The sequence below is a fragment of the Salvelinus namaycush genome, chromosome 6 (genome assembly GCF_016432855.1).
Source record: "Salvelinus namaycush isolate Seneca chromosome 6, SaNama_1.0, whole genome shotgun sequence".
NCBI lineage: Eukaryota > Metazoa > Chordata > Actinopteri > Salmoniformes > Salmonidae > Salvelinus > Salvelinus namaycush.
Genome location: NC_052312.1, coordinates 15,578,659 through 15,722,837, shown reverse-complemented (window position 1 = coordinate 15,722,837; position 144,179 = coordinate 15,578,659). Strand labels below are relative to the sequence as shown.

General features: G+C 43.7%; 3 protein-coding genes and 1 long non-coding RNA gene across 4 annotated transcripts; 3 read left to right on the top strand and 1 right to left on the bottom strand.

Moving 5' to 3' along the window:
- Nucleotides 1–2,222: 2,222 nt before the first annotated feature.
- Nucleotides 2,223–23,125, bottom strand: LOC120049690 (arf-GAP with coiled-coil, ANK repeat and PH domain-containing protein 1-like). Its single transcript, XM_038996041.1, has 23 exons — nt 23,075–23,125; nt 22,535–22,635; nt 20,011–20,068; nt 18,200–18,319; nt 17,955–18,008; nt 17,715–17,773; nt 17,352–17,535; nt 16,806–16,850; nt 16,533–16,628; nt 13,461–13,535; nt 12,829–12,941; nt 12,444–12,495; nt 12,208–12,308; nt 11,945–12,056; nt 11,616–11,824; nt 11,384–11,453; nt 9,562–9,656; nt 6,556–6,752; nt 5,640–5,818; nt 5,434–5,543; nt 5,252–5,362; nt 5,112–5,173; nt 2,223–3,210 (listed from the first exon to the last, which is right to left on the bottom strand). The coding sequence occupies exons 2-23, from the start codon at nt 22,585–22,587 to the stop codon at nt 3,113–3,115; spliced, it is 2,253 nt and encodes a 750-aa protein (XP_038851969.1). The 5' UTR covers nt 22,588–22,635; nt 23,075–23,125; the 3' UTR covers nt 2,223–3,112.
- Nucleotides 23,126–26,292: 3,167 nt separating this feature from the next.
- LOC120049689 (arf-GAP domain and FG repeat-containing protein 2-like) lies at nt 26,293–43,963 on the top strand. The gene is made up of 13 exons (XM_038996040.1): nt 26,293–26,994; nt 31,142–31,235; nt 32,882–32,997; nt 34,831–34,978; nt 36,992–37,118; nt 37,393–37,497; nt 38,258–38,482; nt 39,725–39,797; nt 40,069–40,112; nt 40,503–40,598; nt 41,816–41,935; nt 42,486–42,556; nt 42,907–43,963. The coding sequence occupies exons 1-13, from the start codon at nt 26,828–26,830 to the stop codon at nt 42,952–42,954; spliced, it is 1,434 nt and encodes a 477-aa protein (XP_038851968.1). The 5' UTR covers nt 26,293–26,827; the 3' UTR covers nt 42,955–43,963.
- Nucleotides 43,964–44,904: 941 nt separating this feature from the next.
- Nucleotides 44,905–124,867, top strand: LOC120049688 (insulin receptor substrate 1-B-like). The gene is made up of 4 exons (XM_038996039.1): nt 44,905–45,568; nt 81,049–81,353; nt 83,302–86,458; nt 124,276–124,867. The coding sequence occupies exons 1-4, from the start codon at nt 45,220–45,222 to the stop codon at nt 124,281–124,283; spliced, it is 3,819 nt and encodes a 1,272-aa protein (XP_038851967.1). The 5' UTR covers nt 44,905–45,219; the 3' UTR covers nt 124,284–124,867.
- Nucleotides 124,868–125,816: 949 nt separating this feature from the next.
- Nucleotides 125,817–128,221, top strand: LOC120049248. The gene is made up of 2 exons (XR_005477098.1): nt 125,817–126,055; nt 126,087–128,221. It is a non-coding gene; the product is annotated as an uncharacterized LOC120049248 (long non-coding RNA).
- The last annotated feature ends 15,958 nt before the right edge of the window (nt 128,222–144,179 follow it).

Sequence of the window (144,179 nt, the reverse complement as noted above, 5' to 3'; positions counted from 1 at the left end):
CCGTCTGCCCAGTGCCGTCTGAGCCATCCGTCTGCCCAGTGCCGTCTGAGCCATCCGTCTGCCCAGTGCCGTCTGAGCCATCCGTCTGCCCAGTGCCGTCTGAGCCATCCGTCTGCCCAGTGCCGTCTGAGCCATCCGTATGCCCAGTGCCGTCTGAGCCATCCGTCTGTCCCGAGCCATTAGAGCCGCCCGTCTGTCCCGAGCCGTCAGAGCCGTTAGTCAGTCAGGAGCCGCTAGAGCCATTCGTCAGTCAGGATCTGCCAGAGCCGCCAACCAGACAGGATCTGCCAGAGCCGCCAACCAGACAGGATCTGCCAGAGCCGCCAACCAGACAGGATCTGCCAGAGCCGCCAACCAGACAGGATCTGCCAGAGCCGCCAGCGAGCCATGAGCGTCCAGAGCCGTCAGCCAGCCATGAGCGTCCAGAGCCGTCAGCCAGCCATGAGCGTCCAGAGCCGTCAGCCAGCCATGAGCGTCCAGAGCCGTCAGCCAGCCATGAGCGTCCAGAGCCGTCAGCCAGCCATGAGCGTCCAGAGCCGTCAGCCAGCCATGAGCGTCCAGAGCCGTCAGCCAGTCATGAGCTGCCCCTCAGCCCAGAGCGGCCATTAATCCAGAACTGCCCCTCAGTCCAGAGCTGCCTTTCAGTCCGGAGTTGCCCCTCTATCCTGAGCTACCTCTCTATCCTGACCTACCTCTCTGTCTTGAGCTATCTCTCTATCACGGTGCTGCCTCTTATCGTAAGGTTACCATTAAAAGTAAGTGGGTGGAATAGGAGGGTGGTCAGTCGTAGGGGGAAACGTAAGCTGGGATTGACTATGGTGGGGTGGGGACCTCGCCCAGAGCCTGAGCCACCACCGTGGTCAGATGCCCACCCAGACCCTCCCCTAAACTTTGTGCTGGTGCGCCCGGAGTTCGCACCTTAAGGGGGGGGTTATGTCACGTTCCTGACCTGTTTTCTGTTAGTTTTTGTATGTGTTAGTTGGTCAGGACGTGAGTTTGGGTGGGCAGTCTATGTTTTCTGTTTCTATGTTGGTTTAAAGGGTGACCTGATATGGCTCTCAATTAGAGGCAGGTGGTTTTCATTTCCTCTGATTGAGAGTCATATTAAGGTAGGTGTTTTCACACTGTTTGTTGTGGGTGGTTGTTTCCTGTGTCAGTGTTTGTTGCACCATACGGGACTGTTTCGTTCGTTCATCGTTTTATGTAGTCATTTTTCCTGTTGTGCGTTCTTCGTGTTTTATGTAAGTTCGTATGTTCAGGTTTGTCTACATTCGTTTTGTTATTTTGTAAGTATTCAAGTGAAGTTCGTGTTTTTCGTCTACACTTAAATAAATTCATTATGTCTAAATACAACGCTGCAGTTTGGTTCAATCCCTGCTCCTCCTCTTCGGATGAAGAGGAGGAGGAACGCCGTTACAGGCCCTGTCCGGGGGTATCATCGGATGGGGCCACAGTGTCTCCTGACCCCTCCTGTCTCAGCCTCCAGTATTTATGCTGCAGTAGTTTATGTGTCGGGGGGCTAGGGTCAGTTTGTTATATCTGGAGTACTTCTCCTGTCTTATCCGGTGTCCTGTGTGAATTTAAGTAGGCTCTCTCTAATTCTCTCTTTCTTTCTCTCTCTCGGAGGACCTGAGCCCTAGGACCATGCCTCAGGACTACCTGGCATGATGACTCCTTGCTGTCCCGTGCTGCTGCTCCAGTTTCAACTGTTCTGCCTGCGGCTATGGAACCCTGACCTGTTCACCGGACGTGCTACCTGTCCCAGACCTGCTGTTTTCAACTCTCTAGAGACAGCAGGAGCGGTAGAGATACTCTTAATGATCAGCTATGAAAAGCCAACTGACATTTACTCCTGAGGTGCTGACTTGCTGCACCCTCGACAACTACTGTGATTATTATTATTTGACCTTGCTGGTCATTTATGAACATTTGAAGATCTTGGCCATGTTCTGTTATAATCTCCACCCGGCACAGCCAGAAGAGGACGGGCCACCCCTCATAGCCTGGTTCCTCTCTAGGTTTCTTCCTAGGTTTTGGCCTTTCTAGGGAGTTTTTCCTAGCCACCGTGCTTCTACATCTGCATTGCTTGCTGTTTGGGGTTTTAGGCTGGGTTTCTGTACAGCACGTTGAGATATCAGCTGATGTAAGAAGGGCTATATAAATACATTTGATTTGATTTAACCAATGAATTGTACATATGTTACGTTTTCAGTTTGTGAGTGTGTGATATGGGGTTATAGAAAAGTTTATTTAGACATTTATAAAGAAAAACTTTTATATAGCAGCTATGTTGACATTGCCATGTTGATCTGAGCCTTGCTTTTGGCTGTCGCAGATACACCTCCCCCCGACTTCACTCGCTATTTTCGTCTAGTCGACTTCTTTCGGCTTACCGCTTGAACACACCCAGTATATTTAGGTCCACTGAATGACTTTACACAGAAACTGAAATGAACTCTGGTATTTAAATTTTCGCAAGAAATACATCTCTTGTACCTCATGCAGTCAATAGACCCCCCCCCCAAAATAAACATGATATACAAAGAAACAACATCACATCCAAAATTATGAAGAAAAGTATAAGAGCACATACAACTGTTTAACCCTTTGCTTCAAACATATCCCTCCTTTTCTTTCTGTCACAACAATACATTGAGGAGGATCATCAGAAAGCAACACAGCTATTAAAATATATTTTTTTTGTTCAACAGTAGTTGTGGGAAACCTAGCCTTATAGTCAAGTCAACGAGATTAGGGTCGGATGGCTCCGCTAGACTATGGTTAACCAAATTAAATTAGGAAATAAATCAATCAATGGAAAGTTATTACTGTATTAGCTGTCATTATTAGGCTGTACATCTTCTATCTCCTCCAACAAGTGTCTCATGTAGCCACTAAGCCCGAGTGTTCTCCTCTGGCAGCCAAACACAAAGACATTACTGTTGGACCGGAGCCGCTACTAAAGTAATCACCAGCTGAGCAATGACCTAACGCAGAGCAGGTGGCCAGCAAATGTGTGTGTGTGTTTGTCTGTGTCGGCGTGTGTGTGACAAAAAAAGAAGAAGGAAAACAGCATAACAACAGCATACAAAAGAACCAGCTGTTGGGTAGGTCAAGTTTTAAAGTCTGTGCTGCGGCGCTTGAGTTTCTCCGGGTTGTTAGATGCCATGTGAGAGAAGTCCCTGAAGATGTCCTGGTACGTTTCATCACCTTAGAAAAACAAGACATGAGATAAATTCAGGAAAAGAGGATTTAGACATTTATAATTGGCCGACATTAGGCTACTACTAGAAACACGCATGCGCACACGCGGAGGCACGCGCACACACTGTTTACCTGTAGCGCTGTAAGGCGGTGGCATCAAGGGACACACTGTGCAAGCAGCGCAGAGCAGGCAGTCGCCTCATTGGACAAACACAAAGGCTCACAAAACAACAATGAGAAAGCACTGCACATCAGAGACTGACAGACAAATTAAGCATTTCCGAGTATAGACATTACATGAGCCTCACAACCTCAGTCCTCCAGAGCCAGACAAATGATTTGAGTTAGGATATTTCAAACCAGGATTTGAAATAGGGAGTTATTGTGACAGTACTGGAGTAAATAACTTGGACTTGGAACAGACAGTTTGGCTATGGAGGAATGGATGGGTCACCCTATTTCGCATACAACACCGCAAAAAAGATTACAGCTCTACCCATTGAGAGTCCACTGTTCCAGCCCAAATTGGTTGCATCAGCTAGGCCTACTGGCTAGCTGATGGGTTTAGACCAGTGGTTCCCAAATGTTTAATCATGGTGCATTGTTCATTGTCCAGATAGACACAAACATGTTTATAACAGACACGACCTAGGTTTGACCAGCAGCCTAAGACTGGCAATAACATAACCCACCAGTGGGCCCTGAGCCACTGTTTGGAAAACACTGAACTACAAATGACAGAGTGGCTCATTACTTTCTATACATCTTCATGTTCTCAGCACCAAGTTCTAATTCTCAAGCAAAAGCAATGCTTAAACGGTGGCAGTGTGCATTTGAAACCGGTCAAACACAATAATAACCACTTCGGTGTGACAAAAGAGTCCGTTTGAAAAGGTTAAAGTAAGCCTGGGGGAACATACAGATGTATAATGAAAAAACCCTCAAGTGACAATACCATTGGTTGCTGGACTTATGCAAGGTGCATAAAATGTACATGACGAGACAACCCTAACAATCAGACTCATTCTTTTTCAAGCAGCATCCTGTGCTATCATACAATACATTCATACATACGTCCATATAGAACTCTACACTTATATATAGGTGTATAAATACATGTTAAACATGGCCAATGACCAGTGTTATCATACACTGATCTACATTGAGCTTATATGGGCTGTAAAGTGCAGGATCACTAACTGCATTCATTCATTCTACATCAAAGTGCAACGTGGACTCTCTCGTGGTGTGCATACATAAACACTCCCTTTAAACGTCCCTCCTTCCTCTTCTATGTTCTCTCCTTTTCCCTGTTTTTCCCTTTAGTATTATATTCCCAAAATGGTTGCCTCTTCCAACATACATAAATACTACAGTATAGAAGCCTCTTATCCATACATTTACCCTGTATTCTAGTTATCCCTCTACTGCATTCACTCTACTCCCTCTTTGAAGATACAGCAAATGGTCCCTACCCAGTAATCCAGTTAACAACTCTGTTCCAGGTACGTTCCCCATATAAGTTCCAAGAACGTTCCCCCTAACCTCTTATTTGTCCAGATTTCTTCTGACAGCACTCTAGGAAGGGTCCAGCAATGATTCCAGAAATCAATCAAAACATAACTTGAACATCATGCTTGACTGTAATGTTTAAAAAAAAAAATGGAATCTATTTTAATGTTACCTCACAACTTACTGGGAACTGTTAGACGAGTAGCCTACGCACCTCAGAAGTACCCCTCCTCCCTATCTGTTCTCTCCTCAATTACGATGCCTGTCCACCTCTCTCTACTCATTCTGCCCCCCTAGTGCCCATCCACTCAGTTGGTTCTTCAAGGCCTGAAGTCCCTTCCTGGTTTGGCCCATCCCACTCCCTGTCCCGCCCACTCCCTGTCCCCCTGAGTGACCTGGTTGGCCAAAGGCTCCATCCATCTCCCGCATCTCCTTGTTCATCTTGGCAATTCGCAGCCTGTCAGGAGAAAGCAAAGTCGTGAGAAAATCAATCAATCCTTCTAGTGTCAACAAATCAACTGAAGTTTATACTCACAGGGTGACGATGTCAGCGTTGGCTGTCTCCACGGCGATAGTAATGGGGTCTTTCTGGGTGTTGTCTCTGGCGTTGTAGTCCGCCCCTCGCTTCAGGAACAGACACACAAGCCTGGGAGACAGGGACCAGGTTAGTGCGTGTGTGTGCGTGCGTATGTGTGCGCATGTGTGTGTCCATCCTACCCAGTGTGTCCCAGTATAGTGGCATGGTGTAGAGGTCCTCTCCTGTTGCTGTCTGCTGTGTTGACATTGGCACCGTTCTGTAGCAGGAACTCACACGCTGCCAAGGAGTTCTGGAGAGATGGGTCAGAGGGCAGGTGAGCATATACGCACAACAGATACATTCACACAAACCAGCTTGCTCTCTTATAAACACTCTCTCTCCTCACCGCGGTGACGGCCTGTAGGAGTGGGGTGCTGGACTCCTCGGCTGTGTTGACCCAGTTGACGTCAGCTCCGTGGGCCAGGGCGTCGGCCATGACAGGGAAATGCTGCAGCGCTGCAGACCGATATAACAACGCCCCGGGATGAAGACCAGACAGGTCCTCCTCTTCGTCATCTTCATCATCTGTGGAGGGATGACAGGGGGTTTAGTGCGTGTATGTGTGTGTGGTGGGGGGGGGGGGCGTCTCTGTGTGTGTTTGTGTCACCTTTGTGAATGCCCGTATTGTTCTTTTGGACAAGGTCACTCTGATCAAGCCCTGAAGGGAAAGAGAGAGCGTCACATGACTTTCCTTCAGTATAGCAACAGGCCACAAGATGACAGTTTTATCCTGCTGACTATAACAACACACACACTACGACAATGTAACAAGCTTACCACTTTTTGCTGTGTCACCAGGTTTATGGATGATGTGTGTGTGTGTGTGTGTGTGTGTGTGTGTGTGTGTGTGTGTGTGTGTATGTGTGTCAGTTTGGGTGCAGCGAGGTTCAACATTGTGTGAATATTTGATATAAATTCCTTCCTAGCTTGATAAGTTGTGGAATTTCTGTCGTTGGCATCTATCCTCTTATCTATCGCTTGGACAGACACAAATAACCCACAGCACCTGCGTCGCTTACATTCCTGACCTGGACACACATCTGTACTGGATCAGGACTTATGTCACTTCAACACCTACCAGTCCATCAGCAGACAGCGAAAAGAACATCAACATCTCTTTTATAGGAAGCAGAAACGTATACTGTTGATTTGAATACCTGATCAGTTGTAATGTAATGCTTAACAAGGCCAGCCTGGTACAGGTCTGCTCGGGTTTGGCCCTATGGGGTGAATCAGATGAGCGTGTATGTCCTGTCCAGTACCTGCGAGTCGTGGCAGGGTGGCCCGGGTGGGTTTGGGTTTGAGTGGGGGTCGTGACCCGGCTGGCCTCTCCTGGGTGTTAGCCCTGTTCCTCCGGGCGCTGGAGCGCCGCAGGGGAGCTTTACGTCCCGTCTCCGGGAGCTTCTGGATGAACTTCTTCTCCACGTACTTAGAACGAATCCACGACTCCTTATCACCCCTGATAGAGCAATAGAGAGAGAGAGAGAAAGATGGAGAAAGAGAGAGAATGGGGACAGAGAGAGATGGAGAACGAGAGAGATGGATAGATAGAAATAAAGGAAGGCAAGAGAGTGTCAGATCATTAAAGCAATTTGAGTAAAACAATATATCAAATCAACTGAATTTCATACACAGTAATGCACATTATCAAACCATCATATTATAACACAGCAATTCAGTTCAATTCAATTTGACAAGCCAGCCCTCCCTGTAATGTATTACAACATGGTTGACTGCATTCTACTTTACATCCAGAACACATACACAAAGCCATGCAGTTGCACAGCACATTTCTGGGGGACAGTTTAGTTACGACACAAACCACAGTCATTGTCATGTTACGGCACAAACCACAGCCGTTGTCATGTACCTGTGTCACTTCCTGTCTGGGGTGCAGCAGAAGAGAGGAAAAGAGGAAGTCAGATACAGTGCCTTCGGAAAGTGTTCAGACCCCTTAACTTTTCTAGATTTTGTTACTGCCTTATTCTAAAATAGTTCCCCCCCCCCTCATCTGTTAAATCTATCTACACTCAATACCCCATAATGACAAAGCAAAAACAGGCTTTTAGAAATTTTGCCAAATTTAACAAATAAAAACTGAAATATCACATTTACATAAGTATTCAGACCCTTTACTCAGTACTTTGTTGAAACACCTTAGGCACCGATTACAGCCTCGAGTATTCTTGGGTATGAGGCTACAAGCTTGGCACACCTGTATTTGGTGAGTTTTTCCCATTCTTCTCTGCAGATCCTCTCAAGCTCTGTCAGGTTGGATGGGGAGCGTCGCTGCACAGCTAATTTCAAGTCTCTCCAGAGATGTTCGAAACGTATCCTGAAGCCACTCATGCATTGTCTTGGCTGTGTGCATTTGGTCCTTGTCCTGTTGGAAGGTGAACCTTCGCCCCAGTCTGAGGTCCTGAGCGCTTTGGAGCAGGTTTTCATCAAGGATCTCTCTGTACTTTGCTCCGTTCAACTTTGCATCAATCCTGACTAGTCTCAAAGTCCTTGCCTCTGAAAAACATCCCCACAGCATGATGCTGCCACCACCATGCTTCACCGTAGGGATGGTGCCAGGTTTCCCCCAGACGGGACACTTGGCATTCAGGCCAAAGAGTTCAATCTTGGTTTCATCAGACCAGAGAATCGTGTTTCTCATGCTCTGAGAGTCCTTTAGGTGCCTTTTGGCAAACTCCAAGTGGGCTGCATGTGCCTTTTACTGAAGAGTGGCTTCCGTCTGGCCACTCAACCATAAAGGCCTGATATGTGGACTGCTGCAGAGATTGCTGTCCTTCTGGAAGGTTCTCCCAGCTCCACAGAGGAATACTGTCAGAGTGACCATTGGGTTCCTGGTCACCTCCCTGACAAAGACCCTTCTCCCCCGATTGCTCAGTTTGGCCAGGCAGCCAGCTCTAGGAAGAGTTGGTGGTTCCAAACTTCTTCCATTTAAGAATGATGGAGACCACTGTGTTCTTGGGGACCTTCAATGCTGTAGAATTTATTTGGTGCCCTTCCCCAGATCTGTGTTTCGAGACAATACTGTCTCTGAGCATTCCGGACAATTCCTTCAACCTCATGGCTTGGTTTTTGCAAGCTTATATAGACAGGGCTCCCGAGTGGGGCAACGGTCTAAGGCACTGCATCTCAGTGGTAGAGGGGTCACTACAGAACCTGGTTCGATTCCAGGCTGTATCAACCGGCCGTGATTGGGAGTCCTATAGGGCGGCACACAATTGATCCAGTGTTGTCCGGGTTAGGGTTTGGCCGGGATAGGTCATTGTAAATAAGAATTTGTTCTTAACTGACTTGCTTAGTTAAATAAAGGTTAAAAAATATATATAATAATAATAAAATAATAATAAAAAGACTGTGTGCCTTTCCAAATCATATCCAATCAATTTAATTTATCACAACACTAATCAAGTTGTAGAATCATCTCAAGGATGATCAATGGAAATAGGATGCACCTGAGCTCAATTTCGAGTTTCATAGCAAAGGGTCTGAATATTTACGTAAATAAGGTATCTGTTTTTTTATTTTTAATACATCTGCAAAAAAATATCTAAAAACCTGTTTTTGCTTTGTCATTATGGGGTATTGCGTGTAGATTGATGAGGGGAAAAATTTATGTTATCCATTTTAAAATAAGGCTATAACGTAACAAAATGTGGAAAAAGTCAAGGTGTCTGAATACTTTCCTGCACTGTATAATACATAAGTCAGTGCCCGTCCTCACGAACAGCTGAATGGAAGCAAGCAGCAAAGGGGAAACCAACTCATATTAATACCCATGATTTTGGAATGAGACGTTCGAGTAGCAGGTGTCTACATACTTTGGGTCATGTAGTGTACTTAAAGATAGAATGTTGGCATATTGAGCAAAGAAAAAGGATAGCTGACATTTTATGCATGTAAAGTGTAATAAGGAAAAATTGTAAAACATCTCCCTGCAGTTTCATGTTAATGACACCAGAAGGAGATGAAGGGGGTATTCTTATACCTGGGGATTCAACAGAACTTTTTATAATGTTTTGAATGTTGCAGATAGAAATGTAATGAATAGAACTACTCCACAGTATATAGACAATACAGAATCTTGCCTGGTCTACACAATATATTTCTATCTGAACGTTCTGTTCCATTAACCTTAAAGAACCTGCAATGAAATCACACGGCAACGCTATTACATCTTGACTGTCTGTGTGAGATTAATAAAAAGTGATGACTCATGACCCGAGGAATGAAAATGAGAGTGGGGAGTGAGATACCTTGGACTGGACGGGTGAGGTTTCTTGATGGTGATCTCATCAATTCGCCCCTCGTAGATCCTGTTGATGGCTGTGTTTCCCAACTCACACATCAACTACAGGACAGGGAGGCAGGGAGGATAAACACAAACGTCAGTTGTGTTTTTATTGAATAAAGAAAGTATATATATTTCAGTCGTGGCCAAAAGTTTTGAGAATGACACAAATATAAATTTTCACAAAGTCTGCTGCCTCAGTTTGTATAATGGCAATTTGCATATACTCCAGAATGTTATGAAGATTGATCAGATGAATTGCAATTAATTGCAAAGTCCCTCTTTGCCATGCAAATGAACTGAATCCCCCAAAAACATTTCCACTGCATTTCAGCCCTGCCACAAAAGGACCAGCTGACATCATGTCAGTGATTCTCTCGTTAACACAGGTGTAAGTGTTGACGAGGACAAGGCTGGAGATCACTCTGTCATGCTTATTGAGTTCGAATAACAGACTGGAAGCTTCAAAAGGAGGGTGGTGCTTGGAATCATTGTTCTTCCTCTGTCAACCATGGTTACTTGCAAGGAAACACGTGCCGTCATCATTGCTTTGCACAAAAAGGGCTTCACAGGCAAGGATACTGCTGCCAGTAAGATTGCACCTAAATCAACCATTTATCCGATCATCAATAACTTCAAGGAGAGCGATTCAATTGTTTTGAAGAAGGCTTCAGGGCGCCCTAGAAAGTCCAGCAAGCGCCAGGACCTTCTCCTAAATTTGATTCAGCTGTGGGATCGGGGCACCACCAGTACAGAGCTTGCTCAGGAATGGCAGCAGGCAGGTGTGAGTGCATCTGCACACACAGTGAGGCAAAGACTTTTGGAGGATGGCCTGGTGTCAAGAAGGGCAGCAAAGAAGCCACTTCTCTCCAGGAAAAACATCAGGGACAGACTGATATTCTACAAAAGGTACAGGGATTGGACTGCTGAGGACTGGGGTAAAGTCATTTTCTCTGATGAATCCCCTTTCCGATTGTTTGGGGCATCCGGAAAAAAGCTTGTCCGGAGAAGACAAGGTGAGCGCTACCATCAGTCCTGTGTCATGCCAACAGTAAAGCATCCTGAGACCATTCATGTGTGGGGTTGCTTCTCAGCCAAGGGAGTGGGCTCACTCACAATTTTGCCTAAGAACACAGCCATGAATAAAGAATGGTACCAACACATCCTCCGAGAGCAACTTCTCCCAACCATCCAGGAACAGTTTGGTGACAAACAATGCCTTTTCCAGCATGATGGAGCACCTTGCCATAAGACAAAAGTGATAACTAGGTGGCTCGGGGAACAAAACATAGATATTTTGGGTCCATGGCCAGGAAACTCCCCAGACCTTAATCCCATTGAGAACTTGTGGTCAATCCTCAAGAGGCGGGTGGACAAACAAAAACCCACAAATTCTGACAAACTCCAAGCATTGATTATGCAAGAATGGGCTGCCATCAGTCAGGATGTGGCCCAGAAGTTAATTGACAGCATGCCAGGGCGGATTGCAGAGGTCTTGAAAAAGAAGGGTCAACACTGCAAATATTGACTCTTTGCATCAACTTCATGTAATTGTCAATAAAAGCCTTTGACACTTGTGAAATTCTTGTAATTATACTTCAGTATTCCATAGTAACATCTGACAAAAATATATAAAGACACTGAAGCAGCAAACTTCGTGGAAATTAATATTTGTGTCATTCTCAAAACTTTTGGCCACGACTGTACAGTAACCCCCCTTGACATTAGTCTAGTAATGCTACACTATTGAGATGCATCCAAAGGTAGCGTAGTGGATGTATTCTTACCCGGACCAGCTCTGGTTCCCAGGAGTCCAGGGTGAGGGAGCGTACTTTGGAGAAATGGACGCCCAGACTCCTGTCAGAAGGACAGAAGGTAGTTACATATTAGTTTGTGTGTGTGTTTGCTTGAGTGTATGTGTTTGCTTGAATGTGTGTGTGTGTGTGTGTGTGTGTGTGTGTGTGTGTGTGTGTGTGTGTGTGTGTGTGTGTGTGTGTGTGTGTGTGTGTGTGTGTGTACCTGTGTATCCCCGAGCAGACGATGCAGAGCGTGATCCCCAGGTTGATAGAGGCCCAGTCCGGACCGGGCTCTCCACAGTCGCAGCACTGCATGTTCCCCGGGATGGCCTGGACCTCCTCCAGAGCCTCGCGGCCCCCCGTCTTCTCCTGCTCCCCACACAGCCCTACTCCTCCTGGGCTGCCTCCCGACACAGAGCTGCAATACTCCCTCTATGTGAGAGAGAGAGCGAGAGATGTACACACACAAACAAACTTTGTGTAGACAATGACCTACAAATCTTCTGAAACACATGTGTAGTGAGAATGAATAATGTTTGTATGTTTTCTCACGGAACAGTGTGGGTCTTCTCTGCGTTCCTGGAAGGCTGAAGCAATGCTGTTCTGGACAGCACTGATCCAGCCCTGCTGCTGACGCTCGGAGTCTGCCTGTAACAGACAGCTCCTACACACACACAAAATCACTATGTTAACACTAAACAAATACACTAAATAAATATCTAAAGCAACATCAACACACACACACACCCCTACCTTCCCTGTATATACCAATACACACACACACACACACACACACACCACAGTTGTAGACTCACTTGGATGGAGAGACCACCTCGAAGCAGAATCGTCTCTCGTTGTCAACGCAGACCTTCACTGTACAAAGACGCAGATCCTCAATCACTACTGTGGGCTGATCCTGAGAGAAAGAAGGACACGGTCAGGCTGTGTGTGTGTGTGGGTGGGTGTGTGTGAACGTCATTAACTTTGTCTCTGCATGGATTGCTATAAAAAAATGCATTGAAAAGTAAAGCAGTGGCTTTCAAAAATTCACCTTGAATTTCTTCTGATAGACCAGTTGATTTTTCTGAATAGAGAACCAGCGCCTACCGTCGTGAGACAGGAGATCAAAAGGAGATGAGACTGAATAATGCAATAAATAGATATATCATGAATCTACCCATCACCTTCCTAGCAGTGGAGGCTGCTGAGGGGAGGCCGGCTCATATTAATGCCTTGAAGAGTCAATAGAATGGTATCAAACGTGGTTCCATGTGGTTGACACCATTCCAGCCCTTTCTATAAGCAGTCCTCCCCTCAGCAGCCTCCTCTGCTTCCTAGGCTATAGCCTTAAAATATCAGAGAGAGAGAGAGAGAGAAACACAGAGAAAGAGAGAGAACAACATGCAGTAGAGAGAATGTGTGGTGGGGTAACATACCTGCTCCAGGTCTTGAAGGCATTGCTAGCTCTCTTATACAGGTAGCCCTCCATGGCAATACCGTTGGCGGCATCAGCACAGAAATCCATTAAGGAGTTATCGTAGGAGACATCCTGCCAACACAACATAAACACAACCATAAACATTACTGTAGGGAAGGGATGTTAGTAAATATCATTGTAATGCAGTGATGCCAGTAGACCACCAAGCTATGTCTAAAAGGAAGTGATGACTTCATCAGGTTTGACTGGCTGTATCTTCACAGGTTGGAGACTTCTAGCACAGATAGAATATTTTCTGAACAAAGGGAACAACATTTTTGTAGACTTACCCTTTGCACAAAAAAAAATCACGTTAGATGGATTGCAAAGGAGAATTGCCCACACTCATTTCACAGAGGTGGCATTCCCTAAGGGAAATATGCAGATGCATGCTAGAACGCACCAATTGGATCGCGCTAGCTCGTGTTTGGCTCTGCCCACCTCCTCGCTTGTTCTGCCCTCATTTGTTCCCATTGGAAACGACAGGTTGTGGTCTATCTTGGTTTAGTTACAAAAGATATTTGCTTCTAGTGTAATAACATGGCAGCCAACTTGGTGGCCTGTGTTTAGTTTGGATCCAGCAGTGTTCACCTTTTTCTTAATGGCCTCGTGTCTCTGTTCCATGTCTCTCTTCTCCCTGGCGGAATTCAACACTAGTTGAGTGTGCTGTGTATGAGAAAAGAGAGAGAGTCAGGCACAAACAATTTGATTTAAAAAAACACAGAATACAATATGTTTCAAATGATGCACATTATCCTATATCACACAAGGCAGTGCAGCATGATAGGCCAGTTTGGCCAGGGAACAAAATATAGAGAATAATGTACACAGTATACTGGAACAGTATGTTTTTTATGTAGTTGTAGAGATAAATGTAGAAACTGTTGAGGAAAATCAGGCTAGGAGATTAAGGACTTCTGTCTTGGACAGCTTTTAGCTAGATGTCAGGGAGTCCATCACTCCAGACTTCGTCCTCTTGGGGAAACAGGAAGTGCTGAACCTGTCCCAAATCCCTGTTTCTGCATGGAGGATCGAGGGAAAACCTCAAGCAGCTTCCTGCAGCAGCTTTACTTTCTCCCTCTCTCTCTCATTAAGGTTTCAGGACTCCCTAAATCTTTCTCAGATGATTACCAATCCCACAAGGTATGACTCCAAACACCCAGAAAAGGTTACTCTCCTTGATGTTATCCTCACAAATAATCCTGACAGGTATCAGTCTGGTGTTTTCTATAATGACCTTAGTGATCACTGTTTTACAGCCTGTGTTCGTAATGGCTGCTCAGTGAAACGATCTGTCCTGATTTGTCATAGACGCTTGCTAAAAAACATTAATGAGCAAGCCTTCCTTAATTACCTGGTCTCTGTAAATTTGTATAGAATCAGCTTGATCCCCCTGTCGAAGACACTTGGACATTCTTTTTTTATATTTTCAGTGGTATTATTAACAAACATGCCACCATAAAGATAATGAGAATTAAAAACAGGTTCAGCCCCTGGTTCGACCATGATCTGGCAGAGTTACTCCACCTCAAGGATTCCATTTGGCGAAAGGCTCGACATAACGCATACTCTTGTTCTGGCAAATGAGAAATAAGTGAACTCAGGCTATCCGGAAGGCCAAAGTTAGGTCCTTTAAGGAGCAGTTCTCTCTCTGTGGGTCTAACCCCAAGAAGTTCTAGAAAATTGTTAAAGACCTGGTGAATAAACCCTCCTCCTCACAGCTTTCCCTTCATGTTGATGATGTGGTTGTTACTGACAAGAAGCACATGACTGAGCTCTTTAATCACCACTTCATTAAGTCAGGATTCCTATATGACTCCGCCATGCCTCGTTGCCCGTCCAACATTTCCTCATCTCCCAGCCCTTTTAATGTGACTAGTCCCGATGCTTTTCCCCTACCCCGCTACAAAGTTTCTCCTTGCAGGCAGTCTCTGAGTCTGAGGTGCTAAAGGAGCTCCTTAAACTTGACCCCCAAAAAACATCTGGGTCATATGATTTAGATCCTTTCTTCTTTAAGGTTGTAGCCCATATCATCGCCAAGCCTATCTCTGACCTTTTTAACATGTCTCTCCTCTCTGGGGAGGTTCTCATTGCTTGGAAGGCAGCCATGGTGTGTCCTTTATTTAAAGGGGGAGATCAAGCTGATCCTAACTGTTATAGGCCAATTTCTATTTTGCCCTGTTTATCAAAAGTGTTGGAAAAACTTGTCAATAATCAACTGACTGGCTTTCTTAATGTCTATAGTATTCTCTCTGGTATGCAATCTGGTTTCTGCTCAGGTTATGGATGATGTCACCATTGCCCTTGATTCAAAGTAATGTTGTGCTGCTATTTTTATTGACTTGGCCAAAGCTTTTGATTACGGTAGACCATTCCATTCTTGTGGGCCGGCTAAGGAGCATTGGTGTCTCTGAGGGGTCTTTGGCCTTGTTTGCTAACTACCTCTCTCAAAGAGTGCAGTGCATTAAGTCAGAACATCTGCTGTCTCAGCCACTGCCTGTCACCAAGGGAGTACCCCAAGGCTCGATCCTAGGCCCCACGCTGTTAATTTACGTCAACAACATAGCTCAGGCAGTAGGAAGCTATCTCATCCATGTATATGCAGATGATACAGTCTTATACTCAGCTGGCCCCTCCCTGAATTTTGTGTTACACCCCAGCTGCCAAACTAACCCTGATTCAGATGACCATCCTACCCATGCTAGATTACGGAGACGTAATTTATAGATCGGCAGGTAAGGGTGCTCTTGACCGAATAGATGTTCTTTACCATTCAGCCATCAGATTTGCCATCAATGCTCCTTATAGGACACATCACTGCATTTTATACTCCTCTGTAAACGGGTCATCTTTGTAAAAATAATAATAATAAAATAAAAAGATATTTATATCAGTCAATCCAGCAGTCTTTAAGCACCGTCTGCAGGTATTTTTTTACATTTTCTTGCCCTCTTGTTCTTTCTCTCTCTCATTCTGCCTCTCACTCTTTCGCCATTTCCTGTAACAGCAGGAAGAGTTAAAAGAGTCATTGTAGCTTTAATGCTCCAGTGAAAGGTGACTTGCTTTCCGGTTTCAAGCTTCTCTCTGACTAACCTTCCTGTTAGTTTTAGTCTACTGTTGACTTCAGGCCTAGAGCTCCATGTGTGGCAGCTCTTCCAGTTATGCTACAGTGCTATTCCAGCGTAGCACTAACGTTACTGTTTGACTAGATGAAAACACACATGCACGTGCTCTCACACACACACACACACACACACACACGAACGCACGCACGCAAGCACAAACTTTCTCAGTCATGTGAAATGTTTCCTGTTGACGGTGCCCACACGGTTTCCTGTCACGATGAGAGGGACGTCACCTTGTGACTTCCTCATCCCTCTGGAGCACATTGCTAGGACTCGTGTGCTAATTAATCAATGGAATCGACTATTAGAATAAACCTTTTCACCATCCATCTAAGAGGAGATGAATTCATCCCCCTCTTCTCTTCCACTCAATCTCATAAACTCTTTTTACCCCACTCTCTCTCTCCCTCGCTGTGTTCCCTCATTTCAAAATCTGAACAACGTACTTGAACAGATCTCTTCCTCCGTCTATGAACTTGGTTCATCCAACACACTTATCTCCCGCCCTCCCTCTCATTCCTTCACATGTTCTTGCTACCTCTTCACTCAGGGTGCGGCGGTAGTCGTCCAGCTCCGAGAGGGACTGGTGACCTTGCTGGAAGAACTGGGACTGGGCCTCCATCATAGACACCATCTGACAGAGAAACACGAAGCAAAGCGTTGTCATACAACCAACTACATGCTAAACAACACATGCAAGCATGAACAGCACTCAACAGTTGCTCAAGAAAACAAATGATTAGACACCCACATGTGGGCTTAACCATGCAACATTTTACAATACTCCCAACGATAACATGACGAAACTCACCGCCATCAGGATGTCGGTCTTCTTCTTGGCCTCGATGACATTGATCTGGGAGAGTTTGTGAACAGGAGGGAACGGAACATGGGTGTGGTTATGATTGCAGCTTGTACGGACCTCTGGGTATTAATAGTGACCCACCTGCTAAAGGGAAACCCTCAGGCAATGCTGTTATCATTCACCACAGCAAAACACATGTCCCTAAACATAGGTGCCGTTGCATATTTTATTAATTATTTTGTTAGAAATATGGCCTGGTCCTGACATCTGTTATGTGTAAAATGATCTAGCATTCTGTTTGAGGCCTTTGAGTAGTGTCCATGTTCTCAAAAAGCCAGCCAGCTGTGGAATGAGAAAGACTCCAGTCTAGAACTGATCGTTTCAATACTGGCCTGTAATTAAATTTAAAGCAAACCACTCAAAACCAATTCAAAGTCAAACTAACATGCTGAAAATGCATTTGGGAGAGTTTCTACAGCCATGCCAGTGTGTATGCACAGGCAAACACTCACCCCTCCATCTCCCTCAACCATCCACCTTGGATGCCCTCACCTGCAGTACGTAGTCGAGGGCTCCGGAGCGGAAGGTCTTGCGGGCGTTGAGGAGGGCATGGCTGACCTCTTCTACCTCGTGCTGTTTTCCCCGGGGGGCCTGAGCGTTCCTCCCCAATGCTGCCTCCAGACTCTCACTGCCCCGCTCAAACTCCTTACGCACATCCTTGAACCGACGCACGTCCCTGGGAGAAGGGAAGGGGGAGCGGGAGGGAGGGAGGGATAAGGCGGTAGCATAACTGAATGCTAGGGAGTGGCCCTTTCAGACCAGAGGTGGGTGGGACTGGATTTGTTGTGAAAGCAGTGTATGGTAGTAGTTTGGGCAAAGAGGACTGAATGAGAAAGGAGTGCCAGACTCACTCACTCTTTCACAAAACTCAGCAACTTCAACTTCACCGACTTCTGTGTGCTTTCAATCACTTCCTATGAGAAAAAGAAAGAGAAAGAGACAGAGAAAGAAACAGAGAGACAGAGAAAGAAAGAGACAGAGAAAGAGAGAGGCAGAGAAAGAGAGAAAGCTACTCAGACACCTGACATGTAATAGTGGTTGCTACAGTAACTAACGTTGAAAGCTAGCGATGCACAATAGAGGAGTCCAACTCACCCCCTGAGCTTCCAGAATCACTGCCAGCTTCTTGGAGAATTTCTCCAAACACTCCTGGATGAGAAAAGAACATTGAATTAGTCAGTTTAACTTTTTTTTTCTATGACTGAAAACAATAGTATGGAACTTTCACTTCCCTTCATAATAATTTACTATGAGTAATATGACCTGTACAGTTAGGTTCCTTCTACAATGATCCCAAATCAGTGCTTAGAGTGTATTACCCAGAATCTCTAAAGACTCACCCCCATCATGTTGTCCCCAGAACAGTGGTGGCCCAGCTCTTTGAGCCCTGTGACAAAGCTCTTGCTCGTCTGACAGTAGGCCCTGCCAGCCTCTAGCATGGAGTGGCACTGCTTCACCAGCTACACAACACAACAACAGGTGTCAAGATACAACACAACATGGATACTACACAATGCTAAATGAGATGACATAGCACTACAAACCAATATGATCACTGTTCAGACACAGAATAGGTTGAGACTGAAAAGATTTGGCATGGGTCCCCAGATCCTCAAAAGGTTCTACAGCTGCACCATCAAGAGAATCCTGACCGGTTGCATCACCGCCTGGTATGGCAACTGCTCGGCATCTGAGCGTAAGGCGCTACAGAGGGTAGTGCGAACGGCCCAGTACATCACTGGGGCCAAGCTTCCTGCCATCCAGGACCTATATAATAGGCTGTGTCAGAGGTAAGCCCATAAAATTGTCAGAGACTCCAGTCACCCAAGTTATAGACTGTTTCTCCTGCTACCGCATGGCAAGTGGTACCGGAGCACCAAGTCTAGGACCAAAAGGCTCCTCAACAGCTTCTACCTCCAAGCCATAAGACTGCTGAACAATTCATAAAATCGCCACCGGACAATATACATTGAACCCCCCCTCCCTTTTGTACACTGCTGCTACTCGCTGGTTGTTTGTTACCTATGCATGGTCACTTCGCCCCCACCTACATGTACAGATGACCTCAACTGGCCTGTACCCCCGCACACTGACTTGGTACAGGTGCCCCCTGTATATAGCCTCGTTATTGTTATTCTTATTGTGTTACATTTTCTTATTACTTTTTAGTTTAGGCTACTTGGTAAATATTTTCTTCTTCTTGAACTGCACTGTTGGTTAAGGGCTTGTAAGTAACCATTTCATGGTAAAGTCTACACTTGCTGTATTCAGCGCATGTGAAGAATAAAGTTTGATTTGATTCTCAAGACTCTGAACTTTAATGACCAAAGTATGCATCTGAAAATGTTATGCACACCAAACCCTTTAGGGAATTAGGAATATCAATTGATTGAAAGGAGAATGTGATCAAGTTACATTTTCTCTGGCGACAATAGAGTGGGGAAGCAGCACTAAAGTTAATTCCCTACAACGCAGGTAAAACACCGCCTATGTCTCTCTCAGTTCATAGTCAATATTCAGAGAAAAGGGATGTGTACAAAACTGACCCAGTCCAACTACTATTTACACTCTACTTTGTGGATGGCTGGGCATGTTTATACTGTAGAAGTGGTGTTATGCTCATATCAAGAGCTTTCATACTCGGACCATAGTAGCAAAAAGTGGGGAGGTGTGTGTATGTGTGTCTTGTTCTTCTATCCTTGTGGGGGACCTGAAATCCCCAAAAGTCCCCACAAGGATAGTAAAACAAGCTAATTTCTCCCTTGTGGGGACATTTCCACCATCCCCATGAGGACAAAGGCTATTTTAAGCTCAGGGGTTAGGTATAGGGGCAGCAAGTAGACTAGTGGTTAGTGTGTTGGAAGGTGAAAGGTTGCAAGATCGAATCACTGAGCTGACAAGGTAAAAATCTGTCCTTCTGCCCCTGAACAAGGCAGTTAACCCACTGTTCCTAAGCTCTCATTGAAAATAAGAATATGTTCTTAACTGACTTTCCTAGTTAAATAAAAGGTAAAATAGGGTTAGGTTTATGGGTTAAGGTAAGGTTTTGGGTTAAGGAAAAAAGGATTTAGAATGGAAATACATTTTAGGTCCCCATGAGGATAGAAAAAAAGTGTGTATGAGTGTGTGTGTGTGTGTCACTGTCGCTCACCTTCTCTAATCGCGTTTCCAATTCACAGACATCTACTTCCACCACTTCAATGGCGGCCCTGGATGAAACATAGACATATACATTGCCACATAACTTGGCAAATTAAGCCACATCACTTAGGCAGAAGGTATTTTCCCATGCATCCACACCCTGCTTGGGCATGGCTTCACATGGGATCTAGTATACATGGTTAAAGCCTGTAAGAAGGCCAGTGGAAGGAGATTGTGGCTGTTGTGACTGTTTGTCTATGAGTCAGTATCTCCTCTCCTCTGTCTGTCTTTCACATCAACAGCCTTACAGTGTGGTTTCCGCTGCCTTCCACTCAAGACAGATTGATACTGAGAGAGAAAAAAGACAAAAAGAGAGAGAAGGAGATGCTGAGAAACAGAGTTACGACAGAGAGAGAGAGAGAGAGAGAGAGAGAGAAACAGAACAGACAGCGTCTGTTTGTCTGCTGGCGGTGAAGTAGAGACAGTGGCTGCAGGTCTTGGGTCAGTCAGCTCAGTATCATTCATATTCAAATCGCCTAGCCCAGCGTGACAGGGGTACCAATACAAACAGGACTGCCAAAGGTTTGGTGGAAAATATAATTGATGAGGTTGGAACAAAGCCTGTGTCATTAGACACACATTGTAATCATTACTCTGTGTGTGTGTGTTCGCGCCTGTGTTTGTATGGTGATAAAAAGGAATGTGTATCTGTGTGTGTGAACGTGCATGAGTCGGTGTGCCTGAGAGAGAGAAAGCGAGACCTCAAGTTTCTGCAATGATCCACCCCCCAAAAACACACTTCCTGTCTCCTATTTATCATCTCAGTATCTCTCGCCTCCTGTTCCACTTCACAACCCCAGCCCACCCCCATGATTACCTAGCAACGGGAGGCAGCGGTTTGACGTGCTACCCCAAGTACTCGGCCTCTATGTCTGTATGTGTACCGTAGTAGCCTCTCGCCTTTCCTCTTTCAATGCCTCTTACCTGAGAAGTCCCTCTCTCTTCTATCCTTCTTTCACTGATATGTCTGTCAGTCTCTTTTCTTCTCTTTCAAAGCCTGTTTTCTCCTAACATCACCCTCTACTCCCTTTCACACTAGCTGTGTGTGTGTGTGTGTGTGTGTGTGTGTCTGAAGGCCTACCTCCGGCACATTCAGTTCGAACTACATCTAAAACCTTCTCCCTCTCGCTGTTCTTGGTCAAACACGAGACCTCACCACTGCAACTTGCACCACTGACTGCCACAGCAAGTCAAACTTTCCAACACTGTGTGCCTCCCAGATAGACCATGAGCCAAGAAAAAGGGAGGAGAGAGCGAGAGAGTTAGATGGGGAGGAAGGGAGGAGAGGAAGAGAGAGAGTTATGAGCTCTTTCACCACTTACAAGGTTAATCAAACAAGATTTAAGAAAGGATAAAACAGCAAAGACAGAGAGACAGAGAAAGGGAGAGACGTTTATTACCACTGTTACTCCTGATCTCCCAGACAAAAAAGGGAGGCAAAGCACACCCAATGCAACAAAACTATTTTATTAGCTACTTTCAAACCCAACACAAAATCCACTTCCCTTTTGGCTTCAAATTGTGTTCCTTTTAGAGTTTAAATTAAAATATATATATTGACTCTCAAAGAGATTAAGCCAAGCAGAACTCCAAGGTTGGTGTGTGGCATTCGTACATTGACTTACAACCTCGGCTTGCAACCATCTTGGTGGCATATGCTCCTAAATATTGTGCTGTGTGACCTGGAATGTTGATTTGATAGCACCAGTGCACCGAATGGCAAAATTATATTTGCGCCATTGGGCGCAAACACATTTGTTATGTTTGTGTTGTATGTCCGGTGCAGCTGTTGTTACATTTGTATCATATTTGTTTAAACTAACATTTTAAAGTTGAGACCACCAGTGCTACCAATGAAAACTATTAATTTAGAGCTCTGCTTACAACAATCAACAAAGTTGTATAAATTCACTATTTTATTCAAACACACAAAGCCAGCCCCATTAATGAGAAAAGGTAGTGTCTCGCCCCTCATGTCAATGCCCAGACTCATTTCATTCATCGCAGTGACAAATCTGGCCCCAAGCAAGAGGCATGGCCACAAACCATCTGCAGGACTGACACTTTGTAATTTGACAAGTGCATCCTCTGGTTGTGCTGATTAAACTAGAATGGTGTGACACACTGCCAACACTCAGCATCTATTGAGATTGCACAGGTAACTTTGAGCAAAACATTTGTAGCACTACTCTATTTCCTCACGGTTAGGGAGGATGCCCTGTGTGTACATGTAACAGTTTTGAAACGATCTAAATAATTGACTGCAAAAACATACAGTAGGCCTACATAGGCTACCCTTGATTACATCTGTAATTTGCCGGCAGTAAGTAGGCTACATACATTTATGCAGCATTTACAAATTATCTCTCACTTTACAATGCTAATAATGTAACTGCATGAATAATGCCTGTAGCTTGTGTAAACTGTTGTCCCAAGTCATTAAAAAGATTATTCAAGGGTTAATCATAACCTACCTGAATCGGGGGGAGTCTTTGAGACACTCTTCAAAATCCAGTTTGACAGTCATCCTTCGACACAAATTACAACAATAACACAACCGCAACTATTTCTATTGCTGTTGAATGTGACATGGGAGAGAGTGGGTGAGAAAATAGATTAGCTCCTTTTGGCGATGTTTTCCCCCAACTAGCAATACTCCAAATATAACATTTACATATTTAACGTATATTGCATTGTTTTTAGGTTTTTCAATAAATAACTTGTGTTGTCTTGAATTCTATTCTTCTCGACATTAAATCATGACATTAGGTATCAGTGAATCGCGCCTTTCTCTTCTTGGAACAACAGGTTATTACGTACTGATTAGAATAAATTAAGTAACCAAATAACTGCAATCGATTCATTTATTATAGGCAAGTTTTTCCACTTCGCTCTTGCTCTAGTGCGCGCTTGAGTCAGGAAAATGAAGGAGAAAAAATCCAAACAGTTTCTCGACAGTTTAGATCCTTTCACCGTAAAAAAATCCAACATCAATAAAATAATTGTAAACGTACAGCATTTCCCTCGAGGACCCTGGGGTGACTAGACTGGAACACTAACGAAAAAAATATCCTTCCTATCCTATCTCTCTCGCTTGATGCCTTGGTCCTCCCCCTCACACTATTTCCGGGTATGCAAGTGCCATTGCACTAACCTAACAGCAAAAAGCCAGTTTTTGCAGTGTTGTTGTGGTAGGGAAGTTGTTCAAAAGAAGGGGATATGATTAAATAGTCTAGAATTTGCAATTTTGGAGTTAAAATAAATCGAATATTAGGCTTACATTTATTATAAGAGGCACTGATTATAACCATGTGGTTGCATACATTTTTAGGCGTATTCCTAGTTAGCCTAGGCGAGTGTCACCCGTCTACCGGCTAAAAGAAGCATCCTCTATTCAGGCTGCAAATATATAATTTTACTCCTTAAAAAAGCTTTAATTTCGTGCCGGCGGAAAAAAAACAAGAAAAATATGTGTAGGCCTACTGTTTAATAAAGCATAATTTTCGGACAATTTAGCATGTTGCACAACCTTGGCTGAACACGGTGTGCAACATCCTAAATTGTCAGAAAATCTGAAAATGGTGTTGGAATATTGTGTGTTATTAAAACAGTACACATATTATTCCAGTTTGCTTTATGTATGAGCCGGTCCACGGGGGACACAACTGAGAATGCACATCAATCATAGAAGATGTAGCGCCCACTATTGGCTGCGTATGCTAAATTAGCGTATACAACTCAGAAAATACCACATATGTCCATATGGCTTTTATGTTGATATCACAACTAGATCACAACTTCTGTGGAGGCTGAAGAGCTATAGGAATATATTTAGAGCAAATGTAGGCCTACTTTTAGCTCCCACCAGTGCTCCATTACATAAAACCCAGCTAAAAACAAACGTTTCCACAACTGTGGAACGTTCCCTTAAAAGTATCATTAAGTCATTACCTTATGTTTTCATAGGAATGGTCCAGTGATGTGCAAGGAGTTTTCCAAGAGACCATTCCCCTAATGTCAAACAGAACTTGCCCAGAATGTGGTTACCATGTTCTCAGAATATTCAATATGAATGTTATAGACACGTTACATTGTAACGTTGCAAGAATATTCCAGTGTTCAGTTTTCTGGGGGTTAGGAGATTATTCCATCAACGTCACACCAAACATACACAGAACATGGTTGCCATGTTCTCAGATAAGAATGTTCAAGACACGATTCATGGAAAAATTTCAAGGACATTCCTGTGTCCAATGACGTTTAAAACATAGGACGTTCTGTCATGGTCCCCTGGAGGTTTTGGTTAGGGACACACTCACACAGTGCGCTTAACACACACGTTTTCAATTTACATACAGTAACAGTCAAAAGTTTGGACACACCTACTCATTCAAGGGTTTTTCTTAATTTGTACTATTTTCTACATTGTATAATAATAGTCACGACATGACAACTATGAAATAAGACATATGTAATCAACATGTCTTCACATGGGATTCGAACTCACAACCTCTTGGTTCATAGCATTCCACACTTTGCGCTACACCACCATGTCTGTGTCAGTTATCAATTAATCTGACTATTCTCTCATCATAGATTTGATTTACTTATTTCAGAAGAAAAAAAACATAGTTGTCTCATGTTGTTGGGGCATGTTATTATTTTTTAATGTTACTCCTTAATCAAGAGGTTGTTCAAATCCCAGGTGAGGACAAGTTGAATAATAATTACTGTATAAATTAACATGCACAATGCCATGTATGTCAAATATGTAAGTTGAAAACGCTGTATGTTGAAAACAAACATCAGGGGAACGTTACAAATCAAATCAAATGTTACTTGTTACATGAGCCAAATAGAACAGTTAAATGCTTACTTACAAGCCCTTAACCAACAATGCAGTTTTAAGAATACATTTATTTATTTAAAAAAAACACCAAAAAAAACAGGTAACATTACAGAAACTTTCTCTCCCAACGGTTCAGTCTTTTATGTGTATTCCCAATAACCAGTCAATTTGTGATTTATTCGTATAGTGAGAGTGAATGTAGTTTGGTCAATAGGTTTTTATGTGAGATAATTGTGCTTGGTAAGGGCCATATACTCCCTTAATCCCATACCAATGTTTAGAAAGAGGTACAATTTGGGTGGTTAGGGTGTGTATTCTTGTTTGGCAACCTCTTGCAATGAATGAAGATACTTGTACTTTGTCTTGCTGAGGCAAGAAGCCATCCAATTAACATAAACACAGACACATGCGCGCATACACACACCCACACACACACACATATTGTATCTCCAAGAGGGTTCACATATCCTTGAGCAACACGAGATTAGCTCTACCTCAACACAACATACAGTTCTATGTAACCAGAGAGGTCTGCACGCCACAGTAGCTAGTCTGTGGGTGAGTGGCCTACACAGACCTATCATTACAGTGGCTGATGATCTAGGTCCATCATTTATGTCTCTCTGCATGGCGCAACACACATGTACATGAATACAGACACACACATAGCCTACACACACACACACACACACACACACACACACACACACACACACACACACACACACACACACACACACACACACACACACACACACACACACACACACACACACACATTAGAGCACAATGTTCACATTAATAGAATAGAGATGTATATTGTTAAAAGGCCTTACTCTGCTGAAAAGCTGATAGATAGTATGCAATCAGGCTTACAATGTTTACATCCTACACCACCATCAGAAAAGCTTGTAGGATCAAATGACAGTTGTGTAACATTTGCTGCAGGGACTCAGCCAGGCCGATATCACCTGACCTGCCTGCACATGGCTCTCCTTTGTAACCAAAAGACATCATTACATTACATGCATTGGCTGATCTGCTCTGAGTGTAAAATCTGAAACCAATCTCAAGTGTTAAGGAGGGATTTACTTTGCGTAGGCTATCTATCTTGAATCTGTTTAATTACTACATGTGCGTAATGACGCGTGCGTAAACCCTTTGGGACGTGTATAGTAACCGATCATATATTGCTTTTTACTGTTCTAAATGGATAGGGTTTTATCGGAAATCGATGTGAAGAGTTAACAAATTCAAGACAGCTAAAACATTTTTTTCATTTCGGACGTCATAATGCAATGGGCGTGATATAGTCTCCCCATGACAGGCATAAAATGTGTGTTGCTGTTACTGTGAAAATAAACTCACATCAGACAACTCTCATAAAATAATCTAGTCATATAGAATATAATTTCGTAAATATAATGGTTTATTTTTTCTCTTCTCTGTTGGTTATTTTATTTACCGCTCTATGCTATGTGTGATCCTCTGTCCTTTCCTTAGCTGGCAATCTGGGTTCCAAAAATCTGTCACCATTCCAAAGCGATGCGTCTTCGTATGGCGAGCAGAGAGAGGAGAGAGATATTTAGAGCGAGACATATTTCTTTTTCCACTGCCGAAGAGAATACCGCAGCTATTAATAAATAAATAACGACGTAGTAAAACTGTTTGACAGTATGACAAGATCTCCTCTGACTTCTTCTGCTAAAGACACGAAATAGCCTGACGCAAGCATGTAATATCGGTCTCAAATCACGTTAAAGCGAGCTGCATAAATAATGCGGGCGTGAGTAACATATACTGTAAACGAAGGGATATAGCAGAGAGGATAGCGGAGGGCCAGTGGTAAGCGGCTCACCACTACGAGCCTGTCGTCTGTGCCAGACCAAAGGCGGGGAGAGCGGGCCGAGACAGCAACATGTCGAACCGAAAACATCGGGACAACCAAGAGATATGCGCCCGCAAGGTCCGGGAGTTGGCCCAGGCTGGAGTAAACAAACACTGCTTCGAGTGCACTCAACCCGGGGTGACTTACATCGATATCACCGTGGGCTGCTTCGTTTGCACGTCGTGCTCTGGAATGCTGTAAGTATGGATAGCTTCTTCTATAACGTGCATATTGCGCATAGGCTATTAGGCTACTTATGCCTACAGTTATAATAAAACTATACAACTAAGCCCATTGCATGCCAACCCGGACTCATGGGTAGACGTAACATAGTAAATGTAAATTTGGTATTCTCCAATTAGAATGGTGTTCATTTGTGTGTCCATTATCCATTTTGTATGATATGTTACGAATTGCAATTCGTACAATATGCTACGAATTGCAATTTCTACAATATGTTACCAATTTGCAAAACAAATGATATTGTAACGACCCTGGGTTTATAAGCGCGGAAATCGACTCTGCCGCACGAGCATGCTTTTGCGGCACAATCGATAGCGCGCCGGACCTCGGGCTAGGAGGTCGAGGGTTCGAGACCTGCTCCCTGCTGTTTCATTACATTGGTGTCAGAAGTGATCGGACCTTGCATCCATGACAGTGCGTGTGCTTGGCCGGTGAGGGCGTTCCTGTAACACGTAGAGTCCCAAGCTAGCGCTCTTTGAAAGGAGGGAGTAGTGTAACGACCCTGGGTTTATAAGCGTGGAAATCGACTCTGCCGCACGAGCATGCATTGTCGATAGCGCCTCGGGCTAGAAGGTTGAGGGTTCGAGACCTGCTCCCGGCTGTTTCATTACAATATGTTACGAATTCCAATTTGTTGTAGCTAACGCTAATGTTAGCTAGGCTGCAAATGTTAGTTAGGCTAGGGTTTAGGGCAGGGTTTCCCAAACTCGGTCCTCGGGACCCCAAGGGGTGCACGTTTTGTTTTTTTGCACTAGCACTACACAGATGACTCAAATAAGCAATGAATCATCAAGCTGTGTAGTGTTAGGGCAAAAACCAAAACATCAACCCCTTGGGGTCATGAGTACCGAGTTCGAGAAGTGCTAAGTTAGAGGTTAAGGTTAGGGTTAGGACTTAAGTTAAAGGGTTAAGGGTAGAGATAGGTGTTAGCTAACATGCTAAGTAGTTACAAATTAGCTAAAAAGTAGTAAGTAGTTGCAAAGTTGCTAATTAGATAAAACGTTAAAGTTGGCCGTGATGAAACTTCCACACACAACCTTTGGGTTGCTAGAAGTTCCCAGTGTACGCCCACCCGTCCACCCCGACCAATCACCCAACTTAATTTTTTTCCTTAATCAACCTTCTGTCTTATGTAACCATACCAATCGTAACATAATTTGAGTGTCACCGGGTGCACACTGCCTGCCCTCCAGGACATCTACAGCACCCGATGCCACAGGAAGGCCAAGAAGATCATCAAGGACCTCAGCCACCCGAGCCACAGCCTGCTCAACCCGCTACCATCTAGAAGGCGGAGATAGTACAGGTGCACCAAATCTGGGACCGAGACTGAAAAATAGCTTCTATCTCCAGTAGGAATGCACAATATATCGGTAAGCATATCGGAATTGGCCGATATTAGCTAAAAATGCCAACATCGGATGTCTAGTTTAACGCCGATGTGCAAAACCGATGTCAAAGCTGACGTGCATACCAATCTAACATAGGTAGATGGCGTAATGACGCCACGAAAAATATAGCGCTACACGTGCAACACAGCATTCCTAACCTAGCCCACAATGTCTGCTGTGTGGATCGTGCAGTCAACAAGTCGAGCAGTCATTTGAAAGAGTAAGAACATTTCAGCGAGGCAACGCAAAGGCGAAATCCATTAATGCCAAGATAATGGAATGAATTTCCCTTGACAATCAACCGTTCTCTGTCGTGGATGATGTTGGCTTTCGCAAACTGGTCGAGCACCGGTACACACTACCACGTAGGCACTACTTTTCAGATGTTTCCCTACCGGAGTTACATAGTATTGTTGAAACTCACATCCATGAGCTACTTGCTATGGGTGTCACTGCTATTAGCTTCACAACTGATATTTGGACCAGCGATGTCAGCCCCATGAGCATTATGAGTCTGACAGAACAGTGGGTCCACGAGGATTTCGTACTGAGGAAAGCCGTATTGCATGCTCAGGAATGTCCTGGTTCTCATACCACTGCTGCCATTTCAATGGCATTTGAGAACATGTTTGAAACTTGGAAACATGAACACTCCTAGCTCCATTCGAACAACTGACTCGAGAAATAAGCTCAACTGCGTCTGCAGCTGATGTGATAACCTGTCATGGCATTGAAATGCCTGCTCAACAAAAATGCCAACACAGACCGTCGGTTAACTTGGAAAAGTACTCTACTAGAGGCTGTGAACAGGCGATTCGGTGGCATTCTCTCTGAGCCTCTAATTTGTCACCACCATGCTCGATGCTAGGTACAAGGACCGCTACTTCGATGCAGACAAGAAACAGGGTTTACGTGAAATGTTACAGACACAGCTGGACAAGATGGAAACGGACACAGTGACAGTGCGCACCAAGGAAGAGAGGCCACGGACAGACAGAGCTGAAACTTCACTGCTTGACAAGTATGACGAAATCCTGGTTGAGACTGAACAAATGAACAACGAAACAGCACAGCAAGTAAGTGAAAGAAATAGGTTTTGATTTTGTTTTTCTGGTAATGGGGACATACGTAAATGCCAACAAAATAACTTTTTGCTCAGTGTGTGTGTGTTGCAACTATTTAACTGTACTAGAATTCTTAAAAGGCCGCACAAATTTTAAAATTTGGTTATCGGTATCGGGGGTTTTTTTGGCAAGGAAAATATCGGATATCGGACAAAAAATTCATATCGGTGCATCCCGAATCTCCAGGCTTTCAGACTGTTAAACAGTCACCACTTCCCGGCCCAGTACCCTGCCTTGAACTTTAGTCACTGTTACTAGGCCGGCTCAATCCTGCACCTTAGAGACTGTTGCTGTAAGGACCGACGCCGAGACAAGAAGCAGGTACAGGGAGTTGACATTTAATTAGGAACAGACAAAGAGCAAGACATTAACAAGGTCAGCACACTGATTCACAATGACAAACGACAATCATTGCAGCAGCAGGGAACAGAGATGGGGAACTGACAAATATAGGGGAGGTAATAAACAGGTGATTGAGTCCAGGTGAGTCCAATAATACACTGATGGGGGATGGCAGGTGGGCGTAATGATGGTGGCAGGAGTGCGCAATGCTGGGGAGCCTGACGCCCTCGAGCCCCTGGGGGGAAGAGCGGGAGCAGCTGTGACAGTTGCCCTATGTACATAGTCATTAACCACAGGTCACTTTAGTAATGTTTACATACTGTTTTATCCGGACTCTGACATTGCTCGTTCTAATATTTATATATCTCTTAGTTCCTTTAGATTTTGGGGATTTGGGTGTATTGTTTTGTATTGTCAGGTATTACTGCACTGTTGGAGCTAGGAACATAAGCACTTTGCTACACCCGCTACATCCGCGCTACACCTGTGATCTGTTAAATATGTGTATGCGACCAATAAAATGTGATCTGATTTGATTACTATGTTACGTCAGGTTTATGAGACCAGGCTGTGCATGCAGATAATGATTAACCAGTATGTTGCATCTGCAGATTAAATTTTAGGATGCTGCTGTTACATTTGAGTATTGACAAGAAACTTTAACATGTGTCTCTTCCTCCCCTTGGTGTCCTATGCTACAGTTAATCAGACTACCTTATCATTTTCAGGCGTGCCCGTAGTCGCGCTCGTGTTACGTTTCATTTCGGCATGGCTCCAGGTTTGGCGTTCTCTTCAGGCTCATGTATTGTATTCTGCATGCAGACCATAGCTCAGATCCCCAACAGATTATAGGCTGTGGCTGAGGGACATTTCGCAAGGTTTCACTAATTCGCAGCGGTGAGATTTTAGCACAGGTTTAGAGTCTTGGACTGGCTCACTCCAAAGAACAGTGAATGAGCACACTATTATGTACTGTTGTGTAAGCCTTCTCTACACTGTATACATTTTCACTATGGCCATTTTCACGGTAACAATTCATTTTCACTTTTTCTCACAGTCACCTGTCATTGCATCCATTTTTTTGAACAATTTAAATACCCTCTACATCCCTTTCCTCTTTTAAATGCTGTATCACAATTGGTCGTCTTTAGCGATGTATGTTATAAATGTGGTTTGCCCCCTTTCACATATCTTACATATCTCTTTTATCGGTTTCTCTTTTTCCAATCTCTCTCTTCTCTCAGGAGAGGACTCAACCCTCCCCACAGAGTCAAGTCTATCTCCATGACAACCTTCTCCCAACAGGAAGTGGAGTTTCTGCAAAACCATGGCAATGAGGTGAGTGACAGTCAGGTGGGCTTGTAGGCGGGACTTAACAGTATTACACCTGTATTTCACCCACTTCATTTCAATTCTGGGCATAATGCTCAAATCTCAGCTGGATACTTCAAGATTTCAACAGCAGGAAAAGGTGAACAAAACACAACCATGAGGCATACTTGGACTCCTAACATTCAGTATTCAATATATACATGTCCCAGGATGAATAGAGCAAGAATAGATTATATAGATATTATAAATAGATATCATAAATGATAAATGTACATCCTTGGGCCGAGGCCACCAGGAGAGGGATTGAGGCCACATGAGATGGATGAATCTATCTCTGTCTAAGGAATAGTTTTTTAATGTGAACTAGACTAAATAAGGTCCAGCTAAAATCTCATCCATCTTTATGAGATAGAAGAGGATGCTTGATGCTTCCCTCTCTTGTACCAGTCAGACCAATAGAGTGTAGCACTGTTTGGTGGTTACAGGCTTTTTCTGGAGGAATGTAGGTGCTCTGCCCAATTTGTGCAGTGAATCGGATCGAACATCGCAGTTACTGTACACACAAACCACCTCATCACTGTGTGTGTGTGAGGGAAAGAGAGAACGTGTGTGTGTGTGTGTGTGTGTGTGTGTGTGTGTGTGTGTGTGTGTGTGTGTGTGTGTGTGTGTGTGTGTGTGTGTGTGTGTGTGTGTGTGTGTGTGTGTGTGAGGTGAGAGAGCGTGTCTGCAGTGAAAGGGATCAAACTTTACAAAGTTTACATAACACAATTTAATTAGAAATTAATTAATGTGTGCGTGCGTGCATGAGTGTCTGATTCATTGCACAGATATCAGGTAGAAAAGTCTGGATAGTCAGATTTGGTTAGATTAATGTGTTGATGTTGGTGATTCATAATTAGTCAGTGAGCTACAGTAGTGTCGATCAGAGCATGTGACTAGCATGTTAACTAATGTGTTGGTAGGCAGATGTGTCTATTGTTCATTTTCTACATTATTATTTTGGTGTGTGTGTGTGTACAGAAATATTTAACTACATTTGTGGGGTTCAGAAGTCCCCACAAGAATAGTAAACAAATGAAAATTGGACCAACTGGGGATCTTTTTGTTGGTCCCCACAAGGTCAAATGCTATTTCTAGGGCATTTAGGGTTAAGGATAGAATTAGTGGTAGGGATAGAATTAGGTTTCAAGTTAGAGCTAGGGTTAGTTTTAGAGCTAGGGTTAGTTTTAGGGTTAGGAGCTAGGGTTAGTTTTAGGGTTAGGAGCTAGGGTTAGTTTTAGGGTTAGTTTTATGGTTAGGAGCTAGGGTTAGTTTTAGGGTTAGGAGCTAGGGTTAGTTTTAGGGTTAGGAGCTAGGGTTAGGTTTAGGGTTAGGTTTAGGGTTAGGAGCTAGGGTTAGGTTTAGGGTTAAAGTTAGGTTTTCGGTTTAAGGTTAGGGGAAGGGTACTGGTTAGGGTGAGATTCAGGATTAGGTTTAGGATTTTAGGGAAAATAGGATTTTGAATGGGACTGACTTGTGTGTCCCCACAAGGTTAGTTGTACAAGACTGTGTGTGTATGTGTGGTGCCTATTGTTGATGTTCTGCATCATTATTTGTGTGTTCGTGTTTGTCTGTGCGCACGTACGTGTATCTGCGGCTCTGCACGTGTGTAGGTGGGGAGGAGGACCTGGCTGTGTGTCTTTGAGCCAAAGACAGATGCATGCTTCGACAAAAGGGACTCACAGAAGCTCAAGGAGTTCCTCCAGGACAAATACGAGAAGAAGAAATGGTGAAAAGAATCAATAAAGATATCATATCTCCATAAAGATATCTACAGTTGAAGTCGAAAGTTTACATACACCTTAGCCAAATACATTTAAACTCAGTTTTTCACAATTCCTGACATTTATTCCTAGTAAAAAGTCCCTATCAGTTAGGATCACCACTTTATTTTAAGAATGTGAAATGTCAGAATAATAGAGAGAATGATTTATTTCAGCTTTTATTTCTTTCAACACATTCCCAGTCGGTCAGAAGTTTACATACACTCAATTAGTATGTGGAAGCATTGCCTTTAAATTGGTTAACTTGGGTCAAACGTTTCGGGTAGCCTTCCACAAGCTTCCCACAATAAGTTGGGTGAATTTTGGCCCATTCCTCCTGACAGAGCCGGTGTAACTGAGTCAGGTTTGTAGGCCTCCTTGCTTGCACACGCCTTTTCAGTTTTGCCCACAAATGTTCTATAGGCTTGAGGTCAGGGCTTTGTGATGGCCACTCCAATACCTTGACTTTGTTGTCCTTAAGCCATTTCCCCACAACTTTGGAAGTATGCTTGGGGTCATTGTCCATTTGGAAGACCCATTTGCAAATAAGCTTTAACTTCCTGACTGATGTCTTGAGATGTTGCTTCAATATATCCACATCATTTTCCTTCTTCATGATGCCATCTATATTGTGAAGTGCACCAGTCCCTCCTGCAGCAAAGCACCCCCACAACATGATGCTGCCACCCCCGTGCGTGCTTCACGGTTGGGATGGTGTTCTTCAGCTTGCAAGCTTCCCCTTTTTTCCTCCAAACATAAAGATGGTCATTATGGCCAAACAGTTCTATTTTTGTTTCATCAGACCAGAGGACATTTCTCCATGTGCAGTTGCAAATTGTAGTCTAGCTTTTCTATGGCGGTTTTGGAGCAGTGGCTTCTTCCTTGCTGAACGGCCATTCAGGTTATGTTAATATAGATACTTTTGTACCTGTTTCCTCCAGCATCTTTACAAGGTCCTTTGTTGTTGGTCTGGGATGGATTTGCACTTTTCGCAGCAAAGTACGTTCATCTCTAGGAGACAGAACGTGTCTCCTTCCTGAGTGGTATGACAGCTGCGTGGTCCCATGGCGTTTATACTTGCGTACTATTGTTTGTACAGATGAACGTGGTACCTTCAGGCGTTTGGAAATTACTCCCAAGGATGAACCAGACTTGTGGAGGTCTACTTTTTTTTCTCAGGTCTTGCCTGATTGTTTTTGATTTTCCCATCATGTCAAGCAAAGAGACACTGAGTTTGAAATTAGGCCTTGAAATACATCCACAGGTACGCCTCCAATTGACTCAAATGATGTCAATTAACCTATCAGAAGCTTCTAAAGCCATTACATAATTTTCTGGAATTTTCCAAGTTGTTTAAAGGCACAGTCAACTTAGTGTATGTAAACTTCTGACTCCATGGAATCGTGATACAGTGAATTATAAGTTAAATTATCTGTCTGTAAACAATTGTTTGAAAACTGACTTGTGTCATGCACAAAGTAGATGTCCGAACCGACTTGCCAAAACTATAGTTTGTTAACAAGAAATTTGTAGAGTGGTTGAAAAACGAGTTTTAATGACTCCAACATTGGTGTATGTAAACTTCAGACGTCAACTGTATATGTCAGACGTACCACCTATTTCGAACTCATCCCAACTCAAAGTTGTACACTGAGGTGAATGTGTTAAATGTCCATTCAAATCATTTTTAGCACAATGCATTTACTTACATTGGGAAAATTATTTTTTATTAGTTTAGTCTCATTGAAATAAAATCTCTTCTTCAAATGTAGTCACAGCAACATGGAACTTTTTTTCAGGCATTTTTCGAAGAACAAGAGCCGGAGGGAGGTGGAGGGACCCTGGAGCCCGCCGGGGTTGCAGGCCTTACCCTCCTCTCACGCCCCCCCGCCCGCCCAGGCCCCATCCCACGCCGTGCCCCCCTCCGCCAGATCCATACGCACACTGGTGAGATACATAACTCCTCCGATGGATTGAGGAGATGCTATAGAGGCAGAGGGATATTTCATGTATATAAAGCTTTATTAAATTAAATTGAAGGAGAAAGTAAAGAGGAAAAGGGGGAGAGAAAGAGTGAAGAGATAGGGAGAGAGAAAGGAGGGAGAGATTGATAGAAAGCAAGAGAAAAAGAGAGTGAGAGGTGTTACTGTGGAGAAGAGTAAGAGTTAGTGAGAGGTGTTACTATGGAGAAGAGTAATAGAGTTAGAGGTGTTACTGTGGAGAAGACTAATGGAGTTAGAAGTGTTACTGTGGAGAAAAGTAATAGAGTTAATGAGAGGTGTTACTGTGGAGAAGAGTAATAGAGTTAAAAGTGTTACTGTGGAGAAGAGTAATAGAGTTAGAGGTGTTACTGTGGAGAAGACTAATATAGTTAGAAGTGTTACTGTGGAGAAGACTAATAGAGTTAAAAGTGTTACTGTGGAGAAGAGTAATAGAGTTAGAGGTGTTACTGTGGAGAAGAGTAATAGAGTTAGTGAGAGGTGTTACTGTGGAGAAGAGTAATAGAGTTAGAGGTGTTACTATGGAGAAGACTAATAGAGTTAGAGGTGTTACTATGGAGAAGACTAATAGAGTTAGAGGTGTTACTGTGGAGAAGACTAATAGAGTTAGAGGTGTTACTGTGGAGAAGACTAATGGAGTTAAAAGTGTTACTGTGGAGAAGAGTAATAGAGTTAGAAGTGTTACTGTGGAGAAAAGTAATAGAGTTAATGAGAGATGTTACTATGGAGAAGACTAATAGAGTTAGAAGTGTTACTGTGGAGAAGACTAATAGAGTTAGAAGTGTTACTGTGGAGAAGAGTAATAGAGTTAGAGGTGTTACTATGGAGAAGACTAATGGAGTTAGAAGTGTTACTGTGGAGAAAAGTAATAGAGTTAGTGAGAGGTGTTACTGTGGAGAAGACTAATAGAGTTAGAGGTGTTACTATGGAGAAGACTAATAGAGTTAGAAATGTTACTGTGGAGAAGACTAATAGAGTTAGTGAGGTGTTACTATGGAGAAGACTAATAGAGTTAGAAGTGTTACTGTGGAGAAGACTAATAGAGTTAAAAGTGTTACTGTGGAGAAGAGTAATAGAGTTAGAGGTGTTACTATGGAGAAGACTAATAAAGTTAGAAATGTTACTGTGGAGAAGACTAATAGAGTTAGTGAGGTGTTACTATGGAGAAGAGTAATAGAGTTAGAGGTGTTACTGTGGAGAAGACTAATAGAGTTAGAAGTGTTACTGTGGAGAGACTAATAGAGTTAGACGTGTGACTGTGTAGAAGACTAAGAGTTAGAAGTGTTACTGTGGAGAAGAGTAATAGAGTTAGAAGTGTGACTGTGGAGAAGACTAAGAGTTAGAAGTGTTACTGTGGAGAAAAGTAATAGAGTTAGAGGTGTTACTGTGGAGAAGACTAATAGAGTTAGAAGTGTTACTGTGGAGAAGAGTAATAGAGTTAATGAGAGGTGTTACTGTGGAGAAGACTAATAGAGTTAGACGTGTTACTGTGGAGAGACTAATAGAGTTAGACGTGTTACTGTGGAGAAAAGTAATAGAGTTAGAGGTGTTACTGTGGAGAAGACTAATAGAGTTAGAAGTGTTACTGTGGAGAAGAGTAATAGAGTTAGAGGTGTTACTATGGAGAAAAGTAATAGAGTTAGAAGTGTTACTGTGGAGAAGACTAATAGAGTTAGAAGTGTTACTGTGGAGAAAAGTAATAGAGCTAGAGGTGTTACTGTGGAGAAAAGTAATAGAGTTAGAGGTGTTACTGTGGAGAAGACTAATAGAGTTAGTGAGAGGTGTTACTGTGGAGAAGAGTAATAAAGTTAGAAGTGTTAATGTGGAGAAGAGTAATAGAGTTAGAAGTGTTACTGTGGAGAAGACTAATAGAGTTAGAGAGAGTGAAGATAATGTAACACAGAGGAGAAATACACCCACCCACTGTTTGGTTCCCACCCCCGTCTCCCCTCTCCTCCAGTCCCAGTCCCAGCTCTCGTCCTGGGGGGACAGAGTCCCCGCCATCTCCCCTGCAGACATGAGGGCTGATGTGTTTACCGGCCGTGCTCCCTCACGCTCCCAGAGTTTTAGAGACCCCCCATTGAAAGGTAGGACTGTTCACATTCTTTTTTGGTACCATGAATAATGGAACCTGAGGCAACATTGTTTGACGCCTGTTTCTTCTTTCTCTTTCCACCTCTCTCTATCGTTATGTCTGTTTCTTTCTCCTTTTTCCTGTTTCTCTCCTTGCCAATCTCTCTGTCCTTCTCTGTCCTTCTCTCTCTCTCTCTCTCTCTCTCCTCTCTCCTCTCTCTCTCTCTCCTCTCTCTCTCTCTCTCCTCTCTCTCTCTCTCTCTCTCTCTCTCTCTCACTCTCTCTCAGAGTCTCTACTGAGAGGTATAGAGAGACAACGTCCAGGCTCTCTGTCTTCAACGATTGGACCCCAGAGCCACGCCCCCTCCTTTCCTGCCCTCCCTCGACCCTCAGGTAAAGACCACACCCTCCTCTACTTAAATATCTCTCCTTTTTACTCTCTCTCAACTTTTACCTCCTTAGCCAGTAGCACTTTCAAAAACAACTTCACTTTAGTTTTTTTAACTAAGCAGGTATGGCACTAACCCGTACAGTAATTGATTGTGTCCTGAATGTTTATTCAGAGGTATAGAATAGAACAAAACAGAAGAATATAGCCTTGGTGGGTGTGCCTACTCGCCAGTAGTCCTGTACTCTTCTGCTATTAATTCTGATTAGTCCGTTTCTCCCTTCAAAGTCCCCGGTCGGAGAACTGGCCAGGTCAGGCAGAGACACACTGTACCCTGAGATAGATAGATGGAAAGAGAGAAATAACACGAATAAAACTATTTTTAGAGAGTGGATAATGCCCCATTCAACAGGGGCCCAATAGTATTTCACAGCTCAGAAGTATGCTATGATTCTGTCCAGGACAGACCCTATCCAGGAACACATTCAACTCCTGCTGGCTGCTAATACATGTAGCATGCTATACGTTTGTGCAAAGCTAGGATTTCCCCAATAATCCATTGAGGTTCTATTGCTATCTTGTTTTAGTGAGGCTATTGGATGGTCAAGTCACGATGGAAAAACATGCATGGACACCCTATTGCCTATATAGTGCACTACTTTGCAGGCCCTGGTCAAATGCAGTGCACTATATAGGGAATTGGGTGCCATCTCGGACTCACCCCCAGCCTTCCTTATCTCAGCCATCTTTGTTTGGTCCTCTCAGGTCGTACAGTGTCCTCCTCGGGGGGCTTAGCCCCCTTCAGGGCCTTCCCTAAGTCTCTGAGTGTGGATTTTGGGGGGCTCAGCCAGCAGCAGAGTCACAGTGCCCTCAGCATCACCCCCCCAGCCCCCAGCCCAAACACACACACAAACCACCAGGACCGCTACGCTGCCCTGTCCCAACTAAACAGTGTCTTCTCTGACACGTCGCCTGGACCTGGACCTACAGGTAAGGGTAGAAGGAGTGTGTGTGGGGGGTGGGAGAGGGTGGGTGTGTGTGTGTGTACACATTTTACTATACTCGTGAGTACCAGAAATCCTCACAAGAATAGTACACCAACAAAAATTCAGAGAAGTGAGGACATTTTGCCGGTCCTCACTTGTACAAATGCTATTTTAGGCTTAGAGGTTAGGTTTAGGATTATGGTAAAGTTTAGGGGTTAGGTAAAATAGGATTTTGAATCCCAAAAAAGACCTCACAAGTATAGTAAGACATAGTTGTGTGTGTGTGTGTGTGTGTGTGTGAGTGAGAGAGAGAGAGAGTGAGATTATTGTCAGCTACATTGCATAATGCCTTACTCTAAATGCCAAAGTTTTACTAAGTGAATGACCCCGTTGTGTTTTCTGCACTCAATACTAAACCGGTGTGTTGTTACAGAACAACCTTGGAAATATGTTCCAGTTTTGATTTAGCAATGCTACTAACTGCTAACTAATGATAACATAAATGTGCAGGAACAATGCCTTAGGCATGTTTGAACATATATCATCATATATCATCATATATTTCCATGATTCAATACATAATATCTCTCCCCTGGGCAATAATATACTGTAGGTAGATTTATGTGTAGTTTCTTTTGATTAATATAGCATTGAACTATACGTTTTTTTTTTTTACACTGCACAGTCAATAGTTATACCTTGACCAATCACACACTGGGAGTGGAAACTTTGCACCCTATGTCAAATCAAATCAATTACATGTGATCTCTGAAATTAGCCCCCAGCTGAGCCCTGTGCTTATAGACTGGGTGGCTGACAACATTACGAGGCAGAAGGCCATATGGTGTTATGATTCAGAGAGGTCTGATAGCTAGCAACAATGACAAGAAGCTGCCGTGTGGGGAATCGTATGTGGCTTGTTTCAGCTCGTTGTAGCTTTTTATTGATACCATTTCTTGTTTTGAGGTGTTGTGACTCATGTCATGTCTATGCTAATATTGGCTAAAATTTGCTAGCTAGCTAACCAACAACTGTAATGATGAATTTGAGAGACAAGTGCTCATTGTGCAAATGTATTTATGTTTTCAATAAACATTTGGAGACAAAATATAGTTTACATGTTGTCAACAATCTAAGACAACCCTGTCTGTTTTGCCCCATACTTGCGCACGCGTCGGTTTTGTTGTTAAGCCTAGAAAACCAACCCGTCTATGGTTCGTCTATTTATTTGAATGTGTGTTTTCAGCACCCCCCGGTGGACTACCCCAGTATAGCACCCTATTTGGGAACCGCCTGTCCTCCAGTTCCACTCCTGCCAGGTAATGAATGCGCTGTCAAGCAAATACACTTAACGTTCCTATTTAATGCATCGAAGAAGTGTAGACTCTGTTAAAGTGCACCAGTCCCGGTACAAATACATAGTTTTATTTGCTCAGGATATCTGCATGCCCTTGGTTTAGTAATTCATGACAGGCCCACAACATAGCTGGAGGCAACTGCAATATTAAATTGACTTGTTTTTAATGTTCATGCATGTAATAATATATAGTTGGTCCTAACTCTTTCCTCTTCTTTTCCAACTTTCTTCAGCTCTCCAGGCGTGGATGCTGTGTCGGGATCCCAAACATTTGCAAGTAGGCAGTGTTACAAAAATATTAATCAATCATGGCGGCAGGGGCGCAACTTTTGTTTTAGAAGTTGGGGGGGGACATCTTTTTTATATATATATTTTTTTAACCTCTCGGTTAAACACTCCAAACAGCCTACCGGTCCTAAAGCACACCGTTGCCTCGTTTTGTATCACGTTCCCATGATAAAACTAGCGGGGACAAAAATGCAATTTCAGAATGTCCCCCCTGTCCCCAGTGAAAGTTGCGCCCCTGCATGCAGGTGTATATTTTTCATGAAAGACTTTGAAAGGCTTGAACATATCCATGAACTATTGTCTCTCTCTCTCTGTCTCTCTCTCTCTCTCTCTCTCTCTCGCTATCCTTGTCTCTCTGTCTCCTACCTCCATGTCTCAGACTTCCCCAACCCGTTCAGCTCCAGTTCCAGCTCTCAGCAGCAGCAGCAGCCTGCCCTGTCCCCCAGTAACCCCTTCAACAGGTCCACCTCAGGAGGTAAGCTGCCAGCAGAGCACTACTTATTCAGCCTGGGGGCAAAGGTCAAGAATGTACAGTAACAGGGGTAACTGTATACAAGTAATTTATAGACAGTCTTCATTAGTTAACCTCTCTTGGGCACGTGAGACGGTAGCGTCCCACCTCTTCAACAGCCAGTGAAACTGCTGGGCGCCAAATTCAAATACAGAAATACTCATTATAAAAATTCAGAAATCAAAACATATTTTACATAGGTTTAAAGATTAACTGCTTGTGAATCCAACCACGGTGTCAGATTTAAAAAATGCTTTACGGCGAAAGCATACATTACGATTATGAGAACATAGCCCACTAGACAAATCATTACAAACAGTAGCCAGCCAGGTAGAACAGTTACACAATTTAGAAATAGAGATAAAATTCATCCCTTACCTTTGATGATCTACATATGGTTGCACTCAGCAGACATTCATTTACTCAGTAAATGTTCTTTTTGTTCGATAAAGTCTCTTTATACCCCAAAAAAATCCAAATTGTATCCGTAAAGTTCATAGAAACATGTCAAACGATGTTTATATTCAAACCTCAGGTTGTTTTTAGCCTAAATAATCAATAATATTTCAACCGGACAATAACGTCGTCAATATAAAATGTAAACAAGAAACGCACTCTCTCGGTCTTGCGCAGGAAAAAGCTCTGTGACATGGCATGGTCCTCTCATTCAGAATGCTCTTACTTCTTCATTTTTCAGAATACAAGCCTGAAACATTTTCTGAAGACTGTTGACATCTAGTGGAAGGCATAGAAACTGCATTTTGAGTCCTATGTCAATGGATACTGTATTGGCATTGAATAGAAAACTACAAAACCAAAAAAAAAACTACTTCCTGAATGGATTTTTCAGAGGATTTTGCCTGCCAAATCAGTTCTGTTATACTCACAGACACTATCTTAACAGTTTTGGAAACTTTAGAATGTTTTCTATCCAAATCTACCAGTTATATGCATATCATATATTCTGGGCCCGAGATGCAGGCAGTTTAATTTGGGCATGCATTTCATCCAAAATTCCGAATGCTGCCCCCTACTCTAGAGAAGTTAATAGTTCATGTAGTTTAGAAATCACTAACAAACAGTTATATTGGAGATTTGGGACCCCTGGATTCTTGGTTTATTGTAATATTTCAATGTACTGTGTGTGACCTAACACCCTTATGTTGTGTTTCCCTATGCAGGTGACTCCAGTGGGTTCGTCAGCTCTCCAACCTCAGTGTTCCCTCCGTCCGCCACCTTCCCAACTCCCGCTACCCAGAATGCATTTCCACACAAGCATGCCAACAACCAGGAAGCCAACGGCAAGTATAAGTGGACTATAAGTCTATTCTAATTCTCATGCTATTTTTTTCTATTCTCGGACAAAATTATTTTGAGAATTTTCTCCAACTGTATAGGACAAGAGCACACAAAAAGTGTTTACCATTTGGTGTTCTATATATATACAAATTACAGTACAGTACATGCTTTGCCAAGAAACAAAACAGTTCATCACTGCAGTGCTGCATGGATGTGTTCTCTGGCTTGGCTGCAGCAGCATACCATGTCATCTGTTATGTATGGGGTTTGGCCTGTGATCAAAACCAACTCTGCCTCCTCAAACCCTAAGAGGAGCCAACATCACAGCTAATGATGATCACAGCGTCTTCTCCCATGCTTACATAATACCAACTCAGTCCCCAAATATAGAGTTAGAACCCATGGAATTAGAATGAGTGAAACTTCCATGGTCTGAGGGGTGTTGTCTATTCTAGTAATTATTCTATGTTCTATGTTTGTCAGACTAGTATTGGATGTATTAGTCTTTGGTCCTAATGTATCTCTGATTTTGGGGTGTTATTGGGTTTGTAGGTTTTACCTCTTTCCCTGCATCGGACTCTCAACCCAAAGTTCCTCGTCCAATGTCAGTGAACCCATTCACTGTGAGTACCACACCACACCACAGCAACACTACAATAAGCATTGAGTGTACTTCAATAGATTTGCACAGTTTGTTGGGGATTTGGACCGCTAGCTGCTAATGCTTCATTCAAAAGGCATTGGAGGGCTTTTCTGGTGATGTAGATGTACAGCAGGAACTCACCATCTCCCTCCCTCTCTCTCTCTCTTTCCATCTCTCCTCACCCTCTCTCTTTCTATCTCTCCCTTACCCTCTTTCCATCTCTCACCCTCTCTCTTTCCATATCTCCCTCACCCTTTCCCTCTTTCCATATCTCTCTCACCCTTTCCCTGTCTTTCCATCTCTCCCTCCCTCTCTCTTGCCATCTCTCAGGGGAATGTTTACCCGAGTAGAGGAACGTCGCGAAACCCTTTCATCTGATAGCGGCGCCCCCGGCTACCCCCCAACCATCCCTGGGCACATGAAGACCAGTGAACTTTAGGAGCTGCTGCCATTTCAATGCCTCTAGAGTATTTTCGCCTTCAGAGAGAGGGGAAACATTCATGCAGGCTCCTCTCCTCTCCCCTCTACGTACGTGTGTGTGTGTGTGTGTGTGTGTGTGTGGAGTCTCTGTACAGTAATGTTGATCCGTTGAAATAACATGTACAATTGCGTGCCTGTGTGTGTGTGTGTGTCTGTGAGTGACCATATATTAAAGGTGTTTGTATGACAATAGAATCCACCTCAGGGCTCTGTGGGTGCCATCAACAAGACACGCACACACACTTCGCTGTTTCTCCCATGTCCCGCTTTTGTGCATCAACAGTCCCATTCGTAAAACAGTACGCCAAATCATCACATTCGGCTTGCTTTTTGGAGCCACCTCTGAAAACGGCCTTCAATAACTCCCCAAAACTAGCCAGTCCAGTCAGTCAGTCAGTCAGTCAGTGTGTATCAAGTTACAGAAGGGAGAGATATCCCGCTTCAAGGCTATGAGAGCTGAACAAGACGAGGAAAAAATTATGACAAGCAAGCATTTTTTCCCCTTAGTGATGGTTATGGCAGCCTTAACACAACATCCTCCTAATGCATGTAGATAGGAGGACATTACAGACAAGCCTGTCTTTACCCCCATGTGCTGTGTGTATGTATGTGGAAACCACGTTTGTATTGTTTTATGTCAGTTTTTGTGTGGAGTAAATCATTTGTGTTTCAGTCTCAGGCTGCATGCGCTTGGAGGGCTTCAAGAGGAGATACTATTGAATGTAAAAGCTATTTTCAAAACAAAACTGTTTTATTTCTCCCTGTAATGGACCAAATGTTTGTTATTTTGGGTGAAAATATGGAGATGAAATTGATCTCTTGCAAACAAAAGAAAGAGTTCTATTGAGTAAGTGTTTCTGATGATGTGTCCATGTTCATAAATTCAAATATTTGTTGCGTCTTTAAACAGTGTCTAGTTCTTTATTCGGTGTGTGAGAGAGAGAAAATATTCCATAATATATAACTTGTAACAAACTGTTTGGATAATCAAATATTTACCCAAGTAATTGCTTCCGTTGGCTTTCAGCCAATTATGGATGGCCTATTTAAAAACTTCCCAATTGACAACTTGAAATAGGTCAATTCAACCACCAGGCGGCGTATGTTGCACAGTTTTCTAGCCTTGTCCATGAGGTGGCATATACGCTGAGTGTACAAAAGATTAAGAACACCTGCTCTTTCCATGATATGGACTGACCAGGTGAAAGCTTTGATCCCTTATTGATGTCACTTGTTAAATACACTTCAATCAGTATAGACGAAGGGGAGGATACAGGTTAAAGAAGGATTTGTAAGCCTTGAGACATGGATTGTGTATGTGCCTTTTGCGGTAAAGGTGCCAGTCGCACCGGGTTGAGTGTGTCAAGAACTGCATCGCTACAGGGGTTTGGTCCACCACCCAAACGACAACTTGGCACAACTGTGGGAAGCATTGGAGTCAACATTGATTGAATCATGTAATTATGCCTACACAATGTCCATTTTTCCCACTACAATTAAATCGATCGCACTAACAGCTGTAACAGGGTTAAACTGAAAAGTACAAACAAGCCAATGGTACCAGCATCGGGTTGCAATTTGACGAGGGTTGCATTCCTGGTTATAAAATGTCTCAATCGTGCAGCACATCAAATGATCTTCAAAATAGCTTCGCAAGTTTCACAATATTGGCTGAAGCGCATAGGCATTCTTATAAGAACGAAACGTCATATGAAATTCGATTCAAGTTCGCACATGAACTCAATGCTCTCTCTCTTTCCTTCGCTGTATACTGTCTCTCGCCCTCTTCTGTCACTACGGACAAGCGTTGACTGACAGCTTTTCACAGTAGCTCCGCGCCATAGAGGGGACAGGAGGGCAGCAGTTGCAGCGAACTATTCAGTACACTGCTGCCAAGCTATACAGTAAATGGATTAAAGCACTTAGCTAGCTAAATAGTAGTAGCAGACACATTACTGCAAAGAGAAAGGAAAGGTAATATTTAGTATATATTTTAAAATACTGGACTGGACTAGAGGACCTCTCTCCCTTGCATACATGTGTTAAAGGGAGGGAGGGGGACGCGACTGAATGATGTTTGAATTATCTAGCTAGCGAAAATGTTTTTGCTGTCATTGAATAGAAGTTTAGGTTGTAGTTGAGAAAAACAAATACTCGAGCGCGATGGAGTGCCAACCACCCGACCCGCAAAGCTACGAGGACGTTCGAAAGAACGGCTACCTCCGCAAGCAGAAATCCATGCACCGGCGATACTTCGTCCTCCGGACGGCCTCGGAGAGGGGTCCAGCCCGGCTCGAATACTACGAGAGTGAGAAGAAATTCCGCGGAAAAACACCCGTCCCAAAGAAAGCCCTGGTGCTGGAGACGTGTTTCAACATCAATAAGCGGGCTGATGCGAAGAACAAGCACATGATAGTGCTGTACACCCGAGCGGAGAGCTTTGCCATCGCGGCAGAAAACGAGGCGGACCAGGACGAATGGTATCAGGCCATGGTGGAGCTACAATGCAAAAGTAAGTAAACATATATAGCTAGCAAACTACAGCGAGCTCTGACTGCAACCCGAGCTCTATATGGCTGCCAAGCGTTAGCGAAGTGGCCACAGTATTTATTATCTGAACGTGGCAATGTAACCCACTGCAGCAATTGCTGAAATGCAACTTATAAATTCAACACGTGCTCGTTTAAAATATGGTTCATAGTTATAATTTTTTTATGACATCCAGGAGTATGTAGATGGTTCTCAATGGGAGTAATTTCAAATTTCATGTCAGCAGCGAGGGGTTTCCCACTATTTACTACCAGCGCTGTTTTGCAAATGTCGGTCCCGATTTTATCATAATATTTTGAGGCATGCTCTGAAACAAACTGGTGTCAAAATATGTTCAAATTACAATGTGTGGTTACTGTACTTAATATGAAATACTGCCTATGGACCGTCATTTAAATATGATGCAAAATTACAGTGCATACTTCTTTGCATAATAATTATTTACAAAGGTACACCAACAACTAGAAATCTCATAATCCAAGTTGCCATGTGTGCTTATCATTGACACCACCCTGAGAACATAGCTACGTTATCATACTTTTCTTACTACCACAGATGGTCTACTTGCTTAAGAAGTTCAGATGTGGACAAAGAGCTGGTGTTTTGTACAGCGTTTTGAGAAGGGACAAAAAAGTCGTTTCATTAAAATGTTGCCAGTATCAAGAGTAGTCTTTAGCTAGCAGATTGTAACGTCTAATGTGATGCTCAATTAGCCTTTACAGGTTGGGTACTGTAGCGATTTTTCAGCCATTGTAAACCTTGGGTTGGCGTAAGCGTTTTTCCGGGTCGCCTAAATCCAAACATAAATATATTTTTTTACTTTGTATGAATGGGATGGAAAAACGCTATAAGTGTAACCAGATATAAAGTATGCAAATAAAATAATGAATATATATATATCTTTTTGAGAACTAACAATCACCAAAATAAAAGCTAGACAGTTGGAGAATTTGAAAATTCACAAAACAATTGATTTGGCAGTATTAATTTTGTTATTATGTTTGAGCAAAAGAACACAACATTTTCCATGGCAAAATGCATATAATTGCAGGAAACTAGCTTTAAAACAGCAAAATTTTCTCTCAACTCCATTGTAGAATCACAGGAAATTAGCTTTAAAACTGCAACAATTTCTCTCAGCTGCATGGCAAAATGTTTAGAATTGCAGAAATGTAACTTTAAAACTGCAACATTTGTATCTCAGCTCCATGGAGAAATTTGTTTAAAAAAAATGCACAATTGTCTCTGTAGTGTCAGGATGGGGACCTCAATGTAGCCTCATGATGACTGACTGTGCTCATTGCCACCCCCCCTGCCACTCTCACCACCTAAGCCCCTTTCTGATCCAGAAAAATCCCTGTACTATTTGGCATAGCACAGAGTATTTTTGACCTACCTTCCCAACTTGGAAGACAACCAATGTCTTCTAAACATACAGTGCATTCAGAAAGTATTCACACCCTTGACTTTTTCCACATTTGTTTTGTTACAGCCTTACTCTAAAATATATATATTTTTAAATTATGAAAAAACAATTCCTCCAATCTACACACACTATACCCCATAATAACAAACCAAAAGTTAGTTGGAGTCAGGAGTCAGCTAACCTGGAGTCCAATCAATGATATGAGATTGGAGATGTTTTTTTTTATTTAATTTTTGTAAAAAACGTAAATATCACATTTACAAAAGTATTCAGTACTTTGTTGAAGCACCTTTGGCAGCGATTACTGCCTAAAGTCTTCTTGGGTATGACACGATAAGCTTGGCATTTGGGGAGTTTCTCCCATTCCTCTCTGTAGATCCTCTCAAGCTCTGTCAGGCTCGATTGGGAGTGTTGCTGCACAGCTATTTTCAGGTCTCTCCAGAGATGTTCGATCAGGTAAAAGTCCGGGCTCTGGCTGGGCCACTCAAGGACATTCCGAGACTTGTCCCGAAGCCACTCCTGCGTTGACTTGGCTGTGTGCTTAGGGTTGTTGTCCTGTTGGAAGGAGAACCTTCTCCCCAGTCTGAGGTACTGAGCGCTCTGGAGCATGTTTTCATCAAGGATCTCTCAAATAAAATAAAATTGTTGGTCACATTCACATGGTTAGCAGATCTAATTGAGAGTGTAGTGAAATTCTTGTGCTTTTAGTTCCAACAGTGCAGCAATATCTAACCAGTAATATCGAACAATTCCACAAGAAATGGAATGAGAATATATAAATATGGATGAGCAATGACAGAGCGGCATAGGCTAACATGCAATAGATAGTATAGAATACAGTATATACATATGAGATGAGCAATGCAAGATATGTAAACATTATTAAAGTGGCATTATTAAATTGACTAGTGTTCCATTTATTAATGTGGCCAATGATTTCAAGTCTGTATGTAGGCAGCAGCGTCTCTGTGCTAGTGATGGCTGTTTAACAGTCTGATGACCTTGAGCTAGAAGCTGTTTTTCAGTCTCTCGGTCCCAGCTTTGATGCACCTGTACTGACCTCACCTTTTGGATGGTAGTGGGGTGAACAGGCAGTGGTTCGGGTTGTTGTTGTCATTGATGATCTTTTTGTTCTTCCTGTGACATCGGGTGCTGTAGGTGTCTTGGAGGGCAGGTAGTTTGCCCCATGTGATGCGTTGTGCAGACCGCACCACCCTCTGGAGAGCCCTGCGGTTATGGGCGGTGCAGTTGCCGTACCAGGCAGTGATGCAGCCAGTAAGGATGCTCTCAATTGTGTATCTTTAAAAGTTTGTGAGGGTTTTAGGTGACAAGCCAAATTTCTTAAGCCTGCTGAGGTTGAAGAGGCGCTATTGCGCCTTCACCACACTGTCTGTGTGGGTGGACCATTTCTGTTCGTCAGTGACGTGTGCGCTGAGGAACTTAACTTTCCACCTTCTCCACTGCTGTCCCGTCGATGTGGACGTCTCCTTTGTTTTGTTGACGTTTAGTGAGAGGTTATTTTCCTGACACCACACTCCGAGAGCCCTCACCTCATCCCTGTAGGCTCTCGTCGTTGTTGGTAATCAAGCCTACTACTGTGTGTCGTCTGCAAACTTGATGATTGAGATGGAGGCATGCATGGCCACCGTCATGGGTGAACAGGGATTACAGGAGGGGGCTGAGCATGCACCTTTGTGGGGCCCCAGTGTTGAGGATCAGCGAAGTGGAGATGTTGTTTCCTACCTTCACCACTTGGGGTCGACCCGTCAGGAATTCCAGGACCCAATTACACAGGGCGGGGTTGAGACCCAGAGCCTCAAGCTTAATGATGAGCTTGGAGGGTACAATGGTGTTGAATGCTGAGCTATAGTCAATGAACAGCAATCTTACATAGGTATTCCTCTTGTCCAGATGGGATAGGGCAGTGTGATGGCGATTGCATCGTCTGTGGACCTATTGGGGTGGTAAGCAAATTGAAGTGGATTTAGGGTGACAGGTAAGGTGGAGGTGATATGATCCTTTAGTCTCTCAAAGTACTTCATGATGACAGAAGTGAGTGCTACAGGGCGATAGTCATTTTGTTCAGTTACCTTAGCATTCTTGGGTACAGGGACAATGGTGGCCATCTTGAAGCATGTGGGGACAGCAGATAGGGAGAGATTGAATATGTCTGTAAACACACCAGACAGCTGGTCTGCGCATGCTCTGAGGACGCGGCTAGGGATGCCGTATATCGTGCATCCCTATTTTTAAATGTCTCACTTTTTTTATTTTGTTGAAATTCACTGAGGAGGATGGTTCTCCTCTTTCTCCTCTGAGGAGCCTCCACTGGTGGACACCCACCTGTCTCAATCAGTGAACTAATATTTGAAATAGACAAAATGGCCATAAATTCAAACAAACCCCCTGCAACTAGACATTGAAGTTTAGAAAACATATACACATGGGCAAAAGTATGTGGACACTCCATCAAATTAGTGGATTCGCCTATTTCAGCCACACGCATTGCTGACAGGTGTATAAAATCGAGCACACAGCCTTGCAATCTCCATACACAAACATTGGCAGTAGAATGGCCTTACTGAAGAGCTCAGTGACTTTCAACGTGGCACAATCATAGGATGCCACCTTTCCAACAAGTCAGCTTGTCAAATTTCTGCCCTGCTAGAGCTGCCCCGGTCAACTGTAAGTGCTGTTATTATCCTAGCCTCTGGGCCTGAGTAGCAGGCAGTTTACTCTGGGCACGCTTTTCATCCGGACGTGAAAATACTGCCCCCTACACCAAAGAAGTTAACGTGTAAATATTTGTATGACCATAACAAGATTCAACAACTGAGACATAAACTGAACAAGTTACACAGACATGTGACTGACATAAATTGAATAATGTGTCCTTTAACAAAGGGTGGGTCAAAAGTAACAGTCAGTATCTGGTGTGGCCACCAGCGGCATTAAGTACTGCAGTGCATCTCCTCCTCATGGACTGCACCAGATTTGCCAGTTCTTGCTGTGAGATGTTACCCCACTCTTCCACCAAGGCACCTGCAAGTTCCCAGACATTTCTGGGGGGACTGGCCCTAGCCCTCACCCTCCGATCCAACAGGTCCCAGACGTGCTCAATGGGATTGAGATTCGGGCTCTTCGTTGGCCATGGCAGAACACTGACATTCCTGTCTTGCAAGAAATTACGCACAGAATGAGCAGTATGGCTGGTGGCATTGTCATGCTGGAGGGTCATATCAGGATGAGCCTGCAGGAAGGGTACCACATGAGGGAGGAGGATGTCTTCCCTGTAACGCATAGCGTTGAGATTGCCTGCAATGACAACAAGCTCAGTCCGATGATGCTGACTGACACACACCGCCCCAGACCATGGCGGACCCTCCACCTCCAAATCGATCCCACTCCAGAGTACAGGCCTCGGTGTAACGCTCATTCTTCGACGATAAACGCAAATCCGACCATCACCTCTGGTGAGACAAATCCGCAACTCGTCAGTGAAGAGCACTTTTTGCCAGTCCTGTCTGGTCCAGCGACGGTGGGTTTGTGCCCATAGGCGACATTGTTGCCGGTGATGTCTTGGCTGATTTCTTTTGATTTTCCCATGATGTCAAGCAAAGAGGCACTGAGTTTGAAGGTAGGCCTTCAAATACATCCACAGGTACACCTCCAATTGACTCAAATGATGTCAATTAGCCTAGCAGAAGCTTCTAAAGCCATGACATCATTTTCTGGAATTTTCCAAGCTGTTTAAAGGCACAGTCAACTTAGTGTATGTAAACTTCTGACCCACTGGAATTGTGACACAGTGAGTAGTCTGTCTGTAAACAATTGTTGGAAAAATGACTTGTGTCATGCACAAAGTAGATGTCCTAACCGACTTGCCAAAATTATAGTTTGTTAACAAGACATTTGTGGAGTGGTTGAAAAACAAGTTTTAATGACTTACACTTAGGTTTATGTAAACTTCTGACTTCAACTCTGTGTGTGTGTGTATAGATATATATTATACACATACAGTGGCAATAAAAAGTATGTGAACCCTTTGGAATTACCTGGATTTCTGCATGAATCGGTCAATAAATTTGATCTGATCTTCATCTAAATCACAACAATAGACAAACAGTGTGCTTAAACTAATAACACAAATTATTGTATTTTTCTTGTCTGTATTGAGTACATCATTTAATCATTCAGTCTAGGTTGTAAAAAGTATGTGAACCCCTAGACTAATGACTTCTCCAAAAGTTAGTTGGAGTCAGGAGTCAGCTAACCTGGAGTCCAATCAATGATATGAGATTGGAGATGTTGGTTAGAGCTGCCTTGCCCTATTAAAAAACACTCACAAAAGGTTTTTAGTTTGCTCTTCACAAGAACCATTGCCTAATGTGAACCATGCCTTGAACAAAAGAGATCTCAGAAGACTGAAGATGAAGAATTGTTGACTTGCATAAAGCTGGAAAGGGTTACAAAAGTATCTCTAAAGGCCTTGATGTCCACGGTAAGACAAATTGTCTGTAAATGGAGAAAGTAAAGCAATGTTGCTGTTCTTCCTAGGAGTGGCCGTCCTGCAAAGATGACTGCAAGAGCACAGTGCAGAGTGCTCAATGAGGTTAAGAAGAATGCTAGAGTGTCAGCTAAAGACTTACAGAAATCTCTGGAACATGCTAACATCTCAGCTGACAATTCTACCATACGTAAAACACTAAACAAGAATGGTGTTCATGGGAGGACACCACGGAAGAAGCCACTGCTGTCCAAAAAAAAACATTGCTGCACGTCTTAATTTTGCAATAGTGCACATGGATGTTCCAGTAGCGCAAAATATTCTGTGGACAGATGAATCTACAGTTGAGTTGTCTGGAAGGAACACGCAACACTATGTGTGGAGAGAAAAAGGCGCAGCACACCAACATCAAAACCTCATCCCAACTGTAAAGTATGGTGGAGGGAGCATCATATTTTGGGGCTGCTTTGCTTGCTATCATCAACGGATAAATGCATTCCTAAGTTTATCAAGACATTTTTTCAGGAGAATGTTAGGCTATCTGTCCACCAATTGAAGCTCAACAGAAGTTGGGTGACGCAACAGGACAACGACGCAAAACACAAGTAAATCAACAACAGAAGATAATACGCCTTCTGGAGTGGCCCAGTCAGAGTCCTAACCTCAACCCGATTGAGATAGTGGCATGACCTCGAGCAGTTCACACCAGACATCCCAAGAAGATTTCTGAACTGAAACAGTTTTGTAAAGAGGAATGGTCCAAAATTCCTCCTGACCATTGTGCAGGTCTGATTCACAACTACAGAAAACGTTTTGGTTGTGGTTATTGTTGCCAAAGGAGGGTCAAATCCAAGGGTTCACATACTATTTCCACCCTGCACTGTGAATGTTTACAGACATGAAAACGTATAATTGCTTGTGTGTATTTAGTTTAAGCAGACTGTGTTTGGCGATTGTTGTGACCTAGATGAAGATCAGATCAAATTGTATGACCAATTTATGCAGAAATCCAGGTATTTCCAAAGGTTTCACATACTTTTTCTTGCCATGCCTATCAGCCAGCTGGAACAGAATACTGGTCAGACTAGATTATATTTTTTATAGCTAGAGTAGGGTATATTGGAGCCAATGTGTCATTACCAACCTTCGTTCTGCTCCTTCTTTTCCAAGTCAACCCAGGCCATTGCTGAAACATCCAGATTTCTGTTATGAGCCTGATTCTCTGTTTACTTAGTATTTTCTCTTTTTCTGCTGACATGACAATATTTGCCCAGACGACATTCATCACAGTGGAGAAAACACTCAAAAGAATGAACAAGTTTATACAAGATCCATATGGTTGGATACCTGTGAAGTATACACAAATGTCAGTAGGCCTGCTCATTTTCAATAATACTTTTTGGGGGTATTTATGAATATTTGCAATTATGCACACAGTAACAGAAAGCATTGCTTTCAATGTAGACACACTTTCAAATCCTTCCTGATATCAGCTGTTGATCAAGCATTTTATGCAAACACAACTCTCAAGCCAGTGGCTGACTGGCTGCAATCGCCAGGTTTGTTCTGCGGTCTTTCAATGTGAAAGCTCATAGACCGGCAGTGACTGGGGTGGGGAGGACACATATGACGTAATCTTGGCAAACCAAGGTAAGGGGTCATGGTACTTACAGCTGAGCTGCTGGCCTGCATTATGTAAAAGAGCTGATTAGAATGAGGGCACTAAACTAGGTGCCGCAACACAGTAACAATGATCAAGAGGTTGAACTAGAAATGGACCTCTTTTTTTAACTTGGTTAAACTGTGCCTTAACTAATGTCGTATGCTGGCATATTACCTCTCCTCCAGGCTGTCTCAGGCTTTAGTTGGCCCTACGTACAGATCTAGGATCAGTTTTCCTTACTCCAGTCCTAACTGTAATCAACTGGACAGAAAACAACACCAACAATAGTCTACATAGGCCTAACTGATCCTGGCTCTTTGTCAAACGTTTCTTCCCCACTCGCAGCACTACGCTTGGAAGAGACAGAAGCAAACAGCGGCAGAGGAGCTCCTTCGGAGACCTCCGAGTGGGTATGGGATGTGGTTGCCAGATTGGGGAGGAAAGGAGGAGGAGAATGGGTGTCTCACACTCCAGTTGTCAGCCATAAAACAATCGGCGGCGCTAACTAAATCAACGACCCTGTCAACTGTTTGTCTCGACAAACATTTTGATATGTCTTGGCCTTTCTTCTGTCCATTTTGTCACTGTTTTCTCAGCTTTGTGGTGTTGTTGAATGAGAGCGACATTGTTCAGAAAACTGCTACCCCCACTCCTCCTGTTTCTTGAGTGTTGTGTTATAACACGTACATCTCTCCTCTGTCTGGTCTGAGCTAGCTACATCAATCTACAGCCATACGGCTCATATTGCATATAGGGTCTAGGTCATGTGGTTCCAAAATATCCATCTCTTTCATGCTAACGTTTGCTGAATTTTTTTTGAGGGGAAGGAGACCAACTTGTGTGCACACCCAACCTTGGAATTCCAACCTATGTATACAGTAAAAGGGTGTGGCTGAAATGTATGTTATACTGGGGTTGAAAACAGTTGATGACAAGCTCCTCACATTTTCAAAGATACCTTTGTGAAAAGATCTAGGCTAAATGAGCAGAGTTTCTGTGTCAGTCCATGAAGTCTTGAGGGTTTTCATCCAGTAAGCTGAAAGTTTATGGGGGTAACGTGAACCCCCCACTTGTAGGGAGAGCAGAAGAATTCACACCCACCCAGACAAATTGGCTAGGCCCTATAGGACAAATGGGGGGCCAGAGGAGAGATGCCCCATTGCAATGCATATTTTCCTCTCTGGAAATACCTTTTCAGTCAAGCAAATACTGTGCCACTGCCACTTTCAAGTCTTGTCAGTCTTCTTGGTCCTGTAGGTGTGGAGTGTTTTTTGACGTGCTATGGCTCATACTTTGGTTCTGGGCCTAAGCTATGAGAAATGTGTTGACAATGAGAGGTAGCTATTATTAACTATATTTGGGAGCAGGGGATACAAAAGGGAGAGAAGCGCATACACACAGAAAAAGCATAACAGACATCACAGCAGTCAGTCTATGCACCCATAGCCCACTTCGAATAACTGCCCCAGACTCCGATGCTTTCCGTGCTGCATTCTGGTAAACTCACATGAAGCAGCCAGGGACTGTCTTCATCTTAATATCTTGAAGGCAATCTCCCTCCTTCTGCCAAGCCCTCATTTGCATAAATAGAGTCCGGCTGCCGAGAGAGAGATGTGTTAAGCTGGGTTCAAGGAGTCCATTTGGCCAGTAAGAACTGTATCAAGCTGTAAGAGAAGCTTATGTACCAAACTATTTATATTCATCGGAGTGTATCAAGGCTGAAGCAGGGTATAAGTGTGGTGCATCATCATTTGCCAGACAAAGTCCTCTGGCTCGCTAAGCCACCTGAAGAACTGTTGTTGACCCTTGTAAACAACAGGGCAGTGCAAACTTGAGGTGAGGAGATAACACAGCGTGTGTCTAATAAAAAAAAGATATATATACACACACAAACACAACAAAAGTAACTGTGTTTTTACATTTTAGTTTTTACAACTTTTTTGTTACTTTTATACACCATAATTACCGTAAAACTTCAATTAGACGCTAAGTCTCAAATAGCCACCTGTTAGTGATGTGCTGGTCAGCTGTTTTGTAAACCGGCACCTGCCCGCAATTGCTATAAACCAATCTGTAACCGCCTGACTATACAGTATGTGATAAAGTGAAAATCTGAGGCCCGCACCCGACTCTAGCTCGCTAATATAGAAAATGCACTGTAGGCTATAGTCAGAGACGGCGGAAAGATTTTTTGACAGGAGTTGCAGGATTTTTTTTGTTGTTGCCTGATTTAGGTCTCTGTTTCTGCTTATAATTTCCAACATTTTGGTAGGCTATTTGTTAGTCAAGTGTAGTCAAGTATAATTAGATAATTGCAACTTCTCTTCTGTCATATGTTGCCATAGAACACTAAATAAACATTGGTAAAGTTTTCTGTCATCTCTGCTTCTTGCGCGGAGCAAATACATTTAGGGACCGGGAGTGTGCAGTAACTCCCCAAAAAAAGGGAAAGATTTTTAGTGCAGAATTTTCGGATGACTTCAGTTTGACCGGTTGTAAGGGAATACAAAGCTGTAATAACGACCCAATGTGTCTGATAAGATTTCATTTAGTCTTGGATGCTTATTTTATGTGGTTGAAATACTATCAGCTTTTATGATGCTGATAAAGATGGGTAACGTCTGTAGGTGCTAACTTGCATTAGCATTCTCTCAAGATGCTGAAAGAAAGACATATTTCTTCACTCTTCTTTTCCCCCTAGTAAAAGTTTTGGCTACATTTGGTGTATCATTTTACTGCAAGAAATGCTTAATTCTGCAGGAGTTAGCCTTAATATTATGTGAGAGGTTAGAGGCCTATAGTCAGTATCCAGATTTCAGTTAACCCATCTGAACAGTAGACTGCAGCTCCCCTGACATGCCATAGGCCTTTTTGAAGTCCCCATCTCGTGACCGTCGACTCTGTATAGCGCCTCACAATCATCACACATAACACTGCTCTCATCCTCTTTTACCACTTCAACCAAACTTTTATCAAAAATTACTTTTCTGTCCCTCCCTTTTCATTATTTTCAACTCCCCATTTAGCAGTTTTTCTCTTATTGAATTAAACTCTGACATTGTCGTTTTTTTGCATCCGTGGATCGATGTTTTAAATGGAGGCATACTACAAAAAAAGAAACGTGATACAGTATGTAAATTATAACACGTTAGTGCAGGAAATGAAGAAATCTATTAACATGCTGGAATTAAACTATGCCAATGAGCAAAAGCAGTGTGCATTAAGGAAATAGAAGCCTAGCTCAAATAAGCCTGTCTCTAATAAATGCTTGTTGTGTTCAGTGATTTAAGCAAATAAATGCCCAGGCTCTTAAAGGAAGTTTTACGATACATGAAGTTATCATATTTTTTTTATTATACACATTACATTTTGGATAGATAGTACTCCGACATCTCAATAGTGTTTTCAGTAAGAATGTAAGTGCCTTTGAACAGGGTATGTTAGTAGGTGCCAGGCTCACCAGTTTGTGTCAAGAACTGCAACCCTGCTGGGTTTTTCATGCTCAACAGTTTCCTGTGTGTATCGAGAATGGTCCACCACCCAAAGTACATCCAGCCAACTTGACACAACTGTGGGAAGTATTGGAGTCAACATTGGCCAGCATCCCTGTGGAACACTTACGACACCATGATGAGTCCATGCCCCGACAAATTGAGGGCATTCTGATGGCAAAAGAGGGCGGGTGCACATCAATAATATTATTATTTTTATCTATTTGTTAATTTTCTTACTTTCTAACTGCATTATGGCAAAAGGGTTCGTAAGCATTTCATGGTCTACACTTGTTGTGTTCGGCGCATGTGACAAATACAATTTTATTTGATCTCCTAGACCATCTTCTGTTGATTTCCACGTGATTTTCATGTTTTACAACTGTGCTGTGATGTCTTACATGAATTATGAACCATTCTAAGTTAAACATTAATATTTTTCTGAAAAGTATTAGTGTATTGTTGATTGATTGACTATGGCTTTCCAAATCGCCCACTGCTAATTGAAGGGTTCATTTTAAATGAATGTTGTGATTTGTCAGCCATTCCTGAACCTGTGACCAGAAACAAGCTACATGGGGACAATACCAGAATAAATTATCTAGTGATTCTGTTTCTTTGCTGCAAAATCTGCAGTGTTGACTATTGTATGCCCCATTTATATATACAGTGGGGCAAAAAAGTATTTAGTCAGCCACCAATTGTGCAAGTTCTCCCACTTAAAAAGATGAGAGAGGCCTGTAATTTTCATCATAGGTACACTTCAACTATGACAGACAAAATTAGGGGGAAAAATCCAGAAAATCACATTGTAGGATTTTTAATGGATTTATTTGCAAATTATGGTTGAAAATAAGTATTGCGGCTGTACACCACATACTGACTGCTTTTCTGATCCACGCCTCTACTTTTTTTTTCTTTAAGCTATCTGTTACCAACAGATGCATATCTGTATTCCCAGTCATGTGAAATCCATAGGTTAAGGCCTAATTAATTTATTTCAATTGACTGATTTCCTTATGATATGTAATTAACTAAAATCTTTGAAATTGTTGCATTTTTATTTTTTTGTTCTGTGTGTGTGTGTGTGTGTGTGTGTGTGTGTGTATATACATTTGAAGTCAGAAGTTTACATACACCTTAGCCAAATACATGTAAACAGTTTTTCACAATTCCTGACATTTAATTAGAGTAAAAATTCTCTGTCTTAGGTCAGTTAGGATCACCACTTTATTTTAAGAATGTGAAATGTCAGAATAATAGTAGAGTGATTTTATTTCAGCTTTAATTTCTTTAATCACATTCCCAGTGGGTCAGAAGTTTACATACACTCAATTAGTATTTGGTAGCATTGCCTTTTTAAAATGTTTTTAAAAATTTTATTTCACCATTATTTAACCAGGTAGGCTAGTTGGGAACAAGTTCTCATTTGCAACTGCAACTGCGTGGTTCCTTTTAACATTTAAATGTTAAAAGGAACCACCAGCTTTCATATGTTCTCATGTTCTGAGCCATGAACTTAAACATTAGCTTTTTTACATGGCACATATTGCACTTTTACTTTCTTCTCCAACACTTTGTTTTTGCATTATTTAAACCAAATTGAACATGTTTCCTTATTTATTTGAGGCTAAATTGATGTTATTGATGTATTATGTGAAGTTACAATAAAAGTGGTCATTCAGTATTGTTGTAATTGTCATTATTACAAATAAATAAAAATATTCCGACTCATCGGCATCGGCTTTTTTTGGTCCTCCAATAATCGGTATCGGCGTTGAAAAATCATAATCGGTCGACCTCTAGTCCACATATTCTATGTCAGAACCGTCCAGAGTAGTGATGCTGGACGGGCGGGCAGGTGGGGGCAGTGATCGGTTGAAGAGCATGCATTTAGTTTTACTTGCATTTAAGAGCAGTTGGAGGCCATGGAAGGAGAGTTGTATGTCATCGAAGACTGTCTGGAGGTTAGTTAACACAGTGTCCAAAGAAGGTCCAGAAGTGGATGGAGATCAGTGGTGGATCAGAGAATCACCAGCAGCAAGAGCGACGTCATTGATGTATACAGAGAAAAGAGTCGGCCCGAGAATTGAACCCTGTGGCACCCTAATAGAGACTGCTAGAGGTCCGGACAACAGGTCCTCTGATTTGACACACTGAACTCTGTCTGAGAAGTAGTTGGAGAACCAGGCGATGCAATCATTTGAGAAACCAAGGCTGTTGAGTCTTTTTTTAAATTTTATTTCACCTTTATTTAACCAGGTAGGCAAGTTTGAGAACACATTCTCATTTACAATTGTGACCTGGCCAAGATGAAGCAAAGCAGTTCGACACATACAACAACACAGAGTTACACATGGAGTAAAACAAACATACAGTCAATAATACAGTAGAAAAATAAGTCTATATACAATGTGAGCAAGTGAGGTGAGATAAGGGTAAGTCTGCCAATAAGAATGTGGTGATTGACAGAGTCGAAAGCCTTGGACAGGTCGATGAATACAGCTGCACAGTATTGTCTTTTATCGATGGCGGTTATGATATCATTTAGGACCTTGAGCGTGGCTGAGGTGCACCCATGACCAGCTCTGAAACCAGATTGCATAGCGGAGAAGGTACGGTGGGATTCGAAATGGTCGGTAATGTTTTTTTAACTTGGCTTTCGAAGACCTTAGAAAGGCAGGGTAGGATAAATATAGGTCTGTAGCAGTTTGGGTCTAGAGTGTCACCCCCTTTGAAGAGGGGGATGACCGCGGCAGCTTTCTAATCTTTGGGAATCTCAGACGATACAAAAGATGTCAAACAGGCTAGTAATAGGGGTTGCAACAATTTTGGCAGATCATTTTAAAATGAGAGGGTCCAGATTGTCTACCCCGGCTGATTTGTAGGGGTCCAGATTTTGCAGCTCTTTCAGAACATCAGCTATCTGGATTTGGGTGAAGGAGAAATAGGGGAGGCTTGGGCGAGTTGCTGTAGGGAGTGCAGGGCTGTTGACCGGGGTAGCCAGGTGGAAAACATGGCCAGCCGTAGAAAAATGCTTCTTGAAATTCTCAATTATAGTGAATTTATCGGTGGTGACAGTGTTTCCTATCCTCAGTGCAGTGGGCAGCTGGGAGGAGGTGCTCTTTTTTCCATGGACTTTACAGTGTCCCAGAACGTTTTTGAGTTTGTGCTACAGGATGCAAATTTCTGCTTGAAAAGCTATCCTTAGCTTTCCTAACTGCCTGTATATATTGGTTCCTAACTTCCCTGAAAAGTTACATATCACGGGGGCTATTCGATGCTAATGCAGTATGCCACAGGATGTTTTTGTGCTGGTCAAGGGCAGTCAGGTCTGGAGAGAACCAAGCGCTAAAGCTGTTCCTGGTTCAAATTTTTTTTTATGGGGCATGCTTTTTTAAGATGGTGAGGAAGGCACTTTTAAAGAATGACCAGGCATCCTCTACTGATGGGATGAGGTCAAAATCCTTCCAGGGTACCCGGGCCAGGTCGATTAGAAAGGCCTGCTCGCTGAAGTGTTTTCGGGAGCGTTTGACAGTGATGAGGGGTGGTCGTTTGACCGCAGACCCGTTTCGGATGCAGGCAATGAGACAGTGATCGCTGAGATCTTGGTTGAAGACAGCAGAGGTGTATTTGGAGGGCAAGTTTGTTAGGATTATATCTATGAGGGTGCCCGTGTTTACGGATTTGGGGTTGTACCTGGTGGGTTCATTGATAATTTGTGAGCGATTGAGGGCATCAAGCTTAGATTGTAGGATGGCCGGGGTGTTAAGCATGTCCCAGTTTAGGTCACCTAGCAGCACAAGCTCTGAAGATAGATGGGGGGCAATCAGTTCACATATGGTGTCCAGGGCACAGCTGGGGGCAGAGGGTGTCTATAGCAAGTGGCAACGGTGAGAGACTTGTTTCTGGAAAGGTGGATTTTTAAAAGTAGAAGCTCGAATTGTTTGGTACAGACCTGGATAGTAAGACAGAACTCTGCAGGCTATCTCTGCAGTAGATTGCAACACCGCCCCCTTTGGCAGTTCTATCTTGTTTTTGAAAAATGTTAGGGCTCAGGTCCTCAGAGAGAAGAGAGAGAATTAGAGGGAGCATACTAGAGGTCGACCGATTATTATTTTTCAACGCCGATACCGATTATTGGAGGACCAAAAAAAGCCGATACCGATTAATCGGCAAATAATTTTTATTTATTTGTAATAATGACAATTACAACAATACTGAATGAACACTTATTTTTATTTAATATAATACATCAATAAAATCAATTTAGCCTCAAATAAATAATGAAACATGTTCAATTTGGTTTAAATAAAAGCAAAAACAAAGTGTTGGAGAAGAAAGTAAAAGTGCAATATGCGCCATGTAAAAAAGCTAACGTTTAAGTTCCTTGCTCAGAACATGAGAACATATGAAAGCTGGTGGTTCCTTTTCACATGAATGTTCAATATTCCCACGTAGGAAGTTTTAGGTTGTAGTTATTATAGGACTATTTCTCTCTCTACCATTTGTATTTCATATACCTTTGACTATTGGATGTTCTTATAGGCACTTTAGTATTGCCAGTGTAACAGTATAGCTTCCGTCCCTCTCCTCGCTCCTACCTGGGCTCGAACCAGGAACACAACGACAACAGCCACCCTCGAAGCAGCGTTACCCATGCAGAGCAAGGGGAACAACCACTCCAAGTCTCAGAGCGAGTGACGTTTGAAACGCTATTAGCGCGCACCCCGCTAACTAGCTAGCCATTTCACATCGGTTACACCAGCCTCATCTCAGGAGTTGATAGGCTTGAAGTCATTAACAGCAGAGCTGCTGGCAAAACGCACAAAAGTGCTGTTTGAATGAATGCTTACGAGCCTGCTGGTGCCTACCACAGCTCAGTCAGACTACTCTATCAAATCATAGACTTAATTATAACATAACACACAGAAATACGAGCCTTAGGTCATTAATATAGTCGAATCCGGAAACTATCATCTTGAAAACAAAACATTTATTTTTTCAGTGAAATACGGAACCGTTCCGTATTTTATCGAACGGGTGGCATCCATAAGTCGAAATATTCCTGTTACATTGCACAACCTTCAATGCTATGTCATAATTACGTAAAACTCTGGCAAATTAGGTGGCCCAAACTGTTGCATATACACTGACTCTGCGTGCAATGAACGCAAGAGAAGTGACACAATTTCACCTGGTTAATATTGCCTGCTAACCTGGATTTCTTTTAGCTAAATATGCAGGTTTAAAAATATATACTTCTGTGTATTGATTTTAAGAAAGGCATTGATGTTTATGGTTAGGTACACATTGGAGCAACGATACGCACCGCATCGATTATATGCAACACAGGACACGCTAGATAAACTAGTACTATCATCAACCATGTGTAGTTAACTAGTGATTATGATTGATTGATTTTTATAAGATAAGTTTAATGCTAGCTAGCAACTTACCTTGGCTTACTGCATTCGCGTAACAAGCAGTCTCCTCGTGGAGTGCAATGTAATCAGGTGGTTAGAGCGTTGGACTAGTTAACTGTAAGGTTGCAAGATTGAATCCCCCGAGCTGACAATGTAAAAATCTGTTGTTCTGCCCCTGAACGAGGCAGTTAACCCACCGTTCCTAGGCCGTCATTGAAAATAAGAATGTGTTCTTAACTGACTTGCCTAGTTAAATAAAGGTGAAAAAAAATACCGATTTCCGATTGTTATGAAAACTTGAAATCGGCACAAATTAATCAGCCATTCCGATTAATCGGTCGACCTCTAGAGCATACTGAATTCAAACAGGACACCGGATAGGACAGGAGAAATACAGATATAACAGACTGACCTTAGCCCCCCGACACAAACTATTGCAGCATGAATACTGGAGGCTGAGACAGGAGGGGTCAAAACTATGAAACAACACATGGAATCATGTAGTAACCAAAAAAGTGTTAAACAAATAAAAATATATTTGAGATTCTTCAAAGTAGCCACCCTTTGCCTTGATGACAGCTTTGCATACTCTTGGCATTCTCTCAACCAGCTTCAGCTGGAATGCTTTTTTACAGACATGTACGACAGCGTGTTCCAGTTCCCACCAATATCCAGAAACTTCGCACAGCCATTGAAGAGGAGTGGGACAACTTTCCACAGGCCACAATCAACAGCCTGATCAACTCTATGTGAAGGAGATGTGTTACACTGCATGAGGCAAATGATGGTCACACCAGATACTGACTGGTTTTCTGATCCATGCCCCTACCTTTTCTGTGACCAACAGATTCCTATCTGTTTTCTCAGTCATGTGAAATCCATAGATTAGTGCTCAATTCATTTGTCTAAATTGACTGATTTCTTTATATGGACTGTAACTTTGAAATTGTTGCGTTGATTTTTGTTCAGTGTAAATGCCTTTAATGTACACTTCGAGGAATATAACACTGTGCCTTGCGTGAAAGCCCCTTTTTTTCCCGGGTGACTGATCTCGCTCTCCACGTTTCAACAGATTAACAATCACAAGGCCTCTGGGCCAGACAGGACACCAGGCGTGTTCTCAAAGCATGCTCAGACCAGCTGGCAAGTGTCTATCCTTGTCCCAGTCTATAATCCCAACATGTTTAAGTTTACCACCATTGTCTCTGTTCCCAAGAGCTCCAAGGCAACCTGCCTAAATGACTATTGCCCTATAGCACTCACATCTGTAATTGTGAAGTGCTTTGAAAGGCTGGTCATGACACACAACACCATCATCCCAGACGCTCTAGACCCACTCCAATTCGCATACCGCCCCAACAGATCCAAAGATGAAGAAATCTCAATTGCGCTTTACACTGCCCTCTCCCAACTGGAGAAAAGGGAAATAACTATGTGAGCATGCTGTTCATAGACTACAGCTCAGCGTTCAACACCGTTGTAACCTCCAAGCTCATCACCAAGCTAGGGATCTTGGGACTGAACCTCTCCCTCTGCAACTGTATCCTGGACTTCCTGATGGACCGGCCCCAAGTGGTGAGGGTAGGCAAGAACACCTCCGCCATGCTGACCCTCAACATGGGGGCCCCTCAGGGGTGTGTGCTTAGTCCCCTCCTGTTCACCCATTACTTTGGCCACTCACGACTCCCAACAACATCAAGTTTGCTGACAACACGGTGATGAGTCAGCCTACATGGAGGTCAGACATTTGTGTGGTGCCAGGACAACAACCTCCTCCCTCAACGTCAGTAAGACCAAGGAGCTGATTGTGGACTATAGGAGAAAGAGTGGAGAACGGGCTGTTGTGGAGCAGGTCGAGAGTTTCAAGTTCCTTGGCGTCCACATCACTAAGGCCCTAACATGGCCCTAACATGGTCCGCACAGTCATGAAGCGGGCACGGCAGTGTCTCCTCCCCCTCAGGAGGCTGAAAAAATTTGTCATGGGCCCTCAGATCCTAAAAGAATTCTACAGCTCCACCATCAAGAGCATCTTGACTGGCTGCATCACTGCTTGGTAGTGGCAAATGCACCGCCCCTAACCGCAAAGCGCTACAGAGCGTGGTGCAGACAGCCCAGTACATCACTGGGGCAGAGCTCCTTGCTATCCAGGACCTCTATGTCAGAGGAAGGCCGAAAAATTGCCAAAGACTTCAGCCAACCAAGCAGTACTGGAGCATCGGCTCTCGGATCAACAGGCTCCAAGACAGTTTCTACCCCCAAGCCATAAGACCGCTAAATAGTAAGTTAATAGTACACAAACTATCTGCACCGACTATCTTGCACTGACTGTACGCACACTCATTAGACTATATATACAAACCATATAAACTCAGCAAAAAAAGAAACGTCCTCTCACTGTCAACTGCGTTTATTTTCTGAAAACGTAACATGTATAAATATTTGTATGAACATACGATACATAAACTGAACAAGTTCCACAGACATGTGACTAACAGAAATTGAATAATGTGCCCCTGAACAAAGGGGGGGTCAAAATCAAAAGTAACAGTCAGTATCTGGTGTGGCCACCAGCTGCATTAAGTACTGCAGTGCATCTCCTCTTCATGGACTACACCAGATTTGCCAGTTCTTGCTGTGAGATGTTACCCCACTCTTCCACCAAGGCACCTACAAGTTCCCAGACATTTCTGGGGGGAATGGCCCTAGCCCTCACCTTCCAATCCAACAGGTCCCAGACGTGCTCAATGGGATTGAGATCCGGGCTCTTCGCTGGCCATGGTAGAACACTGACATTCCCGTCTTGCAGGAAATCACGCACAGAACGAGCTGTATGGCAGGTGGCATTGTCATGCTGGAGGGTCATGTCAGGATGAACCTGCAGGAAGAGTACCACATGAGGGAGGAGGATGTCTTCCCTGTAACGCACAGCATTGAGATTGCCTGCAATGACCAACAAGCTCACTCCGATGATGCTGTGACACACCGTCCCAGACTATGACCCTCCACCTCCAAATCAATCCCGCTCCAGAGTACAGGCCTCGGTGTAACGCTCATTCCTTCGACGATAAGCGCGAATCAGGACCATCACCCCTGGTGAGACAAAACCGCGACTCGTCAGTGAAGAGCACTTTTTGCCAGTCCTGTCTGGTCCAGCAATGGTGGGTTTGTGCCCATAGACTATATTGTTGCCGGTGATGTCTGGTGAGGACCTGCCTTACAACAGGCCTACAAGCCCTTAGTCCAGCCTCTCTCAGCCTATTGCGGACAGTCTGAGCACTGATGGAGGGATTGTGCGTTCCTGGTGTGACTCGGGAAGTAGTTGTTGCCATTCTGTACCTGTCCCGCAGGTGTGATGTTCGGATGTACCGATCCTGTGCAGGTGTTGTTACACGTGGTCTGCCACTGCGAGGACGATCAGCTGTCCGTCCAGTCTCCCTGTAGCGCTGACTTAGGCGTCTCACAGTACGGACATTGCAATTTATTGCCTTGGCCACATCTGCAGTCCGCATGCCTCCTTGCAGCATGCCTAAGGCACGTTCACACAGATGAGCAGGGACCCTTGGCATCTTTCTATTGTTGTTTTTCAGAGTCAGTAGAAAGGCCTATTTAGTGTCCTAGGTTTTCATAACTGTGACCTTAATTGCCTACCGTCTGTAAGTTGTTAGTGTCTTAACGACCGTTCCACAGGTGCATGTTCATGGATTGTTTATGGTTCATTGAACAAGCATGGGAAACGGTGTTTAAACCCTTTACAATGAAGATCTTTGAAGTTATTTGGATTTTTACAAATGATTTTTGAAAGACAGGGTTCTGAAAAAGGGACACTCACTCACACACACTACCTTGACACTCCCACACAATACCCAAAGACATTCACATATACACACACACACACACACACATCATATGCTGCTGCTTCTCTGTTCTTTCTTTTATTATTATCTATCCTGATGCCTTGTCACTTTACCCTGCCTTCATGTACATGTTTACCTCAAGTACCTCGTACCTCTGCACATTGATCTGGTACTGGTACTCCCTGTATTTATTTTAAAATTCAGCATTTTTGGGAAGGGCTCATAAGCAAACATTTCACTGTAAAGTCTACACCGGTGGTATTCGGCCCATGTGACAAATACATTTTGATTTATTTGGTTTGAGAATGGCGTTGCCGTAGTCCAGGTGTGATAAAACTAAGGTGTGAATGAGGGTTTCAGCAGTGGGGTCAGTGAGAGAGGGTCTGAGTCGTGAGATGTTTTTAAGGTGGAAGAAGGCCAAGTTGGTTATGTTCCGGATATGAGGTTCAAACCACAGAGTGGAGTCAAATATAACACCAAGGGTCCTGACTATGGAGTTGGAGTGAATGTTGCAGCTGTCGATTCTCATGTTCAGTTGACCCAGTTTCTTGATGAGGGAGTTCGGGCTCATGAGCATGATCTCTGTTTTGTCGTCATTTAGTTTTAAAAAGTTATTGCTCATCCAAGTTTTCACTTTATGGAGACAGTCAACAACAAAGGGGGGTGCCAGAATGGGTTTTGTGTGGTTGTGGATTTGTGTGTCATCTGCATAACAGTGAAATCTGACTCCAAATTGAGAGATAATCTGACCAAGGGGTAGCATACTAAACAGTAATGGACTTAACACTGAGCCTTGTCGGACATCTGGTGATACAGGGGCTGGGGGAGACCTGTAGTTGCCAAGGGAGACAAACTGTTGTCTATTAGATAGATGGGAGTGGAACCAGGCAATGGGTGTTCCAGAAACTGCAAGAAGCCTCTCAATAAGGTCAGTTAAAATCTTATAACCGACAGTGTCAAATGCTGCAGAGGGGTTTTGTCACACAACACAATGCCACAGATGTCTCAAGTTTTGAGGGAGCGTGCAATTGGCATACTGACTGCAGGAATGTCCATCAGAGCTGTTGCCAGAGAATTTAATGTTAATTTCTCTACCATAAGCCACCTCTGTATTTCTGTCTATAATAAAGCCCTTTTGTGGGGAAAAACTCACCCATGGCTGTTTTCCTTGTATAAACTGTAATTCAGTAAAAAAAAAAAAAAAAAGTGGCGTTTTATATTTTTGTTCAGTATATATTCATTCTGTTTTCGCCCGGTAAAGCCTGATCATCTTATTATATGCTAAGCCCTTACGATTATAACTAGCTTTACTTATTTCACAATTTACCATAATGAGATACAAGTTTCAAGTATACTTACCATAAATCATGCCTGTAAAAGTACCATGATGATCAAGCTGCTAGACACAGCTGTACATGAGAATTACAATGTATATAACTGTCCCTCCCCTAAAAAGTCTCCCCCTATCCTGAGAAAGCCCTATCAACCCCCTCTCCGAATTTCACGTCTTGCACCTTTCATCACTTTCCTAATCACAGAGTGCATGACATGCCACATGTCCCATACTTAACCACATTATGCCTCCCAGCTTAACCTCTCTTGGGTACGTGAGACGTTAGCGTCCCACCTCTTCAACAGCCAGTGAAACTGCTGGGCGCCAAATTCAAATACCTAAATACTCATTATAAAAATTCAGAAAACAAAACATATTTTACATAGCTTTAAAGATTAGCTTCTTGTGAATCCAACCACGGTGTCAGATTTAAAAAATGCTTTACGGCGAAAGCATACCTTAAGATTATTTGAGAACATAGCCCACTAGACAAATCATTACAAACAGTAACCAGCCAAGTAGAACAGTTACACAAGTCAGAAATAGAGATAAAATGAATCCCTTACCGTTGAAGATCTTCATATGGTTGCACTCAGCAGACATTAATTTACTCAATAAATGTTCCTTTTGTTCGATAAAGTCTCTTTATATCCAAAAACTCAGTTTTGTTCGTGCGTTTTCTTCAGTAATCCACAGGCTCAAACGCAGTCAAAACAGGAAGACAAAAAAATCCTAATTGTATCTGTAAAGTTCATAGAAACATGTCAAAAGATGTTTATATTCAAGCCTCAATATTTCAACCGGACAATAACGTCGTCAATATAAAAGGTAAACAAGAAAGGCACTCTCTCGGTCTCGCGCATGAAAAAGCTCTGTGACACTTTAGGGTCCACTCATTCAGACTGCTCTTACTTCTTCATTTTTCAGAACACAAGCCTGAAACAATTTCTAAAGACTGTTGACATCTAGTGGAAGGCATAGGAACTACAATTTGAGTCCTAAGTCAATGGATACTGTAATGGCATTGAATAGAAAACTACAAACACCCCCCCAAAAAACTACTTCCCGAATGGATTTGTCTCAGGTTTTCGCCTGCCAAATCAGTTATGTTATACTCACAGACACTATTTTAACAGTTTTGGAAACTTTAGAATGTACTCTATCCAAATCTACCAGTTATATGCATATCATATCTTCTGGGCACAAGAAGCAGGCAGTTTAATTTGGGCATGCATTTCATCCAAAATTCCGAATGCTGCCCCCAACCCTAGAGAAGTTAAACCTAAAGGTCTGAGTTTGGTGGTACATTTACTCTGTGGTCATTATAGCCTAGATAGCTGTGGTCAAAAGCAACAACAACAAAAAACAGGCCAATAACTCAAAAGTGGAATAAAATGGGGGAAAATGAAACGGGCAAGAAAATAGATTACAGTGATTACCCAGGCGGCAGGTGCACACACACTAGGAGGCAAACCACTCATTAAACTATAGTGTCAAACTTGACCAGCAAGCCACAATCCAGAACAAAGGCCCTTCCAAGTCCGTTACTAAGCTCTGATCTACAGTGAGTTTTCCCTTTACGCCTCACATAAAACACAGTCATATTAGCTGATGTTTGATACACTAACCTCCTCAAGTCAGCTCTGATCTACAGTCAGTTTTCCCTTTTCACTCCTTATAACGGATATGACTGTTGTCTCATACTGACTCCATATCAGTGCAAGTCAAGAGGCCACTTCACCCATGAGAATACACTTGTCTCATGGTTGTAGTGTAGTATTTATACCCAGCCCCTGTCAGTCAGTCTCCCAGTCATCCAGGCTGGCGGTGGGATCTGAATCTCACCTGTGGCCGCCTGGGCCGGAGAGGCGATTAAACATTAAACCGCTGCTCATCTCCCTAATTAGACAGTAATTATTGTCTCTGAGTCAGCCCGACGTGGCGTTGCCTGACGGGACAACCGGATGGTGTGGGTGTGAACAGCCACTTGAGCTAGCCTAGCGCTATTTTAGCCGCTAAGACCCAGGGGCTGTGTCCCAAATGGAACCCTATTCGGTGCACTACTTTTGACCAGAGCCCTATGGAACCTTGCCAAAGGTAGTGCACTATATAAGGAATGGAGCACCATTTGGGACGCAGACCAAGTGAGCGGTGTGAGTTGGATCAGAAGCCAGCCAGCCCCATCCAGCCGGGTGCTGGATCCTCCCTCCCTCCTCCTTCTTTTCCCTTCAACCACAGCCACAGGGCCTCAGCAAGGTCGTTTCCTATGCAGAAAATAGTTTACACCATTAACACCCTGTAATTTCGTTTAACATGGGGCTAGACAGTCTTTTGCTGGGTGGATAGATCCCCTGTTGCGCAATAGCCCCATGTTCACTATCAACAGTCAACTACTGTAAAATATCAACCTTAAGTCTTGTAGACTTAAGAGAGATCAATTTAAAGCCTGTTATATTTGCAACAAGCACAATTTATCCTAAGGATAGTCAATAAGTGGACCCATAATTTGATTTACATGAAGGAAAGGCAGAGAGAAACGCAATTGAGCTAGTCGATGAGTGTCCATATGCCACACTGAGCTGGGAGCTGAGGTTTATGCGAATAGAAACCTTTTTTTGGTGATATTGATTTGCTAGCTGATAGTACATTATATAACCACCAGCTCACCCCTCTATGTTGAAGGACCAGGTCAATGGGTTCGTCATACTGGTTAAAACCAGGGTCCCCAATTACTCTCAGTCGCTGGATGTTTTTTTTCTTGAGCGGATGGTCGGGTCCGGAATATAGTTGTAGATAATTTGGTACACTGCAAAAACAGATATAGTATTTGACAAAAAGAAACCTTGATTACACATTGGGATACAATCACGTACAAAACATTATGAACACATGCTCTTTCCATGACAGACTGACCAAATGTATCCTTCAAAATGTCACTCGTTAAATCCACTTCTACATCAGTGTAGATGAATGGGAGGAGACAGGTTTAAATAAGTATTTTTAAACCTTAAGACAATTGAGACATAGATTGAGTGTGTGTGCCATTCAGAGGGTGAATGGGCAAGACAAAATATTTAAGTGCCTTTTGAATTGGGTATGGTAGTAGGTGCCAGGCGCACCGGTTTGTGTCAAGAACTGCAACGCTACTGGGTTCTTCACACTCAACAGTTTCCTGTGTGTATCAAGAATGGTCCACCAGCCAAAGGACATCCAGCCAACTTGACACAACTGTATGGAAGCATTGGAGTCAACATGGGCCAGCATCCCTGTGAAACGCTTTCGACACCTTGAAGAGTCCATGCCCCTACAAATTGAGGATGTTCTGAGGGCAAAAGAGGGGGGTGCAACTCAATATTAGGAAGGTGTTCTTAATGTTTAGTTTACTCAGTATATACAGTGCACTCGGATAGTATTCAGACCCCTTGACCTTTTCCACATTTTGTTACGTTACAGCCTTATTCTAAAATGTATTAATTGTATTTACCCCCTCATCAAGCTACACACAATACCCCATAATGACAAACCAAAATAGTTTTTTAGATTTTTTGGCAAATTTTATAAAAAATATCACATTTGCATATGTGTTCCAACCCTTTACTCAGTACTTTGTTGAAGCACTTTTGGCAGAGATTACATCCTCGAGCCTTCTTGGGTATGACGCTACAAGCTTGGCACACCTGTATTTGGAGAGTTTGTCCCATTTTTCTCTGCAGATCCTCTCAAGCTCTGTCAGGTTGGATGTGGAGCATCGCTGCACAGCTATTTTCAGGTCTCTCCAGATATGTTAGATCGGGTTCAAGTCCGGGCTCTGGCTGGGCCACTCAAAGACATTCAGAGACTTGTCCAGTAGCGACTCCTGCGTTGTCTTGCCTGTGTGCTTAGGGTTGTTGTCCTGTTGGAAAGGTCTGAGATCCTGAGCGCTCTGGAGCAGGTTTTCATCAAGGATCTTGCTGTACTTTGCTATATTTATCTTTCCCTCGATACTGACTAGTCTCCCAGTCCCTGCCGCTGAAAAACATCCCCACAGCATGATGCTGCCACCCATGCTTCTCTGTAGGAATGGTGCCAGGTTTCCTCTAAACTTGAGGCTTGGCATTCAGGTCAAAGAGTTCAATCTTGGTTTCATCAGACCAGAGAATCTTGTTTCTTATGGTTTGAGTCCTTTAGGTGCCTTTTGGCAAACTCCAAGTGGGCTTTCATGTGCCTGTTACCGAAGAGTGGCTTCCGTCTGGCCACTCTACCATAAAGGCCTGATTGGTGGAGTGCTGCATAGATGGTTGTCCTTCTGGAAGTTTCTCCCATCTCCACAGAGGAACTCTGGAGCTCTCTCAAAGTGACCATTGGGTTCTTGGTCACCTCCCTGACCAAGGCCCTTCTCCCCCGATTGCCCAGTTTGGCCAGGTGGCCAGCTCTAGGAAGAGTTTTGGTGGTTCCAAACTTCTTCCATTTAAGAAAGATGGAGGCCACTGTGTTCTTGGGGACCTTCAATGCTGCAGAATTTTTTTGGGGTACCCTTCCACATGGGGGGATACTTGGGATTAGAATTCCTAAAGTAAAATCACTTTAAGCTGATATCCTGGTGAATTTACAGTATTTTATGTCCAACAACGAAAAGTATATAAAACATGTATGTATGTATGTATGTATGTATGTGTGTATGTGTATATGTATATGTATATGTATATGTGTATATGTATATATGTGTGTGTGTATATATATTGTATTTATTTTTGTTCAGAAAACTTGGGGGGACGAGTTGGTAAAACTAAAGCCACTTCCTCATCTCCAGCTGCACTGCCATAAAGAGAACTGGACAGGTTAAATTCTCCTGGTGGTCCTCCTCCGCCATGATACTTTGGCTTACCTTGTGTTTTTGGATAAGTGATGAAGGAGAGGAAGCAATTAAGACTATTGAGATGCACCTGGTATGTCCTCCTCCAGTGCAGTCTTCACTCGTCAGTGGTTCTGTGACCTCAAAGGCCTTGACGTGGCGGTGTTTAACTCCGGACTTGGCCAACTGTCAAGGTTTTCAAGATGGCTGCCAGGTTGGTGAGGTTGTTGTGAAGACAATCTGGGGAAGACCGACTAGCACATTAGCTAACCTTCACGCTCACTTTCATGAGGCGCTTCGGGTGATGACAAAGCTGGATGCCTCACTGATAAGTTTGTGAAATGAACCTTGGGGAGGTGGTGGTGTGTTTCTCTCCTCGGGGGGCCTAGAGAGGCGGGGGGGTAGGTAATGAGAGAGCACGAGGGAAGGAGAGATGGGGAGTAGAGGAGACAGACTGGGACACTTGGCAGCAAGGGAGATCTTATCAAATCAAACTTTATTTGTAAAATGAGTACAAGTGAATACTTTACCGTGAAATGCTTACTTACAAGCCCTTGACCAACAGTGCAGTTTAAGAAAAGTTGAAAATATTTACCAAGTAGACTAAAATAAAAAGTAATATTTAAAAGTAACACTAATAATAATAACGAGGCTATATACACGGGGCACCGGTACTGAGTCAGTGTGCAGAGGTACAGATTAGGTGAGGTAATTTGTACATGGAGGTGGGGGTGAAGTGACTATGCATAGTTAATAAACAGCGAGTAGCAGTGGTGTACAAAGGGGGGGGGGTCACTGTAAATTGTCCAGTGGCGATTTTATTAATTGTTCAGCAGTCTTATGGCTTGGGGGTAGAAACTGTTGAGGAGGCTTTTGGTCGTAGACTTGGCGCTCCGGTACCGCTTACCGTGCGTTAGCAGAGAAAAGTCTAACTTGTGTGGCTGGAGTCTCTGACAATTTTATGGGCTTTCCTCTGACACTGCCTATTATATAGGTCCCTGTACTCGGTTGGCCCCTGTACTTGGCTGTTCGCACTACCTTCTGTAGCGTCTTAGGGTCAGATGCCGAGCACATGCCATACCAGGCGATGATGCAACCGGTCAGGATGCTCTCGATGGTGCAGCTGTAGAACCTTTTGAGGATCTGGGGACCCATGCCAAATTGTTTCAGTCTCCTGAGGGGGAAAAGGTTTTGTCTGGCCCTCTTCACAACTGTCTTGCTATGTTTGGACCATAATAGTTTGTTGGTGATGTAGACACCAAGGAACTTGAAACTCTCAACCCGCTCAACTACAGCACCGTCGATGTTAAATGGGGGCCTGTTCGGCCTGCCTTTTCCTGTAGTCCACGATCAGCTCCTTTGTCTTGCTCACATTGAGGGAGAGGTTGTTGTCCTGGCACCACACTACAAGGTCTCTGACCTCCTCCCTATAGACTGTCTCATCGTTGTCGGTGATCAGGCCCACCACTGTTGTCATCAGCAAATTTACTGATGGTGTTGGAGTCGTGTTTGGCCACGCAGTCGTGGGTGAACAGGGAATACAGGAGGGGACTAAGTACACACCCCTGAGGGGTCCCAGTGTTAAGGATCAGCGTGGCAGATGTGTTGTTGCCTACTCTTACCACCTGGGGGTGGCCCATCAGGATGTATAGGATCCAGTTGCAGAGGGAGGTGTTTAGTCCCAGAGTCCTTAGCTTAGTGATGAGCTTCGTGTGCTCTATGGTGTTGAACGCTGAGCTGTAGTCAATGAACAGCTTTCTCACATAGGTGTTCTTTTTGTCCAGGTGAGAAAGGGCAGTGTGGAGTGCGATTTGAGATTGCGTCATCTGTGGAACTGTTGGGGCAGTATGCAAGCTGGAGTGGGTCTAGGGTGTCCGGAGGATGCTGTTGATGTGAGCCATGACCAGCCTTTCAAAGCACTTCATGGCTACCGAGTGCCACGGGGCGGTAATCATTTAGGCAGGTTACCTTCGCTTCCTTGGGCACAGGGACTATGGTGGTCTGCTTGAAACATGTAGGTATTACAAACTCGGTCAGGGAGAGGTTTAAAATGTCAGTGAAGACACTTGACAGTTGGTCCGCGCATGCTTTGAGTACACGTCCTGGTAATCCGTCTGGCCCATTGGCTTTGTGAATGTTGACCTGTTTAAAGGTTTTGTCCACATTGGCTACCGAAAGCGTTTTTACACAGTCATCCAGAACAGGTGGTGCTCTCGGGCATGCTTCAGTGTTGCTTGCCTCGAAGTGAGCATGAAAGGCATTTAGCTCGTCTGGTAGGCTCGCGTTTCTGGGCAGCTCGCGTCTAGGTTTCCCTTTGTAGTCTAATAGTTTTCAAGCCCTGCCACAGCTGACGAGTGTAGTCAGAGCCGGTGTAGTAGGATTCAATCTTAATCCTGTATTGAAGCTTTGCTTGTTTGATGGTTCGTCTGAGGGCATAGCGGGATTTCTTATAAGTGTCCGGATTAGTCTCCCGCTCCTTGAAAGCGGCAGCTCTAGCCTTTAGCTCGATGCGGATGTTGCCTGTAATCTATGGCTTCTGGTTGGGATTTGTACGTACAGTCACTGTGGGGACGATGTCGTCGATGCACTTACTGATGTGGCCGATGACTGAGGTGGTGTGCTCCTTAATGCCATTGGATGAATCCCAGAACATATTCCAGTCTGTGCTAGCAAGACAGTTCTGTAGTGTAGCATCCGCGTCATCTGACTACTTCCGTATTGAGCGAGTCACTGGTACTTCCTGCTTTAGTTTTTGTTTGTAAGCAAGAATCAGAAGGATATAATTATGGTCAGATTTGCCAAATGGAGGGCGGGGGAGAGCTTTGTATGCGTCCCTTTCTGGCGTAAATGTCGTCTAGGATTTTTTTTCTCTGGTTGCACATGCTGGTAGAAATTTGGTAAAACTGATTTAAGTTTGCCTGCATTAAAGTCCCCGGCCACTAGGAGCGCCGCTTCTGGGTGAACATTTTCTTCTTTGCTTATGGCCTTATAGAGTTGGTTGAGAGTGGTCTTAGTGCCAGCTTCGGTGCATGGAAAATCCTGCTAGCTCTATATTGTCCGTATCGTCGTTCAGCCACGTCTTGGTGAAACATAAGATGTTAGTTTTTGATTTCCCGTTGGTAGGATAATCTTAATCGTAGGTCATCAATTTTATTTTCCAATGATTGCACGTTAGCAAGAAGAACGGATGGCAGTGGGAGTTTACTCGCTCGCCTACGGATTCTCAGAAGGCTGGCCGATCTGTGGCCAATTTTCCTGCATCTTTTCTTCACGCAAAAGGCGTGGATCTGGGCCTGTTCCAGTGAAAGCAGGATATCCTTCTCGTCCTACTCGTTAAAGGAAAAAGTTTCTTCCAGTCCGCGGTGAATAATCGCTGTTCTGATGTCCAGAAGTTATTTTTGGTCATAAGAGACGGTAGCAGCAACATTATGTACACAATAAGATAGAAAATAAGTTATGCAAAAAACGTACAAAATAGCATAATTGGTTGTAAGATGTCAGCCATGTTCTTCGGCGCCATCTTAGTATGCTTTTTTGGGGGACCCAAGGTTTTATTGCCTCTGGGTGGCTTACACACACACACACACTGCACACAGCTGTCCTGTGTCTCTCCCCACTGGTAACTCAAGCTGGAGTCAAGGGGGTATAGCCAAGCAGGCAAGATAAATAATGGGTCTTTAGGCCTCAGACGTCCAGCTTGTTGTAGTCCCCCCCCATGGTGCACATTTTGGCGTTTGCCGTAGCACTACACAGCTGATTCAAATAATCCCGGCTTGATGATGAGTTGGTTATTTGGCCAAAACCAAAACATGCACCCAGGGGGGTCCCCAGGACCGAGTTTTGGACACCTTGTGCTAGGGCACTGTGGTCAACAGCATGAAACAAGACCTAGTGGGAAAAGGCTATTTCCATGCCAGCTTTAGCTTTCAGTGATTTACTAAGTGCTTAAACTAAGAGAGAGGCAAAGTTTTATCAAATTTGCCATAAACTTCAATTATGTGACTCTCTGATTTACTCTGTTTTGTTTAAGACCCAGAAATGTATTGGCAACATTTTGCCTAGCACTCACAGAGGTCGTGCCCCGCCATGAATTTGATGAGATTGGAATGTAAACTCCACATAAAGTGAATCCATGAAAGGCAAAAGACGGTAACCCGCTAGCCTGAGAAGTGTTTGATTTCACCGCTCTATCAACAGTAGATTAATCTCGGATCATCTTCAACCATCTCCCCCACAGACAGTATACTATGTGCTCTGTCTACTGTGTAAACTAAGCCCACATAATACACATTAAACCCTATAGCCAACCACACACTACATCACATATGTCCTACCTTACAAATGTATCCCAACTCATAACTAACTGTTCCCTACTTCATAAATGTATCATACTTAGTACTTCAGTCTCACAAAAAAATAAGAGGTTTTAAATTTAACCTAAAGCTCATTTCTGGTCAAATAAAACTTTATCCTCAACTTCACTACTGCTCTTCATGATGTATTAACACCTACCATACCAACACATATGCTCTACTTCACAACGGAGGGCTACTCCACGGTATCTTGTCCATACTGTTGACCTTCATTAAACAGGGTAGCCTAGCCAGTGTGTGATAACAGTTATCACTAGGTCACACTCCGGTCATCGCTAATGGAAAGGGCTCGTCAATATCCCATTAGCCAGCTAGCACACACAGCTAGCAGCCCCGCAGGTTCATGGGCAAAGGACAAGCAGCTGTTATGGCGCCCTATAAAAGCTGACCTGGATAAGGAGGCTGGGGAAATACCGTGGTGCTTTGGCGCCAATGCCCTAAGTCATATCTAATGGCCTGTGGAGAGAGGCCCAGCAAGAGATATTAGTCTATATGGTAATATTTATCTCAAGGGGAGGGGATAAAAGGTACAGTAAATAAAGGATGTATGAATAGAGACGTGTGTAGTGTGTGTGCTGGACTTCACACTGCAGTTGGTTGTAGACTAGCCACACGTGAAGCAGAATGTTGTGGTAAAGGTTGTAGTTAGGTTAAAATAAGGTTGTAATAAATTACTTATCTTGTATGAATAGAGGTGTGTGTGTGTGTGTGTGTGTGTTTGTTAAAACTGCAGACATTTACAGCAATTAATAACATGTTCTGGATTGGAATGTTGCAGTAAGGTTGAAATACAGTAATGATAGGCTACATGAGTAGAGTAGAAAGCGTTCTATTCATACTGCGGTTGGCTGTAGCCAGTCACTAACAACGTGGAAAAGCCATGTGAAGCTGAATGTCGCAATAAAGTTGCCTTATGGTTGTCATGCTAATATGAACCGTCTTACTGTTCACCCAGAGAGGTGCTCCATGTAGTTCAGGTGCACAATGTCACTTTGACTATTATTGCCATAATGTTTTCTTATGAATCTTCAAGACTGCTGCTGAGGGCTTAATAAATGATCACTGTGTGTGAGGGCTGAGCTCGTTTGCAGTGTTATCTTTCCAGGATGGGTGTGAAAGTTTAAACGTTAAGACAACATTGGGACGTTAACGCAAAGATTTCCCTAACCAAAAGCAATGTTTGTTGTTTTTCTTCCACAAAATTAAAATCACAGTGCATTTATCACAAAACTACCACTAACAGGTCCCAATCATCATCATAAAGGGAACATTTTAAATTAAACAATTAACAAACGCATCAATGCTGTAAGGAGATATGTATCCTTCGTGAAGCTGGCCAGCAGCAGGCAAGCTACAACAAGCTAAATCAGCTGATGAAATAACTGGCGACGAATATAACTTGCACATGTTTTGTGTAGGAGTAGAGATGCCTTTTTGTCAACTTTCTTACTGTATCAGAGTATGAGTCTGTGTCTGCCCCAGTGCCCATGTTTCATAGCGAGCGAGTCATGCACAAGGCAGGCAGCGGTAGACAATGGCATGCGCGTTTTGGAATATTGATAAGTGGCAGTCGTGACGTCAAGTACGCATCGTCTCATTGCTCATTTTGGCCAAAACACTTGAAGACTCAAGTGATCACTATAGAACACAACAGCAAGTGGCACTTGATAAAGGGCTTAGGGGCCAAGTGTTCGGTTTGAGATTCAGCCTATGACTGAGGAAGGTAGAACTTGATGGAAAACCGTTTTTTAAACATTTTCCATTTGTCACATCCTTAATATCCAGGTGACTTCATGCTGGTGGTCCATCCCTGGTCTGTGTGCTGAACTTGACTGTACGGTTACCTCACTGGCGTTGCATTGCGTGAGCTAAAACCCTGCTCCTTCTCCACCGCTGGCTCTGTTAGCACTACTCTGCCAGGGAAAGGTCCCTTGGAGGAAGCACCAGTCACATCTATAATTCACACACTTCTGTGTAATATCAAATCCACTTCCCTCTTATGTAACATTAGATGGATATAGCCTATTTGGTCACTTTAAGGCTATGAGAATTTCAACAGAAAGGGTACCAGTGCTACTGAGGTTTTCGGCTGCTCTGATTGCTGCAGAAGTTGCGCATGGATCCGTGCGTGTGTCTCATTAGCAGGTGTAGGAGGGGAAACGGTGGCCTTGCGAGACCCAAGATCAAAGAAGGCGTTTGTAGGGGTGTTGAAGTGGGATTCAGGACGCACAGCTGATTTCTAACAATGTCTTCATAACAAACAGACCTGCTTCACAAATAGCTGAGGAGTTTTCTAGGAGAAAATAAATACTTGGTTGAGCAGTATTTGGCATAGGGATCCGAGGCCTTGTGTGGGATGGTAAGACGGTGACCGGGAGGGAAATGGTAAGGTAGCCTTGATACTGCAGAGAAAAGCAGAGAAGAAGTGTAAGGGAAGGAAGGGGATATATTTTTATTCCATTATTATTGAGTCTTGTTCAATGCCAGTCAGTACCATCCAGAAAGTCTACCTCTTTTCATTCCTCTGATTTCATTAATTCTTTCTTTACATTTTTTCTCTTCTCCCTTCATGTTTTTCTCAAGGATGTTTTGTTTCCCGTCTGTGTTCCCTCATCTTTCTCGGTCCCTTTGCCGCAAAATCTCAAAAGCATCTCTTTCCTTTTAGTAAATCCAAATGCAGCTGGCAAGACAGGACTACACACACACACACACACAGCGGCCCATTAAATAGTCATGTGTGGCCCAAGAGTGACTCATCTAATGTAGGGGGGACGTGCCTCATACACAGCCACTGGTCTACTGTCTAAGCCACTGGCATAGACTCTAACAGAACACAACAGCTATTCTGGTTCATCATTCATTTAGTTGTAAGAGAGCCAGAAGAACAGACATGCAGGTTCCCCATACTGCGACCGCAACTAAATGTTTTGGAAACGGTTGTGGAAAAGTTAGTCATAACGGAGGTTGAGTCTGTCGTTGTGTGTTCGTGCCGAAGGTTTTTGTATATATATGGTTGTGATTGTTGGGTTGAAGAGAAGGCACGGTAGAGGCAGTGGAACAAACACACACACAGAGGGCCAAGTTTCCCTGCACCTAATTGAGTCTCTACTATCCAGAAGACAAGGCAATGCCACTTCATGGAAGTACGTGAACACACACATATGCACACGCTCAAGTCTGATAATAATGTTGGAGGTTATGGAGGAGGGGAGGTTCTCTTCTGTTAAGGTGAAGTTGTCAGAGGTGCCTGTATGAGCTAGTAGTCTAATCGTATAGTTTCAGAGTGTGTGGGTCAGTCAAGGAATCATTGACTCCATTCTTATCTATGAAAGCAGTTATTAAACAGGTGCCTACCATTGATATTGACAGAGGACGTCATTGTTCCCCATCAGACCAGGCGAGCTCAGTCTCAAGAAAGGTGTGGTCTTCTCTCTATACGGTGAATGACCTGTAAATGAGTGTCTTCATACTGCAACTCAACTCTATACATTAAATTAGCTATTCTATAGGGTTCTAATGTAGAACGTCTCAAACCTGCAAACACCAACCAAGTGTATGGAAAGAACTCCGCATAAGGGCCCCAGATATGTGGGATAGATGGTATCTGTTGCAGTGTCAGTAAAATTATTTTCACAACAGTTTTTTTTCATAGTCATTGTCCTTTTGAAGTGTTTGAATCCTCAACAGTTTGAATTTTCCGTGTGTGTGTGTGTGTGTGTGGCCACCGAGTTGGAACATGCAGGTGCAGGGAGAGCGGGACTCGCAAGCCACTGCATGCTCGCCTGAAAAGCGGATTGTTCAGAATTTGCTAAAAAGCTCGATATCAGCAGAGCTTGCATAATGGCGGAGGCTTGTTCTCGCGGGCTACGTAAATAGTGCTTTCACCTCACATTCCCTCTGGCAACTGATGCACGACGGTCATGTTTGCCCTTTACAACGTTGGTGATTTACCACTTTGTTCCTTTGTGTACCTCCTCACAACCCACATTAATAACTGCTCTCTCTCTCTCTCTCTCTCTCTCTCTCTCTCTCTCTCTCTCTCTCTCTTTCCATCCCTCTATCCACCCACCTGCTTCTACCCCTGTATTCCATCCCTCTATCCACCCACCTGTTTCTACCCCTGTATTCCATCCCTCTATCCACCCACCTGCTTCTACCCCTGTATTCCATCCCTCTATCCACCCACCTGTTTCTACCCCTGTATTCCATCCCTCTATCCACCCACCTGTTTCTACCCCTGTATTCCATCCCTCTATCCACCCACCTGTTTCTACCCCTGTATTCCATCCCTCTATCCACCCACCTGCTTCTACCCCTGTATTCCATCCCTCTATCCACCCACCTGCTTCTACCCCTGTATTCCATCCCTCTATCCACCCACCTGCTTCTACCCCTGTATTCCATCCCTCTATCCACCCACCTGTCCCTCATCCTTTATCTTTCTGGTTCCATTTCTCTCTCTCCCTCTCAAACACTTTTCCTTAACTCTCTCTTCTCTCGGTCTTTATACATCTCATCCCCACTCTCCTCCTTTCCAGGTAAGACGCCTACTACTGACACAGGAGCTGGAGGGGACTACGGCGTGCCCACCCCAGGCCCTGCCTTCAAGGAGGTGTGGCAGGTCAAGGTGTGGCCTAAAGGGCTGGGTCAGGCCAAGAACCTGGTGGGTGTCTACCGGCTGTGCCTGACCGACAAGACGGTCAACTTTGTCAAGCTCAACTCGGACGCGGCCGCCGTGGTCCTGCAGTTGATGAATGTGCGCCGCTGCGGTCACTCCGAAAACTTCTTCTTTGTGGAGGTTGGTCGCTCTGCGGTCACGGGCCCCGGGGAATTCTGGATGCAGGTGAGATGAAATGTAGCACAGGCCCAGTCTCTGGGGTTACAGCTGTGAATGGCTATGGTGTTTTAATTGGCAAGCAGTGTATTCCTACTGATGCATGACCATTTGATGTTGGCTAAATTCAAAGGAAAAGTTACAGTAGGGAACTTGTTAAGGGTTTGGTTGAGGTTGGGTTAAAGCAGGGGTCCCCAATTACAGTACATTCAGCCGTGGGCTGATTTCTCCTTGATTGGATGGTCGGGGGGGGGGGGGGGGGGAACATAGTTATAAACAATTATATATACAGTACCAGTCAACTTTGGACACACCTACTCCTTCCAGGATTTTCTTTATTTGTACTATTTTCTACATTGTAGAAAATGGTACAAAACTATGAAATAACACTTATGGAATCATGTAGTAACCAAAAACTGTTCAACAGATTCTTCAAAGTAGCCTCCCTTTGTCTTGATGACAGCTTTGCACACTCTTGGCATTCTCTCAACCAGCTTCATGAGGTAGTCACCTGTAATGCATTTAAATTAACAGGTGTGTCTTGTTCAAAGTTCATTTGTGGAATTTGTTTTTTCCTAAATGCGTTTGAGACAATCAGTTGTTCTGTGACAAGGTAGGGGTGGTATACAGAAGATAGCCCTATTTGGTAAAAGACCAAGTCCATATTATGGCAAGAACAGCTCAAATAAACAAAGAGAAACGACAGTCCATCATTACTTTAAGACATGGTCAGTCAATGTGGAAAATGTCAAGAACTTTGAAAGGTTCTTCAAGTGCAGTCGCAAAAGCCATCAAGTACTATGATGAAACTGTCTCTCATGAGGACCGCCTCAGGAAAGGAAGATCCAGAGTTACCTCTGCTTAAGAGGATAAGTTCATTAGAGTTAACTGCACCTCAGATTGCAGCCCAAATAAATGCTTCACAGAGTTCAAGTAACAGACACAACATCAACTGTTCAGGCCTTCATGGTCGAATTGCTGCAAAGAAACCACACCAATAAGAAGAAGAGACTTGCTTGGGCCAAAAAACACTAGCAATGGACATTAGAGCGGTGGAAATCTGTCCTTTGGTCTGATGAGTCCAAATTTGAGATGCTTGGTTCCAACCGCCATGTCTTTGTAAGACGCAGAGTAGGTGAACGGATGATCTCCGCATGTGTGGTTCCCACCGTGAATTATGGAGGAGGAGGTGTGATGGTGTGGGGGTGCTTTGCTGGTGACACTGTCAGTGATTTATTTAGAATTCAAGGCACACTTAACCAGCATGGCTTCCATAGCATTCTGCAGAAATACACCATCCCATCTGATTTGCACTTAGTCCCACTATCATTTGTTTTTCAACCGGACAATGAACCAAAACACACCTCCAGGCTGTGTAAGGGCTATTTGACCAAGAATGAAAGTGATGGAGTGCTGCATCAGATGACCTGGCCTCCAAAATCACCCGATCTCCTCCCATTTTAAATGGTTTGGGATGAGTTGAAAATTGGGATGAGTTGAACCGCAGAGTGAAGGAAAAGCAGCCAACAAGTGCTCAGCATATGTGTGAATTCCTTCAAGACTGTTGGAAAAGTATTCCTCATGAAGCTGGTTGAGAGAATGCCAAGAGGTCATCAAGGGTGGCTACTTTGAAGCATCTAAAATCAAAAATATATTTTGATTTCTTTAACACTTGGTTACTACATGGTTCCATATGTGTTATTTCATAGTTTTGATGTCTTCACTATTATTCTACAATGTGGAAAATAGTTTAAAAAAGGAAGAAAAACTTTTGACTGGTACTGTATATGTACTTTGTTTTGCTCAGAAAACTTGGGGGTACAAATACAATCACGTGGGCTGAATTTGGGCCACGGGCCGCCTATTGGGAAACCCTGGGTTAATTGTTAAGATTAGAGGTTAGTTAGAACATGTGGTTGTAAACACACAGAGTATGACTGTCTTGTGCCTCATGCAGGTGGATGACTCGGTGGTGGCCCAGAACATGCATGAGACCCTACTGGAAGCCATGAAAGCCCTGAGTGAGGAATTCCGCCAACGCAGCAAGTCACAGTCCAATTCTGGGCCAGGTGGGGGAGCCACTGCCTCCAACCCCATCAGCGTCCCCTCGCGACGCCACCACCCCAACCCTCCCCCCAGCCAGGTGGGCTTCACCCGTAGGCCTCGCACCGAGCCGCCCGGAGGGTCTGGAACTGGCGGCAACAGCGCCAACGCATCACCCACCCCCCGCCACAGTTTCCCCAGGTCAGGCACAGCCAGCGACGGGGGTAAAGGAGAAGAAGGCGTGGGGGGAGCGTGTGGAGGTGTAGGTCAGAGTTCCAGTCCTACCACCAATGGGTCCTCCTCCACTACGCCCATCCTCAGGTCCAAGTTGGCCCGTTCTGCCTCCACCCCAACCAAGAACAACTCCCTGAGCCTGATGCGCTCCGTCTCCACCCCAGCCCCCTCCCCGGCTCCAAGCTTGTCCTCCAGCTCCAGCCACGGCTCTGAGTTTGGGGTAGTGGTGGCTGCAACCGGAGGAGGTGGAGGAGCAGCAGGGACCGGTGCCTACAGCCGTCTCCCCTCCCACAACGCCTCCATGTCGGGCTCCCCCAGCGATTATGGCTCCTCGGATGAATACGGCTCCAGCCCTGGGGAGCACTCTGCCCCCTCCCCCAACATGCCTGGAGGGTCAGCCAGGTCAGGTCATTATCAATCCCTGGACGACGAGGCTGCTAACTACATCCTAATGGGCCAGCGTGGTGGTGGTGTAGCTCCAACATCTGGCTCTCTGCCTGCTGGAGCATCCAGCTCAGCCCCTTCCCACCAGCCCCAGACCAGGAGGGTCCTGCGGCGCTCCTCTAGCCGGGAATGTGAAGCCGAGAGGCGGTTGCTGAGCAAGCGGGCGTCCCTGCCTCCCATGGCCCTGGAGCGCCTGGCCCCGCGACCCCACAGGGGGGAGGAGGAGCAGGATGAAGACGCGGCGGACTACGCCATCATGTCCCGCAGCACCAGCGGGGATTCCTTCACCACCTGCGTCTCCTCACAAAGAGACTCTGAGATGAGCCCCGGTGGAGGAGGGGGATACCTGGACGTGGCTGTAGAGTTGGTTGGTAGTGGAGGTATAGTGCGGGATAACGGCTATATGTCCATGCTACCGGGAGGAGTTACCCAACCTCCAGTCTCCCTCACCCACTCGCTTTCCGTCTCTGTCGCCGACTCGGAGTCCAAGCCAGCGGATGACTACATGGCCATGACGCCTAACAACAGCGTGTCCCCCCCTCAGCAGATCCGGCCCCCTCCTGGCTCCGGCGACGGCTACATGATGATGTCACCCAACAGCAGCTGCTCTCCGGACCAGCGTGGCTGCCTGGGAGGTGTGACCTGGGTGGACAGCAGTAGCGCCGACAGCCGGGCGGGCAGCGACTACATGAACATGTCCCCCATCAGCATCCGCTCGGCCAACAGCAGCCCCCCTCCCCCCGAGCAACCCCCTCAGACAGACCACCACCCCTCACTGCAGGCCCCCAAGATGGTCTACTCCTACTACTCACTGCCCCGCTCCTACAAACACACGCCACCTGGTGGACACTTTGAGGACGGTCCCGGCCGAGGCAGGAGGCCCAATGGGAGCAGTGATGTTAGAGGAGTTGGCAGGGCGGTGGTGGTTCGTCAGGACCCCAATTTGGGTGCAGTCCAAGGTCGCCACCTGTCCCTCTCCTCGTCCTCATACTCCTCTAGCTCTGCCAGCAGTGAGAGCCTAGGGGAGAACGAGGACAGGGCTCTCCAGGGAGCAGGGTCCTCAGGTGGGGGAGCTCACTCTAAAGACATGGGGCTCCTCCAGCAGAGACGGGCAGCCCCCAAGCAGGGCCAGCAGGGGGGACCCAGGACCCGGCCTGTCAGCCTGTTTGTGGACGTGTCCAAAGCCAACACCCTCCCCAGGGTCCGTGAGAACCCCCTCCCCCCGGAGCCCAAGAGCCCAGGGGAGTACGTCAGCATTGAATTCAAGGGTGACAAAAGCACCAGAGGAGGGCCAGGAGGTGGGGGAGGGAGGGGACTCAGACATGGGATGTCCCTGCCTCACGGCTCCAGCCAGCGCCCTTCACACCGGCCCGCCTCTTGCCTGGGGGGGTTCCTGCCCCTCTCCCGAAGCCCCTCCACCCCCCAGACCCCCCTCACGCCCCTCACCCCTCCATCCGCCTCAGAATATGTCAACATGGACCTGCGGCCCTCACCGTCCCCCTCTCCCCTCTCCCTGACACCACTGAGCTTCCCCTCCTTCCCCACCCCACCAACGCCCCCTCCAATGATCCTGGTCCCCAAGGCCCGCGACGAGTACAGGGTGGCCCTTCAGCAGCAAGGTGGGCCAGAGGGTGCTGAAGCGGGGCCCAGGACAAACAGACAGACTACCCATGTAGTGGTGACTCAATCAGAGTCCCCTACCTCCTGCGGGGACTATACAGAGATGGCCTTCAGCCTGAAAAACAACACCGTCCCCAGCTCCACGTCCAACAACACCTTCCCCAAAGCCCCCTCCCCAGCCAGGCCCGATCCCCCAGTCCCTGTCGTCACCCTGGGCCTGGACTTCCCCTTGCCTAAACCTGGGCCCAACCCGGACCACAGGGCTAAAGTGATCCGGGCCGACCCCCAGGGCCGCAGGCGCCACTGCTCCGAAACCTTCCTCGCCCCCCCCCCTCTCCCTCCCCCCTCCTCCAACTCCTCCTCTGCTGCCTCTCTCTTCCCTGAGCAAGCCCAGGCCGTGGTTCGCCGGCTTGGGTTTGAGGGCATGCTGTGGGGGAATGGAGTGTCGGCCGAGCATCTCCCCTCGCAGTTCCTCCACCCTGGGCCTGGCCTACCCGCTGCCCAGGCTTTGTCCATGGAGCAAGGCCTTAACTATATAGACTTGGACTTGGCCAACAAAGAGAGCCTTCATTCAGCCTTAGACGGGTCCTCAACCGTACAGGCTATCCCCCCTCGCCTCTACTCGTCCGTACTGAATGGGGGGGGAGGGGTGGGGGTGTCCGGGGCGGGCATCGGGGGCAGTGGAGGCTCCAACCTCAACACCTATGCCAGCATTGACTTCTACAAGTCAGAAGAGCTGCGGACGCATCCGAACGGAAACAAAGACGGTACAGGTGAGAGTTCATTTCTACTCCTTTTGCCATATTTGGGGGGAAGTCTAAATGTCCTCTCTCTGTGATGTTTTGTGTACAGCTTTGGTTTCTCTCCTGCTTCTCTTCCTATGCCACCCCTCTCTTTCTCTCACTCTATCTCTCTCTCTCTCCCCCCTCCATTCCTGTCTCCTGCTGCTACTGTCTACATTTTTCAGATGAAACGGTGGCATTTTAGATTCTGTCCATATATGCTTATATGCAGGCCCACCTGGTGCTGGATTACCCAGCAGTCACCACAAGCACACACACACACACCAATCAGGTCTTTGTTACTGTCTATTTACGCCTAAATTAGAAGAGATATGGTGAGTATGCTATCTTTAGCTAAGTACATATGTTTTTTATCTTAGTACATATTTATGCAAGTTTATTAGCAGGAAATGGCTTCAAAATAGAAATGTGGAAAAAGTAAATAGTTGGACTCAATATCACCAGCTGACATGTAGCTTATAACTCCTATCCTAGCCTTGCACTTAGCTCAATTTCTGACAAACATGTTCTCTGAGGAGGAGACAAACGTTCTCTGAGCAAAGCCATTCTCGTCCCTGACTTAGCCAGAATTGGCTCATTAGAGAAGTCTGTCTGCTATTTAAATAGACCCCAGTTAAACCCTGAGTGGGGATTTATAAACCAGATTGGGTAGTGAAGTGCTGAGTCGCGCTAAGCTAGCTAGCTTTCAAACAGTGGGCCTTTATGGAGAATGTTAGCACCGTTAGCTAGCCTTCAAACAGTGGGCCTTTATGGAGAACGTTACCACCGTTAGCTAGCCTCCACAGTGGGTATTTTGGGGAAATCTCTGGCTGTGCGTGTTAGCATGGTCGCGTCAGCGAGGCAGAGTGGGGGAGAATTTTACACGTTGGCTGGGAATGTTGAGAGGGGGCCAGTGTTTCACTACCGCAAATTGCTCCCAAATCAAATGCCTCTGTACAGTGTCCCCTCCTCCCTTCATCCCTCCAGTCTATTCTGCCTCCCCCCTTTTTCTTCCTCCAATAAATGACCCTTTTGTTCGGGTGTTTCTGCCATGGGGTCCCTCTCTAACTTACTCTCCTGTCTTTCTCCTCTCTCTCTCTCGCTCTCTCTCTCTAACTCTCTTTCTTTCCTCTCACTGTCTCTTTCTTTCGCTTCTTTCTCCCCCATCTCTCTCTCTCCCTCTTTTTTCACTGTCTCGCTCCATCCCAGAATGATGAGTCCCCCTCTTATTGAGAAGAGAGGAAAGAAACTAGGATAGAGAGAATTAATGAAAGAGAGAGATAGAATGAGAGGGAGTGTGGAGTACCCAAAAGTACAGATTGATCCTTGGACTACGGTGCGGTTTGGAAGCAATGAATCGTTTCGTCTGTGCATTTATTTAGGCCTAAAAATGTTTGGTCAACTAACTCCATGGTAATTGTGGGGATTTTTTTTTTGGCAGGCTCGTGTGTGAGATGCAAACTAGTCACTTTTCAGCGAAATTCCCCATTTTGAATCCAAAATAGGTGATTTGTGTAGATCCGATGAGAAAAGTGGGGGGGATCACTACTGGCTGTAACGAACGAGTGATGCGCAATACTGGCTGTATCCAAGGCTCAGCCAATCGTTCACATAACAACAGAATGCAACATGCATTGGTTCGAATCCAGGCTGTATCACATCCGGCCGTGATTGGGAGTCCCATAGGGCGGCGCACAATTGGCCCAGCATCGCCCAGGTTTGGCCAGGGTATGCCGTCATTGTAAATAAGATTTTGTTCTTAACTGGCTTGCCTAGTTTAGATAGAAGGTAAAAATTAAAAAAGCATGCGACTGAAGAGAGAAGAGACAACCAGTTTTCTAGTTACAGCATCAGCACATGCACTTGAAAGACAGCTGGGAGTGAAAAGGCAGTTTGCCAGTTACAGCAGTGCGTCCCCTGAACGATAACGAAGAGGTAGGTGAGAAGCCTGACCACGGAGACAGGGGTGAGAAAGTGATGAAGCCTACTTAATGAGCTGTAACCGAAAAACAACTGGCATTTAGAAAGTTTGAGGTGAGGGAGAAAGTGTGGTGGAACAAGTATTGTTAGCATTGTTAAGTATCTTGCTAGCTGGATCGAATTCTCTGTTAGCTAGCCAGAGAAATGTTGAACAACATTAGCCAACTTAACTGATCAAATTATTGAGTTTATGGTGTGATAATTTGCTGGCTAACAAAGTCAGACCGCTAACGTTAGCTAGCTAACGTTACAACATCAGATGAGCTAACGTTAGTAACCTCACCAATTCGCTATAATATTAACTGGTATACGACTGCTTGCCATTCCTTAAGTTATAACGTGTTAGTTGCTTACTGGACCCTGGCAATCTATGTGAAATGTTAACTAGTTAGTAGTTATTTCATTAGCTAGTTATCTGTGAACCAATGTTTTCCCTCTACAGTATGTGGTTAATTTTCAGAATGAGAGAATTAGGTGAAAATGAGATGTTGCTTGTTAAGCAAGTGGATTCGAGCATCAAGTGTAGCTGGAGCTGGGCCTGGCTCAGGCTTAGATGCCACTATAGAGGAGAAAAGAACACCACACACTTTCCCTCTCAATACAGTGGATAAAAAGGGGTATGCCAGGTGTACTCTCTGCCTGAAAGAGATCAATTATGCCAACAAAGGGTCTCATGCTCTGCTGGCACATTGTAGAACAGGCAGAAAGTGTACAATGTAATAATGTGCAGTGTAGCCCAAAGATATTGCTTTTATTGTGTTGAATTTGACAGTAACTGTGAGGAGGGATTATTACATTTTTTACTCAGTGAATGTTATTTTTGCACACATGTACAGTAGCCTTGTGCACTTGATCGATGTCTACTATAGTGGCCACTATAATAGAGAAAAAATAGAATGGCAGTTTGTTTCATTCTATTTCTACTTTAAGATGTTGTGGTCACAAGCATTCTATTATAAAGGCTGTTATGGCTAACTGCAATATTAGTGTATTGTTTTTTTCCCTCAATACTTGAGTGTCATTTACAGTAAAGTCTAGGCAACAAATAACATTGGATTGCACTTTTTATTTTAAACATAGACTGATCTTGTAGATCATAATGTTTTTACCCCTTTTTCTCCCCAATTTCGTCTTATCCAATTGGTAGTTACAGTCTTGTCCCATCGCTGCAACTTCCGAACGGACTCGGGAGAGGCGGAGGTCGAGTGCGCCGCCCCTTGGGTCTCCCGGTCGCGTCCGGCTATGACAGAGCCTGGCCTCAAACCAGGATTTCTAGTGGCACAGCTAGCACTGCGATGAAGTGCCATCAATCCCCACGCCACTCGGGAGGCCCAATATGTATTGTTAAATTAGTTAAAAACCTGCATTTCCTCTTAGCAGTGATGTTCTTTTTCTTGCATGTTTCAAAAAAAAAGGTGCCACCTTTTTGGGCCCCCAACCGGTTTGCATCCCTGGTGTGTGTCAAATAAAATACAATTTTATTGGTCACATATACATGGTTAGCAGATGTTGTTGCGAGTGTGGCTAAATGCTTATGCTTCTAGATCCGACAGTGCAGCAGTATCTAACAGGTAATATCTAACAATTCCACAACAAAACCTAATACACACAATCTAGTAAAGGAATGGGATAAGAATATATAAGTATAAAATATATGGATGAGCAGTGACAGAGCGGCTAAGATGCAATACATGGTAAAGAATATATAGTGAAGGATACATTATATACATATGAGATGAGTAATGTGAGATATGTAAACATTCTTAAAGTGGCATTATTAAAGTGACTAGTCTTCCATTTATTAAGGTGGCCAATGATATCAAGTCGGTAGGTATGCAGCCACCTCTCTGTGCTAGTGGTGGCTGTATAACAATCTGATGGCCTGGAGATATAAGCTGTTGTTCAGTCTCCCGGTCCCAGCTTTGATGCACCTGTACTGACCTCGCCTTCTGGATGGAAACGGGGTGAACAGGTAGTGGCTCGGGTGGTTATTGTCCTTGATGATCTTTTTTGCCTTCCTGTGACATCGGGTGTTGTAGGTGTTCTGGAGGGCAGGTAGTTTGCCCCCGGTGATGCGTTGTGCAGACCGCACCACCCTCTGGAGAGCCTTGCAGTTGAGGGCGGAGCAGTTGCAGTACCAGGCTGTGATACAGCCCGACAGGATGCTATCGATTGTGGATCTGTAAAAGTTAGTCAGTGTTTTGGGTGACAAGCCAAATTTCTTCAGCCTCCTGAGCCTCCTTCTTCACCACAGTGTCTGTGTGCGTGGACCATTTCAGTTTGTCGTTGATATGTACACTGAGGACTTTCCACCTTCTCCACTGCTGTCCCGTCGATGTGGATAGGGGGTGCTCCCTCTGTTGTTTCCTGAAGTCCACAATCATCTCTTTTGTTTTGCTGACATTGAGTGAGAGGTTATTTTCCTGACACCACACTCCGAGGGCCCTCACCTCCTCCATGTTGTGTCGTCTGCAAACTTGAGTTGGAGGCGTGCATGGCCACGCAGTCATGGGTGAACAGGGAGTACAGGAGAGGGCTGAGAACGCACCCTTGTGGGGCCCCAGTGTTGAGGATCAGCGGAGTGGAGATGTTTCCTACCTTCACCACTTGGGGGCGGCCCGTCAGGAAGTCCAGGACCCAGTTGCACAGGGCGGGGCCGGGACCCAGGGTCTCAAGCTTAATGATGAGTTTGGAGGGTACTATGGTGTTGAATGCTGAGCTGTAGTCAATGAACAGCATTCTTACATAGGTATTCCTCTTGTCCAGATGGGATAGGGCAGTGTGATGGCGATTGCATTGTCTGTGGACATATTGGGGTGGTAAGCAAATTGGACTGGGTCTAGGGTAACAGGTAGGGTGGAGGTGATATGATCCTTTAGTCTCTCAAAGCACTACAGGATGACAGAAGTGAGTGCGACGGTGCGATAGTCATTTAGTTCAGTTACCTTAGCTTTCTTGGGAACAGGAACAATGGTGGCCATCTTAAAGCATGTGGGGACAGCAGACTGGGATAGGGATTGATTGAATATGTCCGTTAACACACCAGCCGGTCTGCGCATGCTCTGAGGACGCGGCTAGGGATGCCGTCTGGGCCGGTAGCCTTGCGAGGGTTAAAACATTTAAATGTTTTACTCACGTCGGCCATGGAGAAGGAGAGCTTACAGTCTTGGTAGCGGGCCATGTCGGTGGCACTATATTGTCCTCAAAGCGCGCAAAGAAGTTGTTTCATTTGTCTGGGAGCAAGACGTCCTTGATTGTCAGTAGACCCTGCCACATATGTCTAGTGTTTGAGCCGTTGAATTGCGACTCCACTTTGTCTCTATACTGACGCTTTGCTTGTTTGATTACCTTATGGAGGGAATAACTACACTGTTTGTATTCGGTCATGTTTCCAGTCGCCTTGCCATGATTAAATGCGGTGGTACGTGCTTTCAGTTTTGCGCGAATGCTGCCATCAATCCCCGGTTTCTGGTTAGGGTAGGTTTTAATAGTATCTGTGAGTACATCATCTCCTATACACTACCTTATAAACCCGCTCACCGAGTCAGCGTACACGTCAATGTTATTGTCTGAGGCTACCCGGAACATATCCCAGTCCACGCGATCAAAACAACAATCGTGAATCGTGGAATCTGATTTCTCAGACCAGCTTTGGATAGACCTAAGCATGGGCGCTTCCTGTTTTTAGTTTCTGCCTATTGGAGGGGAGCAACAAGATAGAATCATGGTCAAATTTGACCGTTTCGGGTGGACAGTGATCGAGTGTGTTACTCGCTTGTGTACTGCAATCGATATGCTGATAGAATTTAGGTAGCCTTGTTCTCAGATTAGCTTTGTTAAAATCGCCAGCTACAATACATGCAGCCTCATGATATATGGTTTCCAGTTTGCATAAAGTCCAGTGAAGTTTCTTGATGGCTGTCTTGGTATCCGCTTGCGGGGGGATATACAGTTGAAGTTGGAAGTTTACATACCCCTTAGCCAAAAACATTTAAACTCCGTTTTTCACAATTCCTGACATTTAATCCAAGTAAAAATTCCCTGTCTTAGGTCAGTTAGGAACACCACTTTATTTTAAGAATGTGAAATGTCAGAATAATAGTAGAGAGAATGATTTATTTCAGCTTTTAATTTTTTCATCACATTCCCAGTGGGTCAGAAGTTTACATACACTCAATTAGTATTTGGTAGCATTGCCTTTAAATTGTTTAACTTGGGTCAAACGTTTCGGGTAGCCTTCCACAAGCTTTCCACAATAAATTGGGTGAATTTTGTCCCATTCCTCCTGACAGAGCTGGTGTAACTGAGTCAGGTTTTTAGGCCTCCTTGCTCGCACATGCTTTTTCAGTTCTGCCAACAAATGTTCTATGGGATTGAGGTCAGGGCTTTGTGATGGCCACTCCAATACCTTGACTTTGTTGTCCTTAAGCCATTTTTCAACAACTTTGGAAGTATGCTTGGGGTCATTGTCCATTTGGAAGACCCATTTGCGACCAAGCTTTAACTTCCTGACTGATGTCAGAAAATATATCCAAATAATTTTCCTTCCTCACGATGCCATCTATTTTGTGAAGTGCATCAGTCCCTCCTGCAGCAAATCACCCCCACAACATGATGCTGCCACCCTCGTGCTTCACGGTTGGATTGGTGTTCTTCAGCTTGCAAGCGTCCCCCTTTTTCCTCCAAACATAACGATGGACATTATGGCCAAACAGTTCTATTTCTGGCTTTTAAGTCTGGCTTTTTTATGGCGGTTTTGTAGCAGTGGCTTCTGCCATGCTGAGCAGCCTCTCAGGTTTTGTCGGTATAGGACTCGTTTTACTGTGGATATAGATGCTTTTGTACCTGTTTCCTCCAGCATCTTCACAAGGTCCTTTGCTGCTGTTCTGGGATTGATTTGCACTTTTCGCACCAAAGTACGTGCATCTCTAGGAGACAGAATGCGTCTCCTACCTGAGCGGTATGACGGCTGCATGGTCCCATGGTGTTTATACTTGCGTACTATTGTTTGTACAGATAAACGTGGTACCTTCAGGCGTTTGGAAATTGCTCCCAAGGATGAACCAGACTTGTGGAGGTCTACAGTTTTTTTCTTTTGAGGTCTTGGCTGATTTCTTTTGATTTCCCCATGATGTCAAGCAAAGAGGCACTGAGTTTGAAGGTAGGCCTTGAAATGCTTCCACAGGTACACCTACAATTGACTCAAATTATGTCAATTAGCCTATCAGAAGCTTCTAAAGCCGTAACATCATTTTCTGGAATTTTCCAAGCTGTTTAAAGGCACAGTCAACTTAGTGTATGTAAACTTCTAACCCACTGGAATTGTGATACAGTGAAATAATCTGTCTGTAAACAATTTTTGGAAAAATTACTTGTCATACACAAAGTAGATGTCCTAACCGACTTTCCAAAACTATAGTTTGTTAACAAGAAATTTGTGGAGTGGTTGAAAAACTGAGTTTTAATGACTCCAACCTAAGTGTATGTAAACTTCTGACTTCAACTGTACATGGCTATGACGATAACCGAGGAGTTCTCTTGGGAGATCATATGGTCTGCATTTGTTTGAGGAATTCTAGGTCAGGTGAACAAAAGGACTTGAGTTCTTGTATGTTGTTACAATTACACAATGAGTCTTTAATCATGAAAGTGTGTGTGTGTGTGTGGTATGTATGCTATTAGTACAGCCTCAAGAGTTCATTGAGTCCATGGGAGCACTTCCCAAACTTTAACAGCACATGACTGCAAATTGACACTAGAAAATGAGAGGAGGAGATCCCACTTTGAAAAATGATATTCCCGAGTTACCGCTGGGTGTTCGCAACACATAACAACATGAATGTGCATCCTAATAGTCGCTGAAACTAAGAAAGTTGTATTCTATAACCATTTGAAGAGATTACAGATTTTCTCAGGGGACCCCATTTCAACTTTTGGTGACCCCACATGGGGTTCCGACCCCAGATTTGGGAACCACTGATCTAGAGTGTGATCATTTTATGTGTTATTTAATGGGAGCTCATACTGTAAATGATTTTAGATGACAACTGCACACTTGTCCCTTCCTGAAGCAAACAACCGTGTGGGTTCCACCTCATGTCTGTGTGTTTCAACTACAGCACTTGGAGTAAGGTTATTTGAAACTGAGTTGGATGGATGGAATGAGTGCATGTGTTTACCAAGGAGTGAATCACGTTTTCTTTCCCCCCTAAAAAGTCTGATGATGGAAATCAAATCACCCTGTAGCCATGCCAACATCTTCCAGTAAGACCTGACTCTGTTAACCTTCTCATCACAATGTCGCTACTTGCCCCTCTATCCTTGCTCATTTGAAATAAACTACCAATGCTAAACCGACATCTAGCCCCTGCCCACTGTGAGTTGCCCCCAACCACTGACACAGGATCTGATACTTTTCAACCTTTTTCATTTCAATAAATCATATTTTATCTCCCTAGAGAGGTGGCACAAAAACTCAGACTAGTGAGACACAAAACAGTGCAAGAAATTAGGTAAAACAGTGCAAGAAATAAGGTCACTGCCTATTTGGTCTAGCCGGTATACATGCCAGTAGCATGTCGCTGCCCAGTAACACTCTGTAACGCTACTCTGCTTCCTGGCAAGCCTGAGGGCGACATGGCATGTTGGCACCTCCTGAAAGCCCCATGCCACGTGTGGAATTCCTGCTTGCTCGGGACACACACACAGAGGTACACACACACACACAGGGGTACACACACACACACACACACACACACACACACACACACACACACAAAGGGGTACACACACTTGGGAGGGGAACAATAAGAACCATTTACCCAAATCTAACTCTCTCTCCCTCACCCTCTCTCTCACACACACACTCTCTCTCACTCACTCACTCACTCACTCACAGAGAGAGAGAGAGATCTGGCCTCGCCTCACTGTGCTGTGGTGGCTGCTCATCCTGTGGTAAGTGCCTCAAGAGATGTGAGGGATAGAGGGAAGTTGAGCCGAGGTAGTTTAGAAGTATTTAATCCATCTCCCCCTCCCTCTGCACCCCCCACCAGAAAGAATGGCTCTCCTTGTTGTTGGAGTTATATTAGATCTGCCACCCAGTACACACACACCCTCTCTCTCGTTCTCTCTCTCTCATACACACACACATAGTGACCGTCACCAGCGGAGTTCCATTTAGAGACAGTTTTACATAACAGGACTAGCCCATGGTTCCCCTGGATTACAGGACAGAATACTCAGACTAACAGACTGAACAAGTCTACTCTGTCATTTAATCCCTGACCTGTAACCATAGCGATGCTTATTTATATGCTCCCAGTATTTTAACTCTCCTTTTGGACTTGTTGTATGATGACTGCCATCAGTGCACAGCATGTGTACTGCGTTTGGTATAAAAAATACCCTACTTTTTTACATAGTAGTGTAAGACTTGCAGACTACAGCATCTGACTAGATATGACATTCTGTACAGTTAGTCATACAATTAGTTGCCCCTTGGTGACATTTTGACACTAAAAATATACAGAGATTTTACCAATACTCAACGTGACACAATTCAAAAAGTATTTCCGAAACGGTCAAATAAAGTGTTACGGGAGGTTTTGAATATTGTACAGCTCGCCTATTGAATCACATGCATCCCTCACTGCCTTCTCACGGATCATACCGAAACAGAGGTTGTTATGAAATGAATGCTGCTACAGATATTGCGTGACACGATCCGTCTTGATAACGGCTCCACATTCTTCCACTGTCAAATGTTAGGCTAGTTTCTCTAATTTAGTGCATGCGTTCACATGTAGAATCTGGATTCGACTGTACTTTTAAGTACTTTCGACTGTACTTTTTTTGTACTTCTAAGGCCATCATTTCCATGTCTATAGCCATGTGAGTGAAGTCTGGTCCTGGAGGTCCTTGGGGACCAGATCCAGTGGTTGTTACTGGCTCAGAAACGGTTCAAGTCAACAGATGAGAGATGGAGATTCGACTATGTTTGTAATCCTCTGTCTAGTTCTACCCATTTATATCCCGCTGTGATCTACTGTAATGTATTCTTCCCCATGTGCCAGGCCTGTACACCACGCTCGACAGCCCACCGCAGATTATACACAGCCTATATTGGGTAAAATGTGAGCTCTGTTATGGATTTACCTCTAATCTAGATATAGAACTGATTACTATTGGCAGTGTTGCAGTTCTCTTAAAACAATGAATGTCCTAATCGTGTCTATGGCAGAATTGGCCTGGAAGTTCCACTGTTTTATAAATGTAAAATACAATATAAATCCATTATATAGTCACTATATATTTCTAATGTAGCGGAACCGAACCCAGCTCAACCTCTTCCTGTTTTTAGTCATGTGTTGTTTCCTGTTAGGGCTTGTACATCTGTCCTATTGCCATCTACAAATGATACTGGATATTGCTTTCCACAACTCAGTAGCTACAGCACTCTACTCAACCACTGATCTCACGGTACAGATACGCTTGTTACAGTCTTGTATGGAACCATGTCAAGGATCTTTTTTTTTTTTTTTTTAAGTTCCCTGTTGTTATCCCGTGTTGGTCTGAGTCTCTTGTAAAGTACACGGTGGTATGCATCCCTAATGGCATCCTATTCCCTATGGGCTCTGGTAAAAAGTAGTGTGCTATATAGGGCAGGTATTCCCAAACTCTGGAACTCGCAATGCCGTTGGGGCATCGCCAAATAAAAATGTGATTCACATTTTTTTTATTTATTATAATACATTTTCAAACAGTCCATTTATATTTTCCAACGGGGCTGTACATTTGGGTGATGTTTTTTTCTCGCCTGAATAATCTCATTTCACTGCCAAAAATAAAATGAAACCGTCTAGTGTTCAGCGAAATAACAACACAATGTTAAATACAGATAGCCTCGTCAAATAATTAACATCCAATCACATTAACCGTTACTCTCTCACGGGAATTCCACTAACGGTCGGTATGTAGCCAAAAGTAGCTGCGGCTCACGTTGGTATCTGTACTGATGGCGCAAAGCCATGACAGGGAGACGTACACCTCAGCATCCACCGAGAGCCTCTTGCTGCCAAGGGAATGCCTGACAGCTTGAAAGACGTTTTGGACACTACAGTGAAAATGGTTAACTTTGTTAAAGCAAGGCCCCTGAACTCTCGTGCATTTTCTGCACTATGCAATGATATGGGCAGTGACCATGTAACACTTTTACAACATACAGAAATGCGCTGGTTATCAAGGGGCAAAGTATTGATATGTTTTTTTGAATTGAGAGATGAGCTTAACGTTTTCTTTACTGACCATAATTTTCACTTGTCTGATCGCTTGCATGATGACGAGTTTCTCACACGACTGGCCTATCTGGGTGATGTTTTTTCCTCGTCTGAATCTAGGATTACAGGGACTCTCCGCAACTATATTCAATGTGCGGGACAAAATTGAGGCTATGATTAAGAAGTTGGAGCTCTTCGCTGTCTGCATTAACAAGGACAACACACAGGTCTTTCCATCATTGTATGATGTTTTGTGTGCAAATGAACCCAAGTTTACGGACAATGTCAAATGTGAAATACCAAAGCACCTGATTGAGCTGGGTGCGCAAATTCTCAGCTACTTTACCGAAACGGATGACACAAACAACTGGATTCGTTATCCCTTTCATGCCCTGCCTCCAGTTCACTTACCGATATCTGAACAAGAGAGCCTCATCGAAATTGCAACAAGCGGTTCTGTGAAAATGTAATTTAATAAGAAGCCACTGCCAGATTTCTGGATTGGACTGCGCTCAGAGTATCCTACCTTGGCAAATCGCGCTGTTAAGACGCTGATGCCCTTTGCAACCACATACCTATGTGAGAGTGGATTCTCGCCCCTCACTAGCATGAAAACTAAATACAGGCATAGACTGTGTGGAAAATGATTTAAGACTGAGACTCTCTCCATTACAACCCAACATTGCAGAGTTATGTGCATCCTTTCAAGCACACCCTTCTCATTAACCTGTGGTGAGTTATTCCAAATTTTCGATTAACAAATAAAGTTTTATATGTAAGATGGCTAAATAAAGAGCAAAATTATTGATTATTATTTGTGCCCTGGTCCTATAAGAGCTCTGTCACTTCCCACGAGCCGGCTTGTGATAAAAACTCACACTCATTCTAATGTTTAATAAATGTATTGTATAGTGTTTGTGGCAGGCTTACAATGATGTAAAAAAAAAACATTTGAGAGTGCGCTGACCCTGGTGCCCTGGTGCTGACCCTGGTGCCCTGGTACGCAGCTGGAGGTTGAATGTTTGAATGGGTACGGGACTATCAAATGTTGGGGAACCACTGATATAGGGAATATGATTCAATTTGGAACGCAGTAGTGTTTGGGTGAGCACCACATTCCATTTAGTGACATCATCTCACTAGTTCTCTCATTACACCACATTGTCATGAAGTCATGAATCCAGTTGAATGTTAGTGAAGTAGCTCAATGTACCCCTACATGGGTGGACCACAACCCAAACCAACATCCCTGGGAGTGGGTGATCTAACCACACACACAGCAACAGTCAGCAAAACGTAATGCGGTGCTGCAGCTTTCAACATCAGGGCACCATACGGTCCCAGTCCACACTGGAACACAACACAGCATAGGCAGGGGAGGTTTACCACACACACACACACACTGGAACATGAGGGAGGTTTATCACACACACACACACACACACACTCAGAGGTTTTTATCATAGAGCTCAACAGAGTGGATCTTTCCACTATACTGTTGAGAGTAGGAGAGTGATGTGAGACAGCAAAGCACACGGGCCAGCAGAACGGGACAAGTAAAACCAGAAATGACATGTTTGTTCTGTGTCACCGTAATGTGACCTAAGTTTACCAGTGTAAATTATGTAAGAGAGTGTGTGTGTGCGTGCACGCACGTGCGCATTTATGTCCTTTAAAGTCCACCTGCTCGTGTGTGTTGCGTCTGTCCCTGAAGAACTGGCTTGCGCGGCCTAATCTCCCATTGACTAATCTCAGAGGGAGAGAGGCCGACACAGCTACCCTAAATGTAGTAATAACCACTTGTTTCATCATATGCATAATATAATATTCACCATCATTTTTCTTGTCAGTTGTATTCTATAATGTTCTGCAATCTTTCTGCTCCATTCTATTCCCCCCCCGTTGTAATATTCTAGGTCAGTGGTTGATATTGATGGAATTCGAAAGCCTTTTTATTGCCTGTTGTGGACAGTCAACAGTGTTAGCTTTAGTACACAGGCTGGAGAATGGAGCGCTACACATGTCATGGTGATACTCCGACTCAGAAGTTGCACAGGAACAAATATTGAGAGAGAACGAGGGAGAGGAAAAGAAAAAGAGGGAAGGAGAAAGAAAGAAAGAAGGGAGGGAGGGAGAGAGAGAGAGAGAGGGAGAGAGAGGGAGGGAGGGAGGGAGAGAGGGAGAGAGAGAGAGAGAGTGGTTTTCTTGGAATTTTTGCCCGCAGGAGTGGAAGTGTGTTTAGTTTAGCGCTGTTTCCTTAGCAATACAAATGAAAGAAGTACAAATAAAGTCTCTCACTCTGTCCTGCTCTTTATCTCTCCATTTAGTCATTTAGCAAACACTCTTATCCAGAGCGACTTACAGGAGCAATTAGGGTTAAGTGCCTTACTCAAGGGCACATCAACAGATTTTTAACCTAGTTGGATTTGAACCGGCGACCTTTCAGTAACTGGCTCAACGCTCGTAACCACTAGGCTACCTACCACACGGCCCGTCCACCCTTTCTTTCATTCTGTCTCTGTCTCACCTTCTCTCCTCCATTCTCTCTCTCTCTCTCTGCCACTCTGCCACTCTATCAGTTAACTCTCCATGTTATCCTATCAGTCTCACCCCCTTATCTCTCCTTTTCTCACTCCACTCTGTCCGATCTCTTCCAACCATCTCCCATCTTCCCATTTGTTTGTCTCCTCAGTTCTGTTCTGCAAGCACACACGTACACACACATGGTGGGAGGTTGCTGATGGTGCTGGGAAATTGTGTGTGTGTGTGTGTGTGTGACCTTGTTGTTCATGAAGGTCATGGTGAAAGACCTGACTAGCTTCATTCCTATGCTCAAGAGAAGGGCAAGGGGGGAGAAAAGAGGAGGAGAGAGAGATATGGGGTGATAAGGAGAGCGCAGTGTCACAATAGACCTGTGCTTTTGTGTGTATTGTATGTCTGGGCGGATGTACACGGATATCTGGGTGTGTGAATTTGTTGAGTAAATGCAGTAGGCCACTCTCTTGTTAAGGTCCTGTGTCAGTGTCCTATGGTAACACCCAGTCCCATCCCTAAGTACACTAGTATATGACGTAAGGCTGGGAATTGCCAGGGAACTCACAATGCGATATTATCACGATACCTATGCAGTGTTTCCCCAAGGATTTTACACATTTTGTCATGGGGCTCAGATAAAAATTGCAGCTTCAAAGTTAATTTCCTGCAGTTCTACACATTTTGCCATGGGGCTGAGTGAACATTTTCAGTTTTAAAGCAAATTTTTGTCAATTAAACACTTTTTTCCAAGTCTAATGCCTTGCTTGTTCTCATGCCATCTGAGTGACTCAAACATTTAAAACAAAATCAATGGGAGCCCCATGCCATGTATTTTGAATTTAGTCTTGTTTTTATTGAGGTGATTGTTAGTTTTCAAAGATGATCTTATTAAAAAATATATTGCTCCATTATATTTTCTACATATTTTATGTCTGGTTTTAGTCATTTAAGTTCACACTGAAAACGTTTAACCTTCCTGAAACTTCTGCTGCAGAAGGAAAAGAGAGAGGCATAAGAGAAGTAGTTTTGATCAGTCATGGAAATAAAAGTGCTGAAAACAAATTGTCTCACTATTTAAAAAGACGGAGAAGCAGCTATGAAGTAAAATTACTGTAGTTTTGGTGCAGGTACAGCCGACTAGCGCAAAAATAATAGAGATATTGTAAAAAATAATATTGCGATCTAAACTCAGCAAAAAAAAAAAAAGGACCCTGTCTTTCAAAGATCATTCGTAAAAATCCAAATAACTTAACAGATCTTCATTGTAAAGGGTTTAAACACACTTTCCCATGCTTGTTCAATGAACCATAAACAATTAATGAACATACACCTGTGGAACGGTCGTTAAGACACTAACAGACGGTAGGCAATTAAGGTCACAGTTATGAAAACTTAGGACACTAAAGAGGCCTTTCTACTGACTCTGAAAAACACCACAAGAAAGATGCCCAGGGTCCCTGCTCATCTGCGTGAACGTGCCTTAGGCATGCTGCAAGGAGGCATGAGGACTGCAGATGTGGCCAGGGCAATAAATTGCAATGTCCGTACTGTGAGATGCCTAAGACAGCGCTACAGGGAGACGGGACGGACAGCTGATCGTCCTCATAGTGGCAGACCACGTGTAACAACACCTGCACAGGATCGGTACATCCGAACATCACACCTGCGGGACAGGTACAGGATGGCAACAACAACTGCCCGGGTTACACCAGGAACACACAATCCCTCCATCAGTGCTCAGACTGACCGCAATAGGCTGAGAGAGGCTGGACTAAGGGCTTGTAGGCCTGTTGTAAGGCAGGTCCTCACCAGACATCACCGGCAACATATCGTCTATGGGCACAAACCCACCGTCGCTGGACCAGACAGTACTGGCAAAAAGTGCTCTTCACTGACGAGTTGCGGTTTTGTCTCACCAGGGGTGATGGTCGGATTCGCGTTTATCGTCAAAGGAATGAGCGTTACACTGAGGCCTGTACTCTGGAGCAGGATCGATTTGGAGGTGGAGGGTCCGTCATGGTCTGGGGCGGTGTGTCACAGCATCATCGGACTGAGCTTGTTGTCATTGCAGGCAATCTCAACGCTGTGTGTTACAGGGAAGACATCCTCCTCCCTCATGTGGTACTCTTCCTGCAGGCTCATCCTTACATGACTCTCTAGCATGACAATGCCACCAGCCATACTGCTTGTTCTGTGCGTGATTTCCTGCACGACAGGAATGTCAGTGTTCTGCCATGGCCAACGAAGAGCCCGGACCTCAATCCCATTGAGCAGACAGTTACATTTGATTTTGACCCCCCCTTTTGTTCAGGGACACATTATTCCGTTTCTGTTAGTCACATGTCTGTGGAACTTGTTCAGTTTGTCTCAGTTGTTGAATCTTGTTATGTTCATACAAATATTTACATATGTTAAGTTTGCTGAAAATAAACGCAGTTGACAGTGAGAGGACGTTTCTTTTTTGCTGAGTTCATATGGTAAATTATATCCTGATATATGGATTTTTTTTCCCCTCCATCACTAATATCAAGTTCACTCACTGACAGTTAAGACATTTTTCTCTGACACAGACAGGGATGGGCAAAATTTCAAAATACAATTGCAAAATACCATGAAGATGAATGTATCAAAATAAACTACAAAACACTTTTTTGAAGTGTATTTAATTAAAATACATTTGCAAGTAGCCGGCCGAACAGCAAGAACATTCTCAGTAATGGTAACAGAAACGTTTTTACTTGCTTTGGCCATGATATGTTGTTGTTTATCTAGTTCAGGTATTCCCAAACTGGGGTACACGCAATGCCGTCGGGGGTACGCCAAATAAAAATGTGATAGTTATTTTATGTTTTTTTATTTTTAGTACTTTCTTTTCACATTTTCCAACAGTACATTTATATTTTCCAACGGGGCTATACATTTGGGTGAGTTTTTTTTTTGTCGCCTGAGAAGCCTCGTTTCACTGACAAAAATCGAATTAAACCATCTAGTGTTAAGCGAAATAACAACCCAATGTCAAATACAGGTAACCTAGTCAAATAATTAACATACAATCACATTAACCGTTACTCTCTCGCGGGAAACCTTCACTCTTGCACAGACATTTAGAAACCAAACATGACCATTTGAAAAATAAGCCACAGGAGTTTTTTGAGTGAGAATAAAGACGACTTTCGAGTAGTAAAACATGTATAAAAGCAACAGATACCTTTAATAAGAAGGGGCTAGAAGAGTCTTGTATGGTGAGCTACCGAGTGGCTAGGACACTATACTATTGTGGAGGACTTTATTCTTCCTGCTGCCGCGGATATGGTTGGGACAATGCTGGGGGAAAAGGCCAAATATACAGACAATGTCTTCATCAAACAACACTGTTTAACGACGCATCAGTGACATGGCAGGAGATGTTTTGAAACAATTACTGCTTCGCGTACAAGCCAGCGAATTATATGCGTTACAGCTGGATGAGTCAACAGACGTGGCGGGCCTGGCACAGCTCCTGGTATATGTCTGTTACTTTTATGGGGGGTCAATTAAGGAAGACATCCTCTTCTGCAATCCACTGAAAACTAGGACATGAGGATATTTTTTAAGTACTGGACAGCTTTGTGACATCAAATGAACTTTGGTGGTCAAGATGTTTTGGTGTCTGTACTGATGGCACAAAGCCATGACAGGGAGACATAGTGGAGTGGTAATGCACGTGCAAGCAGTTGCTCCCGATGCCACTTGGGTACACTGCAGTATCCACCGAGAGGTGCCAAGGGAATTGGGTGTGTACTTAGTCCCTCCTGTATTCCCTGTTCATCCACGACTGAGTGGCCAAACACGACTCCAACACCATCATTCAGTTTGCTGACGACACACCAGTGATGGGCCTGATCATCGACAACGATGACACGGCCTATAGAGAGGTCAGAGAACTGGCAGTGTGGTGCCAGGACAACAACCTCTCCCTCAATGTGAGCAAGACAAAGGAGCTGATGTTGGGCTACAGGAAAAGGTTGGCCGAACAGGCCCCCATTAACATCGAAGAGGTTGTAGTGGAGCGGGTTGAGAGTTTCAAGTTCCTTGGTGTCCACATTACCAACAATCTATCATGGTCCAAACATACCAAGACAGTCGTGAAGAGGGCACAACAAAACCTTTTCCCCCTCAGGAGACTGAAAAGGTTTGGCATGGGCCCCCAGATCCTCAAATGGTTCTACAGCTGCACCATCGAGAGCATCCTGACCGTAAGGCGCTACAGAGGGTAGTGTGAACGGCCCAGTACATCACTGGGGCCAAGCTTCCTGCCATCCAGGACCTACAGTTGAAGTGGGAAGTTTACATACACATTCGCCAAATACATTTAACTTCTCTAGGGTAGGGCGCAGCATTTGGAATTTTGGATGAAAAGCATGCCCAAATTAAACTGCCTGCTTCTCGGGCCCAGAAGATAGGATATGCATATAACTGGTAGATTTGGATAGAAAACACTCTAAAGTTTCCAAAACTGTTAAAATAGTGTCTGAGTATAACAGAACTGATTTGGCAGGCGAAAACCTGAGACAAATCCATTCGGGAAGTAGTTTTTTGGGGGGTTTTGTAGTTTTCTATTCAATGCCATTACAGTATCCATTGACTTAGGACTCAAATTGTAGTTCCTATGCCTTCCACTAGATGTCAACAGTCTTTAGAAATTGTTTCAGGCTTGTATTCTGAAAAATGAAGTAGTAAGAGCAGTCTGAATGAGTGGACCCTAAAGTGTCACAGAGCTTTTTCATGCGCACGACCGAGAGAGTGCCTTTCTTGTTTACCTTTTATATTGACGACGTTATTGTCCGGTTGAAATATTATCGATTATTTAGGCTAAAAACAATCTGAGGATTGAATATAAACATCGTTTGACATGTTTCTATGAACTTTACGGATACAATTTGGATTTTTTGTCTGCCTGTTTTGACTGCGTTTGAGCCTGTGGATTACTGAAGAAAACGCGCGAACAAAACTGAGGTTTTTGGATATAAAGAGACTTTATCGAACAAAAGGAACATTTATTGAGTAAATGAATGTCTGCTGAGTGCAACCATATGAAGATCATCAAAGGTAAGGGATTCATTTTATCTCAATTTCTGACTTGTGTAACTCTTCTACTTGGCTGGTTACTGTTTGTAATGATTTGTCTGCTGGGCTATGTTCTCAAATAATCGTAAGGTATGCTTTCGCCGTAAAGCATTTTAAAAATCTGACACCGTGGTTGGATTCACAAGAAGTTAATATTTTTAAAGCTATGTAAAATATGTTTTGTTTTCTGAATTTTTATAATGAGTATTTCTGTATTTGAATTTGTCGCCCAGCAGTTTCACTGGCTGTTGAAGAGGTGGGACGCTAAGGTCTCACGTACCCAAGAGAGGTTAAACTCAGTTTTTTACAATTCCTGACATTTAATCCTCGTAAAAATTCCCTTTCTTAGGTCAGTTAGGATCACCACTTCATTTTAAGAATGTGAAATGTCAGAATAACAGTAGACAGTGATTTATTTCAGCTTTTATTTCTTTCATCACATTCCCAGTGGGTCAGAAGTTTTACTCTAGGACCCGTTTTACTGTGGATGTAGATGCTTGTGTACCTGTTTCCTCCAGCATCTTCATAAGGTACTTTGCTGTTGTTCTGGGATTGATTTGCACTTTTCGCACCAAAGTACGTTCATCTCTAGGAGACAGAACGCGTCTCCTTCCTAAGCGGTATGATATCTGCTTGGTCCCATGGTATTTATACTTGCATACAATTGTTTGTACAGATGAACGTGGTACTTTCAGGAAATTGCTCCCAAGGATGAACCAGATTTGTGGAGGTCTACAATTTTTTTTTTGAGGTCTTGGCTGATTTCCTTTGATTTTCCCATGATGTCAAGCAAGGAGACACTGATTTTGAAGGTAGGCCTTGAAATGCATCCACAGGTACACCTCCAATTGACTCAAATTATGTCAATTAGTCTATCAGAAGCTTCTAAAGCCATGACATAATTTTCTGGAATTTTCCAAGCTGTTTGATGGCACAGTCAACTTAGTGTTTGTAAACTTCTGACCCACTGGAATTGTGATACAGTGAATTATAAGTGAAATAATCTGTCTGTAGACAATTGTTGGAAAAATGACTTGTGTCATGCACAAAGTAGATGTCCTGACCGACTTGCCAAAACTATAGTTTGTTAACAAGACATTTGTGGAGTGGTTGAAAAACGAGTTTTAATGACTTCAACCTAAGTGTATGTAAAGGAAAGCCTCTGAGGAAATTGTCAGAGACTCCAGTCACCCAATTTATAGACGGTTTTCTCTGCTACTGCACGGCAAGCGGTACTGGAGTGCCAAGTCTAGGACCAAAAGGCTCAACAGCTTCTACCCCCTAGCCATTAGACTGCTTAACAATTCATAAAAATCGCCACTGGACAATTTACATTGACCCCCCCCCCCACTGTACACTGCTGCTACTCTCTGTTTGTTTGTTACCTATGCATAGTCTCTTCGCCCCACCTAAATGTACAGATTAACTCAACTAGCTTGTACCCCTGCACACTGACTCGGTACTGGTGCCCCCTGTATATAGCCTCATTATTGTTATTCTTATTGTGTTACTTTTTATTCTTATTTTTTATTTTAGCCTACTTGGTAAATATTTTCTTCTTCTTGAACTACACTGTTGGTTAAGGGCTTGTAAGTAAGCATTTCACGGTAAAGTCTACACTTGTTGTATTCGGCGCATGTGGCAAATAAAGTTTGATTCCATTTTTTGATTTGAATGCCTGACAGCTTGAAAGATGTTTTGGACACTACAGTGAAAATGGTTAACTTTGTTAAAGCAAGGCCCCTGAACTGTTGTGGATTTTCTGCATTATGCAATGATATGGGCAGCGATCATGTAACGCTTTTACAACATACAGAAATGCGCTGGTTATCAAGGGGCAAAGTATTGACACGTTTTTTTAAATTGAGAGACGAGCTTAACGTTTTCTTCATGGACCATAATTTTCACTTGTCTGACCGAGGTCAGACTTGAGGCTGGCGGAGGACTTTGATGACGAGTTTCTTACACGACTGGCCTATCTGGGTGATGTTTTTTCTCACCTGAATGATCTGAATCTAGGATTACAGGAGCTCTCCGCAACTATATTCAATGTGCAGGACAAAACTGAGGCTTTGATTAAGAAGTTGGAGCTCTTCTCTGTCTGCATTAACAAGGACAACACGCAGGTCGTTCCATTATTGTATGATTTTTTGTGTGTGCAATTGAACTCAAGCTTACGGACAATGTCAAATGTGAAATACCAAAGCACCTGATTGAGCTGGGTGCGCAAATTCTCAGCTACTTTACCGAAACGGATGACACAAACAACTGGATTCGTTATCCCTTTCATGCCCTGCCTCCAGTTCACTTACCGATATCTGAACAAGAGAGCCTCATCGAAATTGCAACAAGCGGTTCTGTGAAAATGTAATTTAATAAGAAGCCACTGCCAGATTTCTGGATTGGACTGCGCTCAGAGTATCCTACCTTGGCAAATCGCGCTGTTAAGACGCTGATGCCCTTTGCAACCACATACCTATGTGAGAGTGGATTCTCGGCCCTCACTAGCATGAAAACTAAATACAGGCACAGACTGTGTGTGGGAAAGGATTTAAGACTGAAACTCTCTCCAATACAACCCAACATTGCAGAGTTATGTGCACCCTTTCAAGCACACCCTTCTCATTAACCTGTGGTGAGTTATTCACAATTTTCGATGAACAAATAAGGTTTTATATGTAAGATAGCTAAATAAAGAGCAAACTTATTGATTATTGTTATATTATTATTTGTGCCCTGGTCCAACATTTGAGAGTGCGCTGACCCTGGTGCTAGAGGGTGTACTCAGCTGGAGGTTGAATGTTTGAAGGGGTACGGGACTATAAAAAGTTTGGGATCCACTGATCTAGTTGAATGCACTAACTGTAAGTCACTCTGGATAAGAGTGTCTGCTAAATGACCAAAATATATATGTGAAATGAACATGCCAAAATTATTACTGGGTATGATTATTATTGGCCTCGTGTTGGGGTCATGTCTAGGTGGGATACAGCTTAACCTACTTTTCCTAAACCTGCTACGAAAAGTCAATTTTGACAAAAGCTGTATCTCTTCTAGACAAAACCTTGTTTGTGGGCAGAGCTCATTAGAATAATACTCAGAATACTTTGCAGTTATCCATTTTTACACAAACATTTATATTTAGTTAATTTAGCAGACACTTACAATACCACAGCCAGACTTCTGATACCAATGTAGGGTGAAGGGAGGCCACAAAATGGTGGACCTCTATAAAAAATGGCATAGAAAAGTAGTTTTGTATTTAGAAAATACAAATTACAGCTGTAGAAATGATTTTGTTACTAAGTGTGTAGTTCAGTGTAGTGTAATACAAATGACAAAATACTGAGAAGTAATTGAAATACATATTTAATTAATGTAATCTCTGCGCGCGCACACACACACACACACACACACTCTTGTTCTCACGTCGTCTGCCAGTCTGGTTGATTCTAATAAGGAGATATAATGACTCAGTAGGCTAGTCATGTTTTGACTGCTCTTCTGCTTCATTCAAATGCTCTGGGGACACACACACACACACAGTGTTAAGGCAACATGTCACTTGGCAGTCAAACCAGTCAATGGGGCACCGGACCATGCCCAAGACAAGAGGGAGAAAGGGTGTGTGTGTTTCTCAAATCAAAGTTATTAGATGGTAATACGCTCTCTGGTTGCTGTGTTTATATACACAGTACAGTCACACACGTGTTTGGGGCTCCTCAATAAGAAAGGCTCAGACTGATCTGGAAGCCAATCAAATCACAGGAAAAAGAGATCGGCGAAAAGCCTCTCACCTAATGCCCAAAGTCCTCCGCCAGCCTCAAGTCTGCTTTCTTGGCAGTACACCCACTCTCTCCTTTTCTCTTCCTCTCACCACTTTTACTCTCTCTCCCTTCCTCTTCCTCCCTCCCGCTCTCTTCTTTTCTTCTTGTCATGTTCTGTGGATTAAGGAGTTCTGCCGGGTGTGTGTGTATACTAGTACAGTATATAGTTTCTTGATGGTTGTGGCCGCCTGCCAGGAACTTTGTGGATCAGTTTTACAGTAGTACAGAGCAGTGATTGTCTGCTATGGTATGGTGTGTGTGTTTGTGTGAGCAAGTGTGCTGTGGTGTGTGTGTGTTTGCTCGTAGTACAGGCTCAGGGGGTTCTTGAGTCCATGGGAGCACTTCTCTATTCACTCTCAATGACACACACCCTCTTTTATGCATTTCCTGTCTTTCTTTTTCACCCTCTCTTTGTTTTTGGCATTTTGTTTGTTTGTTTCATCTATGCTCCGTCTTTCTTGCATTCTCTCCCTCTTCTCTACCACTCTCTGTTTTTGCATCCTCTCCTCTTGCTCGTCCTCTTGCTCCAGTCAATCTCTCTCTTTCTCTCTCCGTTGCACTTGTTCGCCTCGTTTCTCTCTATCTCCTCTCTTTTTATTTTTTATTTTATTTCATCTTCATTTAACCAGAACAAGTTCTTATTTACAACTGCGACCTGGCCAAGATAAAGCAAAGCAGTGCGACAAAAACAACAACACAGAGTTGCACATGGAATAAACAAACATACAGTCAATAACACGATAGAAAAATATATGTACAGTGTATGCAAATCTAGAAGAGTAGGGAGGTAGGCAATAAATAGGCCCTAGCGGCGAAAATAATTACAATTTGCATTAATACTGGAGTGATAGATGTGCAGATGATGAATGTGCAAGTAGAGATACTGGGGTGCAAAAGAGCAAGAGGGTAAGTAATAATATGGGGATGAGGTAGTCGGGTGTGCTATTTACAGATTGGCTGTTTACAGGTACAGTGATCGGTAAGCTGCTCTGACATCTGATGCTTAATGTTAGTGAGGGAGATATGAGATTCCAGCTTCAGAGGTTTTTGCAATTCGTTCCAGTCATTGGCAGCAGAGAACTGGAAGGAAAGGCGGCCAAAGGAAGTGTTGGCTTTGGGGATGACCAGTGCAATATACCTGCTGGAGCGTGTGCTACGGGTGGGTGTTGCTATGGTGACCAGTGAGCTGAGATAAGGCGGGGCTTTACCTAGCAATGACTTATAGATGACCTGGAGCCAGTGGGTTTGGCTGCGGATATGTAGTGAGGGCCAGCCAACGAGAGCATACATGTTGCAGTGGTGGTTAGTATATGGGGCTTTGGTGATAAAACGGATGGCACTGTGATAGACTACATCCAGTTTGCTGAGTAGAGCGTTGGGTGCTATTTTGTAAATGACATCACCGAAGTCAAGGATCGGTAGGATAGTCAGTTTTACGAGGGTATGTTTGGCGGCATGAGTGAAGGAGGCTTTGTTGTGAAATAGGAAGCTGATTCTAGATTTAATTTTGGATTGGAGATGCTTAATGTGAGTCTGGAAGGAGAGTTTACAGTCTAACCAGACACCTAGGTATTTGTAGTTGTCCACATATTCTAGGTCAGAACCGTCCAGAGTAGTGATGCTAGTCAGGCGGGAGGGTGCAGGCAGCAATCGGTTGAAGAGCATGCACTTAGTTTTACTAGCATTTAAAAGCAGTTGGAGGAGTGTTGTATGCTGTTGAAGCTCTTTTGGAGGTTTGTTAGCACAGTGTCCAAAGAAGGGCCAGATGTATACAGAATGATGTCATCTGCATAGAGGTGGATCAGAGAATCACCAGCAGCAAGAGCGACATCATTGATATATACAGAGAAAAGAGTTGGCCCGAGAATTGAACCCTGTGGCACCCCCATAGAGACTGCCAGAGGTCCTGACAACAAGCCCTCCAATTTGACACACTGAACTCTGAGAAGTAGTTGGTGAACCAGGCGAGGCAGTCATTTGAGAAGCCAAGGCTATTGAGTCTGCCGATAAGAATGTGGTGATTGACAGAGTCGAAAGCCTTGGCCAAGTCGATGAAGACGGCTCCCTTTTCCCCTTCAGTTTTGCAACACCTCCTTCGCTTACTCCTCCTGTTCTCCCGGTGTTGAGTACATCAGTACTGCTGCTAACCCCAGTGTTCTAGGAGTTACCGTCCCTAGCCCGGCCTCTCACTGGATTTGTCTGTAAAGAGCTTAGCACCGGTGGGCATTTGACAACACTGCTAATGATAATGAGAAGTTCTCACGCGGGGAGGGGGGAGACGTGTGTGTCACAGGCTGGGGTCAGTGCTGAGGCAGAGGGTCTCATGGGTCGGTGGGAGAGATAAGAGAAGTGTAAAGGGCACGTAGGGGTCAGGGGATATATTGCATGTAGAAGATCAAATCAGGGTGAGAGAGGGGATGTGGTGTTAGACTGAGTTGAAGGGTCAGGTTAGTGATATTGGATCAGAGGACGACTCACTGACTGCACACATACACATCTTTGTGTAGATCTCGGCGTACACACTGATTCTCTCTGTCACACACACACACACACTCGGAGACCCACCCCCCCCTCAGGGCAAAGACTGGTTAAATCATGTAGAGAGGAGAACAATGTGTGCTCCAACTAGAGATAGTTGAATGATGTCATCAATGTGTCAGCGAGTGCAGGCAGAGGTAATGGACAGCGAGAGTGAAGATGTTTGTTCTGTCTCCCATTATGCTGCCTGGAAATGGTCGTTAACCTTCAAGGTTTCTGCCACTGAAACAGAAATAAAGGTCTCCTGCAGAAATGTCATGGACACTCTGAGGAGTGTGTCAGCGTGGAGGCTGTATTTTGTGTGTGACTCTATGTTGTTACAGAAATGCCACAGAGGATAGTGTGTGTGTGTGTGCTTCTGTGTCTGCATCTCTGTGGTGCGTAAGCCTATCTTTATTGGTATGTGTACTGCTTTAACATGTGTGTTTTGTCAATTATGTACATCTGTGTCTCTGTGTCTCTGTCTCTCTACCATTCTGAACACGTCCCATCCCATTCGGTTTGTGATGCTCAGTGAGCCAGCATCAGTAATTAGCATCCGTCACACAATGTTCTCCCCACCGAAGCATGTAGGACCTAATCTTTGGTGCATTAGGCCTTATAAAAGGATTGACTCACACTCCAGGGATGGGGAGGAAATGGGCACTATACCCCCCCATTAACACTGGCTTGGAGTGTGTGTGTGTGTGTGTGTGTGGTTGGAAGGCTGGCTTGCGTCAACAAATGAGTGGAGCGAGGGATGACAGATCAGGAACCCACATGCCCTCCCTGGCTTTGTCGTTATTTTTTTCATTTCATATACATTTTTCCTTTACCTAGCCTAGTGGACTGGAGTGGTGGGGTTGGGCGCGTGTGTCTGGTCATGGAGTGGTCACGTGTTTTCGTAGTGAGGTCAACTGCAGATAAATAGAAAAGGCTTTTAGAGTACAAATTAATATAAATCATATTACGAACCATAACACGCGTCAAGCGCCACTGCTGTGCGTCATGTCAGGGCTAATTTACATATGTAGTGGTGACTGTGCGCCCAGGAGTCGGGCAGACTGGTAACATTTGCATTATGCATGACTGTTTGTGTTGTTGAGTGTTGTTGGTTAAGATTGTGTGTGTGTGTTTTGTAAAGGGAGAATGTGGTGTGTTTTTTTTTGTGTGTGGTCTGTGAAACGTGTGTGTGTGTGTTGGGGGCATAACCTCCTGGGATGGTTAAAAACAGCAGCGGTGCAGTGACATGCTTTATGACTAGCTTTCACCACAGACAGCTACTGTTACCCTGCTGTCCAGCATGACCACTGGATCCTACTGCTCTCCCTTACACACACACACACACACACACACACACACACACACACACACACACTCAGACCTATTCCCACCCATACGTAAAACATTTCTGCACGCTTGACTGTAAGTCACTTTGGATAAAAGCATCTGCTAAATGCCATATATATAATTGATGTATTATATATTTAACCAGCAACACTACCTCCTCAGCACACACACATACACGCACGCACACATACACATACACACACACAGCCCCATACAGTGTTCAGTCTCTGCCTTGTCTATGCTGTTCAGACCAGGTTATCTGTTCACCACAGAACTCCAAAAAATAACATTTTATTAGGATGAGGAGAGCAAAAACCCACACTGTAAATCTACCAACCTACGTCCATGAGAGGGAGTGATGGAATGAGTGAGAGAGATGGAGGGAGGGAGGATAGTGAGGGGTCTAGGAAAGAAGAAGATTCTTTCTGGTTTCTCTTTCTTTTTCCACTGGTGGTGAAAGGGGAAGGAGGGAAGGGCCCCTACCGGAGCACCCAGCATTCCCCATGCTCATACATAAATATTTGCGGTGCCATGTTGGGCCATGCCTGGCTGTCACATACACACTCACACACACATACACACTCGTCCACATACACACATACACGCTCACAAACTCTCACTCTTAGATACTCTCTCTCACACACACACACACACACACACACACACACACACACACACACTGACACACACACAGTCTGTCACCGTGTATCCTGCTTCACAGAAGCGCTCTTATCTGAATTAAGGTACTAAGGTTACACATGGTAACTCTAAACGCCACAGCGGGGAGGAAGGAGGGAAGGGTTTGGAGGACGGACTATGAGGGGGACTGGATTGATGGAGACACCACTTACAACTCTATTAATGATTACACAATTTATCAGATCTCAGGATGGGGGTATGGACTGGATGGGGGCATGGACACACACACACACCCGTTTCTCCCTCCTAAGTCATGGGACAATGTTTCTTAATAATAAAGCTTGGTCAGCAGTTTTGTTCTCTCTTTGTCGAAATTTCCCAAAAAGTTTGTCAATCAATCCTTTTGGGATTCTAGACTAGTAGCCAAAACCTCTGACTTTGCAAAATGCATATCAAGTGAAACAAAGAAACAGGGGATGTGAAATAGCCTTTGAGATGCAAGTTTTTTTTTAACCCTCCCCTAACCTCTAACCTTAACCACTCTGCGAGTACACACAAAACTGACCCAAGATCAATGTCTGGACTCTAGAAGCAAAACCGTATTTACTCTACATAGAGCGATTCCACCCCTAAACGGTGCAGAATAGCGTTGAATGTTAGCCTATACGCCTCCTCTGTTGCTATCTCGTCTTGTGTGCTACTTCAGAAGGGTGAATGAAGTACAGCGTTTTCTGGGAAGGGTATTAGGAAGAACTACAGCTCTGCCGGAGGGCTAGAGCCCCGTGCTGCCTTGCCTCTCCTTTATGGTAGTAAATCACCTCTCTGAACTGAACAGTGTTTATTCTGGAGCTTTCTCAGAACACTTTGGCAGAAAAGTGGCAGAACTGGTAGAGCGACGGAACAGAGAGGGGGGAGAAGGGCTGAGTCAGCAAATGGGCTGGTTGGGGGGGGGGGGGGGGGGGGTGTACGGTGTGCGTGGGTGTTTTATATAATTATTTAGCAGAATGTTCCCTCCTATAATTTCAATTTCTGTGGATAAATCAAATCACTGTACGATTTATGTCCAAACTGTTGAACATAGGGAATAGATAAAGCATACTTGAGCCCCGAACTCATGCCCTACAACACAGTTATCTAATGCTAATTTGCATTATGGAAAAGTTATCTAATGCTAATTTGCATTATGGAACGAACATTCGCGCGTAGGCTACTGCCTTGTATGCATTGCTGCGGTTATAATGTAAAGAAATAATAGTTGATCAACATTTTATGCAAAGCGTTCTGATCTGTTGCATCAGCCTCGTTGCCATTTTAAAGTTTTTTGGGGATGTAGCCTACTGGTTGTATGAATTGGTTATCTATCTTCTCACAACTGTCCCAGAGTCGGTTTGGAACAGGCTATTTCTTTCTCGCACAGAACGACAAGCTGACCAATAGAATAGGTCAACTTCTCTACTATGGGGGACAGTAGATTGACGTAGGCTAGTGATTTTGCTGTTTGTTACTCATCTCATTGGCTGAGGAAAAGTAAATGTGGGCAGTTATTCTAACATAGGCGGCGTGTGAGTTTCAAGCTTGGGAAAGCAAATGTTCACCATAAAAATGCACCTTTATGATAAAGCAATCCTTGCATCCTCTCATTTGCAGACTTATGTAAAATAGCCTAACTTATTTCTAAGTTGATTAGATTGGATAGTCATAACTTAGGCTAATAATATAGCTTAACTCAATCACTGTTTGCAAAAAAGACTGTTCAATGCAGAACGTAGTGGCTTAAAGTAGGCCTAGGCTATAACAAATAGACTAAATGTATTCTCCTTCCGTTGCACAGGAAAATGTTGACCTTTTTATAAATGCATTTCATGCACTTCTACTACACTTTATATGACTGGAGACATTAGCAGAATCTTTTTTAATACAACAAAAATGACAGGGTAGCCTACTCTGCTGACACTGACAAACAGATCAGTAAAAGCGACGTCTGATCCATATATTAGGCCTACGAAAGGGTAGACACAAATACGGTATGACGTCCATCTAACCTGGAGGAGGAAATGATTGTCCAAAAACAAACAAAAGTGGCACAGATTCACTACATTGAACAACAGAAATCAAAAGGAAGTTTGTTCTGAAGTGTCTGTCCTATATCTGAGAGATATAAGAAACATTAGGAAACATTTGTTGTTTCTTTTTTATACATGTATTTAACTGCTTATTTTTGGCACAAAACAGTCTAAGCAGGGGAGGGGAGGGGGGTTCTACTAAGCTACAGTGCATTCGGAAAGTATTCAGACCCCTTGACTTTTTCCACATTTTGTTAGGTTAGTCTTACTCTAAAATGGATCCACACACAATACCCCATGAAGACAAAGCGAAAACAGGTTTTTAGAAATGTTGCAAATAAAAAAAAAATAGAATACTGAAATGTCACATTTACATAAGTATTCAGACCCTTGACTGTTGAAGCACCTTTAGCAGCGATTACAGCCTCGAGTCTTCTTGGGTATGACGCTACAAGTTTGGCACACCTGTATTTGGGGAGTTTCTCCCATTCTTCTGTGCAGATCCTCTCAAGCTCTGTCAGGGTGGATGGGGAGCGTCGCTGCACAGATATTTTCAGGTCTGTCCAGAGATGTTAGATCAGCTTTGAGTCCAGGCTCTGGCTGGGCCACTCAAGGACATTCAGAGACTTGTACCGAAGCCACTCCTGTGTTGTACTGGCTGTGTGCTTAGCATTGTTGTCCTGTTGGAAGGTGAACCTTCATCACATTCTGAGGTCCTGAGCACTGAGCAGGTTTTCATCAAGGATCTCTCTGTGCTTTGCTCCATTCATCTTTCCCTGAATCCTGACTGGTCTCGCAGTCCCTGCTGCTGAAAAACATCCCCACAGCATAATGCTGCCACCACCATGCTTTACCATAGGGATGGTGGCAGGTTTCCTCCATCTTGGTTTCTTCAGACCAGAGAATCTTGTTTCTCATGGTCTGAGAGTCCTTTAACTCCAAGCGGGCTGTCATGTGCCTTTTACTGAGGAGTGGCTTCTGTCTTGCCACTCTACCATAAAGGCCTGATTGGTGGAGTGCTGCAGAGATGGTTGTCCTGCTTGAAGGTTCTCCAAACTCTACAGAGGAACTATGGAGCTCTGTCATCGTGACCATCAGGTTCTTGGTCACATCCCTGACCAAGGCCCTCCTCTCCCGATTGCTCAGTTAGGCCAGGCGGCCAGCTCTAGGAAGAGTCTTGGTAATTCCAATCTTCTACCATTGAAGAATGATGGAAGCCACTGTGTTCTTCTAAAATCCTGCAGAAATGTTTTGGTACCCTTCCCCAGATCTGTGCCTCCACACAATCCTGTCTCAGAGCTCTACGGACAATTCTTTCAATTCTCATGACATCATTTGAGTCAATTGGAGGTGTACCTGTGGATGTATTTCAAGGCACACCTTCAAACGCAGTGACTCTTAGCTTGACATCATGGGAAAATCAAAAGAAATCAGCCAAGACCTTCGAATTTTTTTTTTTTAGACCTCAAGTCTGGTTCATCCTTGGGAGCAATTTTCAAACGCCTGAAGGTACCATGTTCATCTGTACAAACGATAGTACGCAAGTATAAACACCATGGGACCACGCAGCCGTCATACCGCTCAGGAAGGAGACGTGTTCTGTCTCCTACAGATGAATGTACTTTGGTGCGAAAAGTGCAAATCAATCCCAGAACAACAGCAAAGGACCTTGTGAAGATGCTGGAAGAAACCGGTACAAAAGTATCTATATCCACAGTAAAACGAGTCCTGTATCGACATAACCTGAAAGGCCGCTCAGCAAGGAAGAAGCCACTGCTCCAAAACTGCCATTAAAAAAAGACAGACTACGGTTTGAAACTGCACCTGTGGACAAAGATCGTACTTTTGATGCTGCCACCCCCGTGCTTCACAGTTGTCCTCTGGCCATGAAATGTCCTCTGGTCTGATGAAACAAAAATAGAACTGTTTGGTCATAATGACCATCGTTATGTTTGGAGGAAAAAGGGGGAGTCTTGCAAGCTGAAGAACACCATCCCAACCGTGAAGCACGGGGGTGGCAGCATCATGTTGTGGGGGTGCTTTGCTGCAGTAGGGACTGGTGCACTTCACAAAATAGATGACATCATGAGGAAAGAACACGATGTGGATATATTGAAGCAACATCTCAAGACATCAGTCAGGAAGTTAAAGCTTGGTCGCAAATGGGTCTTCCAAATGGTCAATGATCCCAAGCATACCTCCAATGTTGTGGCAAAATGGCTTAAGGACAACAAAGTCAAGGTATTGGAGTGGCCATCACAAAGCCCTGACCTCAATCCTATAGAAAATCTGTGGTCAGAACTGAAAAAGTGTGTGTGAGCAAGGAGGCCTACAAACCTGACTCAGTTACACCAGCTCTGTCAGGAGGAATGAATGGGCCAAAATTCACCCAACTTATTGTGGGAAGCTTGTGGAAGGCTACCCGAAACGTTTGACCCAAGTTAAACAATTTAAAGGCAATGCTACCAAATACTAATTGAGTGTATATAAACGCCTGACCCACTGGGAATGTGATGAAAGAAATAAAAGCTGAAAGAATTCTTCTCTCCACTATTATTCTGACATTTCACATTCTTAAAATAAAGTGGTGATCCTAACTGACCTAAGACAGGGCTTTTTTACTAGGATTAAATGTCATGAATTGTGAAAAACTGAGTTTAAATGTATTTGACTAATGTGTATGTAAACTTCCGACTTCAACTGTCCATGTAATAGTGCCAGACATGCACACAAACTTATACAGTTGGCATTGCTGTTATGATTTTAGTTGTCCTTTGTTTTAAATATTTATTTATTATTTATTTTCTTTTATTGTTGTTTGCTGTTTTCTTCTGTCTTTTTCTTTTTTCTCTTTAGTTCATTCTCTTGGTTTTTGGTGCATCGGGGGGTTCATGGGGGGTGGGGAATGGAATTAAATGTATTTTTTATTTTTCTTCTTGGAGGGGGAGTGTCGGAGGGGTCTAGAATAGTTGAGGGACAGCTATTGGGGAACTGTGGGGGGGGATCTTGGAGGTGTGTCACCCTGAATGGGAGTCTGTTGGATGACTGATATGATGTAGTTGTTGAGCGGCTTCACTGCAAGTATATGGTAGGTTTCGGATATTCAATAAAAAAATATACAAATAAATAAAAACAGCATGGCTACCACAGCATTCTGCAGCGATAGACCTTCCCATCTGGTTTGCGCTTAGTGGGACTATAATTTGTTTTTCAACAAGACAATGACCCAACACACCTCCAAGCTGTGTAAGGGCTATTTGACCAAGAAGGAGAGTGATGGAGTGCTGCATCAGATGACCTGGCTTCCACAATCACCCAACCTCAACCCAACTGAGAAGGTTTGGGAGGATAATGACTCAGGACACACCTCCAGGCTGTGTAAGGTCTATATGACCAAGGAGAGTGATGAGTGCTGCATCAGATGACCTGGCCTCCACAATCACCCGACCTCCACAATCACCCGGCCTCAACCCAATTGAGATGGTTTGAGATGAGGTGAACTGCAGAGTGAAGGACAAGCAGCCAACAAGTGCTCAGCATGTGTGCGAACTCCTTCAAGACTGTTGGAAAAGCATTTCTGATGAAGCTGGTTGAGAGAATGCCAAGTGTGCAAAGCTGTCATCAAGGCAAAGGGTGGCAACTTGGAAGAATCTGAAATATTTTTATTTGTTTAACACTTTTTTTGGTTTCTACATGATTCCATATGTGTTATTTCATAGTTTTTATGTCTTCACTATTATTCTACAATGTAGAAAATAGTTGTTTTTTTTAACTTTGAATGAGTAGGTGTGTCCAAACTTTTGACTGGTACTGTATATGTTTTCAAAATGCATACTGCTTCCATCTCACACAGACGTGTGACCCGCTGAAGCCAACCGTTGAACTTGAATGGCGAAAAGGAGGAGCGCTTCAATTACCAGTTGAGAAATAAAAGTAGTAGCGATTTTTAATTGTGGCCGCCACAAATGTTTTAACTCGCGATTTCATTTAGAATTGTTGCACATTGATTGTGCTTATAAAGCACGTTTCACTCCGGCTGCAATAGGAGCTGTAGCAGCCACTCTCGCGCTGTCTGACTAATTTTCCGCTTAAACTAGGCTCTGTATCTGTATGCTGTGCGTGTGTGATAAATAAGAATCATAACGACTAACAAAATACACACGCCAATTTAATTCCAGTAAAATATTCAAATGAAGCATGACTGGTCAAATCTATTTAGATCGACTGGTATTTTCATCAATGAATAGGCTAAAAACATTGTTTTGCAATTGGCCGGTGGCAATTTTAATTTATCGTCTTTTAATTTATTTTTTGGGGCCAAAATCCGTCTATTACCGGCTAATGTGCTGTAATCCACAGCACATACAGTGGGGAGAACAAGTATTTGATACACTGCCGATTTTGCAGGTTTTCCTACTTACAAAGCATGTAGAGGTCTGTAATTTTTATCATAGGTACACTTCAACTGTGAGAGACGGAATCTAAAACAAAAATCCAGAAAATCACATTGTATGATTTTTAAGTAATTAATTTGCATTTTATTGCATGACATAAGTATTTGATCACCTACCAACCAGTAAGAATTCCGGCTCTCACAGACCTGTTCGTTTTTCTTTAAGAAGCCCTCCTGTTCTCCACTCATTACCTGTATTAACTGCACCTGTTTGAACTCGTTACCTGTATAAAAGACACCTGTCCACACACTCAATCAAACAGACTCCAACCTCTCCACAATGGCCAAGACCAGAGAGCTGTGTAAGGACATCAGGGATAAAATTGTAGACCTGCACAAGGCTGGGATGGGCTACAGGACAATAGGCAAGCAGCTTGGTAAGAAGGCAACAACTGTTGGCGCAATTATTAGAAAATGGAAGAAGTTCAAGATGACGGTCAATCACCCTCGGTCTGGGGCTCCATGCAAGATCTCACCTCATGGGGCATCAATGATCATGAGGAAGGTGAGGGATCAGCCCAGAACTACACGGCAGGACCTGGTCAATGACCTGAAGAGAGCTGGGACCACAGTCTCAAAGAAAACCATTAGTAACACACTACGCCGTCATGGATTAAAATCCTGCAGCGCACGCAAGGTCCCCCTGCTCAAGCCAGCGCATGTCCAGGCCCGTCTGAAGTTTGCCAATGACCATCTGGATGATCCAGAGGAGGAATGGGAGAAGGTCATGTGGTCTGATGAGACAAAAATAGAGCTTTTTGGTCTAAACTCCACTCGCCGTGTTTGGAGGAAGAAGAAGGATGAGTACAACCCCAAGAACACCATCCCAACCGTGAAGCATGGAGGTGGAAACATCATTCTTTGGGGATGCTTTTCTGCAAAGGGGACAGGACGACTGCACCGTATTGAGGGGAGGATGGATGGGGCCATGTATCGCGAGATCTTGGCCAACAACCTCCTTCCCTCAGTAAGAGCATTGAAGATGGGTCGTGGCTGGGTCTTCCAGCATGACAACGACCCGAAACACACAGCCAGGGCAACTAAGGAGTGGCTCCGTAAGAAGCATCTCAAGGTCCTGGAGTGGCCTAGCCAGTCTCCAGACCTGAACCCAATAGAAAATCTTTGGAGGGAGCTGAAAGTCCGTATTGCCCAGCGACAGCCCCGAAACCTGAAGGATCTGGAGAAGGTCTGTATGGAGGAGTGGGCCAAAATCCCTGCTGCAGTGTGTGCAAACCTGGTCAAGAACTACAGGAAATGTATGATCTCTGTAATTGCAAACAGTTTTCTGTACCAAATATTAATTTCTGCTTTTCTGATGTATCAAATACTTATGTCATGCAATGAAATGCAAATTAATTACTTAAAAATCATACAATGTGATTTTCTGGATTTTTGTTTTAGATTCCGTCTCTCACAGTTGAAGTGTACCTATGATAAACATTACAGACCTCTACATGCTTTGTAAGTAGGAAAACCTGCAAAATCGGCAGTGTATCAAATACTTGTTCTCCCCACTGTACATCTCCCAGATGTCACACGCACACAGAGAGAGATTGCCTTAATCTCTCGATCTCTCTCGCTTGGCTCTTTGCACTGATCCCCTCTTCCCTACTGGCTTTCATAACACCCTCTCTTTGCTTGGCAGAGGCCTTCCTATGGTGATGGGCTCTTGGTTAAACAGAATGTTATATAACTTGACAGCTGTGGCTCCTGGGGCATGGAAGTGATTGACGGTGCAAGGGTCAGAGGGGAGAGCGAGTGTATGCGATTTTGTGTGTGTGTGTGTGTGAGAGAGAGGTGTGCCCACTTGCGCAGTAGCAGCATGTGCTCAGCCAGTGTCAGTCTATTGAGGGACACACAGATCTAAACTAAGTCCAGTGACCCCATCGCAGACAGACAACAACTGACGCAGACAGACAACTCTGATCAACAGACGAGTGTGTGTCACACACAGAACAAGGCGTTGCATCTTATATTCATCTTACATCATCGCGGAGACTGACTCACAGACTGACAGATGCTAGGGTGACACACAAATACACTCAAATGAATCTACTTAAAGGCACAGAGGGTGCCTTACCCTTAATGAGCCACTAAAGTGAGCCGTCACAGAACCGGACATTGACAGCCCCAGGCAGACACAGATCACATTGACTGCTTCATCCAGTGAGCCATCACTTTGACTGCCCCAGATAGACACATAGACCGACTGACATAGGGACTGATATAGAGAGGGAACATTTTATAGGCCAGACATTGGCTGAGATCATAGCCCCATCTGGCCTCAGAGTTAAAGAGCCTGCAGAGCGGGACAGTCACACTTACTCACAGAGGCATCATCACATCGATTAGAGCCCAGAACGGAGAGATGACGCAAGGAAATGGTTGAAATCGATGAGAGAGCGATTTAAAGCAGTTTAGAAAAGGAAGTGCTTCCTTTCTGGTTGCGTATGACCGCACTGATGTCAGTAGTTAGTGTGTGTGTCACGGTTCGCATTTAGATATATGTACTCACTGACCCCGGCCTAATGGATTGGTGTGTTTTTGCGTGGAGGTTTGTTAGGTTTACAATTAGGGTGAAGGATAGAATTAGGGTTAGGGCAGGGTTTCCCAAACTCTGTTTTGGACCCTGAGGGGTGCTCATTTTGTTTTTTGCCCTAGCACTATACAGCTGATTCAAATAATCAACAAGCTTTAATAATTTAAATCAGCTGTGTAGTGTTAGAGATAAACGGGCACCCCCTCGGAGTCCTGAGGTCCGAGTTTGGGAAATGGTGGGTTACGGAAAATAGGATTTTGAATGGAAATACATGTTTGGTCCCCATGAGGATAGATGAACAAAATGTGTGTGTGTGTGTTTAGTATGCTCTTATGTGCCATCCATATTTACCCGGTCACTGTGTCCTCAATGTGTGTGTGTTGGTGTGCCCACAAAAAGAATTGCCTGTGAGCGCTTCTGCACCAATGTGTGTGTATGTGTATGTACCAATGTGTGCCCTGTCTCCTCTGGTCTCCCTGGGTCCATTGGGCTGATTGTTTATGTGGCTCTTTCAGGCTGAGCTGCACTAGCTGCTGCTGTTAGCTGGCACCGTCTGTACCGGGACGCTAAATATAGCACTGCACCAGGAAGAGAAAGAAGGGGGCGGTGGGGGGCACCAAAAATATAGAGGAGGCACTTTTTTTCATCGACAATTAGAGAGCAGGGCTGGGAAATGTAGGAAAAGGAACAAAGGACTCCTTTCTCTCAATCAGTCACCATTCGTCATTACTGTTTTGGTTGATTTGATGTTTCCATCATGCGGCCCGCCCGCCCGCAACGCTTCCTCGTAATTAAACTGGCCTTTAATGACGATGTTAATTACATGATTATTGTTATTATTATAGACCTACAGTACATACTCGTCATGTGTGACCGCTAGTTACCCCTAATAAAGGGACATCGACCAATCGAGAGGAAGAAGTATGAGCGTCGTGTTATGGTGTGCATTTTCAGTCCTTTTCCTCTCCGTAGCATCAATATCCTCTGTCAGTCCGTCACCCTCGAAGGCGTTATCAATCGTACAAGAGGTTCCATAACAAAGACAAGTTTGTGTTTTGTGAATTTAGAGCTCTCAACGGTTCCATGTTATTGCAATAATGAGGACATTTTCTTAATGACATACTTGCTTTAGTTGTGTAATATGACGGGAAAAGTGTAAATTGACCTAAAACTATACGTGCATGCGCACACACACACACACGCACCCTGCAGTGGTGGTTGTCCTCTCTTTCCCCTTATTTTCTTTTCGCTCTTTTCCTCTCTCTCTCTCTTTCTCTCTCGCTCTTTGCGGTCTCACTCGCCTCCCTTCCATCCCTCAGTTGAACTTCTCTGTATATGTAATTAAAGGAACACAATGTTCCCCTGTGGATAAGCAGACATAGATATCTTATTGTAGATTGGAAAACAATGTTTGTGATAATGTGTGGTAGTCAGTAGATGAATGTAGTAATATTTGGTTAATGTTCATATCATATGCTGTTGTTTACTGGTCTTCTAACCCGGCCATTTCCTCTCTGTTTTCAGAATGCTGATGTCTTTGCCCTTGCCTTGGAATTATGGGAAATAAATAAGAGATCCTGAAGCTCCTCCTCCTCATCCTTGTGTGACAGCCAATGGGAAGACGGGTTGCACTGGTCACACCTCTGAAGCACTTTGGAAGGATTGATGGAAAACCTTTTATTTTTTTGCTTTCAGTGTATTGGTTGTGATGACCAATGGGGATGCGTGCCAATGATATTCTGGAAAAACCTATTGGTTGCACTTAGCCTGAGAAGGGAGGACTCTAAGCCAATCAGAGAAGAGTATGAAGACTGACTGCTGACTGGGAGCCAATGATTTTTTTTCGATCATCAGCTTAAATGGAAACCCAATTAACCAATCAAAAATAAGGATTTAATCTAATGACGGCTAAATATACAAAGTATAAAAACAAAATATATAGAAATATATATCTGCTCAAGTGCCTCATTTTTTTGATTGTAGACATTTTACAAAGAACTTCAACTTAGCGTTGACTAAGGAAGTGAAGATGCTTCAGTATTTGTGCTTGTTTTGAAGTAGCAATATGTTGTGGCAGGTGTAAGAATAATAAGGATGATGATGATAAAAATACCAATTAGCTGGCCTTACTGTCTTACTGTGAGATGTTGGCAGCATAGCTTCTATTCGCTTTAAGCTCATGTAACTGACAGATTTCTCCCTATCTCTCTCTCACTCTTTCAAAATCTCTCTCTCTGCCCATACCTCTCATCCAAGATTGCAGTATTCTATATCACATACCAACCCGCCCACATACTTTACAATAAGACAGTCACCCTTCACCGTGAATACTGTCTCTGGCGCTGGACAATATGTATTTAACACACAAACACTTGGCACTTGTTGCAGGTAAAGACAGGTGCTCTGTTCCAAAATCTACATTAACATACCACTTGGAATGAAGTGATAAGTTGTGGAATGCATGCATTCTGAACAGTGGTGGGAAAAGTCCTCAATTGTCATATTTGAGTAAAAGTAAAGATACCTTAATAGAAAATGACTGAAGTAAAAGTGAAAGTCACCAGGTAAAATACTACTTGAGTAAAAGTCAAAGTATTTGGTTTTAAATATACTTACGTATCAAAAGTAAAAGTATAAACAATTTAAAATTCCTTATTCCTCAATTTTATTTTTAAAATGTATTGGCGGATAGTCAGAGGCACACACTCGGACATAATTTACAAACGAAGGATTTGTGTTTAGTGAGTCCGCCAGATCAGAGGCAGTATGGATGACATGGGATGTTCTCAAATTCAAATTCAAGTTGCTTTATTGGCATGAAAAACATTGTGTCGATATTGCCAAAGCAACAATGTATACAATATACATTGTAATAAAATTATAAACAATGACAATAATATAGAATGGCAGTAAATAATAATACAAAATTAAATATAAAAATATTCTCTTTAAGTGTGTGAATTGGACCATTTTCTTGTCAAAATGTAATGAGTACTTTTGGGTGTCAGAGAAAATATATGGAGTACCAAGTACATTATTTTCTTTAGGAATGTAGTGAAGTAAAAGTCTGCAAAAATATAAATAGTAAAGTACAGATACCCAAAAAAACTACTTAAGTAGTACTTTAAAGTATTTTTACTTAAGTTCTTTACACCACTGATTCTGAGTGGTGTAAATGGGCTCCTGTGGATGTTGGAACATAGCCATTCAAAATAGGGGCGAGTGGGGTAAGATGAGCTCAACCACTCAACATACCCCATTCTCCTCTACCTGGGTTGGTCAGATTATTATAGCATTGTGCTAGGTAGATGGTAAATCCCTCAGCATTGTGCTAGGTAGATGGTAAATCCCTCAGCATTGTGCTAGGTAGATGGTAAATCCCTCAGCATTGTGCTAGCTAGGTGGTAAATCCCTCAGCATTGTGCTAGGTAGATGGTAAATCCCTCAGCATTGTGCTAGGTAGATGGTAAATCCCTCAGCATTGTGCTAGGTAGATGGTAAATCCCTCAGCATTGTGCTAGGTAGATGGTAAATCCCTCAGCATTGCGCTAGCTAGGTGGTAAATCCCTCAGCATTGTGCTAGGTAGGTGGTAAATCCCTCAGCATTGCGCTAGCTAGGTGGTAAATGGCCAGTGTTGCTGATCACAGCTCAGATATAGGTATGACATTATTATCCTACTCAATCCAATTATCAGATAAAACGTTAGTATCTATTATCTCAAGACAGTTGCAGGTATTTTCATCCCCATCGTGTCAGGAGCCTGGTAAGCGATAGGATGGTAGAGTATAGTGTCCATAGAGATAACGGACGTGCCGACATTAGCTGTGCTAACTATAGCCCTTGCTAAAGTCGTCTTGTCTAACGTCTGGATTTGATAACATGGGCCTTGCTAGCTGCGGGGAACATGCTAACTTCAGCCTAGTTAGCAAAGTATTTTGTTAGGGGGCATAGATGGCCACAACCGTCCTTTCTGTTTCTCATTCTCCCTTTTTCTCTCTCTTTTTGTCTCTTACTTTAAACTCTTTCTGCTATGCATTAGCACTAAAGTGCCTGTCTGTATGTCTGTCTGTCCCTTTCTTCCCCTTTAGCACTATCAGGGCTATCCTCTCAAAATATATATAGTCTATTTTTATGTATATTTTTCTTTTAGCGTATGTACAATATTGTGTAACCTCAAGGTACCCTTCCCTTATTGAGGTTTCAATTATGGTCAAGGATGTAGTGACCCATGAAATGACTTGACCAATTGCCCCTGACTTCATCACGTGTTTGTATTGGGTTGGTGCTGAAAAATGTAGGCCCCGAGGAGAACCCCATTGAGGACCTCGTCTATGGATGGCCGTATTAGTGCCAAAACAAAAATACGCTGTGACTCTTTCAGACAATACATTAAAAAGCTACAGTAGCTACTTTTAATAGCTACTATGAGCTCTCAAGTTCTGACGTTTTATATTTTTCTTGGTTGTTAAATGCTATTATAACCTTGCCTGCTCTCTTGTTGTTTTCTTACCACCGTAAAAACAAAAAAACCTGTTTTGGATGTTTTGAGACATCTTGCCTCATAGTTTGCCTCTGGGACACTTATGAAATTGTACTAAATGAACAAAACTTACTGTAAGTTGCCAATATGAGCAATCACAGACAGAGAAAAATAGGGGGGGGGGGGGCACCTTTAAACAGAGTGAAATGTGTCTGTCCGTTTCACTACCACCACATTTGTATATGGGCTGGCTGTCTTATGCACTTCCTTCTCATTTGAGTCACGTGACTTTTGGTAGCATAACAAAGCGGCTTCATTGCTACCAGATTGGGATCTGTGGTCAGGACAATTGGCCATAATGGTTTCTAATGCAGAGGTGGGGTTAGGAAAGTAGTTTGACACCAACCTCACTGTGCCAGGTTTGTTTCTGTTCACTGCATGGCACAAAGAGGCAGCGACACACACACAAACACACACACACACATTAAACACAAACAGTGTTTTGGAAATGTTATATTTTTCTCATAATGACTCAACAATCTTCCAAACTAAAGCCAGATCCTAGGTTCCAGTAATATGGGGGAAAACACACAAAAACAAACTTAGTGCAAGAGTTCATTCTGAAATCAAAGTTAAATCCAACACACTATGGCCTCAAAAGTGGACAATGCCCATGAGCTCATTCACTGTTGAGGTCTAGATGACAAACTTGAATTTTGGAGTGAAGTGTCACTTTAATTCTTAGAGAAGCAAGGTACTTGGAGGCAAGAGTGTCATGTCTCCATTTAACATACCTACAGTGGCGACCCGTCAATCAGGGCAGGTGGGGCAGAGCCCTACCTGTTTAAGCCCCACCTGTTAAGCTAAAAATATATATACTTTTTTAGTTGTATCTGTTTTGCATGTTATTTTGGCATTAGTACATGTCACATCAGTTTGCAAACAATGTCAAAGAAAAATCATTGAGTTAATAAAGCTGCATAAAAACATGGTCTCTTTTTTGCTTTCTTGAGTAAGGCAGCTCCTAAATGCAGGTGTTTCTGCCTAGCTCTGTGATTTCTGTGGTGGGGCAGCCAGTGGAAAATACAGAGCGTAGGAGTTGGTAATGTTCTCTAGTTGCGCCGTGATTGGCTCAGTGTTCTGTTACTCATGGGGACACTATGTCAGCGCAAAATCTACAGGGAGAGCTCGAAAATTCAAGCCCCTTGGGTGCTGGATTGATTTACATTAGAAGTACCCATCGAAGAAGGCTCAAAGTGATTGGCCACAGATAAAATGATGTTAAATCCCCGGTATATCTACCATAGCTTTGATTGGACTTATCATGTCAACATCATACTTTCAAAATCTTAGCTAGCAAGCTAGACATCAGTCAACATCATGAATTAAGTCGACAATCTACTGGCAAATCCTTTTCAATCCTTGTTATATGAAGAGAAATTATAGATAAAACGTATCAGTGCTCATCGGCCATTGGAAACAAACATTACACAAGTTGGAAATCACAAATTCAACAATGAGTGGTTTGGAAGGAATCAGTTGCAAACTGCAAGCGTTACAAAGCAATCACTAGCCTGCTATTCAGTGGAGACGGTGTGTGGTCCAAGTCTGTGTTTAAGGGTTTCTTTTCCAAGCTTAAAAGGATAAACATTCACATGCAACACCATGGCCAGTAAAGGTTTAATACATTGGCCATGCTGTCAGCCCAGCATGACTTCAGTGAGTTCAAGACAACTGGGAACTGAAAAAAACGAGCTCTGACTGAGAAAATCATCTAACTCGCAATTCCAAGTCGTAAACGTGGCCTCTTCCTAGAGCTCCAACCTGAAGCTCACTGACGTCTTGAATCGACCTTGTTTTTTCCCCGTGTTCTCAGTTGTGTTGAAAGCACCATAAATCCAGAGAATGCCAGAGTTTGATTGCAAAGATTGATGACAAAATTTGCTCACTTGAACAGGAAGGTGGCGCGGTGGTCCAAGTGAGCACAGCACTACAAGGTGAGTCCAAAAATGTATTGTATGCTGCAGCATAAATTATGTAATATGCCAGGGAGATACAGTTGAAGTTGGAAGTTTACATACACTAAGGTTGGAGTCATTTAAACTTGTTTTCAACCACTCCACAAATGTCTTGTTAACAAACTATAGTTTTGGCAAGTCGGTTAGGGCATCTACTTTGTGCATGAGAAGTCATTTTTCCAACAATTGTTTACAGACAGATTATTTCACTTATAATTCACTGTATCACAATTCCAGTGGGTCAGAAGTTTACATACACTGAGTTGAATGTGCCTTTAAACAGCTTGGAAAATTCCAGAAAATGATGTCATGGCTTTAGAAGCTTCTGATAGGCTAATTGACATAATTTGAGTCAATTGGAGGTGTACCTGTGGATGTATTTCAAGGCCTACCTTCAAACTCAGTGCCTCTTTGCTTGATATCATGGGAAAATCAAAAGAAATCAGCCAAGACGTCAGAAAAAAAGTTGTAGACCTCCACAAGTCTGGTTCATCCTTGGGAGCAATTTCCAAACGCCTGAATGTACCACATACATGTGTACAAACAATAGTACGCAAGTATAACACCATGGGACCACGCAGCTGTCATACCGTTCAGGAAGGAGACGTGTTCTGTCTCCTAGAGATGAATGTACTTTGGTGCGAAAAGTGTTAATCAATCCCAGAACAACAGCAAAGGACCTTGTGAAGATGCTGGAGGAAACAGGTACAAAAGTATCTATATCCAAAGTAAAACGAGTCCTGTATCAACATAACCTGAAAGGCCGCTCAGCAAAGAAGAAGCCACTGCTTCAAAACTGCCATAAAAAAGCCAGACTACGGTTTGCAACTGCACATGGGGACAAAGATCGTACTTTTTGGAGAAATGTCCTCTGGTCTGATGAAACAAAAATGGAAATGTTGTGCCACAATGACCATCGTTATGTTTGGAGAAAAAAGGGGGAGGCTTGCAAGCCGAAGAACCCCATCCCAACCGTGAAGCACGGGGGTGGGAGCATCATGTTGTGGGGGTGATTTGCTGCAGGTGGGACTGGTGCACTTCACAAAATAGATGGCATCATGAGGAAAGAACACGATGTGGATATATTGAAGCAACATCTCAAGACATAAGTCAGGAAGTTAAAGCTTGGTCGCAAATGGGTCTTCCAAATGGACAATGACCCCAAGCATACTTCCAAAGTTGTTGAAAAAAGACTTAAGGACAACAAAGTCAAGGTATTGGAGTGGCCATCAGAAAGCCCTGACCTCAATCCTATAGAACATTGTGGTCAGAACTGAAAAAGTGTGTGTGAGCAAGGAGGCCTACAAACCTGACTCCGTTACACCAGCTCTGTCAGGAGGAATGGGCCAAAATTCACCCAATTTATTGTGGGAAGCTTGTGGAAGGCTACCCGAAACGTTTGACCCAAGTTAAACAATTTAAAGGCAATGCTACCAAATACTAATTGAGTGTATGTAAACTTCTGACCCACTGGGAATGTGATGAAATAAATAAAAGCTGAAATAAATCATTCTCTCTACTATTATTCTGACATTTCACATTCTTAAAATAAAGTGGTGATCCTAACTGACCTAAGACAGAGAATTTTTACTTGGATTAAATGTCAGGAATTGTGAAAAACTGAGTTTAAATGTATTTGGCTAAGGTGTATGTAAACTTCCGACTTCAACTGTATGTATACTGTAGCTAAGAAAGTAATTCTAAGTGTATGTTGTGTAGTAAGCTGTTAGTAGCTCTTGTGCCTCACCCTAATAATTTGGTCCCTTTCCCTTTTTTCATAGCTTAGCCTACTGTTCTGACTTGGTGGTGCACATGTAGCCTATAGCCTGTTTTAGAGAAATGTTATCATCGAATATTGTAAGAGCTTTCATTGTCTCCTTAAATGCGCCCTTTATTTATCCTACGGTTCTGACTTGGTGTACAGGGAGAATACTGTAAGAACGGCCCATGTTCTGAATTCTGTCGCTGTACATTTCAAAATTGCTGAACAAATAATTATATTGACTACATCCGTCTTAGCTCTCTCATTAATGTCTTAATCGAAATTACGGATTACCTTTTCTCCACTCATCATTCCCTTATGCCATAGTTTGTACATCTCAATTGTCGGTAGAAACCACATTTGTTTAAGCAAGTCAGCCATATCAGCTATGTTTTTTTTTAATGCAGTAAATGAGGCTGAAATTACTGTTTCACTGCCAGACAAGTCTCCTCTAATAGCCAAGTGTAGCGATGGTAAGGAGTCACTCCATGGTGCTGAAACGAAAGCTCTGCTGTTGGGACAGCTTTATGTAGGTCCTAACAGTTTGTGGGCACCGTTTGTCACCATCATAGTGCAATTAATGTATTGTTTAGTGTTGTGTAGTGGCTTTGCTGGCATGCATCTAAAACATTTTTGGGAGTTTGCCCCACCAAGATGTACATGCTAAAATCAACACTGCATACCGACCACCCTGTTCCAAACGGAGAGCCAAGCCATGTTATGTTAATATGAAATGAATTGATGGTCATAATGACGTGTCGTGAAGTTTAATGTGTGAGATAAGTTGCTGTTCTCCATCACGATAGGGGGTTCTAGATGTTCTACGGAGGAAGGGAGGAAGGGAAAAAAGGCAGTTTGGGGTTCTAGATGTTCTACAGAGGAGGGGATGAAAAGCCAGTTTGTGGTTCTAGATGTTCTAGGTTCTAGGTTCAAGGAAGGGAAAAGCCAGTTTGGGGTTCTAGATGTTCAACGGAGGAGGGGAGGAAGGGAAAAGCCAGTTTGGGGTTCTAGGAGGGGAAAAGGCAGTTTTACAGTGTTTCTTTCTTTTATTTATTTTCTTTCAGGGATAATTCTGAATGGGAAATTGTGAAGATATTTGCCTGTGCTTGAGAGAAAAAAACTAAGCTGCAAAAAAAAAAAGGCTAACAAAGAAATGTGCTGTTTTTTTCTGAAGATTAAGTTGGAATTGTCCTTTGATCAAAATCTCATAAAATTCAAGAGTTGTCTGGATGGATGTCTGTGGGGAGGGACAGATTGAGACAATAGGAAACCATGAAGACTGATAAGCAAAGTGACAGGCACAGACGGTTATACAGGCTCAGGCAAGAGGTGACATTTGCACACTGAACTATAGAGACAGACAGACAGACACACACACACACACAGAGACACACACTCACAATCAAACTCATGAAGGTTTTAACAACCACAAGTCATATATGCTGATGACATGTAAAATATAACTGTTTAATGATTTAATTACTGTACACACAATGCCATTGAATTCTCTCAGTCTCTCAGTGATAAGATCAATGTGACTCTGTAGTGGCAAGATGCCAACAGGGTTTATAATGCATCTGACGGGAATGATGACCAACTGCTTTTATGTATGTGTGTGTGTAATGCTCTCTCTCGTTCACAGTTTCATTGGGCATTAAGATAAGTCAGTATCTCACATCTCCCTCCCGCTTTCCTTTCACTCTTTCTAATACCTAATGAAGTTTGTTGTCTGTCTCGCCCAGATGGCCAGGAACCTGGATCCCAAGTGATCTTTCCACTAAATCCCAGTTGGGCTGAATAGGAATGAACACGCACACACAGCCTGCGCCTGAATGAGAATGAAGCAGATGCTCTTACTTTCTCTCTCCCCCTGCCCTATGAATAGGAAGAAATATGTGAGTAAAGTGCACGTCATCACCTGTATGTATGAGGGCAGGGATGGGCAACTGGAAAAATACGTTTTGAATCGTCATCTAACTCGGAATTCCAAGTCGGGAACTCTGGCCACTTTCTAGAGCCGCGACCTGAAGATCACTGACATCATGATACGATCTTGTTTTTTTCCGTTGTTCCCAGTTGTCTTGAAAGTACCATAAATCCAATCAACTTTGATGACAAAGTTTGATGACAAAATTTGCCCACAAGAAGGACCGGCGCGCCCCCCTTTTGTAGGCCCGACGATCATTCTGTGTCTCAATTTACTGTTGAGAGTTAGAAGAGTAGACTACACAAAGTACAATATCGATATTTGGTTGTGCATCAGCAGTTTTTATCTTGTTTTGACTGTCACTCAATTGACCCAATTTTTTAGATTGGTAAGTTTGTCTAGCGGCCAGCTATCTACACTTGCGGTAATCATGGTCGAATTTCTCACTCGGATAACATAGATTTCTCGCCACCCCATAGCAAAATGTGTAGAATTGCACAAAATGAATTATAAAATTGCAAAATCTTCTCTCAACACCATGGCAAAATGTGTAGAATTGCAGAAAACGTGCTTTATAACTGCACCATTTTCTCTACGCCCCAAGGCAAAATTTGTATACATTTTTCAAGAGGGCGGCTGCTAAATTATTTTGCTTGCAAGGTGGGGGGGGGGGCTTCTTTTTCTGTTGTTTAGGACCCCCAAAAACAGATAGGGCTGGCCTAACTGAATGTGTGGGTATGAGTGTGGGTATACATTCCTTCAAGCCACTGCGGCCTCCCCATGATGAGTTCTGATTATTTGTGCCTCCCACACCTTCACCAGAAAGCCAATAAAAACCCTAAATGTAAAGTACCAGTCAAAAGTTGGGACACACCTACTCATTCAAGGGTTTTCTTTATTTTTTACTATTTTATACATTGTAGAATAATAGTGAAGACATGAAAACTATGAAATAACACACATGGAATCATGTATTAGCCAAAAAAGTGTTAAACAATTCGTTATAGATTTTATATATTAGATTCTTCAAAGTAGCCACCCTTTGCCTTGATGACAGCTTTGCACACTCTTGGCATTCTCTCAACCAACTTCACCTGGAATGCTTTTCCAACAGTCTTGAGGGAGTTCCTACATATGCTGAGCACTTGTTGGCTGCTTTTCCTTCACTCTGCAGTTCAACTCATCTCAAACCATCTCAATTGGGTTGAGGCCGGGTGATTGTGGAGGTCGGGTGATTGTGGAGGCCAGGTCATCTGATGCAGCACTCATCACTCTCCTTGGTCATATAGACCTTACACAGCCTGGAGGTGTGTTCTGAGTCATTATCCTGTTGAAAAACAAATAATAGTCCCACTAAGCGAACCAGATGGGATGGCGTATCGCTGTAGAAAGCTGTGGTAGCCATGCTGGTGAAGTGTGCCTTGAATTCGAAATAAATCACAGACATTGTCACCAGCAAAGCACCCCCACACCATCACACCTCCTCCTCCATGCTTCATGGTGGGAACCATGAACCAAATGCGGAGATCATCTGTTCACCTACTCTGTGTCTCTCAAAGACACGTTGGCTGGAACTAAAAATCTAAATTTGGACCAAAGGACAGATTTCCACCGGTCTAATGTCCATTGCTCGTGTTTCTTGGCCCAAGCAAGTCTCTTCTTTTTATTGATGTCCTTCAGTAGTGGTTTCTTTGCAGCAATTCGACCATGAAGGCTTGATTTGAGCAATCTCCTCTGAACAGTTGACGTTGAGATGTGTCTATTACTTGAATTCTGAAGCATTTATTTGGGCTGCAATTTCTGAGGCTGGTAACTCTAATGAACGTATCCTCTGCAGCAGATGTAACTCTGGGTCTTCCTTTCCTGTGGCATTCCTCATGAGAGACAGTTTCATCATAGCGCTTGATGGTTTTTGCGACTGCACTTGAAGAAACTTTCAAAGTTCTTGAAATGTTCCGCATTGACTGACCTTCATGTCTTAAAGTAATGATGGACTGTTGTTTCTCTTTGCTTATTTGAGCTGTTCTTACCATAATATGGACTTTTTCTTTTACCAAATAGGGCTATCTTCTGTATACCACCCCTACCTTGTCACAACACAACTGATTGGCTCAAATGCATTAAGAAGGAAAGAAATTCCACAAATGAACTTTTAACAAGGCACCCCTGTTAATTGAAATGCATTCCAGGTGACCACCTCATGAAGCTGGTTGAGAGAATGCCAAGATTGTGCAAAGCTGTCATCAAGGCAAATGCTGGCAATTTGAAGAATCTCAAAGGGAGGGACATGTCCCACCCATAAACACACATGGTCACAGAGACTCTAAAATTCCAGAAAGCTTGGCCCTAGGTGAAGTAAGTATTGTAGCTAACCGCTAGCTGACCACTAATGACAAACACACTGCTTCCCTCTGTTAGGGCTGCTCGTACATTACAGTGACCATTGCGATCTGCCAGGTGACAGGACAGTAGAGGGAAGTCTTTCAAAGAGCCAAACAGTGAATGAATGGCCTTTGAGATGGATGGATAGAGAGAGGAAGAGAGGAGAAAAGAAGGGATGAGATGCAGCCCTTAGAGCCCCCCACATCGAAAAGAGAGAGTGCTCGAATGAGAGACCGCCGCCGTCTGGTCGTCATGGAGACGCAGAGTCAATGCTTGTGTTCCGTTGCGTTGGCGGCAGCTCCACAGTTGATCCCTCCCATGAAAGAGAGAGAGAGAGACAGATGAGTATTCTGGGATGGTGCCAAGACGAGGTAGAGGACACCGAGTTCAGACGGGCACCCGTCACAGACAGACAGTGATGCCATAAACCTAGAGGAAACAAGGGATAAAAAGAGAAGAAGGGAGGGGGGAGAGAGAGGGAGGGAGGGGGAAAGAGCTGAAGAGGGGGAGTGACAGAGATGGAGAGAGCAGCTTGGAGGCCAGTAGAAGACAACTGGTAGGTCTGTGGGAAGATCCAGAGGTCCCTCCCCTTCTCCTCCAATGGGTTTTGAGGCGGGGACGAGGAGAGGACGCAAGGATTATGCAATTGAGATCTTCCCTCTGTCTGCAGTGTTTGGGCTGTTAGCCAAGCCTCCATCTGGTGTGTGTGTATGACCTGTGAACTTTAGTTGTAAAACTAGGCGGAGGGACATGTTCTCTGTACAGCAGCATCTTTGGTTCTCACCCTCAGCCACGTGTTAGGGTGAGTGAAAGGACAATTGTAGGGCATTAACACATTAACAGGTGTGTGTTTTTACAGTGTCTATGTTATACTTATCAGTAGACTATAGGGTAAAACAGAAAAAACTGATTATGATACTGGGCACAGTCCATACTAAACCATCATTGTATTTGAAGAACCAAAATGTACAAAAAGCTTTTAACATGTTTCAGAATTACTTGTATGTGTGTGTGGGGGATATTTGAAGCCTGTGTAGGGGGATTAAAAAGTATATTTATTTGATTTGAATCACTATAGAAATTTAGGCTGGATACATTTGAATACATTTGATTTAATTTCCCATCTGTCGTTCATCACCTCCAACCCCCATGATGTAGCAGCATGTAACGGTGCTCACATCCATCGGTGCGTGGGTAATAATACAGGAAGTTTTCCTGCTTTATGACTTCCTCTCTGGCACGGACAGACAGGAGTTCACTCCATGTTTGTCACGGAAATAGCCCAGCTCTCCGAACCAGACACACTGAAATACACTGTGATACCAGTGGAGGCTCCTCAGAGGAGGAAGGGGAGGACAATCCTACTCAGTAAATTTCAGATTTTTTAAAATTTTATAACATTTAAAAAGTTTTTATTTTTAGATAAAATGACCTATTGGAGCTCTGTCAGCATGAACTGACATGTTGTCCACCCAATCAAAGGATCAGAGAATTAATCTAGTACTGAAAGCATAAGCTACAACTATCTACCACCGCAGTGCATAAAATGTGGTGAGTAGTTGACTCAAAGAGAAAGACAATAGTTGAACAGTTTTGAACAAATTAATTTCTTCAAGAATTAAAGAGAAGCAGCAGAGAGAGAGAGAGATCTACCTATATTTCGTTGTATTCTTTTCACTTTCAGTTACTTAGCTAGCTACTGCAGCTACCTAATTTAGCCTGCTCAAACACCTGGCTCAAACAGAGGTGAATGCTATTTATGTTAGCTAGGTGGCTAAGGCTATCCAACACTGGAACTCTTCCAAGTCAAGGTAAGCTTTCAGTTTACAGTTCCGCCGGTGTAACTGCTAAACTGCTTGTTGTATACTGTACTGCATGATTATAGCGGGTTTACTAACGCATTAGTCCTAGTAGCTATGTTGACTATGACGTTAGCTAATATAGTGACAACGATGTAGGCTGTGTGTAGTGGTTATGGTATGAAGGTTTGGCTTGGAAAGTCTTTTTTGCCTGGTCACAGACATCTGTTGTGTTGCGCACTGAAGTCCACAGACGAAGGGAAAGGGTAAGAGGAGGAGAGCTCGTAGATGCAAGACGGAATTATACAACAAACAAAGTGATGATGCTGTTTCTATGTGGCTGCTATCAAAGTGACCAGTGTGTGCGAGTGATCAGGGGTGTATTCATTTTGCTGATTCTGTTGAAAAACATTTCTTAATAAACGGAAGCAAACGGGGATAAACTTACCTGAATTTGTCCAATAGAAACTCTTCTTTGCAACTGTTTGGACTAATGATTACAAATGAGGTCAGATAGATGCAGGCAAGAGTGTGCAAGGCACTATTGTCTGTCACCTTGATTACTCCAATTTGTCTCACGACCTGTGCATCTACGTTATAAACTTAACCTTCAATAGGATAGGTTGTAGCAACCTCAGATAGGAAACATTTGAGTATCATGTAGTAGCCTAAACCTGTCGCTGTTACATTGAGCTGGGTGAATGGAACATGAATGACAGTCATCCAATATGCTGTAATTGAAATAAGGCAATGCTCATAAAAAAACGCCACTGTGTGATACAGATCCTCATTCACATGACACACATCCAATGAAGACATTTTTGCGTTTTTTCTTTTGCAAGACTCCTTAAACTGGTCTACGTAGAACATTTAGCCAGGAATCAAACTCTACATTAGAATACCGTCTCCTTCCCGTACTAAGATAGTGTGTTGTTTCTAATGTTTTTAAAGCTTTAGATTTCTGTCTTGTGCGTTGGCACTAAGGAGATAAATATGTTTTCCTAGACTGATAAAGATCTGAACTCGAGATAATAACCGCACTGTTTCATACATTTCAGTTACTCACAGTTGTGAATGAGAACTTGTTCTCAACTAGCCTACCTGGTTAAATAAAGGTGAAATAAATAAATACAAAATAATCACCCTTCACATTCTCCTTGTTTAATCATTTCCATTCTATTGGTTGCACTTGATTAACTTAGTTTCTTATGAAAAGGTTGAGGGTAAACTTTGCTGCAGTGCAATCAGCAGAATTACTACCGTTCAAACTAATATGGAAATAGTCAAACCCAGCAAATCCAATACTTCTGGCATCTGAAGTAATTTGATCTGCAAATGCCACAGCAGACTCAACCATTTCTAATGTATTTTCAGCCCCTTTTCTCGCCCCCCCCCAGCCTCCCCTCCTCCCGTCCACTCTTTCACATAGTGTACTTAGCCAAACAAAAAGCCTTTCTCTTTCCCTCCCTCCCTCCCTGCCTCCCTTTTCGCTCCCCCACCCCGTAATCGTACTGCATGGGGAATGTGGAAATCATTTTTGATGTGTCTCGTTTATGTAATGCAGCGTACGTAGTTAGCTCGGTTACTCTGTCATTTTTGTTTCAGAGAGAGTAAGAGAATGAGTTAGAAAACATAAAACTGCCACATGGAGGGACAGGGAGTAAGAGAGGGAGGAGAAGAAGGAGGAGGGGAAGAGGAGATGACTGGGAGGCCTCTATGCTTTATTTTCCTTGAAAGCTCCCTGAAAACCACAGACACATGGTACAGAATTCCCATCAGAGTGAGAGAAGGGGGGGGGGGGGGAGCCAGTGTTAAAGAGAAAACACGTCACACACACACACACACAGATACATACACACAGATGCATGCACACACACACTTGCACATACACTTTCATAGGCATGCACACGCTCATGGGCACACAGAGAGAGAGAGCTTAGAAAGACCTGCCAGTTTACCTTTGCTTTGTAACATACCAAATCAGACAGGCGTAGTTCATGGGACAAGAAAATACTCCCCTTACACAATATGGCTTTAATGGGTTTGAACTCTGAAGGAGACTTTAATGGGAAAGTGGACTGTTCCACTTTCCAGGACGATTGGGGGTAGAGGGGGGGATGCTGTAGGGGAGTTGCATTAATTCAATGTACAATGTATTTCAACTTGATTGACAGATCCCTCAAGCTTCCCCCTAGCCTTGGCCCCCCACTGTTGGATCCTGAATGGAAGTGGGTATTTTGGTGAGGCTCACTCGCTGGGAAAAGGTTAAGGGTCATCCTCCATAAATGACTGTTAGCGGTGTAATTTGAGCAATAGCATGGACACATGGAACCGTGCTAAATCACTGGTGGCTGGACCAAAGCAACAGCATCCCTGTACTTGTGAAATGTTTGACTCTTGTTGATTCAGACTGTGGAAAACTCACAGTAAAAATCAACCAAACTAAACTGAGGCCTATGGCTATTCTAACAATAATGGTTATTATCCAGAAAGTATTATGTGCAATGAATGTGTTTTATAGTTTTCTTTCATCTTTTTGAGTTGTGTTCTTTACATATTTCTCCAGATTCCTGTAGTAAGTAACCTAACATGACACTTCTTCCACTAGGGGAAACCAAAGGGAAATGACAAGAAGAAAAAACACCCCTTTTAGTTTTCAATGGTATCACATGCCACCTTGTGGATAAACTAAGCACTTGGAAAAAGTGAACATCAGTCATAGACTCCAATGCAAGTCTAGACATGCTATGATGATGCTTCAATTGGACTGCATTTGGGCCTATGTCATCTTGTCAAGAAAGAACATTGTCGATTTAAATCAGGTTATTCTTAATCTGACACAGTGAGAGATTTATGACAACCTTTCAACTCATTTTTCCATCTCAATTGACCTATTTTTCCATCTCAATTTGTGTGTTCTCTTTCTGGCAGCAAGGTCAAGTGAACACAAATAAACCACATTTACAGACTGTCTTTTGATAATAGAATTTGTAAAATAGACTCTCATTTTGGCATTATCATAAAACGATAATAGCATTTTGTTGGACATCATCATAAAAATAATTTCTTACAAAGGGTTGAAAAAAAATGCTTTCCATGTTGTTTGTCAACTCAGGGACCAGCATGCCAAATCCTCCCCACTCCTCAAGCCCTGATAAGGGATGGAAAGTCTGTGTTAGCTGATTGTAGAGGGCCTCTCTGGCTAAAGGGGACTAAACTGATGGGAAAACTATCATTTTATCAACAACAAAAAGAGTCCAATGTCTTTCTCCTCCATAATTTCCCCTAACTAATACTCCCCATGACAATATAAAGACATTCTTCCTAAACAACCCTGATGTTATGTTCAGTGGACCATGGGTGCTTTCCAAATGGTACCATATTCCCTATATAGTCCACTACTTTTGGCAAGGGCCCATTGGCCTCCGGTCAAAAGTAGTGCACTAAATAGGGAATAGGGTGCCATTTGGTACGCAGATCATGTCTGACCCTTGGAGGTTTCCCACATTGAAAAATGCATTGGTTTTATTTTAGAATGGGCCTCTTGGGGTGAGATGTTAAACCATTATTTATTATAATCTATAATTTTGTCTGTTTACTGTATTTTGTCCTTGGGATGTCAGTGCTTGAAGTGTATAACTGCTGGTTAATACAGTATATTCATAAATGTATAGGCTAAGCCCATGCCAGATATGGATAACCAGATAGACATAGATAACGTAGATAATTAGAGACTTAGAATTAGAGAAAAGGTTATTGGTGAATTATTCAATGTGTGAATATGATTAATTCCACATACAGTACATTCTTCCCAAAGAGAATGTATAACTGGCATTACACATTAGCAACACTTTCTATGAAGTCACCTGTATAAAATATACATAAGTATCAAAAATCATTTCATATTCCTTATTAAGCAAACCAGACCGAACCATTTTCTTGTTTTTTTCATGTACGGATAGCCAGAGGCACACTCCAACACTCAGCCAGCATTTACAAATGAAGCATGTGTGTTTAGTGAGTCCGCCAGATCAGAGGCAGTAGGGATGACCAAGGATGTTCTCTTGATAAGTGTGTCAATTGGACCATTTTTCTAATGAGTACTTTTGGGTGTCAGGGAAAATGTATAGAGTAAAAAGTGCATTATTTTCTTTAGGAATGTAGTGAAGTAAAAGTTGTCAAAAATATAAATAGTCAAGTACAGATACACATAAAAACTACTATAGTAGTACTTTAAAGTATTTATACTTAAGTACTTTACACCACTGAAATTCACAAGCACAACAATATTCTGAATAAATACTTGAGAACAGAGCTATGGGGCCAGGTCACATCTTTCATGAGTTCAAACCAGACTTTATTGAGGAGAGAACCTGCAGATGTCCTCAAATAGTTAAATTCTGATGCCTCTTCAGATTGAGGCATTGTCAGTAGACTGCAGAGGGCACATCCGACCCATCTAACGGTACATTTTTTTCACTTCTCATGCCCCGTTTCACACTAATGAAGACCCCTACCTTACTTTGGACATCCTGTTTGACACTACTGACATCCACCTCTCCACTCTGAGCAGCATCAGCTTCACTGGGGAACAGTGGGAGTGGGACAGCCTTCAGGTCCCCTCCTTTACTTCGGGGTGACCCCGACCCTCTGGGTGTTGGTTGATTCTTGTCCAATGCACCTCCATCTTGGCCTGACGCTGTGGTATTGGATGTTTGGCTTTACACTGGGTCTGGAGCCTCCCCTGGGTCGGACTCCACTGAAAGAGGCACTTCCTTGGATATCGTTGGAGGGAGAGGAGGCATCGGAGGAGGAAAGATGATTTTGGCCCTTCACATGCTTTCCCTTGACAGGTTTGCCCTTTATAACGCTGCTGGTGGGGTTGCGACTCTCAGCGAGTTCAGTGGTGCTTGGATCTGGTTAGATTTGGACACCGGGGGGGCTTGGGTGGACACTGGAGGCAGAGGTGGGTGTAACTGGGGGTGGATGCTCTTCACTGGCCTCAACTGATCCAGAGACAGGTGGAACCTTACTGGGGGTGGGTGGGGGGGGGGGGGGGGGGGGGTTGTGGTGTTTGCCCATATGTTTTTGGAAGCCCATGAAAGTCTAGCCATTCCAGCTTTTTGTGAGTTTACCAGATTTGTACCTAATGGGATTGCTTGACATTTCGTTGCTTTCTAAGTCATGCGGGGGAGACTTGTGGTCTTCATAACTAGAGTGATCATCAACAGTTTTTTGTGAGATAGAGCACTACTTTGGCTCTGATCGGCTGTTGTATTAGTGGAGGTGGGCTGGATTTCAGCAGGGGAAGATCCAACATGGCTGCCTAAGGACCTAGTTTAGCCTGGGAGCTTTATGTCCAGATCACCTTCATTCTGTTTGGACCAAGAACCTTTAGGCCTTCTGTAAATTCCAGACTCAAACTTTTCGAATTTAGGCTTGAAAGGGGCTGAGCGTATTGGACCAGGTTTAGCCTCTCCAGCGGTAGAACTGACATGGACATCATTGTTGCTGGGAAGACCAGAGCTTGGCTGGATGTTGTTTAGACTCTCACTCTGGGGAGATGGTGGTTGGGTTCGGGCTGGTTTGAATCCCTTGAAAACACGGCAAGTTTTAGCATTGTTATCCTTGCCAGGTGTGTAGCTGAGAAATCAAGGCCTACTGACTCTCTGGGTAGAGCAAGGCATGTCGGAGGTCCCTAGGTTGTACCATGGTTTATCTCCAGCCAGTACTTTGACTCTTTGCAGTGTTTGTGTTGATTGAAGGTCTGATAGCAACAGAGGGTTGGTCTTCTTCACTCACGATGGGAGCCAATGTTGTCTTGGGAGCTTGATATTGGAACCCTCTGAACCCAAAGTGCGTGTTGACGTTTGTGGATCTTTCAGGTTTGTAACAGCATGTGGCTTCTCCGTTCTGACCTTTGGCTCCTCCGTTGTGTGGCCTCTGGCTCCTCCGTTGTGTGACCTCTGGCTCCTCAGTTGTGTGACCTCTGGCTCCTCAGTTGTGTGACCTCTGGCTCCTCCGTTGTGTGACCTCTGGCTCCTCCGTTGTGTGACCTCTGGCTCCTCCGTTTTGACCTCTGGCTCCTCCGTTCTGACCTCTGGATGAGTTTCTTAGCCCAAAACAAACAGTAGCTACTCTTGGTTTTCAAAGACTGGCCATGGGCAGGACTATAAGGTGCAGTTTTTCTCTCTGCAGGCTCAGAGGGACTTGGGTGGGTTGAGTTCCAGTGGGAGCTACTGCGTTAAGGAAAGAACCAAACCTACTATGATGTTGAATTCTGCTGAAAGCACTTCTAGCCTGAGTATCTACCACTTTACCAGGGGAATAGCATATAGGGCTACCTCCACTTTGGGCAAAGCTAGCACTGTCAATTATGGAAGGGTTTGGTGATACTAGTAGTATGTTGGGCTTCACTGGTACTGTAGCTACTTTTAAAAAAGCTGATTGGCTCAGAGTTGGTGGGTGCACTTGTTCCTGTCGTCCATTGGCAGACTTAAAAGATATAGGGTACAATTGAGAGCCTATGTAGCCATAGCCCCCTTGCGACATATGTGGATCTTCCCGGCCCATGAACACTGGGGTTTCCTTCACTTTGGGCAGAAGAGGAGGCACCAAGTCAACTGATGGTCTTCACTCCTTCACTAGTGCCCTTATGAGTGGTTTCAGAGGTGCTAGAAGTGGGTTGGGATTCCCCTGAAGAGGTAGGAAGACAGAATCTTTCTGTACTTGGGTTTGTCATTGTTGCTTACAGGGTTTTCAGCCTGTTGAGCTGGGATGGGGGTGTGTTAAACGACAGGAGAGAAAGATCTGTCCTTGACAGGTTGCAAACTACTGGGGGCAACATGGCTACTTTGTATCACAGGGTTTTTGACTGACTGAAAGGTAGCGGAGGCACCCCAGGTTCTGGGGACAATTGGGCTACCTAGGCTAGAAGGGTAGGTACGGTAATGGACAGTCTTTTTAGGCAGAGAGCTATTTGAGAAATCTCCTAGAATGACTGTTGGGGGGGCTAATACTCCTCTCCATCAGGGGGACCTTCTCTCTGGTTGGCCACAA

Coding starts and splice junctions, on each gene's coding strand:
- LOC120049690 (XM_038996041.1), bottom strand. CDS start 22,587: ATGACTGTCAAACTGGATTTTGAAGAGTGTCTCAAAGACTCCCCCCGA. Junction 16,851..17,351: donor CCCTCGACTACGTACTGCAG/GTGAGGGCATCC, acceptor AAACTCTCCCAG/ATCAATGTCATCGAGGCCAA. Junction 12,057..12,207: donor GAGGTGGTCTCTCCATCCAA/GTGAGTCTACAA, acceptor GTGTGTGTGTAG/GAGCTGTCTGTTACAGGCAG.
- LOC120049689 (XM_038996040.1), top strand. CDS start 26,828: ATGTCGAACCGAAAACATCGGGACAACCAAGAGATATGCGCCCGCAAG. Junction 37,119..37,392: donor TAGAGACCCCCCATTGAAAG/GTAGGACTGTTC, acceptor ACTCTCTCTCAG/AGTCTCTACTGAGAGGTATA. Junction 37,498..38,257: donor TGCCCTCCCTCGACCCTCAG/GTAAAGACCACA, acceptor TGGTCCTCTCAG/GTCGTACAGTGTCCTCCTCG.
- LOC120049688 (XM_038996039.1), top strand. CDS start 45,220: ATGGAGTGCCAACCACCCGACCCGCAAAGCTACGAGGACGTTCGAAAG. Junction 45,569..81,048: donor GGTGGAGCTACAATGCAAAA/GTAAGTAAACAT, acceptor CCTCCTTTCCAG/GTAAGACGCCTACTACTGAC. Junction 81,354..83,301: donor CCGGGGAATTCTGGATGCAG/GTGAGATGAAAT, acceptor TGCCTCATGCAG/GTGGATGACTCGGTGGTGGC.